Source organism: Carassius auratus, chromosome 21 (assembly GCF_003368295.1).
Source record: "Carassius auratus strain Wakin chromosome 21, ASM336829v1, whole genome shotgun sequence".
Lineage (NCBI taxonomy): Eukaryota > Metazoa > Chordata > Actinopteri > Cypriniformes > Cyprinidae > Carassius > Carassius auratus.
Window position 1 is genome coordinate 3,098,679 of NC_039263.1, and position 144,179 is coordinate 3,242,857.

The window sequence follows — 144,179 nt, forward strand, 5'->3', positions numbered from 1 at the left end:
GTAAATATAGGGAGGCTAATGACAAATAAGTTAAGGCACCTGGTGTAATTAGCAGGCGTGCAATTACTGTGATGAAGGGACAAGGCTAGTGGGAATTGTAGTGCCTACAGTGAGGTGCCTAAGGGGAAGTGAGCCCACTAGTGGACACCCAGGGAAACAGAGACCAGACCGTGTGACATTACCCCCTCCTCCACGGAGCAGCTACCAGATGCTCCACCCGAACCCAAGAAGAGACCAAAGACACAAAGAGACCAGGAGGGAGGTGGAGCAGCAGAGGACCAGGGGGAGTGACGGAGGGCCAGGTAAAATGGGGAAACAGAGACAAGGCGACCAGGTAAAATGGGGAAACAGAGACAAGGCGACCAGGTAAAATGGGGAAACAGAGATTGGTACTCTAAATATAGGGAGGCTAATGACAAATAAGTTAAGGCACCTGGTGTAATTAGCAGGTGTGCAATTACTGTGATGAAGGGACAAGGCTAGTGGGAATTGTAGTGCCTACGGTGAGGTGCCTAAGGGGAAGTGAGCCCACTTGTGTACACCCAGGGAAACAGAGACCAGACAGTGTGACAGTCCTCGACCATATGAAAGATTTGGGTTTACGGAAAATTTCAAGAATAGTGTGCTTTCTCCACTACTCCAGTATTCGAAAACGATGCAGGAACAGTTGTCTCCTGCTCAAATTGAAGCGCTTCCCACAGCCATGAGAGGAGTGAGAGAAGGCCAGTCACTCACTGTCAAACAGTTCTAGATACTGTTGGGTCTGATGGCAGCTGCGTCCAAGATGAAAGCTTTTGGCCTGCTGTACGTGAGACCCTTGCAGTGGTGGCTCAGGACCAAGGTGTTTTACCTGAGGGGGAACCCGCTTTGCATGATCAAGGTTGCGCGGCTATGCTTAATTGACTTAGACTTGTTGAACAATGTAATGCTAATGACATGTGCCTCCCTCACGGGTTGGGGAGTGGTCATGAGTTCTCTGTCAGAAAGAACGAGATTAACGAGAACACTAGTGCTATTTATGAAGGCTATATATTTTGCAGACTCAGTTGATCTTCCCCTTGATTCCTTTAACTCTAAATTTAAGAATGTCATTGATGATACTGCTCCTGTGGAAGTCAGAAAGAAGACTTGCAGACAAAAAGCACCTTGGAGAAAATCAAAAGCAGTTCATAGTATGAAAAGGCAATGCAGAAAATCTGAGCAGTTGTGACGGAATTCACTGTAACTTCTAAAGACAGCTCTCATGCTTTCAATGTGAAACTAGCCACAGCTAAACAAAAATTATTTTCAAACCTTATAAACAGTAACTAAACACTCGCACTATTTTTGCTACTGTTGAGACACTTACAAAGTCAGATTCCCACTGAAATGCTCTCCGACAGCAAATGCAATGAATTTGCTTCCTTCTTTTCTGATATCAATAATAACAGAAAGACCGATAGAGACCTGCACTCTATATATAATTTATAGTATATAGATAAAATATGGTACTGCATGTGTAAAAATATATGCATGTGTAAAAATATATTCCCCAACGTGCCACTAAGGGGCACGTTGGGGAATGAAGCCTGGATGACCTGTGTCTGAAGCATGTGTGAAACAGCGGTAATCATTTGGTCCACCTGGCCCATTACTTCATAGACGGGGTACCTGGATGTATAAAAGGGCACCTGCTAAATACGCCATCCACTTGCAGGCCAAAGACATGGCGATGGGACATAGCATCTCATTCCCTCTTGGGAACCATGGGGCATGCCTGTCTACCTGCCGGGAGAGCACCAAGGAAGCGGCAAATGTACATCAAGCCTTTCCTCAGAAAGGGGCCATGCCACTGCACAACAGGCCATTCACACAACTTGGCAGAAATAGGAAACCCAATTAGATCAAGATGAACATCCCACCCAAGTTAAGAGCCAAGTTATCTACTTACAGCAGGGGAGATAGCACTGTCTAGGCGAGGACTCAAGGAGACTGCTGCTTAAAACCCTAAGCAGAGGAGCAATCGCAGAGCTAGCACATAGCTACCCTCAGATAGCTAGGTACCTAGGAAGGGGCTACCATAAGAGGGACCGACTGAGACTAACCAGACCACATTGAGTGGGCTATCTACTTACAAACCCAGAATGGGAGATAGCACTGTCTAAGCAAGGGCTCAAGAGACTGCTACTTAAAGCTCTAGGCAGGGGAGCAATCACTGAGCAATCATATAGCTCTAGGAAAGGAGATCACTCCAGGAAAGGGCTCAATGCAACTGCCAGTAAGACACAGCTAGTCTTAGATAGCTGTATTCAAATAAGCCCATCCTGCCATAAACATCATCAGTCCGAGATCAAAACCTGATGTAAGCCATTGCCAAGAACACCAGAGGGCTGGACACAACTATCCTCCGAATAGCAGTTCCCTTTAGCACTTACTCAAGAGAGCTTGTGCCAAGGGGAACCAAAGCCAGGCAAGAACATAGCTGCCCTCAGACTGCCATATTCCAGAACAAAGTACACTTGATCTGGAGCCTAACCATCCACAGACAGCTATGCTCTGAACAGGGACTGCTCAATTAAAACCCTGAAGGGGGGGGGGGGGGCAGTGTACTTGGCTCAAACCCCCTAAGCGGTATTCAGAGGGGCCGCCCAATTCAAACTACCCAAAAGCCTGGGGAGGCAGCCCACTCCTAAACCCTTCTGGTTTAAAACAGGGAGGAACATTCCCCAGAACCACTCTAGGTGCTGAAACATCTGGGGGAAAAAAAGCTCACAAGCATTTCTCCACAGAGCATTACAATATATTCATGCAAAGCAAGGCTCTCCACACACAATAACATGCATATTAGCTAGGCAAAACCAAGCTGAATATATCTCCAACCACGATCATACAGGATCAGGTTGAAACCATTCTAGTGCTCACACTTCATCAACATAAAAACCCAACAGAATCTGCAGCATCTAAAACCCGCAAAACATAAACACGTTGTCCCACATCCCTTAGGAATAGGTACAAACGAAAGTGGAGCCTAGACATTGTGACTCATCACAGTGAGTGCATTACTCTGAATGTGTGTGCTCTTCGCTGAGACAAATGCGAAAGCAGAATATTCCATCGTCTGTTAGAATCCAAACACGGAGGCACACATTCCCTGAAGTGCAGCTTGAATCAAGCACTGTTCATGGAATCGACAACCCAAAAGAGCATCTTAAACACGCAAATCCCAAGATGCGAGTCTTCACTGTGTCTCTGCAACATCGGAACCCAAACCGCGAGATCCTAACATTTGTCAATCATCACTCAAGAGAAGGTATAAACAAGAATGGAGCTTCTCACAATAAGCACGCTCAGAGCCCTCGAGCAATGAGGACGCAAGCTCCCAACCAAGACACAACACATAGATTGTGTGTGTCCTCAAGTGTCAGAAACCTTGGGCACAGAGGCATACACTATCCACAGTGCTCACCTGCCCTGGTCTATCACATGCACTTCAAACAGACAGCTCCTGAAGACAGCAAAAAGGATGATGTATTCAGCAGGTGCCATTTTATTCTTCTGGGCACCCCGCCTATGACATCATTAGCCAGGTGGACCAGTAGATTGGCGTTGTTTTACACCTTCTTCAGGCAAAGGTCATGCAGGTTGTATTCCCCAATGTGCCCCCTAGGGGTGCAGCATAGCGTTCCCTAGAAGGGGATCCAATAATTTTGTTTAGTCAAAGTCACCTTTATTTGTATAGTGCTTTAAACAAAATACATTGCATCAAAGCAACTGAACAACATTCATTAGGAAAACAGTGTGTCAATAATGCAAAATGATAGTTAAAGGCAGTTATCATTGAATTCAGTGATGTCATCTCTGTTCAACTGGGTTTACTGGGTATGTATCGTTGTTTATTGCCGAAAATATACCTTCTGACATTTTTTGTCCTCCAGGGTCACATATGATACTCACATTTTAATATGATTTAGTTGCTTCAGTCCAGAAAGTGTTCATCTTGAAATATTCTAGCAATATTAAAGCTATTCTTATGTTCTCCTGTTAAATTCTGATATAAAATATTTTAAAGCAAAAATAAATTTTTTTATATATATACTCAAATGCCTTTTTTAAACCAGAGAGCAAAAAGCATGAAGAAGATTGTGTTCAATGTTTTGATACAGTTGGTTTTATAGGATTAAATATTTAAAAGTTTAAGAGAAAAACAAGTGTAAACGTTGAAAACCATTAATGAGTTTTGTTCTGAAGCCAACCCTTTTAATATCACTTGGCTTTTCTGGTAGTTTGTATGTATTTACTCATCTCCCTTCCTATTAAACAGTGATACAATCCTAAATTAAATTGTAGATAATAATAAAAATGCATAGCAAAATAAATGAAACTATTTTGTTAAAAAGGGGAGAGAAAACATGCCCCACTATTATCCTTTTATTTTGCAATTGGGAACGTTTGTTGTTCATGAACAAACCTAATTTCCATGACTGCAGTAAATCATTTCTTAATCAAATTAATTCTTTCTTTCTTTCTTTCTTTCTTTCTTTCTTTCTTTCTTTCTTTCTTTCTTTCTTTTTTGACTATGGCACATACGTTTCACCAGCTCTTATGCCTATACAAATCAGTACATATAGCCTTTTATTCCTTCGTTCAAATATTCTCTTTAATGCAGGGGTTTGCCTCGGATTCCCCTTGTAGTGTTTGATGCTGTAATCTAGAAGTTTAGATTCCAATATCGATCCCTTGAAGCATCCTTTCATCATTTAAACACCTCCCCATGTTATGGACAAAAAAAAAAAAAAAAAAGAGTCAACTATTAAGTCCGTTTTAAATGCTTTTACGGTTTAGACGAGCCTACCCCTCCACTTTGTATAAGACAATTTACTTTTGTCAAATTTCGAGACGAAGATGATAGAAATACACGGAAACCACACATGAAGTGGCTATTAAAAGCCCGCTTGACAAGAAAGGGCTGTTTTTTCCATGATGCACAGAGGCTGCCGTTGTTTCACATCTCCTTTAACATCTCCTTGTCTCTGGTCGGGAAGTGCTCCTCCAGCACCGTCAGCACCACAGCGCTCCTGGATGCTGCGCTGGAGTATGTACGCATGCGCACCACAGTGGAATTACTGCACATCGCTCTCTTAAGTTGGATCTTCTCTGTCTTCACGGAAACCAGAAAACATATAAAAGTATGGCCATCTTTAGAATAAGACAAAAGTGCTTCGTGCGCTTCTGGACGTTTTCCGTGATCGTAGCCGTGGTGTGCGCGCAAAGGTAAGTCTGAACCCAAGCTCTCCTCACTTCATATGGCTGTGTGTACTCCACACACACAACTAACATGATCTCTAAGCATGCATCTGAATCTAACGGTGCATTTTCCCTCTTTGCAGTGTCAATGATCCAAACAATATGGCTCTTGTAAAAGAAACTGTTGATAGACTATTGAAAGGATATGACATTCGCTTGAGGCCAGATTTCGGAGGTAACGCACGTTTTTAATGAGCTCCATCATGTCAGCCTTTTAACATCACCTCTTAACTTTCATATAGTAAAACCATAAGTGCGCTATTGTGGAGAGTTTCGCGCTAATATATCCCAATTATCTCCGCTTTGGAGGCAATCGGGACACTTGCTTTCACTTGTCTTAAAATAATCGCTTAATCAGCCGTATAGGCGATGTTTGATTAGAAATGCTTCGCAAAGTTGACGAATGAATTAACACAATTTGGACATCTGCACGTTTTTCCAATGATACCTCCATTTGATGCTTTTTTCTGATTTGCACTAAATAGTATACAGTGATGCTCATCATGACGGATTCATAAACTATGAATTTTATCATTCTGTATGGTCATAGTTTGCTTATATATTTTTGGTTTACTTTGGTTTACCTGGATGTTATCAGGCTGATGTTGAGTTAATAATGGTTCATGCATGACATCTCCATCTCATTTCAGTGTACAAAACAAAACGAGCTGTAACATCACTGGTTTGATTTGGTTTGGTTTCTAGGTCCTCCGGTGGGAGTGGGGATGAATATAGACATAGCCAGCATAGACATGGTCTCAGAAGTGAATATGGTAAGTCTGTCATCATGCTCTCCTATTGGAGACAAAGTAGACAAGCTCCTTTAACTCCTTTCTTCTCTCTCAGCTCTCTGCCAGCACATTTATGTTTGATTTGATGAGTTATAGTTTATCCACTTTTTTCAGATTAGTTGAATGAACAGTTGTCACACATCTGTGGGTGTGCACTTCATATCAGTGGTACATGTGTGATTTTAAATGTTGCAGTAATCATACTGTAGTGTTCATGAGGGATGGTGTATAACAGAACTTTTCAGAGCATGTACTACCTTTCATACTCAGTATTCACATATGAACACAAGTAATGGTCAGGCGGCGTGGCTTCTATCACAACATGTTTTCTTCTGAATGCAGACTGATTTATTTATTTCTGGGATTTATAACATCACAAAACAAGTGAACACCAACAGGAAATTCTCCATTTTGGATGTTCATACTCTTTCCACCCTTTTGGTTATCTGGTAGGATTTTTTTTTCTTTTTCCCTTAGATACAAGAGCATCCCCTAGTGATGGTTTTGAAGCACAACATGAAGTTTTGTGTTTTGAGGTCTGGTCAAGTGAGGCGATATTCATAACAAAAACTGAGAACTGGTGTATTTGGATACAGTAGCACCTGTTTTTATTATTATTATTATTATTTGCATTCTTCATTAAGTACTGTAGCAATATTTTCTATGTGTTGCACATATTGATTTTTATTTTTTCTTCACTGTAGGCAGAGAATACAAGTTTTGAGATGTGAATATTCAATTGGATCACGTACTCGCTTATAGTGTTTGAGATCCCATTTCACAATAGTTATTAATGTCTTAAGCAACAGTGCACGCATACATTACTACTGTCAAGATGTCTTTAGGACAAAACAATTATGCCGTTTCTGAGTGAGCGCGTTTGTGTTTGTCCGCAAGGTTAGATGATGTCACTATTAGGCCAAGGAAGTGCAAATACACAGATCACTGCTCTGAACCCTTTAACAGTTTTCCTGGCTGGGATCATGCATGCATTCATCTGGATTATTCTTTTGGACTGGATAAACAGCTGGAGCGAGTGTCCAAATCACCATGAACCTTCATGTGATGCAGCTCTCCGTGGCAGTGGGGAATATTTGGTTTTGGCACTTGGAGCAATGCATCAGCCCGTCGTCATAATGGGAGAAGAGAAGTTGGCCAGTCTTTTCTTTCTGAAAAAAAACAAAAGAAAAAAAAAAAAAAAACAGCACAAGCTTCAATCCCATACATATGCAGAGAGTGAGAGATATCAATTGTTTGCATTTTTTTTTTACAGAATTATGGAATTTTGTAATGAAAAGTATTTTCTCCTGGTGCAAGTATTACATCAAAGGTTTTTTTTTTTTTTGTCTTCTAGAATAGATCATAAAACAAGACATGAATGTCGATTAAATCAGGCTCATCTCCAAATAGAATAACCAGTGCCACTGTTATAAAGTTATTTCCTGTTCTCCGTGTATCTCCGTTACAGGAGGATATTAGCAATGCGATTCCTTAGAAGAGGCTTTAATATAATACACATATCATTCTTGCAACTCATTATATCCTTTAAGATGTTACAGTTCACAGAAGTGCTGAACATTACTGTACTACGTACACATTCAAGCTAATGCATGTCTCAAATGCACTCACTAGTTCACTATTCACTGAATGGTGCATGAGAGTGTAAATGAGACAATTCAGACACAGCTTTAGAATACAACGTCAGGTACAAGAAGTCAGACTACTCAATGTCAATTGACAGTTCAGACTGAAATGCAATACAAAGAATTGCATACACTTTCCCAATTGGATTTTAAACCACATATTTATGGTTAAAAATCAGATGTCATATCACAGCTACATGGACCTGAGGAAAAAAAAAAAAAAGGACATTCATGCATCAGCATGTTTACTAGCATCCTAATCTTTCTTTTCCCCTTGGGTTTATTCCCTTGTGAATCACTGAGTACGAATGCTTCAAACTCTCTGAAGTTTGAAGCAGAGTTTTGAAACGTACCCCTGCCATCTTGTAGATTTTGTTAGACTATGTATATTAAGGCTTGCTTGGAATGACTCTGTTGGGGGTGTGCCGAAGCAAAAGGGCTCTATGCTTTCAACTTATAGCCCTATTTTGCTTCTGACTCATTCAATTCTGTCCACGTACGTGCATGGTCACATGTTTCCATCATCAAAAGTCAAAAGATGCATAAAAGCCTCTGCATCGCCCACAGTAGGTGTTAGATAGTATAGTAGGTCTGCCCAGAGAGAGGAGCAAAGGTCAGACGTGACCGCAGGGCGATATGACTCGCCGACATAGACTTGCAAAAGCTTCATGACATTAACAACCTGCCATTTTCTGGGAGGCAGTCCGGGGTGCAGTTGTAGGGAAGGTCGAGCTCCTCGCAGCGCCTCGGGTGTGCGTGATTCACCAAAGACAGATGAATGCAAACACAGGGGTGAAAGTGAAACAGAGTGCTAATGAATGGTCTTGCAGCTTCTGGGCTCAAGTGAAGCCTGATGCCTTTTGATCTAATGTTTGCAAGTGCAATAAGGTGTTTTTTTTCTTCTTCTTCTTCTTCTGTCTTCACTGCAGTCTTTGTTCTTCATGACCTTGGCTCATATGGACGAAAAAAATCACAAATGAGATCTTTTTATATAAATTATTTCAGCCTGTGTGGCCCGTGCTTCATAATACATCTCAACAATCTCAAACAGTGGCCTTTTTTTTTTTTTAAAGCGAGTATGAGCTCAAGCATTTCTCATTAGATTGTTCTTATGCCATCCTCATTCAGTTTATAGTTCTTGCTGTACTATATGTCAGAGTTTGTCTCATGTGTCAATACAATGCTGAACAATACAAGATCATCCACAAACAACTGAGTTTTCCTCTGGAGAGTGTTCAGTTTTTTCACCAATGCTCCTTGTCTACAACTACATGATTCCAAAAACAGTGTACTACTGACAGAAGTTAACAGAGAGTGAACGGACACAATCAGTTTGTAAAGTTTCCCAGAACAAATTCACTTTAAACACATCAAAATATTCAGGAAACCAAGAGGCTGAGAGCTTAGCGTGAACGTTAGAGGATTTTGGAATCCATCCCAATCTTATTAGTCCAATAAAATAAAATAAAATATGGAAACACATTAATCCTTCAAAATGTTTTTATATATTTTTTTATTATTCTGATAGTAATATGCTAGTTTGATGATATTATGTGCCACAAATCCTGTCATGACGTGCCATTTTGGTGACCTCTGGCTGCTCTGATTGAAAACATGCAATGTGAGTGTGAAAAGGGTGATGTTTTGGGACGAGTGGCGTATCTCTGTAGCTGAAGCATGTGCTGGTTTGTGTGTGTTCTGTTGACCCAGCTGGACCATGCTGTTTCAATACACTTGAGATAAGGAGCATGTTTGCCTCTCTAACATACAAACAGTGGTCAGTGATTTCTAATATACACGTGACATTTGTTTTCTGAAACAGAATCAAGTAGCAAAGGGCTTGAATTTGCAAAGAAGCATGGCATTTATTCTTAAAATATTCTTGATAGGGTTTGTTCAAACTATATTCACACTTTAAGTGACTATGACTACCAACAGACCCTTAGGTGTATCATTTTCAAAGTTCACATTAGATGTCATTTACGTATAGTTTTTGCCTTTAAGCAGTTTTATTGTATCTCAATCTGTTTAAAAGGATATTAGATATTATATTTAGCATTATAATATTTAGTTGCTACTGTATATATACTGAAAGGACAATCCTCTATTGAATTATGTGTATAAAAGAGATTGTAAGATAACAGTTTCCATGCTTGGTATTTGTAATTGTGTTAAGCTTTCATGCACATTTTGTGGGTTTCAAATTTAGGAGCGTTTCTGTCTGTGGACGTTTCTATAAATGTGTCAGTTGGCTCAACTATGGCTAAAACAAAGAGGCACATAAGATTACATAAACGTAGTGGAGAATACATAAAACAAGACAAGTAACATACCAAACAAAGTTACTAGTCACTACTGATGGCAGAGTGCATACATTATGATAGCACTTATGGCGTTTGATGCTCTTGATGGTATATTGAATGCATGTACTCAAGAAAATCTATGATCCATTTCAGGTGTCATATAACATCTACTTAGAAACGTAATACCTGATGAAACTGTGTGTTATATTATTGAAGCGAACACTTTGCTGGCATTGCTTGAGGATTTCAGGTACCAGTCTTGGCCTCTGCAATCATACAACCTTTAGACATTTAATGATGAATGCTAAGCTCTGTACTCTCAGGTTGGTGTAAGTTCAGCATCAGTTTTAAAGATAAACAACTCTGTTCCAATCAGCTAAATGGCAGTTTCTGAAATAATAGGCTTTAAAAAGCAAAAGAGAGCCAAATAGACTTTGTGGACATGTGAACTAGACATATTGGGTTTTTTGCATCCCTGGATTATACAATAACTTTCATTTGGTCAAATAATGGCTCCCTTCTCTATCCTAATGTATTTTTAATATGAAAAATAAGAGCGATGGTGGTTTGAGTTGGTGAGTAGGCGTTACAGAGAGAGAAAAAGGCTGGGGTGGATTACTGAAGAACAAAATATCAAGAACATTGGTGAATGAGGAAATTTAATTCCCAGAGAAAAAGGGAAACCTGATAAACTTGAGTACTTTTATACCAGCTATTCAGTTTGCTATCTAGTGACTCCCTGCTAAAAAGACTTCTGTATACTTGTGTAGTAGATTACGGTGGCATTGGATGCTATATGTTGATCTGGGGAAGCATTTATGCCATTATGCTTGTGATGGTCTTTTAGTTGGTTGTAAAAAAAAAAAAAGAAGAAGAAGAAAAAAAATATATATATATATAATACTCATTGGGAATAAGTGCCTCTAAAGCTTACCCAAACATGTTAATTTCTACAGTTTCCAGTTGAATTGAACACTAGAGGCAGTAAAACTCTGAAAACTTTAATTCCTTTTCACACAAATAATTATTTACACTACCAGAGTTTAGATTATTAACTCTGAATTAGAATTCCTTGCACAATATTATGCTATGAATGGTTTTAACATCTTGCGAGATTTGAGAACGACACTTTTGAGATGTAGTGCTTCATTATGTGTGGGTTTTCTAATGCAGTAGACTTGTTCAGTAGCTCACATGCTTTCTGTGGTGAAGAACTCAGAATCCTGTGAAACTATGGTTCAACAAAACATCTCAAACTTGTGTATAAGGAGTTAAAATAACACAGTGGCAGCAGTTAATGTTTTTATATCACTTTTACATTCGTTAACCCTATCGGTTCAGTTTAGGGGTGGGTTTGGAGGAGGGTGTTTGATATTTTTTAGCAACAATCACCAGACATTTGAATTCTGAACCACAGCAATGTGTGCCTGAACAACGTAATAAAAATGTTGCCACATTCACGTATTTGACCTGTGTTTTAGCTCCACTCATTGGACATTTCACTGAAACTGCTGCAAAATTTGCAATAAGGTACATAATATCGGTGCTGCAGAAACACATAGCTTTTGTGTGAGTAACAGACCAACGTTTAAGTCATTATTCACCTAACATCTTCCCAGGTTGTCTATTAAATAATTCTGATTTGACATGACAATATCCATGATACTAATGAGTACAAGGTCTATAACTGCCATGCTTTTTTATTTATTTTTTTAACAGCTGGATTTGTGCTTTGATATCCGTTTTGATTTCAGCAGCTTTGATCATAGTTATAGCTGCAATAAAGCTTTACAACATTTACAGCACTGAACCCTTTTCATTATTGCAGCTAATGAAACAACTGCTGGTTTTGTTTCATTTAAGAGGCAATGACAGTCTCAGACATGGGAAAGGCAATACATCTCCAGTGAATTGTTAGCTTCATGGATTAATACACCGTGGGGCCCAGACCAGCCACATTGAGAAAACTATATGTTGGTTATTCTCTTAAAACTCTTTATAGAGGTCTTTGAAGTAGTAAAATACTTCTGATACCAATACAGAACGAGTCAATCTTTCATTCGTTATCTGGCTCGGCTCGGTGTTCATCTTCACATCAGTTCAGTCAGTGTACTGTTTGAGTACATGAATTACTCCGGGATATTGGTTTGTTTGAACTCAAGAGGGAGTGTCAGACACATTAAACAAGTTAACAGCTGAAGTAATTTGTGGATTAATGGGTATTAGAGGATGCGAACCGTTTAAAATGATTCAGTTCGATTTGGTGAACAAAAGATCCAGTTACATCGAATGATTCATTCGCGAACCGGATATGACAAACTGCTTTGTTTTGACACGGAAGAGAAAACAATGCTGAATAAAGTCGTAGTTTTTGCTATTTTTGGACCAAAATGTATTTTCGATGCTTCAAAAAATTCCAACTGAGCCTCTGATGTCACATGGACTACTTTGATGATGTTTTTCTTACCTTTCTGGACATGGACAGTAGACCGTACACACAGCTTCAATGGAGGGACTGAGAGCTCTCTGACTAAATCTAAAATAAACGGAGGTCTTACGGGTTTGGAACGACATGAGGGTGAGATATTAATCACATAATTTTTATTTTTGGGTGAACTAACCCTTTAACCCCTGCAAGCGCTTTTTTCACTTCATAAAAGGTAAATTCTGAATCCAACGTACTACCCGAAAGTCCTTTCTTCCTCCAATAAATGAGGATATTTACTTATTATCCGGTCCCTAGCTTTCCTCATATCCTCTGATAAATTTGAATTACTATGAACTTTAACAAATGTTTCTGCAAACACCTCTGCTTTACCGCTTTCAGATATAATTTGTCTATTATTATATTCTAATACAGGTGTGTTGTAATCTCTTTGTATCCCGCTAACTCTTTCGTATCATATTCCATAACTCACTTATTTCAATGTCTTCCCCTATTCTATTACAAAATTACCTCCAATAATTTCTCTTAGATGTCCAAATAACTCTTCTCACAATAGCTTGTGCACTTTTATAACTAACTAAATCGTTAAAGTTAAGTGACCTTCTTACCCTCTTGAGTGCTTTATTTCTCCTTTTTATTGCCTCATTACATTCCTCATTCCATCATGGCATAGATTTCCTCCTGCTGCCTGCCTTCCTCTTACCTACTACTTCTTCAGCTGTACTATTCATATTTCATTATTAAACACATCAACATCTTCTATGCATTTACTTATTTCCTTAATTTTGCTTTCACATAACCCCTTATACTTATCCCAGTCCGCTGACTTGAACCTCCACCTAAGCATTCGTTCCCCCACACTTTGTTCTATATCTAATCCAACTTTACTGCAAATAGGAAAATGATCACTTCCTATTGTACTTTGTATTAGTACTTTCCATTCACATTTACTCGCTAAGCTTTCAGAGACTATTGTCAAGTCTAATGCTGAATGTCTTACCTTAAACAAATCAATTCTAGTATGACTTCCATCATTAATGCACACTAATCTTCCCCAATCTAACATATCTTTGATGATTTTACCATTATAATCTGCTTTTGTGCTTCCCCATATTGAAATGTAAGCGTTAAAATCACCACACAACACTGTTTTTTGACTTCCATTCCCTGCTATACTTTCTAGAATATCCTAGTTTAATCTATCATATGGATTGTAAAAATTAATTATTTTAATACACTGTGATCCTTCCCATAATTCCACCACCACAACTTCTATTTCTCTATCTACCTCAACTGTTTAATACCCAATCCCTTGTTTTATAAAAGTAGCTACTCCACTTCCATTCCCCTGATGTCTATCCCTTTGAATAGTTATATAGCCCTGTATTAGAAAGTTATATTGTGATTTAAACCAAGTTTCCTCTATACATATAATATCTGGGCCTTTCTCTTGGTTTTCTATAAATTTCTTAAACTACTGTCCATTTGCTATCAAACTTCTTGCATTCCATTGCAAGATATATAACACCATTAAGAATGAATTTCTTCATTCCTAGTTTAATTTGTTTTAGGAATCTGGTTTACTTTTTTCAATGCATCCGTGTATGTTATCCCTTCTCTCATTCTAACATTTTGAACCTTGCCAGCTTTTTTCCGTACCTGACAACCACCGTATCCTGCATTATGTTCCCCACCACAGTTGCAGCATTTAGGATTTACACTTTGCCCACACTTCCCGTACTCATGTTCGCCTCCACACCGCGCACATCTCTTTTTACTTCTGCATACTGCCGCTGCGTGACTGACTTTTTAACACTTATAACATCTTAGCGGTGGAGGAACGTATGGTCTTACCGCATATCTTACAAATCCTAAATAAAATTTCCCTGGTATTTTATTTTCATCAAAGTTTGTCAATACTGAGAGGCTGTCTGTCTTTTCGTAATTTCTAACACACTTGAGCCATCTGACAAACTTTACCACTGCTCCTGTGATATTCCTTTTAATCTTCTCCTCCGTGACATCTGTCCGAATCCCTGATACAACACCTCTAACTCAATTATTTTCTTCTGGTATTGAGCATATCACCTTATTTCCAATCATCGATTTTATACTCAGAGCTGATTTTTGCTGCCGACTGTCTTCACAAAACAACATAAGATTGCCATCCCTCAAAGTCTTAATGCTATCAAACGTTCCTATCGTTTCTTTCAATGTTTTCGTCAACTTCAATGGACTGATCGCATTTACCGAATCAACAAACTTCAACAGCACCTTATACTCCTCTTTCCTTCTTTTAGCCTGGAGATTTCCTTTCTCACTGCCCGAGTCCCAATTTTTCTTTCATTTCCAATTTTCTACTACACTCCACTTACTATTTTCATTCCCGCCGCCTCCACTATCCACATCCTCCATTTCCGGATCACTTCCGGAATCTACGCTACTTCCTTCCATCAGCACTCCAGTCACAATCCAGCTGTCCAAAGTCCTGTTGGGAAACCGTCTGTAGTAAAATGTTCACGTTAATGCTTAAGTTTTATTAACTGGTAAAATATTATCTTTGTATAGGGGATTTGATGCAGATAAATAACTGGAGGCATTTTGTGTTTTGTAGAAGGACTTTTTGGTTGCACTTTATTTTACAGTACGTGTACTGCCATGTACTTATAGTGCACTTACAGTGTATTTACAGTGTAAGAAAGTTCTGGTAATACAAGGTAACTTCATGGGGTAGGGTTAGGTTTAGGGGTAGGTTCAGGGTTAGTACCTAGTTATTACATAGTTATTGTAATTACTATAATAAGTAAATAGTATGTACATGAGGAACAGGACTGTAAAATAAAGTGCTACCGACTTTTTTTGTATCCGCTAAATGGATTTGTACCAACTCTGTGGTCCTGGTTGGGATTATGCCACAATGAATACTTCTACGAGGTTCATGATTTGACTTGTTGCTATGGACTGTCTTTGATGGGAAGTATATATGTTTGATGACTGTAATCTACAATTATTGGGTTTCATTTACCATCAAACCTCCACATCCTTTGATTCCTTGAAGACGATCAAGACTTGCATCTTACCTCAACCCATATACAGAACTCTATATATCTTTCTGTGCAGTGTGTTTTTCAATACAGTTTGAATGTTGTTTATTTATTATGAGTCTATTTTGGTGTTTATATAAAGTACACGAAAGGAGCTTATCTTTTTATTTATTTATTGGTTTAAATGCTTATGTTGATGCCAATGACCCTCCCTACAAATAGATTATTAATTAGCATTTACTCAGAGGAGCATGTGATTGTTATACTGTGTTCCTTCTGGCAGCGTAGTATGACACTAGAATTCATGTGTGCCAGTACAATATTACAGCAGCATCATATAGTGTTTCCCTCAGGATTTGATCAATTATTTTTTTATTTTATTTTTATTATTATTATTATTATTATTATTATTCAAAGCCATATGAAAGTATTGATCATGCACAAGGGCTCTTAAGTGTGTGCGTGTGTGTGTGTGTGTTTGTGTGTGTTTTAATTCTTATGCGTGCACCATTTAACGATGCCATTGTTTAATGGATTCGAATATATTAATTTCATCTTCATGGCAAAAATTCACTCTAGGGAATGTTTCAAGACTATAATTATCAAGTTGCCTCACAATGGTTATATATGTAGAAACATTTGCGATCTATTTTGGCATCTATTTCTAGGAGTTCCCTATAAATGCTGCACATAATGACAAGTGTATGGTAATTTGATTTGTTGGAAGATTTGAGCAGTTACATAAGGTGTGCAAGTTTTATTTGATTACTCATAACATATGAGCTGTCATTGCATTACTTCACAGTTATGGGAGTGTAATGTCAGCTGGTGCATGAGTTTATGACTGGGACTGGATCAGACTTCTTGCGCTTATGAGGTTTATGGTTGCTTGGAAACAAGGTTGATAGAAACAAGTGTCAGAGAGATTAAAAATTCTGTCACATCTTCAGTTGCTATCCCCAGAATGATTTGTTAGAGAAGCATCGCTGTAGCATGCTAGGAAATTCTCCCTTAATTAGAATTATGCTTTTGTCTTGTTTAAGACGGATACATTAGTGGACCTCCATTCTTTGTCTAACTATTTTAAAACTGTAACATGTCAAGCAACAAGCTACATGATTTGAACTACAATCAAGCTACTATATTGAAAAGGCATAATGATGTTGTTAAGCAATACACAACTGTTATCAATGACGTTAGGTGTTGAACAACAGTATTTACATGCTTGTTCATTTATATTTTCACCTTTATATTCCAGTTTCTCTGTGATGCTGCTGTAAATGATGAACACCATCTAAAGTCTACTTTATTATTTTTGCTCTCCATCATCTGCTATATTTCTAGATGTTTGATTCCATTAATGGTTCCCTGTGCATCAAACTCTGCGGTGCGCTAGGGGTAGAAAGCACGCTTACTGTACATGCACACTCATCAAAAACAGTGCTTTCATTCTCTTGACACTAAAAGATGTAGAAATTATGTATACTCTATGGAATGAAAGATATAGATTGTACTGCATGTCAGCTTGCTCAAAAGCATTATCTTTTCAAGTCCACTTGTCATTCTAACAAGAAATGATGCTTCTAATCACACTGCAGTTTCAGCCACACAACTTTGCCATGCATTTTGCAAATGATGGTTTGAACTCTGGTTTTGGGAAACACTGATTTGATGAACCAAACTTGTGGTGTGTACAGAGGTCCATCTGCAGATGCATTTAATAAATTCCTAGAAAGACACCTAATGATTGCATGAATCTTTACAATTGTTACATTTTGATAGTAACTGAACTTGAGAAGCTGGCTAATGATGTCTCAGTCTAACTTCCCACTTTCCCAATATTGTGTAGACTCCCCTTGTACTGTTGGAACAGCTGTGATGCACCGAGGCTTGGACTCCACATGACCTCTGAGTGTGTTCTGTGGTTTCTGGCACCAAGATATTAGCAGCAGATCCTTTAATTCCTGCAAGCTTCGAGGTCGTGCCTCCATGGGTCAGATTTGTAGGTCTGGGAAATTTGGTGGACAAAGCCATACCTTGCACTCGTCATGTTCCTCAAACCATTCCTGAACAATTTCTTTGCCGTGTGGCAGGCGCATTATTCTGCAGAAACAGGCATTAAACTGACAGCATCCATCACCCTGGAAGAACCCAGACAAAGTGCAAAACATCTTGTAGAAATAAATGTCAAACACGCTTGGTGTAACAACATGAGGGAGTAGATAATGACAGAATTTTCAGGTGAACTAATAATTCAAACATTTAGCTGAACATACTAACATGACATATTCAGATATATCAAATAGGTAGCAAACTTTAGTATATAAAATATTCCATTAACAAAGTATATGTATTCTTTTTTTTTTTAGTCTTTTAGTCAAATGTTTGACTTTAGACAGCCATTCTCAGAGAACAGAAGTCAGGGAAATGAAGACCCTGTGTTTGCAGAGACAGCAGACTGGAGACGTATGGGACGTTGTCCGGAATTAAATATGCTCCTCTGCTGGAAGACAGACGGAATGATCTAATGCAGACAGATCTGCTGAAATGTTGCCTTTTTGCTTTTCAATACTGTCTTATAAAAATGTGTTCTGTCACAAGGGGAAGGCTACATGTTGAATAGTCTCAGATGGGCATCAAGTTTTCTGCTGGAGCTCCATTCACACAATACAAACTGACAAAAAGTACACTCTATTTGGTCAGTTTGGTTAGTCTTGACAAGTCATATTGGTCTTGCTCCTAAAATTAAAACACATTAACAGAATCATATTAAGGTCTGCAAAGTGAACTGATAACCATATTTTGCTGCTGTGTGAAAGTTGTCTTGGAGATTTCTGTCCTCTGGCCCATCACTGATTTCTTCACCAGTATTTCTTGTCTTGAACTCTCTTCTTCACTCTGTATCTATTGCTTTCCTGTCTTCCTCTGCCTGATTACCACACCCTGCTGTTTCTCTCATCACTTCCTCTCTCTCTTCATCATTCCTCCAGTCCCGGTCTCGAGAGCTCTTTGATCAGCTGCATCTGAAGGCACTCACGGATCTTCAGCTGTGAAATTAAGCCCCCTTCCAAACCATGTCCAAGGTTTTTAATTAAAGATTTAAAATGACTGGTTTTATTTTTTTAAACTTGCACTTTCAAAAACTTCATTTCTTCATTTAAGAGAATCCTTTTCATTATACTGTGTATTAAAGAACCAAGATGCAACGCAAGCATCATATTGTATTGGTTGTAAAGTGTCAATAATCATTAATACACTAATTCAGGTTTGACAGCTATCAAGCAAGCACATTATTTAGCTACAATTATTTAAATATTGTGGTTTCGTTTTTTTTTTTCTTTTTTTTTTTCTTATCAGATTAAATAATTTCATTGTAAGAGTTGTCTTACCCAGTTTAAGATGGTAAATGTGTTTTCTAACATGGTACAGTAGAAGATTTATAGCTGGTTGGCCAAAAAACAGCTTGACCACCTTGTGGCTAGTTTCTTGATGTCCAAAATGCCAAAATACCAGCAAATATTAAAATATCAGCTAATAACCGTTTTTAAACCAGTTGGTAATCTTGGACCAACTGGAAATTAGCCATCATGTCTTAAATTGCCACAGCTACCAGTTTAGGCCTAATCTTTCAGCAAGAAAAGGGAATGTGGATCCAAACAGATTGGCTAATGTGATTTACCCTTCAAAACCACCTGGCTGTGGGCTTCTCTTTACACTCCCCAGTGGATGACTCTATTGTAAACATTAACTGCACAAGCTATTTTTTTATTTAATGGGGAAAATACAGAATTGCACATTGCTGATCAGCAAATGTCCTCTCTGTCTCTGTATATGTTTATATATAATAGCTCATTTGTCCCTGATTACTTTTACTAAGAATCTAAGACATACAACATTTTTAAACAATCTGATATTTGTTGAAATTGTACTCTTGTTTGGAAATGATGTCTGGCCAAAGGCAGTTCTGTGACTTGGTAGACTACAATTCTGATTTCTTGCACTTCTATAGTAATTGCTCAAGATGTCAATACAAGCTTGTATTTATCAGAAAACAAAACAACATAATATGCCATGACCATTGCAAGTGACATACTGTAATTTGTTTTGTTTGTGTTCATCTTCATGCTTTTAAAAGGTACAGTGCCAGTTCTCTAGTACATACATTCTGGGCATACAGTACTTGCCATTTTCATGACTCCTCTCTCTTGGCCTCACGGGACAGCAAAGTTCCCATTGGAAACATACTTCAGACTCTCAGCACAAACAGACCATCCAAGTATTTTGCTTCTACAGTTTGCTTGCTGTATAGTGTGGAAGAACGCATATTCCAGCTCTGGGTTAGAGTTGAGCAAAAAGATAAAGTGTAAAAATTAACATTTAATTGGCTGATTATTATTCTATTTTTTCCCTCCATGTCTCCACACACAAATTCATGGAAATCAACAAGTATGTGATGATTTCAAGTGCAAATGCAATAATGATATTATGCAACAATTCAGTATGTAAGTGTTTATAATTTTATTATGTTTTTTATTATGCATCTCCAAGCAACACACAATTTCTGAATTAATTTTGAACTAAGCATCTTTGAAAGAATCAGGTGAATTAATGATTCAATTGCGCTATCATAAAGAGTGCCATTTACTTAATTCACAAATGCATCAGTAGTTTGAACAAATTGATTGAATGAGTGACTCAATGACTTTCTCATTAAGACATGTACTGCCACCCACTAGCAGTTTTAGTTACTTTTTTGAAGTAACATTTCATTAAAAATGCTGTGATGCTTTTCTCATTTAACACAATGATGACGTTAAATCTATTTGGGTGTAATTTCTTGGATAAACTGGATGTGTGATAAATTAGCGATTAATTATCTGGCATATATCATGCAATTAAAGTATTTATACTCGTTTGACGGCCTTGGTAAAAACATCATGTTGCATAAATTATATAACGTTTGTTGACTGTATTTGTGACACATTTTGTAAATGTGATTCTGGTTAAACGTTTATTAAAATCTCTTATATCAAAGTTACAATATTGCTTGGCAACCACAACAACACTCTCTGCAGCAGAGTGAACAATATACTTTTCTTCTTGGTGTTGAATTTTTTATATAGCCTGCGAGAAGGTGTAGCAGAATAATTTTCTTTCACATCATTCCTACTGTCATACTGCCTAGCTCTAGAATGCAGCTTGTATTCAGGGCATGCTATACGGCTCCATTAGAGAGCACATTAGTATTCAGCCACACGTGGAGAGAGTAGGTTTGATTTTGCTTTTGGAATGCAAGGTAGTGCTATGAAGACCCAAAGTCGAGGGTCTTGCTGGGAAAGTGAGTTTCAACCCTTTGGGACAATGGTAATAAACACATGCTGAATCATAGTGTCTTAACTGTTGCACATGTGCTACCAACTGGAGGCAGATGCCTCAGTCTCTTAATGACAAAACACTAACACCCTAACAAGAGTTTATGAGGCATTATTACCGAATGATTCAGCCTCTGCTTGTCAGTCAATTAGCTCCAAGCGCTTCCACCATCCAGGCGGAGGGGTGCTGAAATAAGCTCCAGAAATGGCGTGTCATTTGGCAGTGCACTGCCTGCGTTTTGCTGACAGTGAAAGATGAGTACAATGTGCAGCCATCAGCAGCTCATAGGCTTGTTTGTTTGTCACAAGGGCAACTGACGGGATTGACAGCATATTGTGGCATGCTGCTCGTTATGCTATGCTAATCTCCCTCCTGTCTGCTGGATTGCATGTGCTAATGGCACAAATTGTTGTAGCATCAGAAAATACAAATTGCAATCCATTACTGATTACAGATTGCATGATGAAAACTGTAGTTATAATCTTGGTTACTCATTTTAGGTAATGTAATGTAAAAAGATTACTTTATTTTAAACTATACCATTGCAGTCTGCTTACACATCTTATCTTGACTTGTCTCACAATTTCTGAAAGCTGACACTCAAAAAGCAGAAGCACACACCAAATCTGCAAAACCATACACTAATTCTCAGCATTTGACTCAGATTTCATAGAACACTTTTTGCAAAACACAACATACAATTCTCCATGTAACACACAAAAGTCTAATAGGAATTAATATTATGGCGTCTAAAACTTAAATAATTTGTCTATGAACAACTTACAAAATGTTAGGGCTGCACGATAAAGGCGGGCGTACAAGGTGCGAATTCGGATGGTCGGAAGATCGTATGTCCACGCACACAGCACGAGTGAGTTTATCTGAAAATCGTACGGACGAGATGATATACGACGCAATTTTACAACCTGCGAATTCGAGAAAAAAACGCACGAAGTTGATAGACACGTTCGACTTGAAGCACCACTGCACGCACATAAGGATCACTGTATGACATTACCACGAGAGCGATAAGAGAGCACACATATCCAATGCATTCGAATCGCTCTCGCAGTACTTTGATGTCATACAGGTGATCATTCTGTGCAAAGCTGCTTCAAGTCGAATGCGCCTAATATAACTGCGCTCCCTTTCTCATAACTGCATATAAAATATTGATACGAGCCGTGACTGTGTCCTACACGTATAGGTTATTTTTCGGCAATAGGAAACAGGGACGCTTGGTCACCCTGTGTGTGTGTTTTATTGTATATGGTTTATAAATATCTGAAATAGGTATTACAATGTAAACATGGTTTGTGAGGACAATCCTGTGCCCTCGTAAACCAATTGGCCTTAAAAAATACTATACGGTGTTTAATAGAAATTTTAAACATGCATTTTCCGTGATGGATAGAGGTAGTGTATGGGGATATATAGAGTATAGAATACTGTTACGTCTATGGAGAGTCCCTGTATACTACATATGCGTGTGTGTGTGTGTGTGTGTGAGAGAGAGAGAGAGAGAGAGAGAGAGAGAGAGAGAGAGAGAGGGAGAGAGAGAACTAAAAAGGCATTGCAACACGTCCACGTGTGGTACGACAGCAAAAATCGCACAGTGTACGCCCGCCTTCAATCGCTTGTTTAATGTGCCTCTTGTCAGTTAAGCTGGTTCTGTAATCAGAAGTAAATCTTCATCACCTGCGCGCTTTCACATGGAACAAAGGCTCTGTGTAGTTAATGCTGCTCCATGTGAAAGCGCGCAGGTGATGAAGATTTACTTCTGATTACAGAACCAGCTTAACTGACAAGATGCACATTAAATATCGCAAGCGATTTATCATACAGCCCTACAAAGTATGAATGTTTATGAATCCTTGTTTATGTTTATCTATGAATATTTAATTAGTGGAGTTGAGTGAATGCATTTAACACAGTTGGCTCATTTACTTAATTAGAAATTGTATAATTTAATTCTGTTTTGTGTGTTTTCTGTTAACAACTTATTTATCACATGAAGATTTTCAGCAATTAACAACTTTAATTTTACTCTGTACCTTGCACAAATCTGTTATATATGGTCAGAGAGGAGTTTGAATGTGACACAGGATGTCCATTCCTTAGAGCAAGCTATAAGTTATCCTTATGTGTACAATATGTTTTGGTGTAATGCTGACATTAAAACATATTGTTCTTTGTCTTCAAATATAACATTTAAAAGCCTGATAAATGAAAACAATTGTAAGGGAAACGGGGCAATTTAGCTCAAAGGAAATCTATAACATTTTAAAGGGAATTTGGACAGAATCCCTGTTCGGCTGATCACAGAGTCAGCCAGCATTTCAATGAACGAGCCGTATAACATCAACTCTGCAATGGATATTAAAATCCCAAATATAGTGAAAACACTATTCATTTGCACAGTATAAAGACTGGCAGTTTAAGACATTAAGCACAAAACATAAGATACCTCTTTATTGAAATATAAATAAGGCTTTTTTTTTGGATAAATCTAAGACATAAATTAATCTAACACATGCACACATGCATTCACACATTCACACCAGTTGCATAAAGAGAGAAATTGAGGAAAGAATGAGTTAAAGAGAATGGAAATGTGAAGTGAAATTGCATAGACGTGAACAACCATCATTCAGTTAATTAACCCTCACATTGAATTCCTCAATGTGGTTAAAATGATATTAAATGCACCAGTTCAGTTAGAATCTTGAGGCATTTGTGTTGCCTATGTGTCTGGTTGCTGAAAGGGGTTTCCAGAGGTTGCTGATTGGCCGGAAGTTCAGTGTTCGTTTGTAGTGAAGTCTTGGGAAGCCAGTGGTTGGGCGTTAGCTGCAGATGCAGAGTTGAGGGCTGGTTGAACTTCTAGATGGAAACTCGAGGTCAGACTCAGAGACACGGCATTAGGCAAAACTTAACTCAAAACACGAAACTCTCAATGGTAAGAAAATAAACTAAAGTAAAGGACCAGGTGACATCTCTCCTCGTGGTTTTGGAGGAGCAGCTGGGGCATGATCAAAGAGCACTAAAAAGAAAAGCTAAAAAAATATAATAATAATAATAATTTAATAAATTTAGACACAGCAAGAATATGATACATTTGACAAAGTATTAATTGATAGAAATGTTTACAGCATGCATTTTTGCTTCAGATTGGCTAGAGACTGATTTACGAATGTCCTGTTGTCTTTGGGACTTTCTGTGGAATTAATCTCCCAGTGTTTTAACCATAGACTTGATCAAATCTTAAATGCTTGATTTGCTGATACCCAACACAATATATGTTTAGGATTAAGGTGTATAGTCTTCACTCAGTAAATTGGTCTACTCGCATAGGCAGATCATTTAGCCTTGTATAAATCAAGTGTAAGTCTGACTACACATTTTCCACTTTGAAGTAGAACATTGAGTGTAATACAAACATCTCCAGATGCTTTGGTGATCTCATAGATAACTCATATATCCTATGCAAACATAATTCATTAATTATGGTAATTATCATACTTTCAAGTCATAATCAGCTAGTTTCTTGCATATGTATTACCATGAATGTAAGCTACAACTGGAGACAAAATCCATGCTCTAGTTATATATATATATATATATATATATATATATATATATATATATATATATATATATATAAAACTGCCATCTTTTAAAGACAGTTTTTTTTTTCAGGATCTTAAATGATGGTCTGATGCAATGGAGAGGGATGTTTAGAGAATGATGCTCGGCTAGTTTGTAGCTTCATAGGCTCATTTCACTGCTGATATTTTTAGTAATGAAAGTAATACAATAGTAATGACATAAACAATTCATAACAGCCTTTTTCTTACTGCAAGCAGTGCATCTTAATGAGATATGGAGGCATGATTAAACATTAGTTTTGATCCAATTGCCAACTGACTGATAGATACTGCCCTAAATCCTTATATGCAGTCTGCTAATTTAACACCCAGATATGATGGCTTTTAAAAATCTGTGATTTCACGTGTTCATAAATCTGTACCACTCAATCTTCTCATGTGACATAAAGCTGCTTCACACAGTTGCTGTGATCAGAAAAGGAGACTTGCCGCCATGCAGGGTTTTTTTGTTTTTGGGTGCGCTGGAATAAGTTGGGAATTGTACCCCTGCCTCTGTTCATTTATAGTTGTAGCAAGCAAGTGTGAAATAAAGTTGATCCACTCACATGCTCCTGATGGCACACATTCACCTAAAAAAAGATTGCTTTTCAGATGTTAATTGTGTCTTTGGTGTAAGTTACAAAGGTGAGAATCACAACATCAAAGTGAGTGAGAACGCAGTGTTTTTATCATTCTGCTTGTCTTGACTCATTAAATCCTTATCGAATGGTGACAGTGGTGTTGCCACACTGCCTTGGCTGTAGTGTTTCTGAAAGAAGTGAGGAATATCACTAGCACATATTCACTTAATCACTCAGTCAATCACCCAATCACTTACTCACTCACTGACTCACTCGCTCGTTCAGTCAATAACTCACTTATTCACTCAATTGTTCAATAACTCACTCATTCGATCATTCACTCACTCAATAACTTACTCACTCAATAACTCACTCACTCACTCACTCACTCACTCACTCACTCACTCGCTCACTCATTGACTCAATCACTCACTCAGTCTATTACTGCATCAAATAACTCACTCACTCTTCTTTATTTACTTATTCCCATTTATTACCTTGAAATCTCAGAGGATGAAAGACGTTCGAAGTTTGGGAATCCCTTCTTTAGATGTAAATAAGAAATACTGGGAATTATCCAGAAATAATCATTTGTACATTTTGTGAAAGACATAGCCTTCCAAAGACAAACACTTGTGTGAATATGTAATCAGTAAAAAAGTATCTTTAATCTGTTTACTGGTATTTTAAAATGCAATATAATAGTATTACAAGTGCTCAATTTTTGGGATTTGATTGTGTAATCCAGATTACATGTAATCAGTTACAACCCAGCACAATGAACAGGGTCAGTCAAACTTAGACAAGTGGCATTAAAACTGTATAATGATAAGAAAAATATATATTTTTTGTTCTGGCAATGAGAGTAATGACATGGTCTTAGACCTGCTACTGAATAATTATAAGCACTGTTGTATTACATATATTATTACAACAGTGCCAATAATGAAAATGTAAAAAAAAAAAAAAAAAAAAGTTTTAACCTTATGGTAAGTTGTTATCTATTTATTTTTGTTTTATTTTTTCTCACTCAGCCATCCGAGTATGTCAATGCATCATCATCAGCATCTCATGCTGACCCCTCCGGTGCAGGTCACTCCTATAGAGATGGGATATAGTCTCCTCAGGGGTGTCCTTGTCCAAGGGTGTTTTGTGTGTGTGTGTGTGTGTGTGTGTGTGTGTGTGTGTGTGTGTGTGTGTGTGTGTGCAGGGCTTTTTCTAGCGGGGTGAAAGGTGGTGATGATTATAGTTGACGGCCCACTGCCGTGCATCATCACGGGAGCTTATCATTTGCATGTGTTTTTAAGCCTTGCCAATTTAAACATTCAAAAGAGTTTAAAAGCATTCAAACACAAGATGCAGAAAAAAATCAAATGAGCACTTGTAAGTTCTCCTGCACCTGAACGAGGAAATAGAAATCGCAGTTTAAACATGCAAACAGAAAAATACGTCAAAGAGTATAATTCAGTATACACGCATGTGTTCTGTGTACACAGGGCACATGCAGAAGCGCTTGAATGTGGAATTTGCCTCTTCTTGCTCTTGTACTGACAAATACATACATGGATAGTATTCTTGAAAAAAACTGTCGGTTATGTTTTAAAATGAAAGTAAACAGTGAAGAAAAAAATTGGATGTTTATCATTATAATGGATGCCTTGTCTCTTAAAGTGACCGCACTAATTTAGCTACTAGCTGATGTCGGTGTCTTTAACGTTAATCCAAGAAAATTAAAGAAAGCAAATCTCTCTTTGCACTTTACTGAATTACTTTGTAGTTTTAACAAGAATCCACAGTCAAACCAAAAATTATTCAAACCACCAGATATATATATATTTTTTTTTATTTGGGTGAAGGTTCATTTAAGTAAGTGAGTACAGCTAAATAAAGTCAATAAAACACATATTATACCCCAGAATTCTTCATACAGTGGACTACAAGTAAAAAAAAAAAATAATAAAAATTGGTGTCAAAATTATTCAGATACTGTGACCTGATCATGTTTTGCTTAAGTATTTTTTCTTTAATTGCTAATGTGACCTTTTTACATCACAGACTGAACAAAAGTAAACATTGCTTAGTGATATGAATAAATGTTGTTTTGACTGTAGCTATTTGCAATGTTTACAGTGAAGACTTTGCAATACTATTTTACATTTGATTATTTGGTTTCTGTACCTGGAAACCTGCAAACTTGAAAAAACCTAAACATTGTGTTAATAGAACAATAAATACACAAAATGAACATACAAATGAAACTATTATATGTTTGTTCATCCCATAGGCGTAATGGTTTTTATACTGTAGAAACTGTATATTCTATGGCCCTTCACCAACCCTACACCTAACCCTAACCCTCACAGGAAACTTTGTGCATTTTTACTTTCTCAAAAAAAAAAAAACTCATTCTGTATGATTTATAAGTGTTTTGAGAAATGGGGACATGGGTTATGTCCTCATAAGAACCCTCTCCTTGTAATACCTGTGTCATACCCATGTCATTATACAGAGCTGTGTCCTGATATGACACAAAAACAAGAACACACACACACACACACACACACACACACACACACACACACACACACACACAAACCTCAGACATGTTCCAGTGTCACTGAGACAATGAGCCCTGAAAAAAAAAAAATTGATTTCTTCAAAAACAACACACAGATGTAAATCATATCCATTATTTTCTTCAATTCTATTATCCATTTTCTTTTTTCATCAAAATGGATCAATATCAATCCATGGACGTGAAGAGGGTTATGTTATATCTCATTTTCATCAATAGATGAGGCTTGGGGAGAGGTGGGCAGCATAATAATGGCACCCGTAGACGACAGCTCATCCCAGGAAACAGCAGGACCCAGATATTACAGATCGCCCGCTGAAAGCTCATGGTCATGAATATATCAGAGCACATATTCTCTCATACCTGACACCCACTACATATAATAATAGACTGCACAGAGCGTGCATGCAGAAAGACATTAGTGGATGCTTCACACGGGCACAGAATGTTAGAGAAAGAGATGAGACGTCGTTTACCTTCATTTAACTTTAGTCATTCATAGGATGAATGGTCATAAATCAGAGCACAATAGTTTGATTTTCAATACTTCTGCTCTTTCTTTCACAATTCAGGAAAAAAAAAATCATGTTTTGCATCTGATTGTTTGCTGTTGAACTCTAAAATAGTTCAGACTTTAGTATCTTGTCAAATTACAAGCTCGGTTCCAAAAATGTTAGGATACTGTACAAATTGTGAGGAAAACAGGAATGGAATCATTTAAAAAATCTCATAAACGTATATTTTATTCAGAATTGAACATAGATAACATATCAAATGTTGAAAGAGAGACATTTTTAAATGTCATTCCAAACATTGGCTCATTTTGGATTTCATGAGAGCTACACATTCAAAAAAAAGTTGGGACAGGTAGCAATAAGAGGCCGGAAAAGATAAATTTACATATAAGGAACAGCTGGAGGACCAATTTGCAACTTATTAGGTCAATTGGCAACATGCTTGGGTATAAAAAGAGCCTTTTATAGTGGCAGTGTCTATCAGAAGTCAAGATGGGTAGAGGATCACCAATTCCCCCAATGCTGCAACGAAAAAGAGTGGCACAATATCAGAAAGGAGTTTCTCTGAGAAAAAGTAATCATCATCTACAGTGCATAATATCATCCAAAGATTCAGACAGTGCATCACATACAGGAATGCTACTGTAATGGAAATCACAACATGGGCTCAGGAATACTTCCAGAAAACACTGACGGTGAACACAATCCACTGTGCAATTCGCCATTGACAACTAAAACTCTATAGGTCAAAAAAACAAGCCATATCTAAACATGATCCAGAAGCACAGGCGTTTTCTCTGGGCCAGGCTCATTTAAAATGGACTGTGGCAAAGTGGAAAACTGTTCTGTGGTCAGACGAATCACATTTTTTTTTTTCACGGGAAGCTTACACATCTGGAAATACACCATTGATGCTGAAAGGTATATCCATATCCTAGAACAACATATGCTCCCATCCAGACGTCGTCTCTTTCAGGGAAGACCTTGCATCCTCCAACATGACAATGCCAGACCACATACTGCATCAATTACAACATCATGGCTGTGTAGAAGAAGGATCCGGGTACTGAAATGGCCAGCCTGCAGTCGATTATGTACAATACCTGCATGTTATTGGTCAAACTGCTCTGGATGTTTTAGGCATTATTAAAATCCTGGCTGAGACGTGTCCCATATGAATGGCGCATATGGTCACCCTACAGTTGAGCAACTAGAAGCCTGTATTAGACAAGAATGGGACAACATTCCTATTCCTAAACTTGAGCAACTCGTCTTCTCAGTCCCCAGACATTTGCAGACTGTTATAAAAAGAAGAGGGGATGCCACACAGTGGTAAAAATGGCCTTGTCCCAACTTTTTTGATATGTGTTGATGCCATGAAATTTAAAATCAACTTATTTTTCCCTTAAATTTATAAATTTTTCTCAGTTTAAACATTTGACCTTTCATCGTGAAATTTGAAACTTCCATATCACTGCATTCTGTTTGAAACAATGTTGAAAGTGTCGATGTCGTGAGCATTCTGATTATCTCTTCCCCAATGTTATGACGTCGGAACAAAACTTACTGATTTTATTCACACAGGGAATAGCAATGCTATATTATTAACAGATACTGGATTCAATTCTTTATAAACTTATTTTATTTCAGTTAGCACAGATTTTGTATTTCTTTCTGGAACTGATTGATTAAATACAAAACCTGTGTTAATTAAAAAGAAAACAAGGTCACCATAAGACTCAATACAAGTCTTGGCGATAATATAGCATAACTAAGCCTTTACAAGCAACCAAGTTAAAGTTTTTCAGCAGACCACAAGGGAACAAATAAGTAAAACAACAGCACCATTCATTTATAAACAGGGTTCAAAATAACACTTTTTCTTTAGAAACACCATAAACGTCATACAATAGATTAATCTAATCGAAAGCAGGCCATACCAGCACCACAAATATCTTCATACGTGTAAGTGTATGGAAAACTGTTTTGTTAATTTTCAATTCAGTTCAAGTTTATTTTTTTATTTATTTATTTTTTTTATGATACAAATGATTGCAAAGCAACTTTACAGAAAATTAAGTTTCTACAATATTTAGTAGTAGTTTATCAGTGGTGCCTGTCAGTTTATGTGCATATGGCAGAAATGTATGGAATATTAATACAAGACGTAGTCAACCAGATGATGAACAATATTAACAGCAATTATTATATGATGCAGTCACACTTGCAGCAATATTTGTTTGTTCTGTTTGTTGATTCAAGGTTAGCATCATCTGAGGTCCTCTGAGGGTCAGCATCATCTCTTCTCAGGTGTTCTGGATCCAGACTTGACAGTAGCCAGAGCAAGAGACACAATAGATTTCTTTTGCATGTCTGACAGACTAACATTTAGCAGAAGTATTTCAAAAGAGTTAAACCTGTATCCTGTTTTCTGGGTAACATTGAGAATATCACTATATATTGTTGCAACACCCCCGCCACGACCAGTCTGACGGGGCTCATGTTTATAACAGTAGTTTGGTGGAGTAGACTCATTTAGACCAAAATAATCATTTGGTTTTAGCCAGGTTTCAGTCAAGCAGAGTAAATCAAAACTATTATCTGTGATCATTTAATTTACAATACCTGCTTTGGGTGTGAGTGAACTAATATTTATGAGCCCAAACTTTAAGAAATGTTTTTATTAATTTATTTTACATTTTTATGGTTTGATCACGATAAGATTTTTTCTAGAGCCTACATTACATTTATATTTTGACCTCACTATTTGGGGAGCAGACACATAGATCTTAATAGACTGGACAGCGCAAGTACTTCTATCATTTAAGCGGGTGGAACAAAAGCCATCATAGCAGTTATTTGAGATGTGTCTTACTAGTCACATGGAGCGAAGTGGAGATGTTCTTCAACAGGAGTTCTGCTCCGATCTGCTGGGGTCCAGGCCATCAGGACTAAAAAATCCTAGAACGCTCCCAGAAAAGATTCCAATTATAAACAAATAGCAGTCTCTGTCCTTTACACCATGACAACAACCATTCATTTAAAGCAAAATTTCTACTGAACCTTTCGTGTCCTCGTCGATACGTGGGCAGTGGTCCTGACACGATGATCGTCACCGCGGGCGTCGTGCTGCGAACCGTCTCTATCAGGCTCCTGAAGTCCCTCTTCAGCGTCTCCGTCTGCCACAGCATGGTGTCGTTAAACCCGGCGTGAAGCACGACCGCTCTGGGGCTCTCGTCGGCCTTCAGGATTGCGGGTATCTGCACAAAAACAAAGAGAACACGAGCACCAGGGAAACAATGAGTGTGCACTTTACCTTACCTTTGGATAGCGTAGCACAGATGTGTTGGACGATGGAGCCCCCGACAATCACAGCATTGCGTCCCGTCTCGTGGAGGGGAGCGAAGCAGTTCTGGGTGGAGATCCCGAAGACCGGAGGGGGAGAAGTCGTCGCCCAGAGCCTGGCTCGTGTCCTCCACTGTGGATGCACCCAGGGTCCGTGGTGTCCTGGTGACGGAGTGAAGGATATCTGGGAAGATTGCGTCCTGGGTGCACCAGGCCTGTGGAGAGAAACACATGGAGTAGAGGTGATGGGACTATTAGCAGCATGCTGTATACTTACCCCGGACTTGTGAGCGTCAGCCTGGGAGGTTTCCAGCACGGCTCTCCACTCTCTCAGCTGGACCTGCTTCACTTCCAGATCGTGAATCTGCTTCTCCACTGCCTCCAGTTTGAGCTGCACTGAATGCAGCTCGAATGTGTCCTCACCTGCACTCAAAGGTAGACATACATCTGCCATTAAACCAAGTAACAGAGAGTAAAGCAATGGTAATGTGTGTGAATAGAGTATTAGCAATGCAAGCATGATTGACGGCAACGACGCTGGCGATGCTAACTGGTTATAAGCTAAATATAATAGCGAACTCGGGATCAAAATAAAACTAGTGATAAGGCACTCTGATTGTTTCTTGTTGTAGAATATGAAAGAAGATATATTTACAAGTTATAGAAACGAAAATTATGGAGTATAAAATAGTTTTTAATTTTTAAGATAAAAAAAGTGTCAATAAAAAATAATGTGACAGAGCTCAATCTCAAGACACACAGCAGAAACAAACAGTTCCTGTGCATTACGAAAAAAAAAAAAGGACTTGATTGGTTTTAACTGTCAAAATTGACATTCATGTCAGCATTCTGTAGCATTAAAAAAAAAAAAAAAAACCTGCTGATCAACACTGCAATTGCCTTGTGTGTCTTTTTCCCCATTTTAGAGCAGTTGTGAGATGCATGGGGGGAAACACATGGCATTTCATTACAGAGCCAAAGCATAGTGAGTACAATCTGCTCAAAGACTGTCTAAATCCTGTGGCGGCCTGCTACATCTTAATCTATGAGAACAGAGGGATATGCACAGAGGTCTGGCTTATATGACTTCCCACTCCTAGCGATTATACTGCTCCGATTGTGTGCATTTGAGTGTGAGGCTTCATTCAACTGTCCTGCTGTGACTTCAGACACATCTAGCGTAAATCTCAGCTGGTGTGTGAACAGCTGCTCTTTTTTTCCATGAGTTGAAACTATAATAATAATGATAATTAAAACTAATAATTACAATAACAACAACAATAATATTAATAATAATTAATTATTATGAAGATGATGATGATTATTATTAATTACTTAATTATAGGTGGATTAAGCAAAATTAATCACGTTTAAATATGTGTGTCAAACAAAAGCATCAAAAAGTAAATATTTTTTGCTTTATTTCCTTTAAACATTTCCTTTAAACAAACCTAACCCTATATATATATATATATATATATATATATATATATATATATATATATATATATATATATATATATATATATATATATATATATGTATGATAGAATGAATGGTAAATAGTAAGGTCTCATATCCACGGCTATAATGTAAATGTAACGTAAATGAAGCCTACCAATCGACGCGGTGATGTCTTTTGCCCTGTTTGAGTCAGTTGGAAATGTCTGTCTAAATGCTGCGGGGTTTGTTTGTTGCGTGTATGTTTCTCCTTTTTTTCGTCTTTTCCCAGATACTGACACACTAAGGTGATGTTGGCGTAAATGAGTTGACATGTTTCAAGTATTCCCACTGATGTTTTTTTTTTTTTTTTTTGTATTCCCGCTGGTATACCCAGAAGATGCGGCATACCATTGTTTTTTTATCCACCACTCTCTTGCCATCACCATTATAGCTTACAGGGAATCCAAAGTGCACCCAAACACCAGACCTGTTGGTTATTGGAGGATCTTCTATTTCTGGTCTGTTAAACGCATTGGCCATTTTGCAACAAGCCTTCAGCGCGTACTGAGTGAGCGAGCGCTTGACTAAGTAGCCTAACATAAATATATAAGTTGGTGTTTTTTTCTTCTTCAGGGGTGTCAGGGGCATTGCCTGTTACATCGTTTGGGTTATTGGGCTACCTTGTTGAACACATCATTATATTTCACTTTCTTTATATATATATATATATATATATATATATATATATATATATATATATATATATAATTAATTAGTCCAACGAACCGTTCGGTACATAATGCGTACCGCGTACCGAACCGAAAGCCTCGTACCAAACGGTTCAATACGGTTCAATATATAAAGATTAGACAAAATCATTAACATAAACCTATCACCGGCACACAATCCATCTATTGTGCAATAGTTTCTGTCAGTACAGGCCTTTGTTCATGTACTTTGTCGATATTATTTACTGTGGTTAATTTTCATTGCACTGTTTTTCATGCTGTGAGTTTTATTTTAACATTGTGACAAATTAAAGGGAAAGTTCACCTAAAAATGAAAATGCTGTCATTGATTTCTCATCCTCATGTTTTTCAAAACTTGCAAGACCTCCGTTTATCTTCGTTTATTGTTTATTTGGATCCCCATTACATATTCTTCCTGGGGTCTGAAAAAAACTAAAAAAAAAAAAAAAAAACTAAAATTACATTACATTACATTAATCCATAAAAATTAAAACCAATACAATAAAACATTGTATTATCGTAACACAAATTAAAGGGGTGGTTGATTGCAATATCACTTTTTTTTAAGTTTAGTTTGTGTGTAATGTTGCTGTTTGAGCATTTTAGAATGGTGTTATTTTATTTATTAATTTATTCATTTTGTGGCAAAACATTTACATAAGAGAGATGTAAGAGCTACTGTAAATTAAATGGTAGTTGGCACCTACTGGTTTCAGGAAATGTCAGGGCATGTTACTAAAATATCACCCTTGGTAATGCATATGCTGCATCTCCTGAATTTAAACTCAACAACCGAACATCAGACAGCTCTAATTGTGCCTAGTAATTGTTGCACTCAGACGTGGCAACCCTCTCAGTTTAATTACCTCTTAAGTGGTGGTCACCCATTACTGTAGAGCCAGATGAAATCTGAAGAGGATGCCAGCTCTCTGGTGAGCTTCAATAACAGATGATGTCCCGTTGGATGATCCTTAAGACACTTCTTACAAATATTTTTCCAGGGAATGTTTGCTTAAACATCTCTGTAATGTTTAAAACAGTAGCCAAATTAAATACATAGTTCACCCAAAATATTTAATTCTGATCTGCTATATATTAGAGGTATAATTACAGAAAAGCATTTAATAACAATGCACTTATTGAGTATGTGTTGTTACATTGTACTTGCATATGCAATTAAACTGTTGACCTGAAACCTAGCATTAAAACTACACATAATCCTACCAATAGCCCTACTATAACTGTAAGCTTCTATTGCAATTAATATTCAAAAACAACAACATGTAAACACAAAATGAGTTGTTTTTCTGTATACCACAAAAACCATGCACCATAGAAGAAAAAACAGCTGGCTAGATTACTTCCAAATTTTAGTCCATTACTGATTACATATTACATGAAGATAACTGTAGTTAGTAACATAATCTCGGCCAGCGGTCTCTTAGTTAGTTAGAAGTTAGTTAGAAGAGACTAACTAATGAAATTTCTATGAAATCAGCTTCTCTCCAGCTGTTTTTTTTTTTTTTTAATTAGTTACAGTTCTTTTAACAAACAAAAGATGTTCAAATTCAATTGCATTGTGGTGTCAGAAACATAACCATCCCCACCCACCTCATCATACTGAACACCATGATGCTCATTATCTCCAAATGTTTGACAGCCTCCTCCACTGAAAAAAATGAAGGATAGCAATGGTGAAGGCTATTTTACGTTGTTTGCTGCCTCACTGTAGTGTTTCTGATGGTGCACCGGATGTATAGAGCTTTCCCATGCAGGCTACGAGTCACACTCAAACTAAAACTCCTATCCAGAGCAAATGGATGACAGGTTTCCTGATAGGAGATGGCTTTCTCCAGTATCCCAATACCTGCTCTGATAAAATAATTATGAGGAGGAACTTTGAACCTTAAGAAGCCTTACTGATCATACAAAAAGTTCTAAATCTCAGAGACTCGATATCTTTCTAAACTTTCCAGAACTTATTTTAAGGATGGCAAGAGAAAGCTTTGAAAGCCTGCCTGGTGTTGCATGGCATTTCATAATGGTGTTTACAGGAAGAGAGCGACAGACTGGGTTTCTCAGCATGTAAACAGAAAAATTTCATCATCACCTCTGAGGAGCACTGGACTGACATTTAACACCATGGCCCCAGACAGATTTCTTTTAATGATAAATGGTTAAGCAAATATCTAAGACTTTATTTGAGCCTACATTATTTATAATTTTGGTGAATGGGTAAAACATTATCTAAAATGGGTAAATTGCGCTACAGCAGCAACAAATGTACATGTACAGATCTCCACTATAATTATGACAAGGAAGAGTTTACAACAGTGAATTCCTCTCATTTATTGTAATGGGAGGCTCTAAACTGAGTTTATACTAACTTGGCTTTTAAATTGTGCTAAATTAACCCCAAACTGAAATATAATATACTAAGCTGTGCACGTCTATGTCAATGGAACACAAACACACTTTATGTTCACAGAAGCAAAGCATGAATGATTTCGGTGCGATGCTTCATTTTTAAAGGTAAAATAGTCTTGTCTGGGGTGACAAGAGGAGTAACATATACTACTTAAAAGTTAGATCGTGTCGATTAATGTACAAACCAATGAGCAAAAAAGTGAGAGAGAGTTGACTATCTGTAATCCCACCACTCACACTCATGGAAACTCATCAATATTTTATTCACAATGTAAAGTCTTTGTACAGCAGTAAAGGGGAAGGGAAAGTTTAAAAAAATGTTTAACAATATTGATTATTCATAAAGAAAAGATAAGATGCATATAGCTTCAGGAAGGGGTTAAGGCCACAATAACAAACAAAAAGGGAATGTTACCTGGGAGTAAAGGGAGTCTAACTTACCTAGCAAACAAAGACATTAAAATAAACAACATTTATTTTCCCTGACTTTCTCACTGTTCCACAAAACCAGGAAAAAAGCATATGTTGATAAAATAAAAGGGGCACCCACTTACTGCATCTGCAGGCAGAAAAAAATAACCCATAATCACTACAGCCAGTACCAAAGGCTTTCTTGAAGAAACATTAAGGGCCCTGACCACACAATAGTGATCAAATACAACTGGTTTTCTTAAAGCAGCCCCACCACTACCACCCCTACCCCTACCCCTACCTCTACCTCTATCCCTACATTTACCTCTATCCCTACCTCTACCACTACCTCTACCTCTACCCCTACCCCTACCCCTACCCCTACCCCTACCTCTACCCCTCCCCCTAACTCTACCTCTACCACTACCTCTACCCCTACCCCTACCCCTAACTCTACCTCTACCCCTACCTCTACCACTACCTCTACCTCTACCCCTACATCTACCTCTACCACTACCTCTACCCCTACCTCTACCTCTACCTCTACCTCTACCCCTACCCCTACCCCTACCCCTACCCCTACTCCTACTCCTCCATCTGAGAAAACAGACTGGCCAAACTCTCTCTGGTGAACAGTCCATTCCTTCTGTTTAAATACAAGCTCCTCTTCACAGCTCTGATGAGGAACAGGTGACATCAATTAAGCTTCTGTGAGAGGACAGGGAGGAACAGAAGAAAACAGGCAAAAACTACACTTCCCAACAGGATGTTAGACATCAGGGAAGCAAAATATTACACACAGAGTTTCACAGTATTAACAAGAATGACATACGTGTGGTATGCACCTTTTTCTGACATTTGTTCTATGACAGAACTGCAAATTTCTCATAGTATAAAAGAAACAAAATGTGAGTGTTACTTCTGTGATTTGTTTAATTCATAACGGAAAATAGCAAGATGAGAAATATTAACAAACCTAAGAATCTTTACATATGCTTCTTACAACATGCTAACGATTGTTCTTATCTTTACAATGTCTTTTGTATTTTATCTGGGGCTAATTTTATCTGATGTAAAGAGCTAACATGGCAAAAAGCTATTTCCTGTATGCTGGTTCAAGCATTTTTTTCAAAATCTTTGTTTTCGGTTTAAGAGATAAAGCCAGTTAGGGCTTCTAATCCTAAGGTTGTGGGTTCAAGTCTCGGGCAGGCAATACCACGACTGATGTGCCCTTGAGCAAGGGACTGAACCCTGGGACTGCTCGCTTGTTGAGGCTTATCTAGTGTCCAGTATCATATCTTGCTAGACCTGCCATTGCATAAGCTGGATTTATGCTTTCACCTAGCACCACTTGCGAGCCTCCGATGACTGCCGGTCAAGGCTTTATACTGTCGCGTTTGCAGTCGTACAGGGTCCTTTGGGTGCTTGAAATCCTTGAAAATTATTTTCATTTAATGCAGTGTTTTCAAGGTTTAAAAAAAATGTTTGGATTTAGATAAAGTACTTGAAAATGCAGTGCATCGGTTCCATAATAATTAGCTTTTTACTGAATGGTTAATCATTCTTTTTCATAAAATAAGCAGCTCCGCTCAAGTCTGCGCTTGTGCTCTTATTAGCGTGTGCCCTCAGATAAAGGCCCTCAGAAAAAAGCATTATAACTAATCACACATGGCGCTGAACACTACAGTTGTGTTCAGATCATGCACACATTGGATTGGACTCTCTCGAATATCATCAGGAATTCATCTGTGGTGTAGTACGCGAGATGCAGTGGAATCATCATCATGTTTTTTTTTTTTTTTTTTTTTTACCACACTGAATTGTTTTTATTTTATGTAAAAATGCATGAAATCAGTCCTGGAGCAATCTAGAAAAGTAATGGGTTGAAAGTCACATGTCTCATGAGTTTCTATTTCAAATATGAAGAAGATGTCATGAAAAATGAGATTCCTGCAACCTATGAGACTATGAGACTTTGAGACTATGTCTAGACCCCCAAATATATATATAATAACTATATATATATAACTTTATTGAAGGGTTCTAATAACTATTTTAGTCAGTAAACATACCACTGCATAGTTTTTTTTTATTTTTTTATTATAAAACACTAGACAGAAACTTAGACATCACATAAGTAATTTATTCGACCACTAGAAAATACAATAAGAATAATTTGAGTAAGAAAAATAAGAAAAATAAAAAAAAGATTTAACTTTGTATGCCAATTACAGAACATCCTGAGATTGCTAGAAATGCAGCATTTACAGTGAATTACAATGAATATATGTGCTGATGTGCTGATCGCCAGTTATAGAGATGGTAATAATACAAATTTCACTAGCTTTCATGAGAGAGCGCCAGAATTCAAATAAACAATCTTCTGCCTTTCTTTCTGTTTGTGACACTGTATGCTACAAAACCATGCCATTACTACCAAGTCGCAGTTTATCAGCGCGAGTTATTCCATAACGGACACAAAAAATTCTGTCCCTGAAGAACTGAAATGTAAACAAAGGAATTATGATCCATATTACAACGTTATTACGTTCGTTTGTTGGACTAAACGTGCTCCATGAGATTTCGTTCATTGGACCCTAACCTTCCTAACTAAACCTGGATTTACAGCTGTGGATGTGTTTATGACTCGTTATTACGACGGATCTGGTATGTACTGCATGTCTATTCTTAATGTTTTGATGTGTACTGCATACACAAATGTAGCAAATACATTCTTTATAAGCTTTCCATTGAAAAACAGCGATCTGTCGTCGATGCTTGAGGCCAATCACTACCATTCTCTTATTAGACATGGGACATATATACGTGGCACTGCTGCTCAGTAAGTATGCTCAAATGGCTTGCTACCCTCCCTCCCTCCCCATTATAAGCATAAGCATATTACTATGCACCTTCTTGTTGTTGTCTCTTTGTTTCAGATCACTAAGGCTTTCAAGTCCTGGTTGGCATGGACCTCACTGCTTAGAGACACTCATTCTCATAACCAAGCTACAGTATAGACGTCCCACTGCCACTTCTACACGAATACCACTGTTTGCTTTTAAAGACATTTATTAAGTGTTGGTGTCTGATGGTTCCGGGGTTTTAATGTTTAAGTTTTCGTATGTTCAATTAATTTGGGAGCAAGATCCTCCATAAGGAACCATACTGCCAAAGGTAAATTGTGTCCAATAAACTCAAGTAACTTGCCAAAGTGTTCCTGTCTGAACTTTACATTGAGCGGTTAGTCAACTATTAAGTGGCAGTCCTAGTAGCCACGCCCCAAACTCTCGCTATTGGTTAAGCAGGAAAGAGATTGAAAGATGAGTGGACTGCTCTAAATGTTTTCATGGGGCCTGTAAGCCTTGGTGTTTACACTTTTGTGAAATAACAAGGATAAAATTTAGTTTGCTGTATTTATTTATCACTTTTAATAAGGAACATTATAGTAGTTGCTGAGTTTTTTTTTTTTTTTTTGTCCTGGAACTAATACATGCCATCAAGACATTCATAACTTCTCTCCCTAATAAATATTCCCTTTCTTTTCTTTATCAAAGACATTGCCTAGTTTGAACACCCCAGGAAGTGCTGAATATATAATTCAAGTCCTAACATTTCTATAAAGCTGAGAGAGGTCTGTCTGTCACTCCTGGTGAGTGATGGGGGAATGGTTTGGAAAGTGGAATAATTCTGAAGGAATAGGAAATGGAAATGGAATACAGCTTATTACATAGTTATCAACAGCAATGTTTTTACAGAGATGCTGGAGCATTTGCTGATGGAACAGGATGCTCTATATTTTTTATGTGAAACTGCATTAAAAACTGTAAATAAATGTAACATTAACCGGTGAACATTAACCCACATAAACCAGGGGTACTTCTGAGTTATAACTTCTTCATTTTCTATTATTCATCACTAATATGTTATTTGTCTGCTGTTTAATGATACTATTTTTACAGTTTTAAAAAGAAAAATCATAAATTTTAAGTGGGAATGGACTAAGTTGGATGGGGTTGGTTCTAAAAAAAATAACAAGGAAATTTGTTTTACAAAATAAATGCAAATATAATATTGAACTGATGAACAGGCTTTCTAATAATAACTTATTCTTTGTTGACATTATATTTCACATTTTAGTTGTATATTTCAGCACAACTTTAATTTGCAGCTGAAAAATAACTTCTTTGGGATGGCACCACAAGGCGTCGTTCACTTGCGCTCTGCAAGAGAACGACGCCTTGTGGGGCCATCCCAAAGAAGTTCAAAATCAGTCTCATGGACCTTCTCCTGGACTGTGCCCAGCTGGTGGAATGACCCCCCAATCTCAATTCGTACAGTCTTTACTCATTTTCAAGAAACATCTAAAGACTCATCTTTTTTGCCTGCACTTAACAAACTAACACCAGCACTTTTCCTTTTCTTGTCTTTTCATAAAAAAAAAAAAAAACCTTGCTATGCGTTCTATGGTAGACTAACTGAGACTTGTCATGGCACTTGTATACTGTTGTTGTTCTCTTGTTGACCTGACTGCTTCTATTGTTCTCATTTATAAGTCGCTTTGGATAAAAGCGTATGCTTAATGATTAAATGTAAATGTAATAAGTGCACATTATATCAAAGTTTGAAATGAATAGGCGCAAAACACTGAGTTACAAACATTAAAAGAAAAAAATGTGTTCGAATTCTCCCTGGTCTCGCATATACCGTCACCTTCCTGGATCCTTATCTCATGTGCATTTGTGGATTCGTGATTTGTGTTTTTAAATGCTTATGCAAAAAGTGTCATTGCTGTTTTGGAGTTATTTTTTGTTATATTTTTAGTTTTTGACAGTCCAAAATTAGCAGTATGCAGGGTTTTAATGACATTTTATAAGTAACATGGGCATCTTTTTCTTAAAAGACTGTTTTTAATGGTGCATTTAAATACTTTTTGCTCTCATCTCTCATTATACCTATGCTCATCTCCTGGGTTTCCCTTATAGATCTCAACTTCTTAACACTAATTTTTGACCTGATGTGAACAGCTGTGCTTTTAAAGTTATACATCACCAAATTTTTAAGCTAGTTAAACCCCAAAATACTTTAAAATATACCCCAACATGCCTCTTTCATTCATTCTATCTTTCCTCTTTCTTTGACATTGTTATATTTATATCTCATTAATCTTTTTTTGTATGGTTTATTTTTCAGGACTACACACTGACTATGTATTTCCAACAAGCCTGGCGAGACAAACGTCTGTCTTATTCTGAGATTCCTCTTAACCTGACGCTGGATAACCGGGTAGCTGATCAGCTGTGGGTGCCGGACACATACTTCCTAAATGACAAGAAGTCTTTTGTACATGGTGTAACAGTAAAGAACAGAATGATCCGTCTCCATCCAGATGGCACTGTGCTTTATGGTCTCAGGTAAAAATTCAAAAGCATTTATCTATCACCTAATTATAGATAGATAGATAGATAGATAGATAGATAGATAGATAGATAGATAGATAGATAGATAGATAGATAGATAGATAGATTCCTTCCAATCTACTTTGCAATTAATATGCTTTGATACAGCACTCTGTGAACAGCCACCCCCTTCAGTAATGACCTTCTGGTACTTACCCTCTTTGTGGATGGTGCCAATGATTGTCTCAGCCAAGTCAGCAGTCTTGTGCATGATTGTGCTTTCAAAGAACAAGTGATACCCGGAATTGGGATTATAGGGATGGCCATTTAATGAAACTCAAATGTAAATATTCCTATATTTTTAGATGTTTTTTTTTTTTCATTTACTATAGTATTTTGCCAAAGCATCATGATACCCATGACAGAATACAAATAGCAAATGTTCTTTTTCTTTTTTTCTTTTAAGGTACATCATTGCATCTAAAAGATTTAATTTTATTTTACTTGACTTGACTTGACTTTTCGAAAATTCTTAACAGCCATGATCCTAGAACACAACACCAAACTAACTGAAATCGACAAGACTGTACTGCTGAACATTCGGCAGAACACACCACAATATCTTTTAACGGATTTCAATTATTCAGTCGTTTTACTGAACGTTGTTATCGGAGGAGCAGCGGCGCTGATCAAATGCTACAGAAAGCGAGCGGAAGCACTCGTCAGACTCTGGAAGCATGGATTTCGAACGCCGTTGCCTAGCATCCATCTGGCAAATCTCCACTCTCTACCCAACAAAATGTACAAACTCCTTCTGCTCTCACGGACAAATAAGGATTTCTCACACTCTGCTGCTCTATGTTTCATGAAAACCTGGCTGAATGACGCTATACCGGACAGCGCGCTCCATCTGCGGGACTTGCAGCTGTGTAGAGCAGATTGCGACGCAGAATCAACGGGGAAATCGTGTGGCGGCGGGACATGCTTTTACATCAATGAATGGTGGTGTACAGATGTAACTGTTAAAGAAGATGTGCTTTCCTGATCTAGAAATGCTGAATGAATCACTCGTTCATTCTGCTGAGTGTCTACATTCCTCCCCAAGCACGAGCTCAGCTTTACAGAAACTCACTGATTAGAACACAGAGAAAGAACAACAACACCCGGACTCTGTTTTAATCATTCTTGGGGACTTTAATAAAGCCAATCTCTCCCGTGAACAGCCAAAATACAGACAGCACATCACATGTCCCACAAGAGACAGTAATATATTGGGTCACTGTTACACCACAATAAAGAATGCATATCACTCTATTCCACAAAAATTAGGACTCAGTTCACTTCCAACGAGTCAGCATCAGTGTGGAAAAGTCTGAAAGAGATCACCAACTACAAGACCCCATCCCCCAGCACTGTGGAAAATCAGACGAAAATCAGACTGGCAGACGATCTGAAAGAGTTTTACTGCAGGTTTGAAAGAAGATTACCCATCACCTGCCCTGAATGCCCCTTCACACAACCGCTCTCAACATTCACAACTCCTGCAACCCATCCTGAACTCCTTTCCAAACAACCGCTCTCACCATCCACACCTCCTGCATCCCCTCTCTCCCCCACACCTGCAATACAGATAAGCAAGGATGCGGTGCGCCAGGTCTTCCGGAAGCAGAAAAGGAAAAAAGCACCAGGCCCAGATTGTGTTACACCAGCTGTCTGAAATCCTGTGCTGACCAGCTGGCCCCCATCTTCACACAGATCTTCAACAGATAACTGGAGCTGTGTGAAGTCCCTTCATGCTTCAAATGCTACACCATCATCCCCATCCCAAAGAAAAAAAAAATTACAGGACTAAATGACTACAGGCCTGTGGCTCTAACGTCTGTAGTCATGAAGTCATTTGAGAAACTGGTGCTGGGCCACCTGAAGGACATCACTAGGCCCTTGCTGGATCCTCTTCAGTTTGCCTACAGAGCAAACAGGTATGTGGACGATGCAGTAAACATTGGACGGCATTATGTTCTGCAACACCTAGACAGACCGGGGACTTATGTGAGGATCCTATTTGTGGACTTCTGCTCAGCCTTCAACACGATCATCCCAAACCTCCTCCTGCCCAAACTAAATCATCTCTTTGTACCCACCTCCATCTGTCAGTGGATCAACAGCTTCCTGACGGACAGGCAGCAGCTAGTGAGGTTGGGAAAATACACATCCAGTACCCGTACAATCAGCACCGGAGCTCCCCAGGGCTGCGTTCTCTCCCCACTGCTCTTCTCCCTGTTCACTAACGATTGCATGTCTAAGGACCCCTCTGTCAAGCTCCTGAAGTTTGCAGATGACACCACACTCATCGACCTCATTCAGGCTGATGATGAGTATGCTTTTAGACAGGAGGTTAAAGAGCTGGTTGTCTGCTGTACTCTCAACAACCTGGAGCTTAACACGCTCAAAACAGTGGAGATGATCGTGGACTTCAGGAGAAACCCCCCTGCACTCCCCCCACTCACCATCATGAACAGCACTGTGACTGCAGTGGAGTCATTCAGGTTCCTGGGCACCACTGTCTCTCAGGACCTGAAGTGGGACATTCACATTGACTCCATTGTGAAAAATGCCCAGCAGAGGTTGTACTTCCTTCGCCAGCTGGGGAAGTTTAACCTGCCACAGGAGCTGCTGAAACAGTTCTACTCCACCATCATTGAATCCATCCTCTGCACTTCAGTAACTGTCTGGTTCAGCTCAGCTTCTAAATCTGACGTCAGAAGACTACAGAGGGTAGTCCGGACTGCTGAGCGAATCATCGGTACAACCGTCCCTTCTATTCAAGAACTGTACTTATCCAGAGTGAGCAAAAGGGCTGTTAAAATCACTCTGGACCCCTCACATCCAGCACACTCCCTCTTTGAACTGTTGCCATCTGGTCGACGCTACAGAGCACTGAGCACTAGAACAACCAGACACAGGACCAGTTTCTTCCCTCAGGCAATCCATCTTATGAACAGCTGATAATAAATGTGGAACACACTACACTATTTATATTTATATACACATACACTTATTTATCTAACACACATACTTAGCGTATACTTACATTTTGCACATAATATACCTGTACATACATCAACTGCTTTTTCTAATATACCTGCCATACAATTGTCAATTTGTATATTGTCATTCCTTACCTACTTATTTGTATTTTTTGTATTTTATTCTTTTATTGTGTTTTTTTTTTCTCTCTCTCTCTCATTGTCATTCTGTTGTACTGCGGAGCTTCCATAACGAAAACAAATTCCTTGTATGTGTAAACATACTTGGCAATAAAGCTCATTCTTATATATGGGATACAATGACAATGTATATAATTAAAAGAACAAAAATGAATTAAGATGATAATTGTATTTGACACAGCTACTCCAGGACAGTCCATGATAAGAAGCGTGTTAATGATTTAATTATCTAAGTCACATAGGAAGCCAGAAGTATTTAAAAGTTGGCATAGATGCACATTTAAACCAAGCAACCTGAAGTGAAAAATTAATTGAATTCATTATAGTTTGTTGTTGTTTACTTTCTTTTTAGGTAATACATGTTGCTTCAGTTTTTCTTTAGGGATATGCAGATTATTTAGTTAAAATAACTAACTAACTAACTAACTAATACAATTTCATTAACCCTCAGTATTTCTAAGTCCCTGTTAGATAGATCATTTCATAGCTCCTCTTTCTGTCTCATCTCTCAGCTGGACATCAAGATCTTTTAGCACATGGTTTGTTGGCTATGCTCTGGTGGTTACCATTACATAACCTCTCTTACCCTTTCTCTGGAGCAAGGAGCAATTAGCCATTTGTTTAAGAGCTTATTATTGCCAGGGCCATTTAGCTCCTAATTTATAAGAGAGCTACTGTCCTGACCAGTCTTCAAATCAAAGGAGTTCAGCTCATTATTCTCTTTGTTGTTTTCAGATGTACATATTTGAAGAATATCTTGTCAGGTTTTGTGTAACCTGTCATTTGCTCTAAGACCCGTCACATTTTCTCTCTTACTGTTAAACTTGTGATGTAATTCACTCATTAACACAGATTATAGCAGTGTAATGTGTTTAAAATCAACAGGTATTGTACAAAACACAATCAGATGTGATGGGCACTGATGTGATGCGTCAATGGTACTGTTATGAGTGACAGAAGGATATATCTTCCTGAGGAATTTCCTGTAGGGAATTTTATGGAGGAATAGTAAGATGTCTCTATTCACACACCTGAACAAACAATGGGAAATTAAGCCAGTATACACAAGACATAAGAGCTTATGTGTAACATGTATATTGGCTCAATCAAGGGATTTTTCCTTGAACATTCTCTCTTGACTATTACCATTGAATTGCCAGTTTCTCCTACAGTGTGTAATGCTGTACCTCCGGAGTATATGTTAAACAGTGTTTGTAAATTGTCCCTCAGTATCATTTCACTGCATCTCAAGGTGATGGAAACTCAAGCTAGCCAGTCTCATTCGTCTTACTCAGAGGCTTTCTGCATAACAAAGGAAGAAGGAATATCAAAGTGGACATTTAAATGAGAGACTAAATAAATCAGCAATAATACACCTATGTATAAAGAAGTACTTATAATCAAATTTTTTATATACTGTACATATAAAGACATATATATTTAATTTATTAATTTATTTATATGTTGAAGTGGAGAAAAATCATGCTGAATTGGGTTTTAACAAGAGGCTGATGAATGTATTTTCATCATCATTATAAAATAGCAGCATGAATAATATATTGGACACACAGTGTTGTGTTTATACTCAATCATGAATATTGAAGGTGAAGTAACTCATCAATGTAGAGACTGTCTTGAGTCCGGAGTTGATGATATTACATTCAGAAGAACCCAAATGAGAACGTATGGGGCAGCGTAATTGGATCTGACCAGTGCACATAACCTAACCTGGAGTCTTTTATTAATAGCTTCCTACATTTCACCCACATACACTGACAAATTTTGTAGGTGGAGTTGACAGAATGTGCAATAATATGGTCTGTGGCATGGAAGGATTGACACATGAAAGTTTGCGTCCTTCGGGTCGATCGCTGTCAACCAATCTCAGGGACGGATGCACCTGAAGATGTGTTCCTGTATCCAAGTCTTGAACAGTAACCGGTGAAGGGCCAGTTCAAGACACGCAGGTCCTAGATTGGTCATAACCCACTGCCTTTCTTGGGTACAATGAAGTAGGGGTTGTAAAACCCTTGCTACATATTGGCTGGAGGGACCGGCTCTATCGCATCCTTCACCAGTAGGACTCCACACACAAGACAGGAGCATCAGCCACCTTTGTTTATGTGAAGCAGATGCCGCAGAACTTGGGGGGACACCGGGCGAACTGAATCCTTTGGTCTACAGGAACCAGCGATATGGTATGGGTAGCCAGGTACACAGAAACCACACAAGCTGGACTAGCAAGACCACAGACGTACCTGCCGCGGGCAGAGGGGTGGAATATAGGGACCTGGTGAAGGGAGAAGAGCATCCTTCTCTCTCTTGGTCACCCGTCTCGAGGCCTCTTGCTCTTCTGCTTACCTCCAGGTTGACAGTGGCTTGGTGGTGCGGGACGACCTGCCTATGCCCAGCTCCATGGCCCTGCTTGCCTGAAGCTGCTGCGGATGCTGCACAGGAGCTGCGGTGTATGCAGGGGGCCACCCTCGGTGATGAACAGGCTGGGGCGCTGCAGCCGGTGGATGGGTGGAGGCACAGCTGCCCACCAGGCAGAAAGTCAGACCGCTTCATTCTGCTTCTGTGCAACCGAGAACTGCTGGGCCATGTTCTCTACTGCGTTGCTGAAAAGGCTGGTCTGAGACACAGGGACCTTGAGGAACTGAACTTTGTCTGCATCCCTCATGTCAAACAGACAAAACCAGAGGTGACACTCCTGGACCACAAGTGTGGACGACGCACGAACCAGAGATCATGTGGTGTCTTTCGTTGCTCAGAGCGTGTGATCAGCTATGTTTTGAAGCTTCCAGATTGTGTCCACCTTCATGTAGGTCCCTCAGTGCTTTAGCCTGAAGAACCTGCAGTAATGCTGTAGCTTGTCAGGTGGAGGCACCTTCTCCACAGGCAGCATAAACTTTGCCTGACTGCCGCCATGACAAGAACTGACAAGAGGATGAGACAATGGAGCTCCGCTCCTTTGAAGAAACTGAGCTTGGCCTGCAACTCTGAGATGATCATCTTCCCACAATGAGAACATGACTCATCCACAAATGCCACCTCAGTATGCTAAATGCCCAGACACATAAGGCAGAGATAGTGACCATCACCCAGCGCCAGGTAATGACCTCATCCAGAAAACGACTAGGTGATACATTGTCTATAGCAAGACCCACATCGTTTTTACAAAGACGGAACATCAAGTTGGCCACGCAATGTCATCTTTAAAAAGACGCACCTGTAAATGTTTTTTTTTTAGAGAAAATTTATTTTAGAAACCTGATGTGTGCAATCCATTCGACATAGGAAACCACCACTGCTGAAGTGCAATACCGCCAACACGATGAGCTCTCAAAGAGTGCGCTGAGCTCATTCAGTCTTCTTTTCTCAGTAGAGTAGTCAGAAGCAGAATGATGTGATCGCTGTTCTCTGAAACGAGAAGCTGAATACGAGTTGCACTTGCTGCCTAATTATACTCTCGCTGTGATCAGCAGCAGCTGGATCCCACAGTGGGATGCCAATGTGCATTGGCTCATTTAGTTTACACTCAAAGTGGATTGGTCTCCCTAAGGAGATCCCAATTCGCCTGTCATTTGATATGACATTGAGAGTGACCGAATGAAAGGGAACTGAGGGCATCTAATATAGAATGGGACCAAAAAAAAAAAAAAAAAAAAAAAACAATTGCAGGCCCTAACACATACCCTGACATACAGCAGTGTATCAGAAAACTATTCCTCGAGACTCACCAACACTTTATCAAATTAAAGCATTTCTAAGAGTTTAACCTAAAAATCTGAAATAAGAAGAAGAAGAACAGGAAGAAGAAGAAGAAGAAGAAGAAGAAGAAGAGGAAGAAGAAGAAGAGGAAGAAGAAGAAATGTTAGCATCACACTGTTAATAAACTGTTTTTCTGCTAACCGTAAGATTGCATTCTCACAAGCCCAAGGTGATAGAGCTTCTGACCCCCAATGTCACGCAGCAAATTGCCAGTTTTTTTTTTTTTTTTTTTCTGCTGATGTCTCTGACTTCTCTTTCAAGATGAAGGCGGTGTTGAGGAACAGGGGCTAACCCCCCAAGCACTGTTAGATGTTTGACTCTTGTGAGAAGTGCAGCAGTGATTGTGAAGCTCAGGAGTGCATTGGGATTTGCTTCTGTGCTTGTAGCTTAAGGGCTTAAATCAGAGCATATTTCAGACATCTGCCTCTATGCCATGCCATGTTAGGTAGTCAATAATACATGCTAATTTACTGTATGGATAAATCTAATTAAACAAGTTAAAACAACAATAAACTGTAAAAAAAAAAAAAAAAAAAAAAACACAAACATCTAGTTAATTCCTTTGGTTTTATGCTTAAAAAGAATGAATAATCAAATAAATTAATAAATTAGTAATGCATATGCCAAAACTACATAAACCCATTTTAAGTATAATTCTTAGTTACTATATCCTATATCCTTGTGTGATTCCTAAAATTATTGTTTTACACACAATGTCTGTAAACATACTGCACCTAAAATAACTATATTAACATTAAAACTTACAGAGCATGTTGCACAATGCACAGTGAGAGCGTCTTGTCACATGCATCTTGATACATGCACACATAATATATTTGCGGCTGACTCATTTAGTTAGTTAGTTAGCTAGCTAGTCAGTTAAAAGGTAACACAAAATTAGTACAACAATGGGCACTGTTTTTGTTACCATAGTTAACCTTTTAAAAATGTCTAATATGTACCGCTTGGTTAATAATAAGTACATTTAAGGCACTAATGTGCAAAGGTGTATCTTTTAAATAACAATAAAATTAAGCAAAATGTTGCTTGGTAGATATGCAAAATGTTACATATCTTAAATTGTTTTAGATATGTTCCGCAACAATTATTGGTGAAAAGCAGTGTTTATTTATTTGAGAAATAATTGAAGGCTGTTTTGTCATCGTTTTCATTTGTTAGAAATCATGTTAGTATTTAACTTTCAATACGAAAAAAAAAAATGTTCAATGGCATATAATGTTTGGAGAACTAAAATTGGTTTCAAGAATCATTAATTTTTACTGGCATTGGTACTATTGTAATTTTGATTTGGGAAGGAGATGTGAGTTTAAGAACAAATGTTTAATCACTGGTTAGATGTAAAGTGGTTAGTTGACTTACCGTAAACTGACATGAGTGCTGTCCCTTAATAAAGCATGTGAGAGCCTTTGACTTCACTGACACTCTTTACATGTAAGATCTCCAGCTATTATATGCACTCATTCTTGATTATATGAATATGCATGAGAGCATCTCCTAATTAGATTGAGATATGCTCTTTATGTATAACTAATTATAGTATAACTAGCCCTACATTAGTTGAACTATCTTGCTGAAGTAAAGAAATGCATCATTAAAATTATATGATCAGTTGCCAAGTGCCTCACAAATCTGCATTAACAGTACTGGAAGTTTCTGCTCAAGTTAACTGAGTTTGCTGCTTTTATATTATTTGAGGTCAAATGCATCATTTGTGACAAAATGTATAATAATAATAATAATAATAATAATAATAATAAATGTTTACGATAATAAGCTTCTGAAGTAAGCTTGGGCACACCAGTAAGAAGTCTTAATAATACATATATATATATATATATATATATATATATATATATATATATATATATATATACACTGTAAAAAATGGCTGTGATTTTAACGGTAAAAAACTGTGAAAATGCTACAGTACAAAACTGTTTACTGGTTAACAGTAATTTCCTGTAGACTTTACAGGGAAAACCGTAAACTTACGTTCCCAGAATTCTCTGCGTTGCATTTAAATTTTTGTTTGAATTTTATGTTTTTTCTTTGAAATAACTATGTTTCTTCTTAATTTTTTCTCATCTGTTATGTTTATTAGGTTTGTATGTTACATAAAATGTTGTTAAATTAATGTTTATTGCATATTTCAGTTTAATGAGTCTCACCATGATGGTGTTTAGTGCTTGTGTGAATGACACCGTGCACCTTCTATGTATCTTATTATTTAAAAGCTGCTTGTGATGGGCTTTGTTTCACCACGTGACTCTCTCATCACTACCTGATTTTGGTGGTTACCAGTGTAATACAAAGGTACAAAATAGATTTCAGTGCTACAATAAGTTCGTATATTAGTATTATATCAGTTAAATTAGGGTATTGAACTGTAAATATAGAGTAAAACCGTTAAACCTACAACAGTGTAACTGTATTTTTTACGGTATTAAACGTTAAACCAAAAACGGTTTTACCGTATAATTCTGGCAACCACAGCTGCCGTTTTTTTACTGTATATTTTACGGAATATTTTTTACAGTGTATATATATTTTGACTTTGGCATGTTGTGGCCCTGCAATTAAAACAGGTGGCTTTATTGACTAAGGGGTTTTCATTAAAAAAATTAAAATAAAATAAATAAATAAACAAAAAATGTTCTCAATTTTTATCAGAATGATGCAGTGACAATTAAAGTCTCATTAAAGCCTGCATTAATTCAGTCCACTTTCAAGCCATTTTTTTCTGTATAAAGTTTTTTCGAAACACTTTCTGAATCTAATGCTCATTTTATTCCACCGTTGAAACCTGCCATTAAACAGCCTATTCTATTATAGTAAAAAAAAAGTTTTGGCCAAAAGAAAAGCCAGTGTTGTTACAGCTATTAAAAACATATGATGATTATAAGATGGTTTTGAACTAGATGTTTAAAATGAACATGTAGAACTAACTTTGTGACAACTTGCCCTGCTCTTAGTCCATTTATGCAATCAAGAGTTTCAAGTTTGCCATCATTATCAAACGTCATTGTAGATCAGCTGAAATGACATTTCCTCTGAAATATAGAATAGATTTGATGGTTTGAAAGCCATCTGTTACTGCAAGCTTTTTCATTCACAATGTTTATGTCACATTACCGGTCATTTATATTCTGCAGTCTCCTGCAATGCACTCATTTAGTAATTCTGTAGGTAACACATTTTTTTATAGTCTACTTTTTTATAGTCTAATTACATGTCAACTAGCAGTCATTAGAGTTAAATATTTACTCTATATATATTTACCGGTTTAAGCAGATATATATGCTCATTTATTCATTATAAAAATAATTATTCTGCTCATCTGGTGTACCTGGTGTTTCTTTTCCTTGAGAACTTCTGTATACTTGAGCTAAGGTAATTGTCATTTTGTTATCTCGCTGTACTTTAAATGTGGCAAATATCTGATCTTTTGTGTTCATACCTCTACTCAATCTTGTACTCTTCTGAACTTTCCCATCTGTATATGAACAATATCTCATGAGCAGGAGTGTGATATGGCTCTGTATCAGCACAGCTCACAGTCATGTCGGTACAGAGCTATATCCATCTACTGTTCATGTCATATTGCATTTGTACAGTCCAGAGTTTTTAAATAACCAAAAAGCTCTCTTGTGTAACCACTTTCTTCCACTATATCTGCTGTTGATTTCATTTTTAAACAGCTGTTCTGAATTTTCTATCCACTATGGTGTTAAAGAGTCTTTTTCAGATTTCCAGGACACAGTCAGTGGCGTTTCATGCATATCTGGGCTATTCAGCAGAAATATGCTGTTTCAATAAATGATCAATTGAACAGTTTCATCAACTGAACTGTTTGGCATATGTTTACATGTATATATCACTCAAACTCCTGGCAATGACCAGTCTGACTAGTTTGACCCAGTTTAAAGGCTTGTATAATTATATTATTGCTGCCTCAGAAATCAAACACTAGGTTCGTTTTGTAGAAGTAAGACTTAAAAATATGCTCTGTATGAATGAATGTGTGTAGTATGAAGGTAATCTGGATGTTCAACATGCGTCACTATATTTGCATGCACATTTATAATACGATTATAATGCCATTTTGGAAATATTGTGATTCAACTTTTTTTAGTAAACAGTACTTTATTCAAACTATTATGACAATCAAAGCATACTTTGCAATGTAATAACTTATAATTGGAGTGATTATAGGAAATTGAGTTAAACAATTGTAAAATGCTTCTTAATCTTGGCTAAAATTCGGGTAAACAGCACTGAGTCAGCTCTGTATATTTTGATGCACTTTATTTAAGGCGAAGCACTTATCCTGCTGATGGAGGAAAGTCTTCACTTGTATGTCAACTTGTCTAAGTAGTCTCTTACCCTGAAACTCTCACGAACACCATTTGCTACTTTAACAACAGCTGCCAGCCCTGCTAGCAAATTTAGCAATCTGAACAAGTTCTCCCTGAGGAATTAATATCATTCTTTTTCCTCTTTGTTCTCGCAGAGGTTTGCCAGTCGACTAACACACCCAGGGCCCTTATTCTGCTTGAGCGATTTTGGCAGGTTATAACTTTGAAAGGTAAAAAGTGCTGCCCTAGACCAGGCCAGCTGTCTCTCATTGCTGTTCCCTTCCAAAATGAATGCAATGTTTAATTATCTCCCCAACCAAAGCCAATACAGGCTTTATTAAAAACAAATAGCTTTTCAATATTAATAAGCAGACCCCAGGAGCCTTTGCAACTCAGAAGAAAGGTGTCTTGCAAAATCTCTTTCTTCTATTTGTCACTTTGAATGGCATAAAGAGGTGTGCCAAAATAATCACAACACTAGTATTTTCACCAGCTAAAAATGGTTTTAAGTCAGTTATTTCTATCTTTTGCTTTAGCTGGTGGAAATACTAGTGTTCTAATCATTTTTTCCCCCACTATAAATGATGTTGGGGTAATTATTTGTGTTTCTTCGCGGTTAAGTCTTGAGCGTGAGATTATTATTTTGTTAGAAAGCCTGTACCATTATCTGGCCCATTCTGCACTCTTTTTCTCATATTCAGCAGAATTTTTTTAATGATACCTTGTTATTAAAGGAAGCGATATCCAAACACTCTTGTAGAATCTGAATCTACGTCTCTGTTAGGAGCACCTGCACTATTACCAGTGCGATATACTGTAACATATACATCAAAGAAGATATTAATAACCCTTTTGCTTGCCCTCTTTTCTTTGGTATTCCCACTTGCTATGGGATCCACAGCTACGACACGGAGGCAAGGTGATTCTGGCATGACTTGAAACTAGGACACAGATTTTCGCTCATCTATCAATCCCTGCAAGAGGATTTCTCCTGCACCGACCACTGCAGTGAATGTTTGCAGCACCGTGAACACCTTCTCTGAGTTCAAACACTCTCTATTGCTCATTTCACATGCTTTCGGTTTTGAAGAGGAAAACAGGGACTATTCAGTTCACTAAAAGCTTTTTAGACTTGACATTGCAGTCATAGATCTAAAAGTAGGTGTAGTGAGATGGTTATATTAACTTACATTCTTTACACAGCTATAAATAAAGCACATTGTAGTACTCTAAAAACAATCTCTGTTTTGCAGCAAGTGCCAGTGACTGAATGGCAATATTTCCCTCATAGAATATCATCTTTATTCAGGAATATATACAGTATGGTTGATTGTATCCACCAGAAATGAACTGGATCTGTAAAGCTGTTAGTGAAGAGTCAACATTTACATGTGATTGTTGATTTCAAGAACATATTTTTTAAGCTTTATTTATTCTATTTATCTTTAGGCATGTAAAACCCTTAGTTGTGGTAATGCATCTAATTTGAATTGCATTTTTGACATTTTGCAGTTATAATAAAGTTATCTTGTGCAGGAACATGCACATGTTTATCCTCTGTTGTTGTTTGAGTGGTGGTTATTTTATGATATTTTTGGGGGGGTTCTAGGTTCTGTGGTACTAAGTTATATTTACAGAGTAAGGTAATTGTTAAGTTTAGGTACTAGGAATATGTAGAATATGTGCTTTTTAATTACTAATAAAGAGCTATTACAATTTTAGCAATAGGAATACCAAGAAGCAGCTAGTTCATAGTGAGAATTGGTCCCTATACTAAAGTGTTTCCATATATTGCATTTATGTATTATTCATATACGTTGGTGTGTTTGTGGGGTGATGGGGAAAGTGTTCAGGAAACCGGTTTTAAAAATTATTTTATGCACTTTGCCTTGAAAAAAAACATTACATGAATAAAATATGATGAAAAAAGACAAAGGTATGTGAAAGAGTATTGTATGTTGAAAATAAATTACTCAGGCATGGACACAAATGTATAACGCTAGAGAAATAGTTGCTTATGTGTGCTCTATGTGTGCAGGATTACGACCACAGCCGCCTGCATGATGGACTTGCGCAGATACCCGCTTGATGAACAGAACTGCACGCTGGAAATCGAGAGCTGTGAGTGTCCCACAAGACTTTCTTCTTTCTTTCTCTGCATCAATTTTTCATATTCATCAGATATAAACACATTTTATATATAATGCTTTTTCTAGATGTTATTATATCCCATACACTAAAATGATTACAATTATTTTCCCACCATACTTTGCACTGCATAGCCCATAATAACAAACAAAAATCCCAGGTTTATATTGCAAATATATACACTGTAAAAAACAAACAAACAAACAAAAAAAAAAAAACACCAAGAACAACAGCAACAAAAAACTGTTATATTTATAGTAAACATTGGCAGCTGTGGTTGATAAAATTTTACTGTTAATAAAACATTTAGGGTTTACGGATTTAACAAATTTTCTGATGAAAAAAGTGTATTTCATTGACTTATATAATATCAATATACCATCCTGTTGACGTTCTGAAATATTTGTAATACACATATAACCATCACAATCAAGTGGTGATGAGTAAGTCACATGATAAACTAAAGCTCATCACAAGCTGGTTTTCCACAAGCTATATAAATAAGATGTCACAAACACTAAATACCATCACGGTGACACACATGAAACTGAATCTGATGTAACCTACAACACTAATAATCTCTGGGCAGGTCTTCCGGCCAGTTCTATCAAACCTTTACAATTAATACAGAATGTGGAAGATACATTTTTTTTTTATGAGCTGACAAGAATACACGTCACACTTCTGTTTATCAATTTGCACTGGCTTCCAAAGCTCAGTCATGGCATTGATATTTGCCTAAAAAACATCACTGGCTCTGCACTCATTTGCCTAAATTCATTACTTCAGACTTATGTTCCTCTAGAAGCTTGTGTTCTGCAAGTGAAGATAACTTGATTGTGCCATCCCAAAGAAGCACAAAGTCACTTTTATGGACTTTTAAATTAAATGTTCCCTCCTGCCATCTTCAAGAATCTCTTCCATCTTTATTTGACCCTCTAACTTTAACACTCTCTATTCTAATTCTATACTTAAAAAAATATAAATACATAAAAAAACTAGATTTCTAATCTTTTTGTATTCTATCTGTTTTCTTTTCATTTATTATGCAATTACAAAAGCAAAAAAAGACTACCTCTAACACTGGCTTGCTCTATTCTTATTCTATTCTATCTGTTTTCTTTTTAACTATTGTATTATTTAAAAAGCCCTTGTTATATGGGCTGGGTTAAGCTAACCGAGACTTGTTATTACACATGTATATTACTGCTCTTTTGTTGATTTTGGTTAATTCTATTGTCCTCATTTGTAAGTGGCAAAGTATAAAGCCGTCTGGTAAACGACTGAATATAAATGTAAATATTATACACATGACTGATAAGTAGAAACATAGTTCTTTCAAAGAAAAAAATAAATAAATAATAATTCAAGATGTAATGCAGGGAATTCTGGGAACGTCAATTTAATGCATACACAGCATTGTCTGGACAGGATGACTTTAATTGACATTCGTTTGGCATCACTGCTACTGACGATGGCTTGTCCATGTGTTTTAAAGGACATTCAAAGTTTTTTTTAATCTGGTTCTCATGAAAGCACCTGGAGATTTGGTTTGGTGCTCAAACTGCACATAGTGTGACCCATAAAATATAGCTATCAAAAATAAAACAATTAATAATAATAGTAATGATAGTATTATTGCACTTAATTTATGATAAACAACAACAACAACAACAAAAGGTTATTTATAGTATTTAAAAAAAATGTTTGGTTGGTATGAAAATGAATGGTCTGAACTTATTTACCAAACTATATATATAAAAGAAAAAGAGTGAGCAGATAACCCCTCATTTATTACATTGGCTACCAGTTAAATTCAGAACTGATTACATGGTTGTGATTTCTTGCACGGTCTAGCACCAGTTTATATCTCAGATCTTATTTGTCCATAATTCCCCTGAAGATATCTTAGATCATCTTTAAACTACACAAATCCTTTTCTGTATTAGCCCCTAAGATATGGAATCCAACACTTTAACCTATTAGGTTATCCTCCTCTTCATCATTTAAATAATCTTTTAAAATGTTTATTTTGTCAAGCTTATTCATGTTTTTAGATATGTTAGTCTTAGTTAGTTAAATTCTTAGTCTTTATTTTTATTGAGTTTTATGGCTCAAGTTGTTGGTTAATTATTATTATTTTTTTGTAAGACGTCTTCTTTTCCATGTGTTATTGTGATGTACTTTGGTCAGCATTTATGTTGTTTTGCTATATAAATAAAAATGACCTTGACCTTAACCTTGAGAGTTTCAAGTATATGTCAAACAAGTTAACTGCAGTCATCATTCTAATTTGGAATCCTGACCAATTCAGATTGAATTCTAAGGGTTTTGTGAACACTAGAAACAATCTGAGAGCACAGTGTGTGTGTGCAGAGAGAAAGCCAGCCGTACTCCACCATTACCTTAATTAGAATGACCTTCATGTTCATAAAGTCAGGAGATAAAGAGAGCCAGTCAGCATTCGTGCCATGCAGCGCCATGAGCAGAAAAGGCCTAATCAAATCTAATTGTGACTATACATGTGGTGTGCACTGGGAGAGAGCAGAGATCCAGCAGGAATCCTCCAGCGTCCGCCATTACGTACGGCCCACTGCCTGCTGCTTTTAAAGCAGAGAGACGGAAAGCTCAGAGCTGGAGGAGATTAGAAAAGGGACATGTGTACACTTGCTAATTGTGCTCTTGTGAACTCCAACACACTCGCTGCACTGTAGAGAACAGCTAATGCTTAATGCTAAGACAAAGTGAAAATGCACAAATCCTTCCTTGTTTCATATTGGGCTCATAATGTAATATTCAAGTTAGTGGATTCTCAGCTAAGAAAGATTTTTCTTCCTTTCTTTCTCTTTCTCTTTCTCTTTCTCTCTCTCTTTTCTTTCTTTTAATTGTGAAATGGTACTCCGTATCGACAGATGTATTGACAGCCTGTCAGCGAGCATAATGTGTCCATAACCTCAAATCCTCTGAGAATCCCGTGAACTTTTATCTAATAGGTTTTGCCGTTTTTATTTCCTGAGCTCTGTCCAAGTTTCTCAAAAGTTTCACTTTCTTTCAAGTTGCCTCCGCAGAGGATTGTGAGAACACAGAGTGTGCTGAGAGCACCAGCTGTACTCCAGCATTACCTATAGCCAAGCCGAGGTCACAGGGTCCTTTCCCAGCGAGCACATATTGATGAATGTATACTAAATGCATGACAAGGCTATTTGCAAAAATCTTTAGTGGGATCAGATGGTCAGGTCATCCTCTGAAGGGACTCCAGCAGTCTATTCATGCATAACACACACAAGACAGACTGAGCTATATATATATAAAATTGTATTCCCAACCATTGTCAAGATTTAAAAGGTGGTTATTATGCAACTTGTTTGGGAAAAAACAGCTTCTAAATATATCAATCAATTCTGAGACAAATCAAATTAGGAGACTCATTTAAAATTACTTTAAATAATTAGATATGCATATTTAAATCATATTAATAATACCACACCTAATAATAATAAATGACAGACAAACCCTCAAAATAAAAATGTAAGAAACATGCACAGAAGTGCAATTAAAAATAAATAAATAAACATGTCCACCCTATGTTCATTGAACAATCTAATGCTAAATGTTTGATCTTTGCGACGAATAATGTCAGTAATTATGATTGCAAAGTTTGCTGTAGAACTGTGATCTTGTTCCAAATAATTGCTGATTAACAGCATATACAACTTTGACAAACTGTGACTGACAGCTTTATATTTTAGTGAAATGGTCTGTACTTGTGTAAGCAGGCAGTTGTTGGTCAGATTAAGTTACAGTGTGGACCAGATTTCATGCTGATATTGAGATGAATTGGCCAGTGGATTGATGGCAGTCCAGGTACATCGTTACAGACACCAGGTGCATTCATGGAGAAACAAAAACAGAAATAAAGTCCAATGCTGAATTTCTGACAGCTGTGAGGAGGATAAGATCAGGGATGGCTGTCAGTGGTGTGGTGTTGTGTCACGAGGCTGTCATTGGGCTCAGACGTGGATGACACTGATTTGATGGGAGGCAGATCCCCCGCTCCTGTTAAACTGTGTGGGCAAGGTATTGTGCTAGGGTTATAGCAACAGCTAATATAACTATCTTATTTTAAAAAGGGGATGGTAATCTCGGCTATGTAATTTCAGAGTCACTATATAATACCATAGCGATTCTTGATGCATTTCAAAAATTATTATTATTATTTATTTTTTGGGCACTGTGCAAATATTGTCAAGTTGAGGTGATTTTCTGGCAAATTCTGCTGCTAAGTTTCACAATTACAAAGAAATGTCAAGTAACAAATTGAATTAAATGTGAAATTTTGAAGTAGAAAACTAAAATATTTTCTTGTAAAACATACAGCTTTATCTGCAGCTTTTAAAATAAATAATATTACAAAGAATTATACTTCAAGTGGTAACACTTTAGTTTAGGCACCAATTCTTACCATTAACTAGCTACTTGTTAATCACTAGCATATTAGCTGTTCGTTAGTACTTGTAAAGCACATATTATTCTGTATGATCATATTTTAGATCCCTTAATCCGACTCCATATACAGTACAACTACCTTACTATTTTTAAGCAGCTTAATAGGTTTATTGAGGCAAAAGTTATAGTTATAAGTTAAACTAAAGCCTGACCCTTCAGGTTTATTTTATTAATTAAACATAGTATATGTTTAAATGTAGATTATGTCATATAAATGCATACTACTCGTGTAGTATGTAGTGATATCTAATGTACTAGTATTATACTTGTACTGTATGTGTACTATTTCAAAACTTGGGACTAAATTAGGTCACTTTTAGTCTATAAAAGTTTACATTTAAGTGTACTTTTAGAGTAACAGTAGTAATATCTGAATTCAGAATGTAAATATTTTACATTTCAGTGTTTCTTTAGTATTGCAACTATAATATAAATTAAGTTTACGTATACTGTTAGTTGCTACCTGGTCTCACAGCATAAACGTACCTGGGTTCACTTTTTAGCGAGGCACAAATACATTCCAATTAGTACATATGCTGCAGTTTACAAAATAAACACTAGAGGCAGTAAAACACCCACAGCGTTCTACAGAGTTTCAATTAATAAAGCATCATTTTCCACACATTTACTAGAAATATATCATGTTATGAGTTGAAAGCTGATGTTTTTATTTTTATTTTTTTTTATTTTAGCATCACACATATCCAGCTTGATATCCATGGGTTTTCATAGGTGGTAGTGTTTTTTTCGGTAGTAAATGGAGTAAGGAGATGTACTTGAGAGGCGACGAGCTTCGGAGGACTGCATCAACAGATATGCTTTTATATAATAGCAGTTTTGCATTTGTTAACACTGTCTGGTAGGGTTAGGGTTGGTTTTGGCATACTTCCTTCCAATATGACAGAGCATTAACTTTTAGTTACAGTCCACGGATATTTGAATTCTGAACCAGAGCAATACGTCCCCGAAGCATCATAATAAAAACACAGCGATACGTACCCATTTCAACATAATATAAATGTGCCAGGTGTATGACTTTTTACTCCTTCTTCCAATCGTCTAAAGGGTTAACCCCTAACAAAATCAATTGTGATGCAAGTTCATGTGAAACAGCTTCTCAAACAAGATTCTCAAACACTTGATTGTGTCTATAGGGAATTGATTTGATGATTGGAGCGATGTCGTTTGCTAATCGCTGTGATCCTGTGAGTGACAGGTTGCCGGAGGCCTAGCTCTGGTGCACACATCACTGGAGAAGAGATGGAAGTCAATGTTTACTATTAAAGATTATAAAACAACATACATACATATATATATATATATATATATATATATATATATATATATATATATATATATATATATATATATAGTCAATTCTGATTCATTTCTTATTCATGAGATTAATGACACTGAATAAAGACAAGTACAGTAAGCAATAAACATGAAACCAATTTTAATAACTGTTTTTACATCTCTGATGGAACTACATATAGTTACAAATAAAATGAAACAGGAGTATAGCATGTCAGTGTATTGGCAATCACACTCACATTCACATTCACTCATGAATATTTAATAAGGGTTGGCAGGTTTGGGTTGGGACAATTTATGATTATTTATCTGTAGCTAAGCAATTCATTATAACATATACAACTATAGAACATCAGACTCTTCAGCATGTGGGAACTTTTCCCTGGCTTAAAAATTGAGAATGCTTTGCTCATTTGAGTTTACATGGAAATCGGAAACAGGGAAATCCCCTCAGGCATGAACTGCATTATAATTAGTGTAAACAGAAACCCCAAAATTGCACCATACACTTTTTTTTTTTCCTTAACCCCTTTGTAGTCACCTCCTTTTTTGGCATGGAGACAGAAATGACATACCCAAAATAAAAAGGTTTCTGCTCATGATTCTTTCTGACTAGATACATATTCAACATATGTTCACAAAGCTGACACTTTAAAGTTTACTGTTCAGGAATCAGAATCACTCAGACTGTTATGATAATAGAGATATATAAGCTCAAACATAAAAACAAAAATAAAAATATTAAAAACATATTTTTTAAATGTATTTAAAAAATGTGTTGATGTAAGATATGAGTTTAGAAATAGAGTGTAGCTAAAGCCACAAGTCTTTCAAAACTTCATTAGAAATTTCATAATCTAATCTGTAAAACTGTGAATTTTATGAAATATTTTCTAAGGCCATGTCATGTGTGTTTTTTAGAGAAGGCTAATCAGATTGATTTATGGCCCTTGTCATCTCTGTGAGATCTCACATGTAAACTCTCCAGTGTATTTTGTGTGTGTTTGGCTGTGAAAACTGCCCGATTAATCCCTATCTGTTATTCCATTGTTCTCACCAAACGAGTCTTTCACACCTCCGCCAGGTATGACACATTATCCGCATTATTCTTTTATCATTATTCTTTTGTTTTTATTCCACCTTTATTAGCATTGATTGTGGTTTTTCAGGCTTTACAAAGCAACAAAGCAGCGATCTCACTTCAGTCTCTCTTTGCATTTAGCCCTTATTTATCAAAAGTCTTACTATAAAAATACAACAAAACATTTTTCTACGACCTTACGTGAATTATTGAGACAAAAATGCATTATGAAGAAGAAAAGCACCTGCTATTAGTAGCATCGGAGCTAAGGTTAGCATCAAGCTACATCAGACAATTTATGAAATTATTAGTACACTTTTATACAAAACTCACTTTAAACCCCGATCGAGTCTTTATAATAACTTCCTTTAGCGATCAGGGGTGGAATTTGGTCGTTTACAATTGTAAAAATATGCTATTTGTAGCCTTTTTCATCGCTGCACAAGTTAGCATTTCCCATGTACATTTTTTTGTATATTTTATAAAATGCCCCAGATCTCAAGAAAATCTCATACCAAGCTTTTCTATCGTAATCGCGGGTTTATTATTCGGATATTTCGTGTATACAGAGGTGTTTCAGTGTTGTTGTGAGCAGATATGAACCAGGAACTGTTCACGAACCATGTGACACGATCTGACGCTGTCTGGTTTTGGGACTGTCAGATTGACAAGCCCAACGTCCAATCAGAGTCTGTCTGGGTCACAGCTCGAGTACACGGAAGCAAACACACAGAGACGGCTCTGGAAGAGGCTATTTATCATCAGATCGCGTAAATCAGTGGAAAATGAATAGAAATGACGATTCTGTCTGAAGAAATATGAAGTAAACATCAGTAAATATATCCATATATCTCCGCAGATATGCATCTTTGGTCTATAAATCCTTATTGACGCTGTTCAGTGAGTCTATGTGAACACAAATAAACCGCTCTTGACGTGACTGAATATGAGTGAGTTGTGAATTTCTATTCAAAATGGGGCATAATACGGATTTATTATTTTGCACTCCTGACATAAATCACTAAATATCTGTCACTGTAACAGTGTTGTATCAAAATATTGGTCAAATATCGAAGCTAGAGTCTTTAAACTTTCAGTTGATGCACAGTTTGTCCAGATCAAGTAAGAGAGTGAAGTTTAATGTGCTGTGAAAGTGAAACAATAATAAACTGGGGCCGTCGGCGATGTTTGCCCGTAAAGGGGTTAAGCCCTAATTGGACGTATGAGGTGCTGGTAGAAACAGTTTACTTGTTTGCAAAACATATTTTAGGTCACAATAAATAGATGGCCGAGATTATGCTTTCTGTGTTTCCAGGAATTTCAGTGCAGCATTTACCTCATCACAGCCCACCAAATCACCCCCAACTTTTCACTGGGCAGCCAGATCGCTGTTGGCTGCTCGGTCTATGTCTTGAGGAAATGTCATGCATTGAGAAATGAACTGCGACTTGGCCTGAAGGAGAGCTGCAAAACGAATATCTGCCATGATGTACAACTAGACTGAATGTGACTCTAACCAAGGTGCAATAACAAAAATGCAGCTGCACAAATCCATTTATCTCTTCATTAAGTCATAAATCATCAAAATCTTCATTAAAAAAAAAATAATTATATTAATTTCTAAAACTTGTATGTTAAGGCATTTACCAATAGCCTATGCATTGCAGGTTAAACTAAAATTATTTAAATTCAAAATATGATTGTTTATTGGAATTTTTGTTTAACTTGTAACACAGATTTTCTCATGTAAACAACATACCTGCAATAAACCATCAATATCCTCCAAATTAACTGTTGGCTTGAAAGCCATATTTATTACAGAAATAAAAACACAGGCATGTTAGTACCATTTGAATTTCAAAACAATCAATGCCAATAAAAAACAAAAATGATTTCCATGTTGAATTCTAAGTGGACTGCAAAAAAATTCCAAAGTATAGTCATTGCCAGTGCTTTAAGTGGGCTGGTACGCACCAGTACTCAGTACCGCCACTTCCAAATATAGCTCTTGAGCGTACCGCCACCTCTCCGTGCGCCCAGAACGTGCTTGTAGCGTACCGGTACGCTCATTTGGACATCTGTTTTAATAGAGGTTTTAATCTTTTACCTGCACTGCCGATTTTCAGAGCGCCCTTCACAATGCAAGCTTCCTAATTCATCCCACCCAGAGCAGAAACTACATTACCCATTCACCCTTAAATTATACAAGTGATTAGTGCATGTGTCGCTTTTCCCACTGTTAAGTGTCAACAACTCAACGTGGCCGGAGAAGGTGTGTGAAACTCGTTATGAGTGTACACCACACTCGGTTCGGTTAAAAATCAAATACAGTTAACAACAACACTTAATATGTTTTCTTGGCTTCAGACTCTGAATACTGCAGGAACAAGACTAGAATCAGATGATTCGCTGACTGACACCTCACCAAATTTGAATCCTATCACTGCAGGTCAGACTCAAGCTAATGAAGTAATGCAGCTCTTTCAGGAAGGGTGACCAGACGTCCCGAAAAATTCGGGACAGTCCCGAAATCTAAACTGTTGTCCCGACTCCCGAATCTGGCCCTAATTGTCCCGACTAAAGCAAAATTTTAAGTATTTATTGTCTGATAAACATTAAAAACTGTCTGCGGAGGTTGAGTCGTCCTGCAGCCCCCGCTGGCTGCTCATTGGATGCAGCATCTTTTTTCTAAGTTCTAAAAAAATACCGTAGACGGCAAGGCACAAATTTAGATATTTATTTATCTAATTATTCTATAGCCTATGCACAAAGACAATATGATCTTTTTGTCCCCTTTTTGTTTTAAAGCTTGATGAAGAGAGAGAGCGCAAGTTGCTGCAGCTGGAGGAGGACAGTGATGCACGCGTACAGGAGTGATTGACAGTTCGCGGCACTGTGTACAAAAAATACTCCGCTACACAATTATTTCGTTATTTTCGTTTAAGCTTATTAACGTTAGCGTTACAGAAAGGTCTGATTTACGCACTGTTACAGTCATTGTTTTTTTTTTGTTTTTTTGTTTTTTAAACAATGACATTTGAGTTCATGATTTTAATGTTGCTGTTTCTTGTGGCAGACTGAATGAAGAGTAATGTTTCTTGTGGCAGACTGAAGAGTAATCCGGCAGAGTTTTATACTGAAACTTTCCGTCTAAAAGTCCTTCCTTGGTCTTATCCATATTTCTTTGCACGTTGAACACACATAGGCCTCAACCGGAAATAAAAAAAAACTGCAACCGCGTTAATTGCGTTATTTTTTTTTAACGCGTTAAATATTTCAAGTTAATCGAATGCGTTAACGCGCTAATTTTGACAGCACTAAGTTTTATATAAGATGCATGCTCTTCGTGGCCTTTACACTGAAGATGTTAAAGAGTTTGGGATGAGGGATCAATATGAAGTGTGTGAAGTGTCATTCTGCCAGGCACTGATCGTTACTCAGACTGATGGAAGACCAACAGCACCAAGGCCAGACAAGAGACAGACAGGTTTAGCTCTTCATTGAGAACTGCTGCCTCTCTGTTCATTTGTGTTTGTCTGCAGATATCAGCTTAATTGGAGACAATGTTGGTGAAGGACGTCCCGGCAAACTTATCTCATTACAAGCCTTCATGTTGTCAAGTTTGATATAAATAAATCAAGCATCCACACAGAGCACCAGAGTTAGAGATGGTTGTGTACTGACCTGTGTAGCATTTGGTCCAATCACACACACACACACACACACACACACATAAAGATATATATTTAACGTCCCCTCATCTAACCAAAGGATCTATGGACCCTTCCCCTGAAATGCAACTATGACCTCAAAAAGGGCAGAACAGGCCTCTGGTTACCATGGTAACATCAATATATCAATGTTTTACACCTCAAAGAAATGTAGAGTTTTCACTCTAAATTCACTTTGAAACAGACAAATGTACCATTGTACTAGACAGTCCATCCTTACTATATCTATCTCTAGATATAACCACTTGAGAAATGTAGGAACATATACTCAATTTCCCCATTTCTTTAATTTTCCTCTCAATGTGTTTCACTTATGTATTGATACTTACTCTTTCAAATTAATATTTTAGAATAGCATACTATTGCTATACTATCATAGGAATGCCATGTTTGGTACATTTCGGCTGCATTTTTAATGGTCTAAATGTTTGTTTATATTATATGTTGGTACCCATGGAAGGTATTTGTTTTACCAGAATCTTTATTCGTTTCTTCATCAGTATCCAATCAAAGACCAGATGTGAAACATATGCTTGAGGACAAAAGGTTGTAAAACTTCCCTCCAAAAGGTACAATTCCTCATTGGCTCACTCAAATCCTGAGGGTGTGACATCGTCACCCTATATAGATCACTGATCACCAGATCAGGCGCTTCTTCTAGATTCAGGTATTACAAGGAGAGGGTGACTTATGAGGACATAACCCATGTCCCCATTTTTTCAAAACACTTATAAATCATACAGAATGAGTTTTGTATTTATTTTTTTATTTTTTTTGAGAAAGTTAAAATTCACAAAGTTTCCTGTGAGGGTTAGGGTTTTGTACAGTATAAAAACCATTACACCTATGGGATGAACCCACTTTTCGCAAAAACAAACGTTTGTGTGTGTGTGTGTGTGTGTGTGTGTGTGTGTGTGTGTGTGTGTGTGTGTTAGATTAGTTTAAGTGTTTATGTAGTTAATAAAGTCTTATTTGTATCACACTTGAGGTTGTTCATTGTTTGCTCGTAACTGGAGTCCCTAATCACGCAGATTTTAGCTTCATGCTCGGAGTAGTATTGTACAGTAAGAAAGTTATTTCCTTGAACAGGAAAGTAACGTTCTTACAATTGACAGACAGTTGACACTGAGAGGTCAAGTATATACTTACAGAGGATCTAAACATTTATAATTAATCATAAATAGTTATAATTGATTATTCATATTTGCCCTTTGAGCTGATTCGCTACACCTGTTAAAAGAATAGTTTGGAGAAATTAACATTGGAGGTAGCGTTATTATGTATTATGAACTGGTATTTTATTAGGAAAAAATGGTTTGAAGATAGATTTGTTTCTTACAAACATGTTGCTTTTGAGCTCACAAGACATTAAAGGGTTAGTTCACCCAAAAATGAAAATTATGTCATTAATAACTCACCCTCATGTTGTTCCAAACCCGTAAGACCTCCGATCATCTTCAGAACACAGTTTAAGATATTTTAGATTTAGTCCGAGAGCTTTCGTTGTGAGCTCATTCACTGCAGTTTGTGATATCCGGTTCGTGAACGAAATCATTCGATGTAACCGGATCTTCTTGAACCAGTTCACCAAATCGAACTGAATCGTTTTAAACGGTTCGCATCTCTAATACGCATTAATCCACAAATGACTTAAGCTGTTAACTTGTTTAATGTGGCTGACACTCCCACTGAGTTCAAACAAACCAATATCCCGGAGTAATTCATGTACTCAAACAGTACACTGACTGAACTGCTGTGAAGAGAGAACTGAAGATGAACAACGAGCCGAGCCAGATAACGAACAACAGACTGACTCGTTCTTGAGTCAAGAACCGGTTGCATTGGTTTTATATATGTTTGTATTTATAAAGCACATTTTAATGTCTTATTCCGCATGACCATATTTTAGATCCTGTGACCTGCCCCACACCTACTATTAATAAGCAGTGAATTAGTAGTTTATTGATGGGAAAACTCAGAGTTAATAGTGAATGTGTTCCCTTTTCAAAAAAAGCTTGGAAGCTATCAATGTTTGTAATCAGGCCTCAAATTAAATCGTTTTATATATGTCATTTTTCTACGTTGTTTGATGACTGGTTGAGTGCAGTTTAAATTATGATTATTTAATAATAATAATGATTATTATTATGCTTATACATAAAATTAATTGCACATGAAATTGTTTGAGTTGTATGAATAAATCAGCAATTGAAGTTGATCTTAATATTTTTGTCACATAAAATAACAAAATAGGGTATAAGGAAAGCATGTGTTTTTCATGGAGGTGACTTAACATAGTGTTTTACTTTTATTTTACTTTTGATGGCCTAATCTCGTTTTACCAGGCCTCTGCATATTTCTCAAATTTTCTGCACTGCTGAAGCACAGCACACAGAGCCGGCAGCCGTCAGAAGCAATTCTTGAAAGGCATATCTCCTCTACCATATAAAGAAGTTTGCTTGTATAGGTGTCTTGTTTCAGATTCTCATGCGCCATGTTTGTGCAAAGTTAAGTTGATGATATACCATATGCGAATTAAGGGACACTTTTAATTGCACAGTAGAAATAGGATTAAAGAAGCTTTGAACCATCTGGATCAAGCATTTCTGTAGAGGCATACATGTACTCCTGGAGATATTCCCCATTTAGACGTGCTTTCCCTTTTTTGTTGAATGTGCTAGCAGGCGATTCCATAACATGCATATAAAGAAGCATCAGAAGATATTTAACTAGAGGGCCTTTGGCCTCTCCAGTCCCACCTCGACACTCGGGGTGAGTTTTCATCTTTTTTCATTCTTTATTAGGCAGACCAGCCCTTATTAAGAGCAGTTCAGACACCATTGAAGTGCATCCTAACTGCAGGTTATTTATGTTTTAATCCTTAGTCATTTCCATAATGCTTTCATGGGAGGCAATATTCAGAACATTTGTCCTCATCCAAGCAAATTTAAGCAAATTTCACAGCATGAATGTTTTCAGAGACATAAAATAAGTAAGAGTCAGAGACAATGTTTTAAAACTTTTTTTGAGCTGCATACACTCTGTTCCAAAGCTCTGCTAAGATGCTGTCAGTATAATTACTCTACTATTTATTTTCATGTAAATATTTAGGTCAGGTATATTTGAAAACTTCATTAATTATGAAACATTGGTTTAATGAAGATAAGATTTTGTATATTTACTGTTACATCAACTAAAACTATGCCCAGCATAGAACATGCATGTAAACATGTTGTACAAACTGTACCGCAGTGATATGCGAGACATCATTTGTGTATTTTATTTATTTATTGTTCTGAAAATCTCAGTTACAGAACTATATTGCAATCATTCATGATGTGCGAAATACTGCAAGAAAATCCTCAATATTGAATTAAGAGTGGGTGGTTTATGTGAATTTATTGATATGGGGAACTGTCTTCAGAAAAGTTTAGATGGTATTTTCTTTTTTTATCTTGTCTCTGTATAATACATATTAAAGTAGGGTTTATAAGCACTGCGCTGCTTTGTTAATTCTTTGCTGTCAGAGAGTGAATTTGTGTCTCATGAAGCCTGTCTGGTGTTTTAGTTTAGTGCAGTAATGTTTTATGTGGCATATTTTCACAGATATATAGAAGGCCCATTCTGTTTTTCTTCAAATGTTGAAATAATCCAATCTAATCGAAATTGAATACTGCTCATTCAACATGTGTGTAGCATCTTTGTTTGGATCATTAAGGTTAAGGAATAGTTTATTTTCCCTGAGTGGAATGTATCCTAGGTTCAGAAATATAACTACCACATCACATAAAACATATAGTAGAAAGATCAAAACTAGAAATAATCCCCAAAAATGTTATTTGATAGCTTAATTGCAGAAGGAATAAACTAATTATTGCCTCTTATTTTAGATCACACAACTTCTTTGTCCGAGCTCTTGTTCTCTCCAGACTGGACTATTGTAACGCTCTCCTGGCAGGCCTTCTTGCATGTTCTATCCAGCTTCTACAGCTCATCCAGAATGCAGCAGCGAGGGTTGTCTTCAATGAGCCAAAAAAGCTCATGTTACTCCTCTTCTCGTCAGGTTACACTGGCTACCAATAGCCGCTCACATCAAATTCAAGATACTAATGCTTGCCTACAAGATGACTACTGGTGGTGCACCATTATACCTAAACTCACTAGTTCAAACTTATGTGCCCTCCAGAAGCTTGCATTTTGCAAGTGAACGAAGCCTTGAGGCTCAAAATATAGGCTTCCTGGACTTATAAGGCTTCCTGGACTGTGCCCAGCTGATGGAATAACCTCCCAATCTCAATTCGAACAGCCGAGTCTTTACTCATTTATATATATAAAAAAAAAAAAAAAAAAAAAGTATATAAAGACCAACTAATACTAGCACTTACGTTTTCTATTATATTCTTTATATAATAAAAAGAAAATATAGCTATGTGTCAGGAATCATACGCAAGAATCCAGCAGGGAGTAGTAATAAGGTTTAATGAAACAGTCAGTAGACCAAACAGAATTGCTGGCAGACAACGGGCACCAAGCAGGTCCTAGGAAACACGACAACTGCAGTGTAGACTCCAAGCAGGGCAGACGAGAAATGTGATGTGCTGCGACGATCCTCAAACATAGGCAGACCAGAGTTCAAGCAGACATACAAGCTGGATCTCCATGCAAACCAAGAGTGGGACCAGAACTGCACAGAACAGAGACAGCAAACCAAACGATCTGACACTGAACCTGACTGACACTACATATAGGGCTAATAAACGAGACACACCTGCTGATTGCTCGTCAGCGCAGCTGGCGTAGATAGGCAATCAGATCAGTGCAGTACACACAAAATGAACAAGCAAACCTGTAAACCGTGACATTACCCCACCCCCTAGGAGTGTCACCTGACGCTCTCAGAGGGTCCTACCTGGGGCGATTGAATGCGTCGATAAGGGAATGATCCAATATGTCCCAGGCAGGGACCCAACTCCACTCCTCCAGACCATAACCCTCCCAGTCCACTAAGTACTGGAATCCACGTCCCCTCCGCCTTGAGTCCAGGATAAGATTAACCGAAGAGGCTGGTTCCCCATCTACAAGTCGCGGCGGTGGGGGAACCGGGACAGGCGGATTAATAGTCGAACAAAAAACTGGCTTGATTTTAGATACATGGAAGGCGGGGTGAATCCTCCAGTATGCCGGAGGGAGTTTGAGGCGGACCGTCACCGGACTAAGGATCTTGGTTATGGTAAATGGGCCAATGAATTTAGGAGCTAATTTTCTACAAACGGAGCGGAGAGGAATATCAGCAGATGAAAGCCACACTATTTGACCATCGATGTAGACGAGAGGTTTCAACCGATGGTGATTGGCCTGGACCTTAGTGCGCAAACCCACCTGGTGAAGGGTCCCCCTGGCCATTATTCAGATGTCTCTGCACCCCTGGATGAATTTGTGAGCAGAGGGGACTGCAACTTCAGATGCCAGACTAGGAGAAATTGGTGGCTGGTACCCTAAACTACACTCAAACGAAGAAAGGCCCGTGGACGACATTTGTAATGAGCTATGCGCATACTCAAGCCATGAGATATGCTGACTCCAAGAGGATGGATTCTGTGACTCAAATGTTGGTTGGCCCGCTCCGTCTGACCGTTACTCCTGGGATGAAACCCAGAAGAAAGACTGACATTCGCCCCCAGCAACCAACAAAACTCTATCCAAAATTTGGATATAAACTGAGGAACCCGGTCAAAGACCATGTCTGTCAGCAGGCAATGGATACGAAACACGTGGTCTATGACAGCAACTGCTGTCTCTCTGGCTGATGGCAATTTGGGCAGATGGATAAAATGCACAGCCTTCGAGAACCTGTCCACCACAGTTAAAACCACTGTGTTACCCTGTGAGGCAGGGAGACCTGTAACAAAATCTATTGCAATATGTGACCGAAGGAACTGACAATGGTTGAAGGAGCCCAGCAGGAAGGCGAGTGGAACACTTACAACTGGTACAGAACGAGCAGTCCAATACAAAATGATAAGTGTCACGAGCCATAGTTTGCCACCAGAACCGTTGCTTAATGAGAAAAATGGTACGATTGACTCCTGGATGACACGCCACCTTGGAACAATGACCCCACCGAATGACGTTGGACAGCAATTTCTCTGGCACAAATAAACAACCCAGTCAACATCCGGGCGGAGGCACTACCCTATCTAAGGCCATGCGGACCTTCGACTCGATCTCCCAGGTCAACATTGAAACCACACAATTATGTGGAACGATGGACTCGGGAGAAACGGGCGTTCAGATTGGTCAAAATGCGGGACAGTGCATCAGGTTTGATGTAATTGTAACCTGGACAATAGGAAATGAAAAAATGACAAATAGTAATGACAAAAGCCGCTTTAGATTCCTCAGTGGGAAATGATGAGTGCTGTAGAGATAAAAAAAACAGAGCATTTTGTCAAAAATGATCGACATAGATGTGGCTCACCAGCATAGGCAGCAGGAGGAGGCAGACGGGGCTCCGGATTGTCGGCAGGACGATCCGTAGGTGGTGGATTAGGCGCAGTGGGCACCTGGGCAGGCTCAACTCTCAGATGTTGCAACTGTTTGGTTAATTCAGGTACCTGTGGTACCAAGGCTGACTGACTGTCTGACACAGCCCTACATATAGGGCTTATAAACGAGACACACCTGCAACTGATGTGATTGCTTGTCAGCGCTGCTGGCGCTGATAGGCAATCAGATCAGTGCAGTACACACAAAATGAGCAAGCAAACCTGTGAACCGTGACAGCTATGCGTTCTGTGCTAGACTAGCTGACACTTGTCCTGGCACTTGTATACGGTTGTTGTTCTCATGTTGATCTCATTGCTTCTGTTGTTCTCATTTTTTTAAAGTTGCTTTAGATAAAAGTGTCTGATAAATGATTACATGTAAATGTAAATATGGTTTCTAACAGAGCTAGTAAACATCTTGTTCATGTAGGCTTCATATATTTTCAATCTTTCTTGTCTCTTGCTTAAAAAATAAATAAATAAAAGGCAATTGAAATCGGCTATAAAACCTATGATTGGTGCATCAATACTACCATTTATTTATTTAACAGTACAAAGTTCACTAGGAATGTATGCAAGTGAAATCTTATTTTGCTTTTAAGTAAAGTGAAGCATTGCAATAAAAACTATATATTTTTTCCTACTTACTGTTCCTGTCACCTACGCATAAGTGTAAATGTTCTGATGTGCCAAGCCGTCAGAACTAAATCGGACCAAAAACCAAGGTGTGTGATAAAATTGAAAGAATCTAAAAACTGAGAGCCAGAAAGGACGTTACAACCTTCCAAATCAGCAGTTTTTATGCTGTGTTTCAATTAAGAAGCTGTCTAATATGGAAAACAAAGTTTACTTGGGTTTGTTAGAGATGACTATAGTATTAGTTGAACACCACTGCTTTTCCATCTCCTCATGCTGGAGCTCATGTGCACGTGGTTTACAGCTAGCGGAGCGGTTCAAATGTAGTGATGTAAGAGCACTGACAGGAATGTTAGCCAAAGCTAATTTGCTAAGTCAGGCTCAATGACATAGAAACAATGGAGTTAAGTGGCTTTGAATGGCCCAACCAACCACTCAAATGCCATTATTTCCTGCAAAACAATATGATGTCATGTTTGTAAGGTGTAATGATTGTTGAACACAAAAGAGTAATGCGATAAAAGATAAATCTGGATATTCAGGTAATTCCTGTAATAAATAACTGGACACAATTAATTCATGGATCAACAATACAAACATTTCACAAACCAATATCTATCTATTAATTTATATTTATTTCTTTATTTGACTTTTTTTTTTTTTTTTACTTATGTATTTATTTTTTACTTATTTATTTTACAGTTTTACTAATATATATATATATATATATATATATATATATATATATATATATATATATATATATATATATATATATGTATATATGTGTAGCCACACAATTTATTCATGCACTCACAAGTCTTGCTGGAGAACAAGAACACCACTCCTCTGTCGTATGTTTTTATGTTACGCATATGTAGAGTTAGTTGTTAACTCACTTGTCAAGGTTAAATTCTTGTGTGCTGGGTAAAATACAATTGCTTTCTCAAAATGTGGTTCTTTTGATGATACAACTTGCTCTTTCGTAATCTTTGGTAGCTTGGGTGTTTACGTGGGAACGCTAACACTTCTCCTGCTGTGGATCTTTCTCTCTGATCTACTTTTCTTTTGTGTTTGGGCCGTCAGTCTAATAACGGGAGGATTGTCCACGAGAGGATTATGCGAGGCCAAAAGAAGTTTTCTGGTCTGACGCCATACAATACAATGTTTCTCAATCATTGATGGGCTGCCGTTCGTGTTTCTGTCAGTTTCGGCATAGAGAGCACTGAAGCAAACACAATATCTCATGTTTCGCTTGAATATGTATGAAGGCTTTTTTTTCCGCAGCTGAGGTCAGAAACGGACTGCTGTATGATTTGACTTGACAATGAGTTTGACCCAAGGCTTGCATGCACTTATCCTCCGCTCTAACATAACACAGGTTCAGCTTGACCTCAAGTCCACAAAAAATAAATGAAAACATGCAGCACAAACACGTTCCTCTGTTTTTATTATATCATATCAGTGCAGGTCTATTTCAGAGCTCTTCTCAAATGTTCTCAGATGAACTTAAATTTACTTCTCTTCATTAGGAATTCTTCACATCTTAGCATGCTTTTAAAAATTGAACATTTTAAATTATGAATAAGTGAGGTTTTTAACGAATAAAGAAAGACACTGTAGCTTTTTAGTAGTTTGCTTTACCTGACTGTTTACATCCTGACAAAGTTTTTATTTTTCCAACCATTTAAGAACAAGTAAGATTGTTAATTTCTTATAATTCAAGAATTAGTTTGCATTTTCCCTAAAATGTATTGTTGTGTTATGTGGCAACATCACAGATGCATATAGCTTCGAAAACATCTTGTTTTTTGGATCTGGTGTGTGTTCATTTATGTGAGGCTGTGAAGTGCAAGATTATACAAATTGTTTAAAGCTGAGCCAGTAAACTGTTTTTTTTTTTGTTGTTGTTTTTTTTAATTATGCATGCATACATGCTTTAAAATGTTATTCATATACATATAAACAGACTCGCAATAGCAATAATAGGCATTATGGTTGCTTTTAATTTGACTTAAGGGACATTATTATTATTTTTGACATTTATTACTATTTTTGCAATTTCAGTTTCAGTTAAATGGTCACACCAAGACTTCAGACAAATGGGACCTCAATCACACGACATCCACCCAAATATGTTTTAATATCAGTCTGTTTGTCCCTCAGACGGCTACACCACAGATGACATCGAGTTTTACTGGCGAGGAGGAGATCATGCAGTAACAGGGGTTGAAAGGATAGAGCTCCCTCAGTTCTCCATAGTGGACTACAAGCTCATCTCTAAAAACGTGGTGTTTTCGACAGGTAATAAAACCAAACTACACAACGCTTTAGGAATAAGTTGAGAACTGAAATATATATGTGACAAAAGCAGTCATCAGTAGCTCAGGTATATTTGTAGAAATAGCCAGCAGTACATCGTATGGGTCAAAATGACTGATTTTTCTTTTATGGCAAAAATCATTATTATATTCAGTAAGGTCACGTTCCATGAAGATATTTTGTAAGTTTTCGACCATAAAAATATCAAAACATCATTTTTGATCAGTAATATGCATTGCTAAGAACTTTATTTGGACAACTTTTTTGTCAATATTTAGATTATTATTATTTTATTTTTTATTTTTGTTTTGCACCCTCATATTCAAATACACTCTTAAAATAAAGGTGCTTAAAAGGTTCTTCACAGCGATGCCTTAGAAGAACCATTTTTGGTTCCACATAGAATAATTCAGTCCAAGGTTCGGTAACACTTTATAATAACTGCAAACTATTAATCATTAATTAAGCATTAGTAAACAGATAATTCATAATTTATAAAGCATTAATAGACAGTAATAAGCAGTTTATAAATACATATATAAATCATTTATTCTTGATATAAGAGCATATCTATAATGTTTTTAATAATTGTATTTTCATACTTTATTCATGATCAGTTTATCATTTCTCAATGAAGTATAGCATTATTTACAAACCAGTTATTTAGGAGTTGCCAGTGATTCATAAGATCACAAGAAATGTAGTAAATTCAGCTAGTTATAAAGCATTTAGTAGTGGTCAGTTAACTATTTATGTGAGCTCATCTAAAGTGAGGAGTAGTTATGTCTTGTGAAGCATTTATAAAGGATATTTAAAGGCTCAGTTATCTTCTAAACAAAAAACAGAAACAAACACAACACAGTGATACAGAACATAGAAATATTAACAGCCTTTAAATCTCATTTGTAAAAGCTTTACAGGGCATAAATAGTCCTCACTTTAGAACAGACAGCATTATATTCTTCTATCCCAAGATCAGCAAACAGTTCTCCATAAAATGTGCTGCACACATCTGAATAATTATGTTGAATTGTTCTAGAACAGTGTTGCAAATACAACTTAACCACTGATTTCTAGTTGTGTCCTCTTTTGGAAGAACAAACAAAGTAGTTTCACAACGTAACGACATGGCGCCAATGGCAACAGCCAGAAAAAATGTTACACCTTCTTTCTTTGCGTGAACATTTGGGTGGTGTTATGCAAATCTGAATTAACCCTGAATTACAGTAGAAATAGATGTTAATAAACCATTTATTAACACTATAAGTAACTATTACTATATGTCTGAATAAAAAGATGTAAGAATGCACATTTAAATAGTTTATTAATCATTTACTTACAATTTCTAAGTGATCTTATGAACCACTGACAACTCCTTAATAACTGGTGTGTAAATAATGCTATACTTAATTTAGAAATGATAAATTGATCATTAATAAAGTATGAAAAAACAATTATTAAATACATTATAGATATGCTTTTAAATCAGGTATAAAGCATTTATATCTGTATTTATAAACTGCTTATAAATGTCTATTAATGCTTTATAAAAAATGAATTAACTGTTTCCTAATGCTTAATTAATGATTAATAGCATGCAGTTATTATAAAGTGTTACCAAAGGTTCTTTAAAGAACCTTCTCTTTTTACCTTTTAATAATCTACATAACCTTCTTTCGCTACAAAGAACCATTTGAGAAACAGAAAGGTTATTCAGATGTTAAAGGTTCTTTATCTAACCATTTAGAAAAAAAAAAAAAAAAATCATCTTTGGCATCGTGGAGCACCACTGTTTTTAAGAGTGTATTTGTATCTCAGCCAAAAATTGTTTTAACCATACACTGATGGAACGCTTATTTATTAAGCTTTTATATGATATATCAATCTCGATAAAAAAAAAAAAAATGCTCCTTATGACTGTTTTTGCTGTTGTTGTGTGTTTGTTTAGGGTCACATGTATGATTAGGGGATAACAAGGTAAAGTTTATCTTTACCTTGCTGAAAAGACCAACTTGCAGTTTATAACAGGTGTTCAGTAAGTTATAAGTCTACAACTTCTCCATGTAGGCACACATACTGTTAAAACCCTAACTACCAGAACATCTGGCTCTAGAGGGCATGGTAACCAAATGTCCAGGTTTATGAACCCTCTTGTTTCGGCCTGGCTGGTGTTATCTGAGGCCTCCAGCAGCTGTACTACACAACCCTGACCTGAGAACGAAACACACATACACTAAAAACAAGAAAAAGCATGTTCTTATAAGTTATTTAACAAAGTCTTGTGTGACCACTTCATTTATTCATTGACTGCATTTTCATATGCAGGAATTTGTCATGCAAGTCAGTTAGCTGTAGATGCAGTCTCTGTAAGTAATGTCTGGTTCAGAATGTCTAAGAGGATGAACACAGTGTGCTAATGTTAAACTTTAACTGCACTACCAAGCTGGCAAGTTTTTAACAAGAAGACTATGCCATTCAGTCTAGGAGCTGGCTGAGACAGAAAACCATTGCTGCATTATGATGACCTAGAATTCTAAGAAAAAAAAAAGGCAATAATTTTTGTTACAATGCATCATTATATCTCTTATAACTAAACATAACCCTAACCATTTCTTAAATATTATAGTACAATGACTAACCTAGTAAATAGACAATATAATTCTAATTTTGTAATGCATTAATGCAAAAAATAAAATCATGACATTGCATTTTCAGTTTGATGTTAATGCATATAGCAATTTATGTATTTATATTTCTTTCTTTTTTTTCAACATCCAGTAACACAATTCTAGCTTTAAGGTCTTTTCCTGATCTTCTCCCCTACTCTTCTCCTTTATTATTCCCATATTTCCTTCACTGGATTGTCCTATTAAGGGTGATAGAGATAAATAATCTCTAGATATAGAGATAAATAAATATAAATTATCTAAATAAACTGTATATGTAATATTCTGCATATGTTCAAGAATCACTTTCGTTCTATGAGATTGAAAGCAACGATGCACAAAATGTGAATATTATATTTAGTAGAGAATTATGTAGACGCTCAGGTGTGATTAATGGAGGAAGTCAGGAGTGGGACTTATTCTAGTTCTAAAGTAAAATATAAAAAGCTATAAAATAAAAATAAAAAAAAAACAGTTTATAAATCTGGCTAATCGCTGATTTCATTCAGGTTCATATCCTCGCCTCTCCCTGAGCTTCAAGCTTAAGAGAAACATCGGCTACTTCATTCTGCAGACCTACATGCCTTCCATCCTAATCACCATCCTGTCCTGGGTATCCTTCTGGATCAACTATGATGCCTCGGCTGCCAGGGTTGCTTTAGGTAGGCGCTAATCTAACAAACCTTTCTCACAGCTGATGACTTTCATTATGTATAGATACATTTACTTCTAATATATGAGTTAAGACTGCAGGAAGCATGATTTGTGAAGCTATTTCAGACCTTATTATGCTTTAAACAGTTGATGAAAATGTAATATGGAAACATAACATATTTTTCTTCAATATATACATTCATGTGTGTGAATTGAAAATATGCATAATTTATGTAAACAAAAATAAAATATTATATATATAGTTAATTATTTAGAGTTTTTTTTTTTTCTTATCAAAGCATAAATAAACACCAAATACCCTGCAAGATCCATTTTTTTTTTTTTTTGGAAGTCATTAATCAAGCATAGTCACAGACATTTTTACTGATTTGATTGTCTTTTACACCACACATTCTCTCTCTCTCTCTCTCTGTTTTGTAAGCCTCCACTTTTTTCCCGTCATCACTGATTATGTAAGGCTGATGTAGGCAGCAAGCGTGAATAAAAGAGCACTCTTTGTGATTGCTGTCTGGCCTGGCCTCATTCATCCACACAAGTGCCAAACCGCTGTTGCGTTGAACAGAAGGCAGAGCAAGCATGGATGTATAGAATGAGCAGATATTACTGTTTAAAGCTCACCCTGATTAGAATCATTAGGCATTTGATTGCAAATGTACATTTGTATAGATAGAGCTAGAAAATTGCCAGTTTTCCTCAGCTGCATAACTCTGATTTAGCCAATAACATACGGCAGGAGGAGGACGGAATCTTTTTTAAGTTTTTAAGTTTAATCATGTCTAAACTGGTTCCATATGCAAATTACACTCGCAGTGCTTAGCAGCCAAGAGAGGTAATGAAGGGGAACAGAGAAGGTGAAATATTTTAGTGCCATCACCTTTAGCTATACTGCTAGTAATAATGATAAAAACACAATGTTTTATGGAGAATAATAACTCTGCACCTCATAAGCTCTGTAATACCTGTCACGGGATCCACAGTTAATGTCATGAAACTGTCAGAATGACACCGAATGGGTATTTCAGTGCATGAAAAGACAACTATTTGTTAATCACCGGTTAGCTGGAGGCAGGCGTTGTGTTTCACTGATTAAGGTGCATAACTCCCACTCCGCCAGCTGAAAGCATGAAAAATCACACAAATTTAAGATAGTGAATCATCAGCTGAAAGAAAAGCATGGCGATAAAGCCCCCTCACACACGCAGAGATGTTTACCTAACTTTGTAAATGAGGACACGCTCAGGGTGCTCTAGTTTGATGTTCACAGAATGCAGTGAGAGTACGCCACAAACTTAGTGTGCTCTTATGTTTATTTGTTAGAATAAAAATACATCAATGCATGGGCAACATTTGTATAACTTGAGAGATGGTTATATATAAACACTGTAACACATTTCGACTCAGGCTATTTACCATGCAATCACTTTTAAAGCTAAAATGTTTACAGCAGAGTTTACAGAAAAGAAACACACTTTATTTTGATAGTCCACTTCAGACATACAAATATCATTGCAGTGTTATAACTTAAAACACATCTTTGATAAACAAAATGATGAAATTGAATGTTTTCACCAATACACCCTCACCTGATTTACTATGCGTGGATCTATATGAATATGGAAATTAGTTCCCACCTCTTCTCTATCACCGAAGTATAGACTGGCTTCACTTTCACTCAGTTAATTGAAGTAGTGAACGCTTCACAATGGCAAGTAGTATAAATATAGTGTATAAATGGTTATGGGGAGTGAATGTCTTCAAATTCAGAATGGATTATAGTCTAGAAAGCACACAAAGAGCGCTCTCCTTATAATCTTTAAATCAAATGAAGTTCGATTATAATCAATGAAACTCTACACTCCACAATCAATATATTATTTACATTGCACCGATACTTTGTTTTACTATAATGAGGGATTTGCGAGCGTGTACTGAACAAAATTCCTGTGTTTTGAGTGGATCTTAACTTAAATGTCTCTGATTGGTCAGTTTGCTCATGAAGTCACCAGATATTTCTGTGATTGGCTACACTGCTCAACGCTGCGAGAATATGCTGTAAATAGAAACCTATGATGCGTTGAGATAATGATTTGAAAAGCCGTGCCCCACAGGTTAATGGGATTGGATAAATGTTTTTGACAGAAGGAAACAAACAGATTCAAGCTGTATTTTTGAAACTGATTTTGGTACACTGCAGTTTTGAGAAGAAAATGTTGAATTTGCTTGGTTTTTAAGCGTATTAAAATTACCAGATATATGTTAACACTAGTGTGGGGATCAGTTCTCACTATTAACTAGTTGCTTATTGGCATGAATATAACTAGCATATTCTCTGTTTACAGTACTTATAAAGCATGTCTTATTCTGCATGATCATATTTTAGATCACTTAATTCAACCCATGGCTAAACTATCAACTACCTTACTAACTATTAATAAGCAGCAAATACATTTTTTGTTGAGGTAGAAGGTGTAAGTAATAGTTAGTTAATAGTGAGAACTGAACCCCAAACTAAAGTGTCACCAGATACACATATAAACAATGTTAAAAAATTGATTTTCACCACATCGGGACTTTAAGTAACTTTGCAACTACATGTCAACTAACACGCAGCTACAGATCTCATTTATTGTCATTCTCAAAGTAAGTCTAATTAAAGCATTAGTAGACTCTTATTAGATTAGGGTTAGCTGAGTATGTTGGCATGCATTTGTGAAGTTAGTTTAAGGTAGTAGAATAAATTGTGAGCAGATACCAAACAGACAGTCTACTTATACTCTAATGACTACAAGGTTACTTATAGTTAGTTGAATGTCTAAATAAAGTGTTATACAGAAAGGGATTGATCAGTCAGTATTTATAAGGCCTTACTTTCAAGAATGTTTGCTAAACTGACCCCACTTATTGCACGCATAACACTGAGTCCCTTTTGAGTGCAGGAATCACCACTGTGCTGACCATGACCACCATCAACACACATTTGCGGGAGACGCTTCCAAAGATCCCATATGTCAAAGCCATTGACATGTATCTAATGGGCTGTTTCGTCTTCGTCTTCCTGGCTCTGCTGGAGTACGCACTGGTCAACTACATCTTCTTCGGAAGAGGACCGCAGCGGCAGAAGAAAGCTGCAGAGAAAGCCTCCACAGCCAACAACGAAAAGATGAGAATGGATCCCAACAAAGTATGTTTGATCTTCACACTCTACCCGTGTTTACAATAACCGCACAGTGACTTTAACTCTAATTGAACAGTAGTAAATAGGCAAATTGTAAAAATAGTGGACTCACTTTACAAGAATTTGGTTTTGAATCAATGGTATCATGAGAAAAAGCTCAAACAAACAAAAAAGTTTTCTTATAAAGAAATGTTAGTTTATTTTAAGGTGTCCTTGTTAGAGAGTAATTATAAATTTAAGTACTGAGTAATACAGATTAACTATATGTACCTAGGATTAGGATTAGGGTTTGTTTTAGGGTGACTTGCATGCAATTATCATTTATTGTTATTATAATAGTAAGTACATCTAACATGTAACAAGGACACCTTAAAAATAAAGTGTTACCAAACAAGTTACATATAGGTTTAACAATACAAAACTGGCTGAAAATCTCTTTAAATACATTACTTAATATAAAGTAACGATGAAAATTTTAGGAAAAAATAATTTAATTTAATTTAATTTAATTTAATTTAATTTAATTTAATTTAATTTAATTTAATTTAATTTAATTTAATTTAATTTAAACTGCCAATGAATAGTCATATTATTATTGAATAATGTTAACAATAATTAATGAAAAACTTCAACAAATTGATTGTACATTCATGTTAATGTTAATGTATTAACTTCCATTGATTAACAAACCTTATTTTGCAATATTTAATATTTAACTATTGCACTTTTTATGTTAAAGGGTGTTCACAAATACACTGATTTAACTACATTGCATCACTACTGAAATGTATAAAACTGAATCAGTGATCGCTGATGCTCATGCCATTAGTAATCTCCATGTCTGATTTTAAATAAATGACTTCAGGTGGTTTTGTCTCAACAAATCAATGTCACTGTCAACACCTTTTACTTGTGAATGGTTGTTTTGATTGTTCTGTCTAGTCCTTATTCATACCTTCACCACAATTTTAATGTCTCGATTGTAACTAACATGAGGCTGCCCTATAAAATCTGTACATCTAGAGTAGTTTTCTTGTTTGACAGTGAAAGCCGTGGTTCTTCTTCAACATAGTCATTATTTTATGACTTCAGTTGGCAGTCATAATTGGTAGTTGGTTGGCTGTTGCAGACGTCTGATGTGGGGTTATGTTAGGGTAGAGGTAGTTTGTGAATTTAATATTTACTGTGAGTCAAGCCTTTTGCTTTTACTATTATTATAACAACTGAAAGCACAGAAATCCTCCACAACTACATCAATAGATGACAATAACCAGTCATCCCAGTCAGAATAACCCTGTAATGTGTGTTCACTCTCCACTCAATATATTTGGTTGTTGTACAGTTACATCATCAGGTGACATTCGGGTCAAAATTATGTTAAAAACAAGTTTAGTTTACAAATAAGTTAGTTTAGTGTGAACACTAAATACTTTAATTGGATTTCTCCATTAATTACTCATAAAAGGTGCTCTGATTTTCTTCTAAATTATAGAAAAACTGTGTAATAATCAGGGTAATATAGGCAAAGTCAGATCGAGTTGCAGCTTTTTATTCAACAAAGAGCATAGTCATACAGACAAAGGTCATACGCCAGCAAACAGTGCGTAGTGGACAAGGCAAGATAGTAATCCAACACAGGCAATAGATAAAGTCTACAGCAAATGATCAGAGGCGAGATAAACAGGCTAGGGTCACAGGCAAGCACTTGGTATGGCAGCTAGGCTAATCAATACAGAGCACCTGTATGTGAGTGAATGCAACCTATAAAGTGTCTGTGTGAGTGTGAAATCAGAGGGGATCTTGGGAAACGGAGTCCAGGGTGAATGTCTGAGGTGAGCAGGCAATGGATCGTGACAGTCTGCTCCTGTGGCCTCAAAAATGACCATTTATTTTTAAATATTATAATATACTCATAATTTTATTATGTATTATAATGTACTATATTTTAGTTTTGGCATTGAGTTAGTGACACAATGCCAAAAGCTTTGAAAGGTCCTTAAAAATAGATAACAGAGATACATAAAACTGCTGAAAAGGGCTATAAAAGCACTGTTAAAGACCTGGATCCCTGCGAATCCACAGCAAGACCTCGTCCCTCTGTGAAAAACCTCATCCCAGCTGTGAGGAACAGTGGAAGGATCATCATGGTCTGGTGATGCTTTGCTGAATCAGGACACTTTACAATCATTAAAGGAAGAATCGATTCAAGAGTGCATCAGGACTTTGACCTGAGTACTAACCTTAAAGGGGACATGAGATTCAATTTTCACTTTTATTATGGTTTCTACATAAATAGCTACTAATTTTAATAAGACCACCTCTGAGCCATATACAGATATATTCATGCATCATGTGTTGAGCTCATTATCATTTAAAGAGCCATGCAACAAAATGTGAACAGAGCTGTTTTTGACAAGCTGTTGTTTTATATTACCATTGAGGAATTTTGACCTAACATTTCATAAAGACCCTAGTGAAAATTGTTGTCCAATGTCCCTTTAAGCCCTTAAATGCTGTGGCATAACCTAAAGAGGAAGACAACCCAGAAATTTGTTTGTAAGTTTGTAATCACGACTTCATAAATGGTAAATACTGTAGGAAGTTTTCGATAGCACGTAATGACAGCAGAGAAGTGCTTGCTCAACATAGCGGAGTGCATTGTTTTATTTATATTTTCTATAAAAATGTTAATGTCCTGATAGTGGCATATAGCTTGTTTTATATTTAATTTAATTACATTAATGTTATAAGTTAAGATTTACAAGACATATTTTAACTGCTACTATGTAAAAGGAATAGTGCTGTAAAAAGCAACTTTTTTGCTAAAAGTGTTTGCAAACTAAATGTTATTGTTCATATGAAAAGTGCACAATACACTACTTTTGAATGTATTGTTAGTTTTGTGCATAACTATGAGATTAATTGTGATTAATCACAGATAACCAGGCAATTAATTAATATATATATATTATTTATATTGTATTTATTTATTTTTTTCGGTTCTGACTGGTCTTTATATTTATTTTTTTATTGGCATTCATCGTTGTTTTGCTCTAGATCTTTTAAACCCTGTTAGACAAGATCTTATTTATTTATTTATTTATTTATTAGTTTCTTTGTTTGGCATTTGAAAACCACCATATATAATAGATGAAGCAATAACAGCACTCTTGGAACTGGTCGAGACCTTTGGTCTTTTAGTTGGCTGAAGTTGTGACGATGCTTTGCTGGTGCTCAGATGTTGTATTTTGTACTATTTTGGATTTAGGATTTTAGGATTTTAGGATAATCCACAGAATGCCAGCATTGCCTCACACTCTTAAATGAGCCATACATGTAAGTTCATCAACCTCTTGAAGTGACTGCTTTGAAAGTGCTGATTTTGTATGCTTTCAGTGGTTGGTGGGAAATGTAGTTCAGAGAGACGATGCTCTGTATGCCAGAATGAAACAGAGGGATATTGACGCGCATGACTCCATGTGGGAACCCATCTTTGTGGATGATGCAGCATTAGGACTAGGCAATTCAAAAAATAAGGTACTGAAAAAGTTCATCAAGAGAACAATAGCATACTACGTGACAAATTTATTTGAGCCTTATCCATTTTTTATTAGTATTTAGCATAAATCCCATTATGTTTACCACCATGGCTTGCCTTTGCTTTACATCTTCATGTGTACTAACCCATTTCCACTGTGTGTTACTGGCACTTTGTTGTTTTGTCTCAGTATGCGTTAAATACTGTGTTGAAAGTGTTAAGAATCATTCTTGAAAAGCAGTAAGTCAGTCAGGATTTGATTTCATGTTTTGACAAAAATGTCACAATTTTGACTTTTATAATATAAACTCAAAATTGCATGTTAGCCCATGTCAGAATTATGATAAATAATCTTGCAGCTCTTAGAGATAAAGTCAGAAATGTGTAATATATAGGAACCAAGACTTTCTAACTCAAAATTACAAAATTGATATCACAGAAACAAAGAAAATAAGTCTTAATTGCATTAAAAAGGGACATAAACTTAATAAAAAGTCAGAAATGCGAGTTCTTGCAATTTGACTTAATTTTTCACAATTGCAGCTTGTTGTCTCACAATTCTGACTTCATAACACAATTGTGAGTTTATTCATGCAATTCTGAGAAAAAAATGTAATATAACTTAATAGAATTGGACTATAAATTGCAATTTTGAGTAATATAACAAGAAAAGGGCAGAACTATGAGTTTATGTCTTGCAATCCTGACTTTATTTCTTGCAACTGCAAGTTTGTGTCAAACAATACATAGAAAAAAGTCAGAATTGTAAGATGTAAACTCGCAGTTGTGAGAAATAAAGTATATTGTGCTATATAAAGCAAAATACCCCACCCCCCAATAATAGACTTTTTTTTTTACATCTGAGAGTTTATATCTCTAAATTATGATAAATATATAATTCAGAATTGAGAGTAACAAAAGTCAGAATTTCAAGATCGCAATTGCGAAGAATTATAAGATAAATAGTTGCAATAACATTTTTGTTTTAATTTTTTATTTAGTTTAATTGTCATCACTTAATCGCTTTTGATAGTCCACTTTAGACATTCTACCAACAGTAAGTAACTTTGTAACTACATTTCAACTATCAAGGCGTCATATACTGACACTTTTGACATTTCGTCAACATCCTACGCACATCGCAACCTCTAGCATCAATATTAGACGCAGATAAATATGGGCCTGAAGGCCCCTCCTAGTTGTCTAACCCTAACCCTAACCGTAACCCATAATCTGCATCTAATATTGATGCTAGAGGGTGCCATGTGCGTAGGATGTTGACGACATGTCAAAAGTGTCAGTATATGACGCCTTGGAATGTGAATGTGTTATAATATCTGCTAACACTTTTTGAATAGGTCCATACGACATACTGATTATGAGAAACTTTGCAAGTATATGTCAACTTATTCACCTAACCCTAAACCTAACCTAACAGTCTACTCTGATAGTTAGTAGACATGTAGTTGCAAATTACCCAGAATTATTTTATATGTAGTTTCAAAGTTAGTTATTGTTAGTTGAATGTCTAAAGTTGATTATCAAAACTGTAATTTCCGTAAATGAAATAAAAACCTTCTGTGATGTCTTGACTATTTAAATAATTAACTGTATAACCAATGAAAAGCTACAAGAAACAAAAAAAAAAAAAAGTCAACTGTAATCAGGATTAACCTACTGATGGGTCTTTATGTCTTAGATGGACCCCCATGAAAACATCCTTCTCAGTCCTCTGGAGATCAAGAATGAAATGGGCACATCGGAGTTGAGCCTGGGTTTGGGTGACCCCCGTGCCACCATGCTGGCCTTCGACAGCTCCTCGCTGCAGTATCGCAAAGCCGGCCTGGCCAGACACAACTTTGGACGCAATGCGCTTGAACGCCACGTGGCTCAGAAGAAGAGCCGACTACGACGGCGCACTTCACAGCTTAAAATCAACATCCCTGACTTAACTGATGTCAATTCAATCGACAAGTGGTCGAGAATGATCTTCCCCACCGTATTTTCCTTCTTCAACGTCGTCTATTGGCTTTATTATATCAACTAACTGGATTCTCGTCCGTCTGAGAAGCGCCACTTATTTTTATGTCAGATTTTGCAATACAAGCAGGACTTATGTTGACAAATTCAGATCAGGACTAATTCTCTTTACCTTGGGCTCAGTTTAATTGCTTGCTGACACTGATACTCTAAAGAGGTTAAGTACACTGGTGCCTGCTCCAAAAATTTTCAGTGCGCTTACGTTTTTTTTTTTTTTTTTTTAATTGGTTTATTTTAGGACAAGATCTGTTTTGTTGCCAAATGATCAAAACAGTTACTGCTGCAAATTAGTTATCTTTATATTATTAAAAAAATTATAATAAATAATAATAATAATCAAAGGCAAAACATGGACATGCACAGTTCTTTCTCCTTTAGCCGTTTCTAAGAGAGCAGCACTGGATAATTTAATATTTATAAACATTTATCTTATTGCGTAAAGAGAGTCGTATGAATAGTTTTAACATAAGGCTGTATTTTATACTACTCTACTCACAGATGGTTTATTTATTCAATAGAATTTATTATACACTTTTTCGTAACCTCGTTTATTTTGAAAAAACTTTTCACTCAAATTATGTTCTCTGAATTTTATCCTCACACCTTAGCCGGCTTTATATTTCCACGATGCTTGAATTATGTTCGATTTCTTGCTTTGGAAAATGAAGGCATCACTTATAATAACACAATCCCAAATTTAATAGCACTCATAGACTTATTGACATTGACATTCATTGACATTCAGCTGTAAAGCGCAATGCTTATTTGCTGATAGCAGGAACAGAGGCAGAGGAACATTCACATGCAAATTTAAGATGCACAAGTTTATGATGCTTTTTGGAATGCACCCCAGCTAAACTTTGACATCTTGGGCTTAACAGCTTACGCCAGCACAAACCGTCTTTTGGCGTTAAAATAGCTCTAAAAAGGCATGGACAGTTATTACAAGTTATTATAATAAGTATATGGTACGTACATGCAGAGCAGGACTGTAAAATAAAGTGCTACCCAGATTATTTATATTACACCATTGAGACATTTTGAGCACCTAACTTAACCCTTACTCCGAAAAATAACCATTTCTCAATATAAAACAGTATAAACACTGTATTTGACTATAGTATAATCACGATAATTTATTTTGAAAAAAAAATATATACATATTTTAAGTCTTAGGCCAAATTATAGCTTTGTGTGAGGAACAGACCCAAAGCTGATCACCGCAGGTAAATCTGGTAATGACAGACATCATGTGAACAGAACTTATAACAATTCACAACTAATAACACATTATTTCAGACACGTAACTCGAAGATCAGAGCAGACAATACAGGAAATCTGGGAAACCTCCTTTACTTGTATAATCTCATATCTTCTAATATGTGTTGTCTGAGCCTAATTCAGCTTCGTTCTTTCTTTCTTTCTTTCTTTCTTTCTTTCTTTCTTTCTTCATTGGCTTTTATTGGCTTCCTCGATGAAAAAGAGTCCACACAGATGAAGTCATTCCTTCGTGTTCTGCGCTGTAAATATCTCTTGTATAGGATGGTTAAAATGCTCTTTGTATTCATAAGAAGAGAGTAGCTCTGTGTTTACATATGAAATTAATTGCAATTATTGAGATGGTGGAGGGGCTCGTGGTGCAGAACCAATATTGTAATTTTATCATGAAACTTGATGAAATCATCTAAAACAGCCAATCAGAGCTCAGCGTCCTCCACCGATGAGAAGGGCATATGAATATAGTTCGGCTTTACAATGCTTGAAAAATATAAAAGCACAATACTGAACTGATTTAACTTAGAAGGTATATACACATCTATATTTATACTTTTGCTTGTCATTATGGTTTTTTATTATTATTTGTATTCATTTTTTTATGGTATAGTGCATCTGTCATAATCATTTATAAATATATGTAATACTGATGGACTTGCATGTAAGACGTTTTCCACCAAGGTCTGCAGTTTTAATTTGATCAACAGTCACAGAGATAAAAACTATATGTGTCATGCTCACCAAGAATAAGTTAAAAGCTTAAGAAAGTCAAAATTTGCATTGATTTAATATGATTTAATCAATCATCTTATATCTCAACCCCTTTGATTATCAGTAATAGCTAAATGTTGAATGATCTTGCGAAGAATTATTCATAACCAGGGAACTATGGACTTGAAAGCATGCCAGGAATCATTTTATCACTCATGTTTAATCATGCATCCCTGTACTGCATGCAATACCGGCACCATAGCATCAAAATTAGCAAAATTGCTGAAAAGAAAAGTTCAGAAGGAACTTGACATAAATGTGTGGTATTTAACTATATGAGAGAAGAGATGAAACATAATATGATCATAAGTGTAGCATCTCGACTGAAGGATCAGGAATGTGTGAATGCATTTATATACCAGCCTGTGGATAATTCAATAGGTTATTAATAGTGATTGTATATTCATAATGACGGTGATTATGTAACAATTAAGTGTAACAACTTCTGCAGTTCATTTATTGTCACAATTATTTGCACAAGATCGATGCTAAAGACATCAAAACAATTCATATATTCACTTATATTCATACATGCAGAAATCATTTTCTAAGTTAATCTAAGCTGTAGAAGATGGTGTACATTGTTAAAGCAAATGAGGAAAGCTGAATGTGGGCATTAGGGCTTATTTTAATATATTTCAAGAACAGTTTCTAGCTGTAAATATCGATTAAGGTACTAAACATCCAATTAGAGATGGATGTTCTTGTAAATACAAAATACTTTCTAACAATGTGTAATGTAATATTTCTGAACTTTCTGGTTTGTACTTTACTGGTTAATGCAAAGCAATTCTATGAATAATACTTGGTGACAGATCAATAATATAAATAATGTGAACTTTGTCACTTGCTCTCCTTAGTAAACAAATATTATTTATTTATTTAGTGTGTTTGTTTTTTTGTTTATTTATTTTTTTGTATATTCCTTTCTCTTTCTGATGTTCTTCATCTAAAACACACTGCCATTCTAAAAATCTGCAATGGTATCTTTATATTTTTTCCTCTGTTTTATTTTATAAATATATTTTCCATCTCGGGTCCTAATATGACTGGATGCCACAATTAGGCCTTTTTAGCTTTAGTGTGTGTGGGAGACAGAGAAGCAGAAACGATGGAAAGGTCTATGAATGTGTGTGAGCACTAGTTTCTGAGAGCTAGAGAGAATGCAAACACTTGATAATTGCTTTGCTTTTTGTTGGTGCTTCTCGTTTTATTTATTATTATTATTTTTTATTAATGTTTTATATATTTGTAATACTCCAACAATAGCAGAAAGTCAATGAGAAACGATGGCGTAACGACGGCAGACTGACGGTGTTTGCACATGTTTACAGATAAAGCCTTCGCTTCCGTTCATAGTGATATCTCACAGCATCCCAAAACAGCGAGCACTCTCTGACACCAGACAGAGGGCCAGCAGATGCACATGGACTGACAGGAACAATTCTTGTTATAATCTTCAAAAATCTACGAACCCTCAATAAATACTGTATAAAACTCCAAAAGCTGTCAGATTCTCTGTTTATCATATGTTTATTTTCTTGTGCAATGTTCACTGAAATGCATGTCCCCAAGACATCCTCACACATGCACAGCCAATACTGGTGCTCTGAATCTGAAGTGTTTACCATCTGAGGCTCTTATTATCTGTGCTACACTGTAATTCTCCCTCTGCACCATTGAAAATTAATGCACAGATAAAGAAACAAAGATATAAAAGAAATACAATTTAATACTGAATCTGAGATCTTGTCTCGAAATTATATTAGCCAATGTCAATGATTATTTGAAGAGAAAGGTTGTGCAAACTTAGATTTCTTTCTTTCTTTCTTTCTTTCTTTCTTTCTTTCTTTCTTTCTTTCTTTCTTTCTTTCTTTTTAGGAGAAGTGCTTCACTTTTAAATAATGAGTGTGAAAAAATGGATGTTGTAGTGACAATAAAATAAACAAATAAATAAACACAAAAAAAAACACAAATGATGAATAAAAATACGTAATTTATTTTCTGTTGTACTATTCCATTTTCAGCTGTAGAGAGTTCAATTGGAATGACAAGATGATTTATAATAATAATAATAATAATAATAATAATAACATAGTTCAGTTTAATTTTGTAGAAAATTAACACAATCATCAAAATATATTTTATTATATAAAAATCCATTGTACAATAAATAACTTATATTTTAATTAAATATCTTATTAAAATATTTATTTAAAATAAACTGTAAATTAAAATTCAAATGGTGTAAATTGCATTTACATCCTTGATTAAAATATTTATTTGAATTATTATTATTATTATTATTATTATTATTATTATAATTATCATCATTAAAAATGCATTCAATGAAAACGTGTCACATTTCATGGAAAGGTATTTTCTCAGCATCAACCACATAGTCGCTGATGTTAATGCCCAGAGGTTCCTCATTAAGTGAAAAGTATAAGATCACTGTCCATGATGAAGTTTCCCTCCTGGATACTGTGAATGTTCAATATCTGTCGAATCATGCAAAGATATTTCTCCTCAGGCATGCACAGAACGTGATGTAGATGACAACGTGTGCACGACTGAAAAAAGCCACACGGACTTACATTTCTGTGCTCCAATATCAGAGCCAAGTATGGATATGTTGGCAGGTCATATGTGGGATTTAATAATAATAAAGTGAAACAAATATTGAACGCAAACACAAACTAAATTTCTGATTTATTCTTGTAATATGAACAATTTGTTTTGTGGTGAAATTGATTGTACTGAATGAAGAGACACCAGAAGCTTTATTTCTAAAGCGTGCGAATGCTCAGATTTGATCTTAGAGTGTGCATGTGTTTAAATCCATGCGTTTGACATGTTAATGCAGTCTTATACATATTAATGACATTAATTAAGAGCCGTTTACAAGAAAGAGAGCTGAAACCAAAGTTCAAGATCATCTGAAAGAGAGGCACTGTGAATAACACTTGCATATTTTAGAGATCATAGTACTTTAGTACGGTTTCTGCTCAACAAGGCCCCTGGACAGGATCTCTATGTTGTACAAAATTACATTATTAAAATTGCTTTAGTTTGGGGACCAATTCTCACTAAGTATTATCTACGACTTTTGCCAAAATAAACTCCTAATTTGCTGCTTATTAATATTTAGTAAGGTGTTTGTTAGGTTTAGGTATTGGATGGATTAATCTAGAATATGGTCACGCAGATTATGTGCTTTATAAATACAATGATCAGCACATATTCTAGTAATATGCATGCTGATAAACAGCTAGTTAATAGTGAAAACTGGTCCCTAAACTAATACCTATTACTGTATCCTCTTTCCTCTCTGAAAAATTAATTTGAAAAGCATCCCTAATTTATCTGTGAAAGGTGCATTGTAAGTATAGGTAACAAACAAACTGGTTTGTATGAAAATGTTAAAGAACAACCAACAAGACAGACCGAAGTTATATGAAAATGTACTGTGTATGCTATATACTTTGCACTGGACTTTCTATAATATCTATAATATCTGTGTGTGTGTGTGTGTGTGTGTGTGTGTGTGGCCTTATGTAGCGAGGTGATAATCCCTCTGGGTGTCTTCATGTGGGATGACAAGAGGTGCAATCTGTACAGCTCCAAAGAAATGCAAAACTGATGTAGCTACTGAGTTCATTTATATTTAAAAAGATGCTTGAAGGTACAGAATCCAGAAGGGAGTTCCCTCTAGTATTTTGTTCATATATCTGATGATATACACTGACAACATGCAACGAAACTCACTCATAAACCCGAGACAGAGTCGTGTTACTTTAAATTGCTATTGAACTGTCAAAATGATTACATGAAAGAGAGCTCTAAGACTGTTAAGGATGCTAACTTTAAGTTCAGTATGCTAGTGTTCCAGTTTAAGTTGTAGACAATAGATATGGTAAGACTTTACATGCTTTTAAAATCAAAATGTTTCAAATCAATTTGCCTTTGAATTTGAAAATGAATGGAATGTAGCAACGGGTTAAAATCACAAACGTGCTGTATAGATATAATTAATGCAGAATGAACTGGGCTTTGGCTCAAAGACATCACTTTTGGAGCATGACAGCACAAATAAGCAGAACCTGCACTTGCATAAACCTTTATCTGCCCTGCTTTGATGTTCCAATATTCTGGTTAACCTGGTGCAAAAAGACAAATTTGCAGGGAGGTGAAAGTAAAAAGTAATGTATTATTCAACACCTAGCGAAAGAGCCACTGAATGCCATGCACGAACCAATTTTAGATGCTCAAATATGCATGCACACAGAAACAGATATGCATGCACTGGCAGTCAATTTTGGTTTGGTTTGCTTTCCAATTAGTTCTTAAAGCTTTTAACTTTTCATTCTCACAAAGAAAAAAAAACTTTTCTTGGTTCAGTAAATAAATTGGTACAATTTCAGTATTCTACAGTAGTACAAACACAAAGTGAGCTGCCTTAACAACCTTGATATGTGCCATGTAGTGTCAGCCACGGAGCGTTGTCTAAATGGAAAAGTGAAAACATTTCAGGAGTGTGGAAGTCGTCATCGCATTGGTTGAATTCTACAGGATTTCCAGGAGACGTGTGTGTTGTGTTATTTAACGGTCTGTCTGGAAACAAAGATGCCGTGGCGCCAAACCCTCTCACAAAATAAAAAAGGCATTGTGTTAACAACTGGGACGATGAACGCTTATCAGGATCAACTAAACGCTGGAGTTTCAAAAGTATGTGAAATGTTTAAAGTTCAAGGCATTGAATCTTTAAAAATATGTCAGAGCGTTTTAACCATGATGCTGAACGAAACAAACTGTGATTGGTTGTTTGACATGTAACATGTAAATTTTAACACTTTAAATCACCAGCAACATTGCATCAAAGAAATGTTCCTCACACAAAACTCAACTGAGCTGGCCATCTGAGAAAGCTGAGAAATAGTGTGACATGGGCCTTACACCTGGGAGAGCTGCAGAACAGAGGTCATTTCATTCAATTGGATCCTTCTGTGGTTTAATAATCGCACAAGGTGAAGGCTCTGAAAGGGTAAGGCTCTCATGCTTTTTATTAGTTTTGTCCTTATCTCACTCAAATTAATTTTGTTGTTTGTAGTCAGAACAGCCAAAACAATAATAATAATAATTGCCTGTATGGATAAAGCGGAGACTCTGACTCCGACCCTGAACATGGCCTAGTCAAGTCAAGTAAGTAGACCATAAGAGACTTCTTTAAACAGATGTCAGAATCTCTACAGATCTACGTGTTTTTTGACATTGCGCCACATTAAAGAGTCTGTGTGTAAATAATGACTTTCTGAACGTTGTATCAATTGCAGTATTTGTACTATGTACTTTTAATTGTTGTATGGCTGCTGAAAGTGACTTCAGCACTAGGTCAGTGTGTTTCGATTGGTTTCGATTCATCACACAGCTCTGTCTGTAGGAGTGTTAATTTAATTCTAGGCGAAAGGCGAAAGCTCCCTGCTGTGAGGACTCCAGAGGTGAGGCTATAGGAGTTTACGGATCATCTCAGACACAAGTTCCCATCTCTCAAACACGTGGCTATACACGTGCCAAGACAAACCCAGGAAGAACAATGCAAGTACAGCTCAGTCGGTCTGTCTCTCTTTGTCCTTTGTCAAGTCACTGTTGTCGTTCACAACTCTGAAACATCTAGAACAGAAAACCTTTTGATTTCAGCTCCAGTGTGAGAAAAACGTGGTCTGCCTGCACATTGCATTCTGTATTTGCCAATGTGACTCCCCCCGTGCCATGTGACTTAGGTAGGAGCGCCGTATTAGACAACAGAGCCTTCCCACCGTCTCCAGTGTTCAGTCAATCGCTTACATAACCCTGCACAGATTCACAGCGTGTCAAAATGCCACCCGTTCCCCGTACCAAATACCGCAGCCTGTTGAATCAAAGATTTCTGTGAAGAAGCTGCAAATTATTTATCAGTGTTATCTGTTTCTGGAGCTGCTGTCTAATTTACACTCAATTAACCTTTAACAAAAGAAAGAAAACATGTTTTTTTTTTTTTGGAACATGGTGACGGCAAGATTTTTCATCTCACCCTTCACAGTAAATGTCGTCCTTGCCTAAATGCCAGTGCCTTAGTCCTTTATGAGGAGAAATAACCAATCGGCTTAATTATTCAAAATATTCTGCTGTGGAATAAAATACTTCATTATTCTCTGCAACATCGAATTAACAGTGGTTTGTTTTAATTAGTGTTTTAATCAGTTTTATTATTATTTTTACGTTTGTAGAAATAGAACAAACAATTTAAGAAGATTATCCCATAAATAAACAACTTGATAATCACCTGCTGTAATTAAACATATTCTTATAAACCTCTTGTGTTGTGTTCCAATCTTGTGAAAATTATATATTATCTGAGAAATCACAATTTAAATGAGAAATGATAAAATCCCAGACAGTTGTATTCAGTGTTATTGGCTTTCTATAAAGCAATGTTAGATAAGAGAACAGGGGTGGTTAATATTAACACAAAGTGACCCCCAATCACAAAAACTGCTTTATTCTCCTTCAGTCTTATCATAAATGTGAACGATTGAAAATTCTATGGGACTCCCAAGAAAAGCAAATACAGTACTAATGCATAGAAACCACAGCCACAGCAATGACAGATCTACACATACATGCACTGCACAAAATGAAGCACATTTTCAAATCTATGGGTGACATTCAGATCTAAGTTAAATGATAATATGTTGGTGTGTTCAGCACTGTGATTAGATTAATCTTGAAGGGGTTTGGAAAGTGAATAATGCAACTGAAAGACTTTAAGGACACTTTTATCACTGTGAAATTTAAGATACCATGCTGTGGCCACCTCTTAGCCAATGGCATCGCAATCGGTCAATCAGCAAGTTCAGTGATTCGCTAACACTCTGGTGCTGTTCGGTCATGTTGTGTGATTTTTATGTTATTTTTTATGCTGAAAATGCTGAAAGCTCTTTTTTTATATATCAACTTCAAATTTGGAGCACAACCTTTTTACAGTGATGGACTTAATGCAGTTTTAGAACAAAACCTGTATTGGAAAATATGCATTTAATGTAAAATTAAGTTTTCCTTCATAATGATAAACCTCAACAAATGTATTTAGTTTAACTTTTTTTTTTTTTTTTTCAGCAACAATCAGCTTAGCAACCTCTTAAGAATTGACCAAAGTTAAGTTTGTACTCCAAACTCAAGATTTACAACAGTTTAAGTTGGAAATGTAATTTCCTGGTATATGCTCTAAACTTGTTATGTAATACATGTATCATAACTATTCCAGAAATATAATTGTGTACCATATAATTCCCTAAAAAAAAAAGAAAAGAAAAAAAAAACTTATTAAAACACATTAGCAACAACATACACTACAGCCACACCACCCCAGAGTTATGACATCAAGTTTGCATGTACAAACATCACTCATATTTGTTTTCTATAAATGTGAAAAAGTCTGATTTTATTGTCATTCAAGGAATGTTTTTATTTTATTTTATTTTATTTTATTTTATTTTATTTTATTTATAATTTGCATGCTGTTGTTACTGTCTCTCCAGGACATAAGTATAATACTTTCAGCTTGTTTTTGCATTCAAACAAATTCAGGTCATGTGAATTTTTGTATTAAGTAATTTAATCGAATTGAATTGCATTAATGTTGACTGTTGCAACATTTGATGCTGTTGTGGTCAAATGAACAGGTCTCACCCAACTACTGTGAAGTATTGAAGACTAATCTATGTTGGGCTTTGCTGAAATGATAAGCAGTGCAATTTTTCTTCATTTTCGGATGACTCATTCCACAAACGTGTGTGTCAATGTTATCTGGGCCCACCAAGCTTTCTTCACATGTAATCTAAAATGATTCCTTCATTCAAAATAACAGGCTGAATGGGCACAACTAGGCCACATCCTCACTATTCTTTGTGGCCTTGCCAAGAGAACCCACGTCAAGCCTGCGTGACTCACCCAGTATCGCCCGCACAGACAGACAGCATCACATTTACTTTATTTTGAAGAGGCTGACGCTAAACATTTGTAAATAAAGGCTTCTTAGAACATGACAAGATATACTTTACATGACACTCACCAAAAATTGAAAATCTGTCATAATTTAATCACCCTCACTCCGTTACAAAACTTCAATCGCCTTTCTGTTCAGCTTTATACAGTAGATATGGTGTCAGATCATCTTCACTGTGTTAAACAGGAAAATAGTGTGTTAATAATACAATTATTTTGAGCTGTGAAGGTGTTCTTAAAAGAGGACAACAGTCAGTGTTTTACTTATAGTTAGTTTATCGTTGATTCAGTGATGCTGTTGTTCAGCTCAGTTCTGTTTAACTCAAATACTGTCTGAAAAATGAAGTTAAGCATAACATATAAGTAATCCATCCGTATGACTCCAGGAGTCTCCAAGAACAGGAGATCTAGGGGTTAAGACATAAAAATAGACAATTAAAAGAATATTCCATTCATTCATTAATTGGTAGTAATTATGTCACATCCTGTGATGTTGACATGAAGATGACCTGGAAGATGAAAAGAGCTAGATAAATGAATGAGTGAATTAATACAGTGAATAAATAAATGCTAGTATTCCTGTACACTTAAAATGGACAACACTAAACATGTTCTATAATTTGCAATAATAAAGTTAAATATAAACAAATCAAACCAAATAAAACAGAAAATGTAGTGTTTCTTTATTGTATTTTATATAAATAGATTAAGCAATGTAGGATTTAAAGATAACTTCTGAAACTCTCTCTCTCTCTCTCTCTATTTTTAGTTTATAGCGCTTTTGTCTATATCCTCTCTAATTTTTTTTTTATTTATTATTTTTTTTTTTTTATAATAGGCTACTATTTAAAAACCATTAATTCGAAATACTACCAAATAAAGTAAAAAAAAAAAAAAAAAAAGTCCAGCTCTTCAATCTTCCCCCGCCCATCGGGTGCTTGAAGTGCGTCAGAAACAGAGCGCGCGCACGATCAGTTGTTGGTAATTTGTTGTGTAGCGCCGGACGCCGCATCCAATGTAGACAGCACTGCTTCTGTTAACACACAGCTCGTAGAAACGGGCCTAGCAGCTCGCGCCAGTTCTAGACACGGTGAAAGTTTCCTGATTGTGACGCAAGGCCGAATTTACATGACACATTATAAATGAGCATAGTCTGCGATAGATACAGTGCCAAAAAGAAGAGAAGAGGATAAAGACAGAGGTAAAGAGATGTAGTGAAAGAAAAATTTATTGCATAGGAGTAAGATACTATAATTTCATGGCAGTTATTTTTACCTTAAACTTAATGTTAGCAGTTGTTCTGAGTTCTGAGTCCCCAGACGGTGATTTTGTACAATCATGTCAGTTGTAAGACGCATTTTTAGGGGCCAAGCACCGAAGGTGCGAGGCACCTATTGTTTTTGTTGGCGTTCTTATTAGGGGCCAAGCACCGAAGGTGCGAGGCACCTATTGTTTTTGTTGGCGTTCTTATTAGGGGCCAAGCACCGAAGGTGCGAGGCACCTATTGTTTTTGTTGGCGTTCTTCTTATTATTATTATTCTTCCGACTGGGAGTCTATGGCAGCCCATAGAACCGAATGCGGGAAAGTTGTTTTGGTTTGACATTCTGATAGAGGACAGTGCCAACATTAAGTACACCAATTTTGGTGTGTCTAAGACATTCCCTCTAGCGCCACCAACTGTCCGAAATTTCACTTTAATTTTGTTAATAACTTTTTAACCGTAAGGCCAATCAACAAAATTCTTTTTTCCTCTGATTTCTGAGCTCAAGCCAATTCGATTGCACCCTATACCGTCACTTTCCATCATAGAAATATGGCCGCCATTTAGAATTTTTTTAAAAACCTACTTTTTCGAACTCGTCCTAGACGGTTTGTCCGATTCACACGAAAATTGAACCAGATCATCTTCAGGCAGTGCTGACCAAAAGTTATGCAAATCAAATTGATTCGTCAAACTGTTTTCGATAAACGCTCGAACAAATTTTACGTAACGCTTACAAAAAGAGTCGTAAGGCTGTATCTCTGCAACGATTTATCGTATTCAGACCAAACCTGGTACATGTCATAACAAGCATGACTTGAGGCTACTTGCTGCGTTTCGGCACAGCGCCACCTACTGGTCTGGAGATATGGAAAATCGCTATTTTTGCTTATAACTTCTAAACAGTTTGTCCAAAAATCATAACATTGGTCTTGTTAGATTCAGGGCAACATGCCGAGTCGACTGATATCCAATTTTACCATCTCGGCCATTTTGACTGTCGGCCATTTTGAATTTTGTGCTAAAATGCTGTATTTTCAGAACGCATCAACGGATTGTTACGAAACATGGTATGGGTCATCAGTACAATGTCCTGAAGGAGCGTGAGAAGTTTCGAAACAGCGCCACCTAGTGGTGATCATCCTTATTTAAATGCTTATAACCTTGGGTGTGGTCGACTTATTTTCTCGAGACTCACCAAATTGGACTCCTGAAACCTTACCGAGTCCAACGATACCAAACATTCTAGGTTTTGCCTTACGGTTTGTGTAGCGTTGTGATTTAGCGCTTAAAAAACATCTGGCTATATCTTTGAAACCGCTTGTCTGATCGAGACGAAACCACCGTCAGAAGTTCGGAAACATAGGTCGATAGCTATACGCCAATGCCCAAATGCCAAAATATTGATAGTAAGGGGTAGTAATAATCAATCAAAGTCAAGAGTCAGTCAATTTTTACATGCTTTTTCATTTAAATGCCCATAACTCTGAAGTGAATTGAGATATTTTCACCAAAATTGACACACATATGTATGGGCTCACTCTGAGCAAACATTAAAAAAATGGTGGGACTGAGCCTCTTGGTGGCGCTATAATAGAACGAAACATGAAATTCTCATTGACTTCAATACAGTTTTGTGAAATAAAATGCTATACTAAACGAACGCAATGGTGTAATATTATGAAACTCAGAATGTGCCAACAACACCATCCCCTGAAGGTACTCAAAATATTTTGAAACAGCGCCACCAAGTGGTTAAAAGTTATAACTCAATTTACATAAAGGCTAATAACTTTTGAATACATCTGGCTGTTGACATGACACTGGTCTTTTTAGATTCCTTGGGTCAAGTCGAGAACATAGATATCAAGTTTTCCTTATTTGGCTGAACTTCCTGTCCGCCATTTTGATTAATGTTGAAAACCTACTTTTTCAAACTCCTCCTAGACCGTTAGTCAGATTTTCACCAAATTTGATGTGGATCATCTTCAGACCATGCTGGCAAAATGTTATGGATTTTGTGTCGATATAAGAAACGGTTCTCATTAAGCGCATCAACAAATTTGCTGGAAGTTTGCCAAAATGCATTTGAGGCTGTATCTCTGCAAAGCTTTGACATATTTGCACCAAACTTTGTATGTCTCATCGACACCTCACACTGACCATTCCACACTAATTTGGTAACAGCGCCTACTATTGGTTACACGTGATAAGCCAATAAATCCTATTACTAGTTGTTGTGTATGTTGTTTTCAAGCCATTTTGCCTAAAATAATCTTAAAACTGTCTTAATTACTCATTCCTGCCGTTCGTCTGAAGCTTGCTTCCGTAGTGCTTGGCCCCGTTATTGCTGCTTGCAGCTATTTATTATTATTATTCTTCCGACTGGGAGTCTATGGCAGCCCATAGAACCGAATGCGGGAAAGTTGTTTTGGTTTGACATTCTGATAGAGGACAGAGCCAACATTAAGTACACCAATTTTGGTGTGTCTAAGACATTCCCTCTAGCGCCACCAACTGTCCAAAATTTCACTTTTATTTTGTTAATAACTTTTTGACCATAAGGCCAATAAACAAAATTCTTTTTTCCTCTGATTTCTGAGCTCATGCCAATTTGAATGCACCCTATCCAGTCATTTTCCGTCTAGAAATATGGCCGCCATTTTGAATTTTTAAAAAAACCTACTTTTTCGAACTCGTCCTAGACGGTTTGTCCGATTCACACGAAAATTGAACCAGATCATCTTCAGGCAGTGCTGACCAAAAGTTATGCAAATCAAATTGATTCGTCAAACCGTTTTCGATAAATGCTCTAACAAATTTTACGTAGTGCTTACAAAAACAGTCGTAAGGCTGTATCTCGGCAACAACTTATCCTATTCAGACCAAACTTGGTACATGTCATAACAAGCATGACCTGAAGCTACATGCTGCGTTTCGGCGCAGCGCCACCTACTGGTCCGGAGATATGGAAAAACTGCTATTTTTGCTTATAACTTCTGAACAGTTTGTCCAAAAATCATAAAATTGGTCTTGTTAGATTCAGGGCATCATGCCGAGTCGACTGATATCCAATTTTACCATCTCAGCCATTTTGACTGTCGGCCATTTTGAATTTTGTGCTAAAATGCTGTATTTTAAGAACGCAGCAATGGATTGTAACGAAACTTGGTATGGGTCATCAGTACAATGTCCTGAAGGAGCGTGAGAAGTTTCGAAACAGCGCCACCTAGTGGTGATCATCTTTGTTTAAATGCTTATAACTCTGGGTGTGGTTGACTTATTTTCACGAGACTCATCAAATTGGACCCCTGAAACCTTACCGAGTCCTACGATACCAAACATGCTAGGTTTCGCCTTACGGTTTGTGTAGCGTTGTGATTTAGCGCTTAAAAAACATCTGGCTATATCTTCGAAACCGCTTGTCTGATCGAGACGAAACCACCGTCAGAAGTTCGGAAACATAGGTCGATAGCTATACGCCAATGCCCAAATGCCAAAATATTGATAGTAAGGGGTAGTAATATTCAATCAAAGTCAAGAGTCAGTCAATTTTTACGTGCTTTTTCATATAAATGTCTATAACTCTGAAGTGAATTGAGATATTTTCACCAAAATTGACACACACATATATGGGCTCACTCTGAGCACACATGAAAAAAATGGTAGGACTGAGCCTCTTGGTGGCGCTATAATAGAACAAAACATGAAATTCCCATTGACTTCAATACACTTAAGTGAAATAAAAGGCTATACTAAACAAATGCATTCGTGTAATATTACGAAACTCAGAATGTGCCAACAACACCATCCCCTGAAGGTACTCAAAATATTTCTAAACAGCGCCACCTAGTGGTCAAAAGTTATAGCTCAATTTACATAAAGGCTAATAACTTTTGAAATGATCTGGCTATTGACATGACGCTGATTTTAATAGATTCCGTGGGTAAAGCCGAGAACATATATACCAAGTTTTCCTTATTTGGCTGAACTTCCTGTCCGCCATTTTGATTAATATTGAAAACCTACTTTTTCTAACTCCTCCTAGACTGTTAGTCAGATTTTCACCAAATTTGACGTGGATCATCTTCAGACCATGCTGGCAAAATGTTATGCATTTCATGTCGATATACGAAACGGTTCTCATTTAGCGCATCAACGAATTTGCTAGAATGATGCCAACATTCGTTTGAGGCTGTATCTCTGCAAAGCTTTGACATATTTGCACCAAACTTTGTATTTGTCATCGTCACCTCACACTGACCATTCCAAACTAATTTGGTAACAGCGCCACCTATTGGTTGCACGTGAAAAGCAAATAAATCCTATTACTAGTTGTTTTGTTTATTGTTTTGAAGCCATTTTGCCTAAAATAATCTTAAAACTGTCTTAATTACTCATTCCTGCCGTTCGTCTGAAGCCGGCTTCTGTAGTGCTTGGCCCCGTTATTGCTGCTTGCAGCTATATTTTATTAATGTTTTACTCTACAGTTGTGCAGTTTTGGGGGGATACAGTACAGGCCAAAAGTTTGGAAACATTACTATGTTTAATGTTTTTGAAAGAAGTTTCTTCTGCTCATCAAGCCTGCATTTATTTGATCAACAATACAGAAAAAAAAATATATTGTGATATATTATTACAATTTAAAATAATTTGTTTTCAATTTATTATACTTTAAATTATCATTTATTTCTGTGATGCAAAGCTGAATTTTCAGCATCATTACTCCATTCTTCAGTGTCACATGTGACATCAGTCGATCACATGATCACTTAGAAATCATTCTAATATTCTGATTTATTATGAGTGTTGGAGACAGTTCTGCTGTAATGTGTGTGTGTGTGTGTGTGTGTGTGTGTATATATATATATATATATATATATATATATATATATATGCTAAATCATGAACACAATGACAGGGTGAAATGGGCTGTGATGCATGGGGCGCCAGGTAAAGTCTTGCCTAGGGCAGCAAATTGGTCAGGGCCGGCCCTGATTGTTGAAACACTATTTTCCTATTTAATGCTGTGCATTTGCTTGGACACATCTGTATTTTTACTGCACTTGACTATAACTGAATTGTATTTTCAATGGTGTTTCAACAAAAGCAGTTTAGAAATAAAACAATGTAGCACTTATTGAGCTTCACCAGTCTTTTAAACTATTTGTATGTTGATTTATATTATTAAAACATTATTACCAATTAACATTGTTTAATAAAATGAATTTATTAATAAAAATCACTTGTTAAGCTGATTAAAAGCAATTAATGCTGGTACATCAACACTGACTTGGTTGCTTACTATCAAGGCTGTGTTGAGTTTAAAAGTGATTGAATTTTAAAACAATTAATTATTTGTGATTTGATTTCCAAGAAATATGAGTTTAATATTATTTTAATATATATATATATATATATATATATATATATATATATATATATATATATATATATATATATATATATATATATATATATTGTTTTTTGTTGTTGTTAAAATGTGATTTAAAACTAGGATATGTGAAACAATCAATATATGTCATGTATATATTTATTGTCACCATTATATCCTCAAAGGGTTAAAAGACATTTAACACCTGGGAGAGTAATATTAATATGCAATTAGCTTGTACTGATATACAATTAACTGTTTTTGTCATATTGAAGAGACTGCCAAAATAATTGAACTTGTATTGAATACAAAACATTGAACTGAATGTATTTTGACTCAATAACTATTATGTGCCTTGCAGAGTTTCATTAAGACCTTTATTTATTTATTGGTTGATTTAGATAGGGATGTTGCAAGAATCATGATTCCAGTCTGGCATAAGCTAATTTGCATCCCTTTATGTTCATATTAAACACGTGAAAACATGTGCATGGATGTATAAGTAAACAGTGCATCTTTTCTCTGGCGCTATATTCAAGTGAGATTTCTATAATTTGAAATTCAGGTAATGCAGTTAATAATTCTAGATGCTCTTCAACATTTTGAAACAAATGGCTCGGCAAAACTCACAATTACATGGCTGATTTAATTTTGCTAAGAGGATGAATTAATACTAATGGAAGCATTAAAATATGTGCATGCAGCATAATAATAAATCATGCAAATCTCATGCATTGCTGCCCTCTTGTCACATCATCATTTTAAATGCATGTGCAGTAAAATGTGCATCATAGATGAAGGCATGCATGAGTGTAACAGCACGTGACCCGTTCACATCACTAGGCATCTGTCCAGCACATGTCCTGTTTTTAACACCGATGCACAGATCAAAGTTTCCTCAAAATATCCATAGCTGAGCTGAGTTCAGAGCATGAGGCGGTAGATTTGGACATCCCTCCTCTTCATGTGTTTATCTCCCACTGGCTTTAAGATCACTACTTGGCACTAGTACAGTGCTTGCCATCTGCTAGAATGCTTGCTGGGTCTCCACAGGACAACTTCACGCTTTTGCAAGCCAGTTTTAGTCATCTTTGGCCCGAGTCCATGCCAGGTGCTCTGTAAACCAGAGTTTGAGAGGAGACGGCAACCTCGGAGATAATTACACTGATCTTACACATCACAATGCCAGTGGAGCTAAAAAAAAGTGCTCCAAGGGGACATTACAAGGAGAAACTTCTGACTGAGTAAAAATAGAAAGCCAACCACTGTAAAAGAAATCCAAAGAGGAAAGATTAGAAACATATCATCAAGGGAATATATAGATTGGTTTTACTTGATTGTGTAAGAATGACTATTATTTGGAGACCAGTTCTCACTATCAACTATGACTCAATAAACTCATAATTTGCTGCTTATTAATAGTTGGTGTGGTAGGAACGGTATTAAGTTTAAGGTATCTAAAATATGTCCATGCAGAATATGTACTTTATAATTACTTGTATTACACAGCTCTGTAGAATTCTTGATTCTGATTGGTCTGTCGAGACATTCGGAGGTATGTTATCCCTAGATAACAAACGGTAAAAAAGGTCTTGGTGGAAGCTTTGCATTTGTTTAGCTAATAAAATCTTAAAACTCGATTCAAAATAGTGTACAATTATTTAATCATGTCACCCATTATGGACTGGATCTCGTTGCGAAGCAGATATACTTCTTCCCTTACATAAACAGCCAAAATGCTAGTAATTTGCAACTGGTTAATTGTGAAAATTAGTCCTCAAAACAAAATGTTACCAATAAATATATATGCAGTTGGCGATGTCACTTTGTAAAGAAACACTGTGTCTACTGAACACAAAGTGCAAATCTGCATGTCATCAACAGTTTCTCAAATTCAAGTTTTTGAAGTAAATGCTCTAAAAACGTGCACTTTGAAAAAAATGCATTCTGTGTTTTCCATTTCTCCTTTAGAACATTGTCACATAAGATAGTGTCTGTCACTCATTCTGTGTTTTTGGTATAGTTGAATAATTATGAACTGGATTATTATCTATTTCAGCAGATACGCTCTTCTGATCGGCTGTGATTTCTGATTTATTACGTCGCATCTCATAACCGTGTCGCATCTGGTGTGTACAGACAAATTGCTTTTTGCTGGAATCTTATTAGATTGTTCCTGCATAGGACACAGTGTTATAATCAACCCATTGCATTGAAAATGTTTGCTTGTATTGATGTTTCTCCAAGAGCCATGTAACATTCCTTACTGCATGATTCACAGCAGATTTAAATCAAATGAATTTTCAAATCTCTCAGCATGTTAAAATGATTTTAAAGTCATAATGTAATATTATGCAAGGCAAAATGATTCTAAATGGAGACTCTGGCCGTGTAAATCACAATTTGTGACCCTGGACAACAAAACCAGTCATAAGAGTCAGTTTTTTAAAAGTGAGATATATACTGTACATCATATGAATAAATCCATTGATGTATGGTGTGTTATGGAAGGACAATATTTGGCAGAGATACAACTATATGAAAATCTGGAATCTGAGGGTGCAAAAAAATAAATGAAACATAAAATAAAAATATTGAGAAAATCACCTTGAAATTTGTCCAAATGAAGTTCTTAGCAATGCATTATACTAATGAAAAACTAAGTTTTGATATATTTATATTTATTGTCTTTATTTAATATACTAATGATTTTTGGCATACAAGAAAAATATATAAATTTTGGCCATAAAATGTTTTTATTTTAATTTTATTTTGGCTATTGCTCCAAATATACCCAAGCGACTCACTGTAAGACTGCGTTTGTGCTCCAGACTTGCATTTGTGTGAAAAGATATCAAATTTTTGGGAGTTTTACTGCTTCTAGTGTTGATTCCAATTGAAAACTTTTTTAAAAAAAATATTATGCAGAAACATCAGTCGAGGCATGTATTTTCAATGATCCTGGATAGATAATAATGGTATTTCCCACTGTCAAACAGATCTATAACAAATTATAATTTAACCATTATACAGTAATTCATCCCAAATTATTATTGTGCTTTAAATGCATAGTTGCTCTCACCTAAGCTGATTTTTGATATTTCATTACGCACACAGCATTTAATTTGATAGGAAGTGCCTCCTGACTGATGGAATACATGTGGTGAGAACGACTGTTCCTATCGTAACATGTCACGACACATCTCAATACAAGAGTGTAAGAGCTGTGCACGAGCAGGGTGAAGTCATTGTTGGGTCTGTTCATGGGCTTCATGTTGAGAGCATGTGCTAGAAATAAAGAAGCTCCACATCTCCTCAGCGGATGACACACTGTCCGGCGAAAGCTACAGTGCACTCTTGCTGCGTGCAAATGTTGTGTAATTATGTGTTAATCTGCCATAATCTGGTATCGTGCCAGTTCCACACATTTCACCTTAAATGACCTATTGGTAAAAAAAAAAAAAGAGTTAAGTAACACATTAGCAAAAATGCATGGTTTCATGTAGGTTTTTTTTTTTTTGTTGTTGTTGTTGTTTGCCTATGATCGGAGAATCCCTATCCATCCCACACACACCAACATTACCATCTTATTCGCATATGTACTCACATTTGCCATTAAAGGATCAGTGACTCCTTGTGTAACTAATGCACATAACACCCACTGATGTTTGTATAAATAGTGGTTTCTTTTCTGGCAGAAAAAAATAAAATAAATGGGAAATTTAAGTAGAGACCATAGGTTTCCTCATGTGGGCAGGCATCTATTTTCAGATTTATCTCTTTACGCCACATTAAGTGATGTCGTGTTTAATATTACATAGGGCTAAATGTGGTCTCTTCAGAGAGCAAAGACAACATCATAATCTACATGCAACTCTATGTTTCAATCGTCTGACTCTACAGAGGCTGTAAAAGTTACACATTTTTCTATTTTAACCTTGAAAAGGCTAGTATGCCAACAAAACTAAACTAAATGTAGACATTTATTGTGTATAACCTTTAGAGCATTTCTTTCTCAGTAATCTTTTCAGTGCTTTTCTGCAGGAACTGTAGAATTAAATGTTTGCTTAAATATTTGAGTCAACTTGATCATGCTTTTTAATCTATTTCAAACTTTTAGGTTTGAGAAGCACTGTAGAAACTATCCTGTTTTTGGTTTATGAAACATCACATAAAGACACACAGCAGGAATAACCCAGCTGCCTGGAAATACTACGAATTATTTTAACACCCAACACTGACTAACAGAGATGTATTGTCATCAATGCTGGATCAATACACTCTCAAAAATGGCGAGCAATGGTTTTGTGGAGCCCAAGATAAGATCATGAATGATTCATAGCACTGATGATAACACGATGAGTGCTTTTGCTCAGTATGAGATCATCCGAGCTGCATGTATTAAAATTATACAAGAGATAATGTTGAAGATTAAATATAGTATTTCACAACCAGTGTATTCCCAAGAATACTCTGTCCAACCAAACTGAACAAAATGGACTGGCTGTGTGCAAAGAAGAGAAAATGCAACCCCTAAATACCTTCATGTGCAGTGCAATGTCATTTTTCATTTTAAGCTTTTGTTTTTCAATGTATACTGTATATTATTTTAAAGACCATTTGTATTCACTTTTGTAGGATGAAAAATACAAGTCCTAAAGCAGACAATTCTGTTGAGAACCACTTTCTTATTGAAAGTGAACATCATATATCACTTTCTAGTATGATAGATCATTGCCATAACTACTAAGTGATCCACTTCTGCTTTTAGGACACACACCATTTTCAAGACATTGTGGAGCTAAGCAGACAACATAAATCCCTGTCTACAGCGGTCACCCATTCTTTGCTTACTCCGAGCCTCTGGGAACAGAAATGTGTTTGTTCTTGGGTAAAGTGAAGATGGTGGTCTGCTGCGACGGTGGTCTCTGTATCCTAAAACGCATTAAGACATTTACTTTCATTGATTTGATTGTCTGTGTAGATTTGTCACAGTGCCATCTTCTTCTCTCTCATTTGAGACCAGCACATTTAGACTCATTAAAGCAAAACCTTTAAAAGCTTAAAATGCAGAATTTAAGCTTGATTATAATACGACTGCACAAAATAAAAATATATAAAATCAGACGCCATCAGTAAAAACAGCCCTTTTTTGTTTATTTAATTTGTTGTTGTTGTTTGCATTTTGTTTGCATTTTTTTTTTCCAGTTTGACTTATGTGAAGCACAGAAACCCTATTGTAGTTGTAACAATTTTTATTTCCTCACAAAAAATGACTAAATCCGTCAGGTTTAGAGGTTATAGTTACACCATTAGGTGACCCTTGTGTTTAAACTTGTGTTATTTCATTCACAGATTGACTGCCGAGTTCATTTCATCTGCTATGTAAAGCCAAACTGAGTGGGTGAAAAAATCTCCTCAACATCCTGAAGACTTTGATTGATTGAGGAGAGAAGTGGTTAGCGAGCTTGAATTCAGATGAACTTGCTTGAAGTGGCGCCTTCGCTGATTCTTTCTGACTTCCACAAATGGAATGAAAATCAGTTCTGAGCAGATCAGGCCTATCCTAATTTCCTATTGTCACACGGCTTTATGAGACAAAGGTGACCTTCAACTGTAGAAGAAGGACTCTTATTGTCCGTTTCATTGCTCTGGCAGCAGATAACCGATCCAATGCCCCAAAACACACTATAGCAATACTGATATTCTACTCATTATACAGGGTGTCAATTGGCAGGGAACAAGTTTTCAAAGCAAAATATTTCAGTCCAAATTTGACAGTGCATAATGTTTATTATTATGCGTACATGATGAGAAATGATGCTAACGATCATCCAAACTAAAATCCGATGGCTTTTTGTAGACAGCATAGATGTCAGATAATCCTGTTTGTTCTGTTGTAGTTTCGCTGGATAAAATGACATTTTGTAGTTGGCTTTGTACATGCATATAAACTCAATATTAAGCGTCCAGTTGTGTACTTAGGTGGCAAGTAGTTTTGTAACAGATAGGACAATGTAGGGCTGTCCGATTGTTACTGCAAAATAAACTACTACAAGCTGGTCACAATAAAAAGGAGGCACTGCCTTCTCTCATATGCCTTTTATTGTTTTTGAAGAGGTGCTAAAGAGGCTCGATTTCCACCCCTGGGAAAACCCTGTTGAGAATGACTGTGAATACAGTGTGAGTGTCAGTACCCTTCACAGGATTGTGCTATAATTGTGTTTAATGATCTCCTCTGAGACCAAACTACTATGCAAGCAGGAGCTAAGTTCATAAGATGCAAAATAGCATATGAAACGACAATTAGAGACCGGAAAACCATGTTAAGAGTCGCAGTACAAAACCATGTTAAAAGTAACGCATCTGGAATCTCCTTAATGAATCCAAAGGTGGCGAGCAACTCATAAATCATTAAAAACAGCTACCTTTGATTAATTATTAACAACAATGTTAACAGTAATTGGATCATTCAAGGCCTGCAGGAATGGAGGTATCCTGGGAATTCTTCATGTCCACACAAAGCTGTGTCGTCTGAGGATGATGGGAGATCGTAGATCATCTTGACCAGTTATATGCAAACACCCAGAGTGGAATAATCACCTTTACATCAGAAAAGTGGGTTCCACTTTATATTGTGTCGCTAATACATGTGTACTTACATAGTAACTACATGTGTACTTGTGTAAGTACACATCGGTACATAGTATCTAAAGATATATTGTTTGTGTGACTTCACACATGTAACAACCCAGCCAATGGTATGTGTAAGTACAAAAGTGTAAGGACATCGGTAAGAACACTTTTTGGTAATGAAACTACAAATATGTCACATAACTAAGAAAGTGTTAAACTTTATGTTAGATTTATCATGTAATTACTCTGATGTTCCAATTACTTTTATGCATATGGTTGTTACAAAACATAGTTATATAATTACCATTACAGAATTACTTAGAAGTACTGTTATACATTTGTACTTACACAAACCATTCTGAGGGTTGTTACATGTGTGCAGTTACAGAAATATCACAGCTGTAGATACTATGTATCAATGTGTACTTACACTGTGGTTACATACTAAGTACACATGTAGTTACTTTGTAAGTACACAGGTATCATGGACAATATAAAGTGGAATCGAAAAGGGGGCCACTGGTCACATGTATACATATTTTTTATTTATAAACAGGGAACCAAAGAGCATGTTTTGATGTGTTGACGAGGAATTTGAACAGGGAAACACATGGGATGATAAGCATTATGAATTATGCATACCAAAACTCCTGGGATGAGATGTGAGATGGAAAGGATAGGATAGAATAATGGATGGGATATGTTAGGATGTGACAGCATGGGGTGGTGTACAGTATATAGGATATGATGTGTTAAGGTGGAATGTGATGGGACATATACGTAGGCACGAGAAGCAAAAATCATACTATAATTTGGCTACACAATAGGACGCTATGAGGGTCTGTACAATCCATGATTCATTCTGGCACTCTCACACACCTACATTATCCTTCGCAAACAGTAGATATTTCTATTCTCACACACATGCATTCTCCTTTTGCATACATATTTCTACTCTCACAGACTTACATGCTCCTTTTTTTATTCAAGCTTTTCAAACCAAAATTTAGATTAATTAACTGATATAGAGACTGAGCGCTCAATAGTCTATTCTAAGAGATTCTGCTTACATGCACAAATTTCCTCAGGTCGTCATTGGCCAGTGTGTGTGTGTGTGTGTGTGTGCACATTCATATGTGTTTTTGTGGCCTTTTGCCACCTGCACAGATGCAATCATATGCTTTGAAGGAAATCATATGCTGTTAAGTTTCCATTTGTATCTCTGTCATTACACTATAGACAGTCATCCATGTCTAAGACGCATCCTGAAGCTGCTGACATCAACACTGTCACACATTAAGCAGGGCCTGAGCACAAGGACAAGGTGAATTAGCCCCTATATTGAATTTCCTGCGTGTTGCACAAGTCTGGAATACCAAACCCTCAGATGTGATACAGTTTAAGACCCGAGGAGCTTATTCTATTTGGTCAAATGCACTTAATTAAAACTTATGACAAATCATCCAGACCTTGAACCTGGAAGCCACAAATATTTTTATTATACCATGATGAAATGGTATAAAAATGGGATAAAATGCTCTGCTCCCGCCACGGGATAAAACAACTTCTGATATTTCTTCTTCTCTGAATTGTGAGATACAAATTCACAATTGCTAGGTATAACTTAGAATTGCAAGATAATACAAATATGTTTTTGTTTGTTTGTCAGTTCTAACTTTCCAATTCTGATGAAAAAACAAACAAACAAAAAATAATTTTCTTACAATTTTGAGTTTATATCTCACAATTATGGCTTCATAACTTGCAATTATGAGAAAAGAGATCATCATAAAGATATTTTATGTAAGGTCTGCAGAATTTTAGTAAATATTTCATATGCAACACTTCCATTCAATCCATATTCCCTTATTCTCCGTCCAGCTTGTCCCGATTTGAGCAATCCCTGAAACACTGTATAAGAGCACTACCTGTGTTTATTTGCCTCGTTATGGTGAATTGCTTGATGCATTCCTCAGCTGTAAGTCGCTTTGGATAGAACTGTCTGCTAAAATAATAAATGTAAAAAGTGCACAACACTTTTCACACTAGCCACGTTATTCAGATTCATGTTTGTTAGGTGCTTTCTGTCCTTGTGTCCTCAAAGAAAGTTCTCAGAACAAATACTGGACATGCAACCCAGAGAACATCACCAAAGGGAAGTTTACATGCATGAGGCAAAGCAATGTTATCAAGACACTTCATAATGTTAGCTTGATTATTCAGAAGTATGTTCCTCTGTAATGTCCATTGGTCAGATCATTTTAACAGCCCTCTCTTCTCCTTTTCTGATTACTCCTCTGACTCTCCATTGCTAGTTTGTCGTCTCATCCTATGTCGCTCTGGGAGTTGGAGGCGAGCTCTCAATCATGATGTAATTCTGCAAAGTCTATTTCCTGCAAAGACCTGCAGAGAGAGAAAGATAGAGAGAGAGAGAGTCGACTGCATGCCACATGGAAAATCTGCAGTAAAATGGCTAGAATAATTCAGCTCTCCGTTCTGATTCATGGATCAGTTTTCAGTCATTCTGCACTCAATCTTGTTTGCAAATATTTTTCTGATTTTATATGCAACTTCTCACCTCTTTGTCGACCTAGAATTACATTACTGTGTTCTGCAGCACAACCGCTTCAATCAAGAGTGGAATTCAAATGGAGCAGAAAAAAAAGTATTATTTGATTCTGGCATACGATGCAAAATGAAGAATTGTATGGTTCCTCTCTCCTCCCCAGTGCAGTATGTGCAGGGGTGCTTTAATAGGCGTATTATTTAACCCTAGTGGGTGAAGGTGAGGGTAAAGCGTGGGCAGGAGGTGAACAGGGACACAGCTGTACACAGATGCACATTATCTGCAGCAGTTCTCAGTTTTGTTAAACAGAGCAATCAGCTGACCTGAGATCAGCCACAGCACTATAATACGCAGATTACTGTATTGAACAGGGCTAATGGGAGCTAAACAGTGTTTCATTGATCTTTAACTGATCTTTATGAAGGTCTGGGATAACATCTTTTTAGCTGATTTCAGAAGTACAAATGCAACGTTATGATTGAATATTCTAGTAAACCGTACACTCATCAAAGTGGTTTCACCAGATTAAATCTAGCGGTTTTATCCCGTACAACCAAAAACATCACTCTTTTACTATATTCAAATATATTCACTTTGATACCATATTCATTTAAGGTTAAACTTTTGGGGTTAAAATAAGAGTTCTGTGCTAATTTTCTTCCTTCCTTCTTCCTCAATACATTTAAGGCTGCAACATTACAACAAGCAAAAAAACAAAAAAAAACTAAAGGCACCTTAAGACTTTCTGAAAGCGAAGCAAACAAGAAAAAAAAAATAATAATAAAAAGTAGCATTGCTTGTTTCCTTTTCACACTGGGTATTCCAGTTAAAATTAGTGACTCGTGAAGCAGAACATCAGGGAAAGTGTTTTTAAAAAGAGCCCAACAGCTGACACTGGAACCTCTACAGCTTTATGGATTTTTAGATTGGTGTGATGAAACATGGGAAGACACGGAAGCTTTCGTGCAGGGAACAAGCCTCTCACTGAATAAACTCAATTTCCACTAGTAATACATCAGGGACCACTGCTAGCATCACAGCCAATGAGAAAGCTAAGAAGCTATTTGTTCTTTCTCCCAAGAGGGGAATATTCTCATACATTTTTTTTTTTCTTTCTTATTCTTGTTCGATACCATTTAACATATAACCCCACAATAATAATAAAAAAAAATATATACAAAATCCCAGAAGTTATTATTCAGATGGTTACTATATATATAGGAAATTGACTTATGAAAGATTAATAATTAGATTAGACAGTGAAGTCCCACTGACATTTTCATGTAATAAGCTAACAATTAAGAAACACATTTGCACGTTCACTGTTCACTAAAAATAATAGTCACATGACATGACATGATTTAGTAAGTGCTTTACTTATATGATTCAATTATTATCTTATATGATTTAATTTGTCATTTTTTTATGATTTAACTCATTTAACTCTTTTATAATTAGTTTTTCATTCAACTCACGGACCCCCTGCAGTTCCTTCATGAACCCCAGTTTGACGTAATATAATGTGGTTAATAACAATTAAATCATAAAAAAATCATAAAAAGTGGGCAGCTGTGGCCTAATGGTTAAAGCCGGACTTGTAACCCGAAGGTTGCAGGTTCGAGTCACAGTGCATCTATTTCTATTTCTTTATCATTTTTTTATTTATCAGGACCACATCTGCAAAACTGAAGTGAACTCCTGTCTCGCTCTTGACTGATGTGTTTTCATGCTCGTGTATGACAGTGAAAACCATTAGCATGCTGCTATTCTGATGCGTTTAGAGAGTAAGGAACCACATTGATTTTTCCTCTCCCACGTATTGGCTCTGATGTTCTGCTAATGTATCAGTCATTATAGAGACTGAAGCATATCACAGGAGACAGACAACACCAGTCAACACTGCAGCCAGATATCATGAGGTCTTGGGCAGTCAGATAGATGTAGTTTTATTTAAACTCATTGTTTCTCGTATTTATAAACTTTGTGTTTATGTTGTGCTGGATTTTGACTGCAGGTATTTACTGAGGCTGAATGAAATGTGCAATGGTTTGGAGAATGGACGGATGTCGTTCTAAGCAGTGCAGTGCTATACTGTAAGAAAGCAATGCGACAAAACTAAATCTCGGTCAACAAACTATGAATCTAAATAATGGCATTGTGCAATGCAGCTGTGTCTAGTTTTGGGAAATGAGAAAGTGAATACCTAAACATGACAAAACTTCTCCTTTATGTGGGTTCCATGTAAACTTTTAGAAACGAGAGATCTTGAATGACATTGGCAGATTGTACTTCCCAAATGACAGAAAGTGTTTGGCCTGCAGTGTGCATCATGACTGACTAGATCAGACGGAAATGAAGCTGGCACCCTTTGGGAAAGCAAAGGACGGTGTCTGAATTAAACATGAACAGGCAACATTTAAAAAAAAAAAAATGCTTTTTGAATTTATTCCATAACATATTCAATGTATTCATGTATTTTTAGGCGAATCAGATTTATTTACTGATTTTAGACAAGTTGCTTGTCACGTTTTCATCAGAATCATCAGCCCTGTTTTAAGAACTCATTTATGCATGTAACTATTTATTAATTTATTAAGTGCCACTGTCTGGCTCTTCATTACACCATCTGTGAGTAATGCTATAAAACTGAATATTAACATCCAACAGTTGATTTTGACAAATAAATGAAATACGCTTGTACTCTAACTGTCTCATAGTTTTATTAGAAGTGATGGGTTTTAATGTGACTTAGGTTAAGATATCCCTAACTCTAACAGATCAGACTTTGAGATTATATGTTAATATAAGCATAAAAATATGTTTTTTGTAGAAATGCATTTTACATAAATACATACATATCTTATGTAAATATATAAATAGATTACTTACAATACTTATGCAATTTATACTTGTCTACAAAATTTATATTGGAGCATTAAAAAAAAATCTTGTACATTGAAAGTTAAAATAAAATAAATAAATAAATAGCATTGAACTAAATTTTTTTGCATATTTTGATGGTGGGCATCAAGAAACGTCTGATGTTCAATATGTGCGTAACATTTAAAGAACAAAAGAAAGAAAGAAAGAAAGAATGAAAGAAAAAATACATTTCTGACCAGCTATTGTTTTTTGTCATTAAATGTTTTTTGGTTACGTCTAGAGCTTTCTTTTAGATCAATAGTCACAATGATAATGTGTAAATGGTCCCACTTTATATTAGGTGGCCTTAACTACTATGTACTTACATAAAAAAAATAAGTAAAATGTACTTATTGTGTTTATATTGTATTGTAAAACACTTTTGCTGCTATTGAGGTGGGATAGGGGTAAGGTTAGGGAGAGGGTTGGAGGTATGTGTAAGTTTAAGGGTGGGTTAAAGTGTAAAGTATGGGTCAACAGTGTAATTATAAATGTAATTACAGAACTTAAATACAGTTGTAATTACATGTAGTTTTTTTTCAATATAAGTACAATGTAAAAACATGTATGTACACAATAAGTACATTGTACTAAATTATTAATTAAAATGTAAGTACATAGTAGTTAAGGCCACTTAATATAAAGTGGGTCCGTCATGTTTGGCCACAGTCTAATCTGACACACCAAATTCAGGTCACGCTGCTTTCACTAAAGAGTTGAGCTCAAACACTTCTGTCATATTCAGTGTGGATTCCTGGGAGCAGAGTTGAGGAACAGAGAAAATATGTGCTGCATAACAGCATTTACATCCATCACTTTCTGATTAAAGTAAAGCAAAATAAATATGCTCACCATCTATTGGAATATTCCTGGAGTGCACATGGAATCAGCATATTCTGAATAACCTGAGAAATCCATATTATGCTTTATTTTCTTGCTCCAATTCTCACTATTAACAAACCATGAACCACCGTACAACCTCATTAAACTCCTAACGTGCTGCCTATTAATAGTTACTTAATAGTAAAGTAGTTGTTAAATTTAGATATAGGGTGGGATTAGAGATGTAGAATATGGTCATGCAGAATATGTGCTTTATAAGTGCTAATAAACAGCAATATGTTAGTAATAGACATGCTAATAAGCAACTAGTGAGAACTGCTCCCTATACTAAAGTGTTACAAAAATATTTATTCTTGCCATTAATTACACTGTTTTTTGTAAATTTACAACACATAAAAAAAAGGATGATGATGATGATGATGATAATAATAATTATAATAATACTTGAATGTTAATATACTGTGATGTGGCATAATGCATATTGCATGCACAATGAAATGCTGAAACAAACTTATTCTGAATTAAAAAATACATGTACAATAATAATAGAGAAATGTATATGCAATGTGAGATCAAGGTATAACAGCATTTAAGGTGCTTCATAACCGGTATGTTTATAGATTAATCTTAACTGGTGTAATATTGTGCATGCAAATGCATTAATTGTTAATCAGCAGTATTACTGAGCTGTAAAATACATAATTTAGCACTTTGATCCATGCAATTTCATAGTAACAAAATGCAAAGACTGAAGATTGCACTGCAGGACCAAGTTAAGCTTAGTTCAGCTAGTGAGGTGTATTATTAAACTTACTGTAGGTTGGACAAATGTAAGTACATATTTTATTGCAAGATGCTGTTAAATTGGTGCTATGTCTGGAGGCAATTTTTAATGACTCCTACTGTATGTTTCCAAACCCAACCTAAACTCAGGAACCCGTCACAGTGCAGCGCTAGCTAGGACAATGGCATGGACTGAAATCATCTTTGTCAAGCTGAAGGGTGAATTTCAATATGTGAAAAACCCCTGGGGTCAACATTTGGATTTCTAGTTTTGGCAGTTATCTTATGTTGGGAGATATAAACTCTTAAAAATAAAGGTGCATCACAGTGATGGCACAGAAGAACCTATTTTGTCTAAATGGTTCCATAAAGAACCTTAAACATCTGAAGAACCTTTCTGTTTTATAAAAGATTCTTTGTGGCGAACAAAGGCTCTTCAGATTATAAAAAAGTAAGAAAGAGATTATTTAATGAAATTTTGACTATGGCATCGCTGTGAAGAACCTTTAACCTTTGTGGGGAAGTCGTGGCCTAGTGGTTAGAGAGTTTGACTCCTAACCATAAGGTGGTGGGTTCAAGTCTCAGGCCCTTGAGCAAGGCAGAGCATGAATTCTGAGTATGGGTCACCATACTTTGCTGTATGTCACGTCATTTATTGAAGCCCCTTTATTTGGGTAGAGTAGTATGGAACAAACAACCTGGTATTCTCTCGTTCTTGAAGTGCCATCAGCCAATAATCAGTTTACATCATTAAATCATTTTGCACTCCCATTCTAAAATTGCAGGCACATTTACCATTTCTCTACAAAATTTTGTCTGCAAAATCCATTAATTTCAAAAGAAATATTTGAGACAGAAGTTGCCCACATAAATTTGGCACACACAGAAAAAAGAGAAAACTTCTTGTTTGAAAGTGACTTTGTGCTTTATGTAAGTAGTAAGGTTTGGGAGGCAGTGCCGTATTGAGAGTGAGTCATGGCTGAAGGGTGTTAGGAGCTTATTCCCAATACAGCATGCCTCGAGAACCTTATCGCTTTCTAAAATGATTGGAACACAATGCAAATATTAAACCAAAAATGTTTAAATTGATATGTAATTTTTTGAACTAAATTAATTAAATGCTATCGCTCTGCTGAAAAATAGTTCCTGACAGCAACAGTAAATATCAAGAGAATTTTCTGTTGTAATATGTCTTGATCCCTGCTCTAACTGATACATTTTAAAAAGTTGTGTTGTGACAGAGAACCAAACCAATGAGAAAATGCAACATTGTAACAATGACTGTTTCAGAACTAAGCAAACTATCTCCATGTCTGACCAGTTCTAGGCCTCTAGAATTTGTGCTGTACAAAACTTGATTATCAATTCTGTGTCTTCAACCGATTGCTGTGTTGTTGATCACGATTTTGAGTCTTGATCTCATTTGTAAACATCACGGGAATGTGCATTTATCTCAAGTCAATCCAGCTATTCTCATCAAATTTGCATGTGTGTTCAATTAGCAAAATAAGACGATCTTGCATAATTAACGTACAGAGACTAGGAGAAAGGTTTGAATTGTTAGGTTTGCTATGTTGATGTGTATCTACAGTGCTGCCCTATTTTGAAGAAAGTGCTCAAGAAATGTGAAATGCATTTGTACTCTGAACCATTTCAGCCGTTGATGGAAGCTAGTTTTGGATTGGGTTGCTATCAGTGTTGTTGTTGGTTTTTCAAGTAATGCATTACTTTTTAATTCACAAGAAAATATCAATATTGCATAGAATAGAATAGAATAGAATAGAATAGAATAGAATAATATACATGTATTACTCCCCAACACTGGCTGCAATTTTGTGTTGTTTTGCATTTTGTTTTGTTATGAAGCTGGTCTATTCAGTATATATATATATATATATATATATATATATATATATATATATATATATATATATATATATATATATATATATATATATAAAAATAAACAAACTTTTTTTCTTTTTTTTTTTAATGGGACAGGAAAGATAATTTTCTGCTCACCGCTCTGACTATGAACAGCTGTCTTTCATTCTTTTAATTGATTTTTTTTTTTTTTTTAAGCCCTTGGTGAGCAGCACCTTTGAAATGACCTTTTGCAAATTGGATGTGACTGGGAAAGTGTTGCTTGTCAAAATCTGCAGACTTTTCCGGATGGAAGAGAATTTTGAAATGTCCTTTATTACAATATGTCCAAAATGAAGAAGAAAAAAAAAAAGAAGCAGCCATTTATGCAATTTTACAAAGAGAAACTGTGGAGGGTTATAATGAATCCCATCCAATCTAGGAGACAGTTGGGTCAGACTGGGAAAAGGGTCTTTCGATTCGGGACTGCACACCCGTCCTCGATAATACATCAGCATCTTTCTCTCCACAGCTGCCAGGCTACCATTTAACCAGCGGCCAGGCAACTAAACAGATGCAAGAAGTTCCCCCGAGATGCAACGCTTCCTTTGCATTAGAAAAGTCTGTCAGGAAGCTTCGGCAAATGTCTCAGAGCAGTGATTCTGGAGTCAAGTAATAACACAGTGAAGGGGAGGCATCACTATTATAGGCTGTATCTAGAGATGCTGTGTCCCATGAGTAAAAGGCTCAAGTATCTACTGAATGGAGTATGTGCTCCACAGTGTTTGACAAATGAATTGACTGCATGCTAAATTCAAAAGTTATGGAAAAAGAAAACACAAACAATTTCAGTTGTAAGGTTCAGCGAAAAAAAAGTATTGGTAAGGTCTGTATTATGTATACATATGTACACATATAGTACTCCCTCTTCCTTGCCAGTGTACTGGAGCATTATGCTTTGTTTTTTACTAATGTTAGAGACTCTTCCTCAGGGAGAGGCTATAAAAGATGGCATGCAAAGTGAATTTATGGATAATAACCCACCAAACTGTCTAATGATTATTTATGCACGCATTCATTTATATATTTGATAAGGTACTGTTGCTTTTGCCTCCTCATTATATTGTACTTTTGTCTAAACATGGTGAAAAATAAGTCTAATGTGGTAAATTCTACCAATTCTACCTATATACATTCATATGAGGTCAACCGATATATCGGGCGGCCGATATATGGTTTGAAGGAGGCAGCTCTCACAAACAATGCAGCATGATTGAGGGCTACGTTACTCCGCACTGCTCACAGACAGCAGCGTGCTCGGAGACACAGAGCTGTCCTGGAGCAGCCCAGAACGGTGAATTAAATTTGTTTGGAAGCATGGTTTGATGCAGACAATAGCCAGATCTCCATCTAACTTATTTGCATTTAGGTATGTCAATTTTCAATAATTTTCATGATTGATCGACATTTAAATTAACAATCAATTAAACGATAAACTTCATGCTGCAAAAAGTGTCTGCAGCGGTATTATTATTATTTACAAAAGCTTTCTCACCCGAATTAAAGGGGTTTTATTCTGAATAAAATACTAGAAGCAGGACTGTAAAATTAATAGATGTGATTATGATCGTTTGATAAAATTAATATAGTGCGCCATACGTTTGAGATCATTTTATTTTACTTTGTTGACTGTTTAACATCATGAAGACCGCTGAATTCACCTCTTTCAATAGTAGGCCTATTTGTTTTTTGTTTTAAATCCAGCACACAGTGCATTAGATTGTGACAGTGCATGTATGTTTGAAATTAGAATGCACTTTAGATGTTAATTGTCATTTATTCCAAACACAAATGTTGCTACTGTGTTTGTATCACTACTATAATTTATTTTTTTTATATATTTATTTTTTTTATATATTTCAGTTCAATTTATTTTTATTTGTAAAGTTGTATTTTTTTTTTTATTTGAATGTATATTTAAGTTTACATTTATGTTCCAACAAACTAAAAAAAAATAATTAAAAAAATGTTCTAAAACTTATGTAAATGATTGAAAGTTTTTATTATTTTTTTTTATTTTTATTTTTTTTTACCCGTTTTATATATTAAATACTTGGTAAGTTAATTGATTTGTTTGGTTAACTTTAAATAAATATTTTAGTTTGATACCATGCAGTGCACAAAATTAAGATTCAATAGTTAGTTCAAGTCATTGTTCAATAAATTATGATGTTAAGTTTAGAGATGTTGAGCATCCACTTATTATTAGTGTGACATTTTAGCATGCAAATGAAGGGGAAAACTTTAAGATATCAGCCCTATGAATCGGCAGCACATATCGGCCATCGGCTGACCCTGACCTCCAAAAATCGGTATCGGTTAGAGAAAAACCCATATCGGCCAATCTCTAATATATATATATACATATATATATATATATATATATATATATATATATATATATATATATATATATATGTGTGTGTGTGTGTGTGTGTGTATGGACACAGGCACACGTTTTATTATTTTAACTGTTGACCAAAACATATTTCAGTTACAGTTATATATATATAATATTTGCTTACAGTGCACACATTGATCTTTAATTTGAGAATATTAACATCAAAATTGGAGGAAAGGTTAAGGAATTGCAGATCTACCTCTCCCTTCTTCAAGAGACCATATGTAATTGGACAGTTGACTCATAAGCTGTTCCATGGACAAATGTGGGCTATTCCTTTATTATGTCTACATCAGTTAATCTTGAATGTGTTAATATGTTTATGTGCATAATATGTTTTGCATTAACTAACTAACTAAATAATACAAATATCAACCAATGTGGTTTGACCCCGACAGACAGAAAGCAAAGGGTCAGAAATGATCAAACTGTCTGCTACAGCTTGTGAGAGTGTAAATCCTGTTTATATGCTAAAGGAGAATCAGTCCAAGCTTTCAAAGAGCTGCAACCAGGGACAGCAAAACAACTCTCAGAACGTGTTCTTCACTGGCTCTTTTTAAACTGTTATTGATTAGAGATGCATTAAGTCTGAGGAGAAACATTTGTGCTTTTCGATTATAAATGATTAGGAAGTATTCTCAAATTGTCCTATTATAAAATACAATTAAATAATGCACTTTTTTTTCAGTGCTTATTGAAGTCAAAATAAATAATCTGTCCAGCAGCATCAGATATAACCAAAGGTAGATTTAACTTCAAGCACTGAAATCTGAACCATTAAAGCAGGATTTCTCAAAGAGTATAACTTATTGATCGGAGAGCGTTTGAGACTCTTATCGGACCACAGAAAATCTTCTTGAAGAAATAGTTTCAGATGAGTTTTAGAAGCATAAGGAACACAAAACTATAGGTTTCTGAAGGCCATAGATTGAAAACATTCGACTGAATGTGATGTGTCAGTTTTAATGCAGTGAACTGGAAGCTATGTTCTTCTGGTCTTCCCACAGATCTGACCCACAGACCCAGTCTGGAAGCGCTTCTGTGTGTGTGGGATATAAACTTCCCTGGCCTGCTAATGTTGTGATAAGCCGTCAGAAGTGATGCCAGTTGGCAGATAATCTGCGGAGACCATCTGCTTATGGACTCATTCAGGAGAAGCGAATAATACAGCCTGATATGACAAAGACTGTAATATGTGAGTGAGAGCAAAATAAATCTCAGCACATGACAGTGAGTGGGTGTGATGCTTAGAAACTCTTTTGACAATACGTGTTAGCGTCCGCCTACCAGCTCTGCAGGGTGGATATTCATAATTCTTTGACATATTCTCTCTTGTTTGAGAGGAAAAAATGACAAAAAGAACAAGATACTGTAGGGATTGAATGCGTTAAAGACTAATCTTGGACGAGAGTAGCTCTAGGACGCTGAAGTATTTATGCAGCAATTGTGAGGCAACCGAACATACAGTATTGCATCAAATGCATTAACTAGGACTGCAATCCATTATATCATTCCATCTAGACTGAAGTAATATTATTTACGTATTTATTAACATACATCTATCTATCTATCCATCTAATCAAGTAAACGGGAAGTGAAAATTACTGAAAGATAATAATTTCTGGAAATACAAATTGGATTTTTAAGGAAACCATTGTTTAATGTATTAATATGTGTGTAATACAATATTTGTAAATATTTGTTTGCGTAATAAACATGCAAAAAGTACAGGGACACTTACAACACCAAAACAAAGAAATAAAGATTTAGCTGTTAGTCTAAACTGACTAGTAAACAGAGTTTAGAAAACGTCTCAGGTTACATATGTAACCATGGTTCCCTGAGTAGGGAACGAGACACTGCGTCCTCTAGGGGGCGCTTTGGGGAACACCTCGTCGTGACCCGTGTCTGAAGCATACAATGAAAAAACACCAACTTGTTGGCCGTCGACAGCCTCCGACGTCACTACCGGCGCGACTATAAATCAGCACCGGGAGAGCGCGTCATTATCTTCTTCGTCTGAAGCTTGCGTCCGAAGCATGGCAGAGAGCTAGAGGACGCAGTGTCTCGTTCCCTACTCAGGGAACCATGGTTACATATGTAACCTGAGACGTTCCCTTTCGAGGGAACTTCGAACTGCGTCCTCTAGGGGGCGCTTTGGGGAACAGTATACCCACGCCGCCATGCTGAGGGGAATGCAGGCCAGAATCATGGCGAGCACTAAGTACCAACTCTACCATTACTATGGGAGTTGCCCCTGGGACGTTTAGACGGCTGTCTGTGACAGTACCCCTTACGGCCAAAAGGCCTAAGCTACATACCCAACTTAATTGTTAGGGCCTCGGCCCTGGGTAGAGCTGAAGGCTTGGAATCAGGAAAGATTCCTTTAAAGGGATACGGCTAAGAACCTAGCATTTGTACCAAGTCCTGCCTGTCACACAGGGGCTACCGCTAGCTTACGCATAAGCTTGCTGAAAGAGCTGTCTCAACAGTTCTCTAGTAGCAACACCCTGTTTAGATAGGTATCCGAGGATACATAGGTGGAGTGGCGCCCAAGATGAACGGGGCTTTTACCAACTCAAGAAAGGGCACGAAGCAACCGCGCGAAGCCCTCACCATATAGGATTTTAGAAAGAACGCAGAATACTAGCGTGCAAACTTACCACAGTGTGGATTTCAGAAAATGTGCAAAGACTACACGTGCACACTTACCATAGCATGGATTTTCAAATACTGTTCTAAGGAGGGGCTCTCGTGGCACTCTGATAGAGCAGCTCATAGATGGAATGTTGCATCTTAAAACAGTATGATTGAGAGTCATAAACTCGATCTATGGAAACAATACTGGAGCGCTCTGGGAAAAAAACAGAGAACTCCGTCTCGTACGAGAGGAGAACTCCGAGCTCAGAGTAGCGCACTCATAGGTGACCCTTTTTTTGGAAAAAGGGGAGCGCTGCTAAATTACCACGAGAATCACCCAAATAGCCCCTCCATGAAATTCCCTGCAGTGCTGTGCCAGGCCTGATGATCAAGGAGGCTCCCTCAGAAACCTGTGATCTCTGCCGCCTAATACCGGAACATGAAGCCGGATGGCTGCTGCTGGCGAATGTTTAGTAAACACTATAACTGAGCACTGCAAAGGAAACTCAGAGTTTATTAGTAGACACGTAACCACCAGCAATTAAATACACATAAGTATATACAGAGAGGGTTACATTTACTCACTCACCCTCCTACGCCGGAGCCCCGCTCAAGGGGTACCTCCTTTTAACCTGGACCATCAGTTTCAGGTTGGTTGCTATGGACATAGAACCATAAAAAATATTATAGGTCCAGCATAGGAGACTGTTATGCGAGAGGTTTCCACCTAACCTCGATCAGGTGGAGAGCTGGTGGTTACAGGGGAATTAGGAAGGGGAGGATAAAAGCAGAAGTTAACCTTTTGAAGTCGATTAACGCATATACGCGTTATGTCTTTTCTTTTAGTAGATACCTCGGTATCATTCTGATTCGGACGAGAACGCTGCCTCGTCTAGATCATACCTCTTAGGTTCTGCTTACCTCCTCGTGACCCACGATTCCTCTAACCCCTGCCCGCAGGTGGGGGAGGAGCGCGAGTTGCGACACTAGCCTTCTGTTCCCGTCTTTGATCCTCAGATCGAGACAGGCCAGGACCCCTATGTTGTTTGGGCTCAGACCTGGACCTTCGTGGGACGAAGGATCTGAAAGCAGCAGAGCGCGCCTTCGTCTCCCTGAACTTTTCAAATCGCCGCCTCAAAGGAAATACCGAAAAGTTCAGAAGGCGAAACCTGAGCATCGAGCAGAAAGCATTTTCTTTCCTCCCGATGTCGGTTCATCCACATATGTCTCTCCGCTGCCACCATGGCCGCCATAGTCCTGCCCCATGGCGGAGGCGGCCTGCTTGGTAGCATGGAGAGAGATCCGTGGTGTGGCGCAGCTCAGCTACCAGATCGGAAAAAGGCCCCAGCCTCTATCCAGGTCTCTTAGCAGATCAGTCTGACATGCTTGAAGCACCAGCATTGTGTGTAATAAAGCCACAGCCTGACCTGCTACTGCGTATGCCTTGCCATTTAAGCGAGATGATTTTCTGAAGGGGCTTAGATGGCAAGGAGGGAGAATAAGAGAGGAGGTTTCCCCTGCAGAAAGAAAACATTTTTCATATATAAAAATTTATAAATTATTTATAAATTTTTAGCTCTTTCTACAGGGGCATTCCCTCCTAGCCGCTTTCACGTATCACCTCGATGTCGGCAGATTACTTTAATGCCGAAACCGATGGATGCAAAAAGAAAACGGCATCTTTCATTTCTTTTTAATCTCTGTATGGAGATCATGCACAAATGAAAGGCTCACCTGAGCTGGAGGGTTATGGTCAAAAAGGTAATTTTCGCTCAATAACCTCCAACAGCTCTACATACGCAGGGCAGGAGAATTGAGAAGGCTCAGCCTCAGCTTCTTCACCATCCTTAAATATCTCCTGCTTTTCCTGGGTAAAAACCCAGCAGAGCACTAACCTCAGTATGAGAAAGTGTTAAAGATATAACATCATCCTCCCAAGGCTCTCTCTCGTCCGCCGCCCCTTTTTTTTTTTTTTTTTTTTTACGATCTCGAAAGGGAAAGTCCCTCCTAAACCATTCAGACAGATCCATCTGTATTCTCACGAGCTCATTTTCTTTCCTGCCTCAGCGTGGACAGATCCTGAACCGCGGGAAGCAGAAGGCTTGCCTTTTTTTTTTTTTTTTTTTTAGAAGAGAGACGAACGAGAGCGGAGCTTTTTCCATTGAAAAAACGCTCACAGTGCACGCAGATTGCCTCCTCAAAGACATCGCGTGCGTGCTCTTCACCCAAACAAATGACGCAAAGATCGCGTGTGTCATCGGGTGTCAAATAACGCCGACACGGATGCACACATCGTCTAAACGCTTGCTAGTTGTCGCCATGATAAACAGAGAAAGATCGCCCTTACCGGTTCTTTCAGATGCACGCTTCAAACAAAACAGTCAGTTGAAGATGAAGAAGATAATGACGCGCTCTCCCGGTGCTGATTTATAGTCGCGCCGGTAGTGACGTCGGAGGCTGTCGACGGCCAACAAGTTGGTGTTTTTTCATTGTATGCTTCAGACACGGGTCACGACGAGGTGTTCCCCAAAGCGCCCCCTAGAGGACGCAGTTCGAAGTTCCCTCGAAAGGGAACTAAATTACTCTGACTAGCCAGAATACAAAGTCTAGCCTCTAAGCCACTGTGTATGAAATATGGACCCTGATTCCTTCGTGTGCTTTAATTTTGATGAATTGTCCAATTCTAGGTTTCAAAAATTTCCGAACAGAAAACTATTTAAACCAATACTGCTTTTTGCTGACCCACTGCTGCTTTCGAAACACTTCTGGGTTTGTTTGTCTGTAGTTTTATGGCATCAGTGGTGTAAAAGGCTAAAGTTTCCTGTTTCGTGTCCACATTATTTCATCTGATTAAGAATCTGTGAGTCCCAGCGCACTTTGAAAACATTAAACTTAGATCATTTTGACGCCCTTAGCTCAGGTTTAGCTGGAGTGATCTATGGGGCCTGCTGGCATCTATGACATCGTTTCCCGAGCTGCAGTTTTCTAGGTTCTCTGGGGACGCATTACACAGATATAATTACCAGCTTGAAGACACACAGTACTGTTTGTACCTATGCTAAGCATTCATCACGCTGCCGTTTGCCCGTGGGCTCTGTTGACGTCCTGCAGCTGCGGGAAGCATGCAGCGTTAGTAATGGGATTGAGATGCTTGACAGAGGTTGGGTTCATAATTCCTCGCCCCATTGCATCCGGTCTGATGTTTTGTGAACCTTGCCTCTTTTATTTTGCTCAAGGGTGGGTGGAACACTTTAGCATTTAATCTTTTTGCCGCTGATGATTTTATACGGGTGTTTTACAGACCAGCCAGTTCAATAACGGGTCATTCCCAATGATGTGTCATGATATAGGATATCTTTGGAATTATTTAACTTTCAGAAAGCGGATTACGCTTCTTTTGAAATGTAAGTATTTCTATAAACGCACAGACTGTGGTCAAGCACAGGCACCTACAGTAACTGGATTGATTTACTACAGTAAGAAGCAGCCAGAAGAATACATTTACTTGAGTACAGTACTTAAGTAAAATTTTGAGATACCTGTACTTTACTCGAGGAGCATTTTTGGGGAGTACTTGTGACTTTACTCAAGTAAAGGCAAATATTCTACTGTTTACTCTGCTACATTTCTATCTTCTATGCTGCGTGTATAACACGGTCAGGTTCAGAGGTGTGTCAGAACATTGCTATATTACCTTCTTTGCTGATTTAGGTTTATTGATTTGATTGATAAAAAAAAAAAAAAAACAGAGAAACTCACATGTACAATTGTTAGCTGAATTTTCTTTTCTGATATTACACATTCATGTAAGCTGAGCATTTGATTTGATGTTCTTGAGGATGCGATGTGTTTAAAACAGTCAGGTTCAGATGTGGGAGGTTTGTCAGAGCGTTGCTATTGTGCTATTTCCTTGTGGGCAAGTGAGAAATGTTAAATAAAGCAACGTGGTAAAAAGATGAAAATGACTTGATTTTACCTTCAATTCCTTTTACATTTTCCAAGCAATTAACATTAACATTTTTCATAACTCCATGTAGGACATTTCTATACATAAATGTAAGCACTGTGACAGTAGTAATGCAATATTTAGAAAATGTACTCTTGTACTCTTGATACTCAAGTACTTTTAAAACAAGTACTTCAAATTTTCTTTTCCAATATATATATATATATATATATATATATATATATATATATATATATATATATATATATATATATATATATATATATATATATATTTTTTATTTTATTTTTTATTTTTTTTGTACTGGCACAACATTTCTGAAAGTTATCAGAGGAAACACTGTTTTAAAATTGTCTGTACTGAAGTCACAAATACATATTTATAGAGCTGCTGATTTAAAGGTAGATTTTCTGTAATGCTTGTAGAACATGTTTATTAGATCCTGTACCCACTAAATAACTGAAAGAGTTGTTACCTGTAGCAGAAGAACCACTTCTCAATATTATCTTTTCGTTATCTTTAGGTCACATCCCAAAACTATTCAAGCTGGCAGTTATTAAGCCTCTTATTAATAAACCAAAACTAGATACTAGTGAACTGGCAAATTATAGGCCTATTTCAAATCTTCCATTTATGTAAAAAAAAAAAAATAGAAAAAGTTGTGTCCGCTCAACTGAGCACCTTCCTGCAAAAATAAAGAATAAATAATTATCTGTATGAAGTATTTCACTGCACTTGTTAAAATTACAAATGACCTGCTCCTTGCGTCAGATCAAGGCTGCATCTAATTTCTAGTCTTACTTGATCTTAGTGCTGCGTTCGACACCATATATCATGACATACTCATAGATCGATTACAAAACTATACAGGTATTCAAGGGCAGGCTCTAAGATGGTTTAGATCCTACCTGTCCAATCGCTACAATTTTCTTTATTTAAATGGGGAGTCATCTCATTTATCACCAGTAAAATATGGAGTGCCACAAAGATCCGTCCTAGGTCCCCTTCTATTTTCAATATACATGTTGCCCATTGGTAATATTATTAGAAAATACGGGATTAGTTTCCACTGTTATGCGGATTATACTCAACTATATATCTCAACGAGACCAGATAAAACTTCTCAATTATCTAAGCTAACAGAGTGTGTTAAACATGTTAAAGATTGGATGACAAATGGTTTTCTCCAATTCAATTTGGATAAGACAGAGATATTAATTATTAAACCAAAAAACACTACACACAATCTTGTAGATTACAATCTGCAACTAGACGGATGTACTGTTACTTCTTCTACAGTCAGAGATCTGGGTGTTATATTAGACAGCAACTTTTCTTTTGAAAACCATATTTCCAATGTTACAAAAACTGCATTCTTCCATCTTAGAAACATTGCAAAGCTACGAAACATGTTATCTGTTTCTGATGCAGAAAAGCTAGTTCATGCATTCATGACCTCTAGACTGGACTATTGTAATGCACTTCTAGGTGGTTGTCCTGCTTCTTCAATAAACAAGCTACAGGTAGTCCAAAATACAGCGGCTAGAGTCCTTACCAGGTCAAGAAAATATGATCATATTACCCCAATATTACAGTCTCTGCACTGGCTACCGATTAAGTTCCATATCAGTTACAAATTATCATTACTTACCTATAAGGCCCTAAATGGTTTAGCTCCTGCGTACCTAACTAGCCTTCTACCACGCTACAACCCATCACGCACCCTAAGGTCACAAAACGCTGGACTTTTGGTAGTTCCTAGGATAGCAAAGTCCACTAAAGGAGGTAGAGCTTTCTCACATTTGGCTCCAAACTCTGGAATAGCCTTCCTGATAATGTTTGGGGTTAAGATACATTCTCTCTGTTTAAATCTAGATCAAAAACACATCTCTTTCGCCAAGCATTTGAATAATGTATCTCTTAAATTGTGAATGCAGTTGCATCTGATCAAATGCGCATTCTTATTCTTTAGCTTGGGTTGACTATGTCTTCTGTTATTTTTTTCTGAAAAATAATGTCATATGCACACAAACTTGCAGTCACCACTTATAAGTTACTACTAAATATTGTAGAAACGTAATTTTCTGTAAAGTTGCTTTGTAATGATTTGTATTGTAAAAAGCTCTATACAAATAAACTTGAACTGAATTGAACTCAATTAAATTTAATGTTTTTTTGTTTTTTGTTTTTTGTTTTTTTTTTTACAGAAGTGAAGGAAATACTTATTAACAATGACTGTACTTTTGTTTTCTCACCAAAAATGATGCCACTTACTGGATGATGAGTATGGTCATTAGTGATGGGGCAAGGGATGTTGCAGAATAACTACATGTACATGCATCAAAATAATCCACTGACTATCAAACTATGACTCACCTGACCAAACACCTGAGTGGATCCCATTGAGCAAAATTAGAATTTAATTTCATTTGGATTAGAAGGGGTAGTTTAGACCTCAAATAATCAAATTTTTAAAAAAATAGCATGCAAATGCTTCAGTCTTTATTTATTTTATTTAATTCATTTATTTTATTATTATTATTATTATTATTATTATTATTATTATTCAGTAATATTCAAAACCCTTTCATGTACAGTATGTGCAGTAACTCGTAGGAGTCAGCATTACCTGGGAAGTACTTCAATGTTCCAGTAGCTAAAGAGGTTGTGACACCAGCAAATGGTTTCCTCTTTGTTCTTTTCCCGGAGGCACAGCCATCAGGTGTCCACCTCTATTAATACTGATGCGTAAACCATCGCTTCTTAGAAGAAATCTCTACTCCAATCCTTTTTACTTCAAGTTGGGACAACAGCCCCATTTATTTTCTCTCTCTTTCTCTTTATTTTTGTTTCCCTATACCTCACTTTCTTGTCCACATATTTGGTAGCTGGTAAAAAAACAATAAACTGAGGAATAGCCACAAAAAGTACTTTGTGTGTGTGTGTGTGTGTGTGTGTGTGTGTGCGTGTGTGTGCGTGTGTGTGTGTGTGAAAATCATTATAAGTGGTTTGACCAAAGTCATGATATTGACATGATAGCTCAGTGATGATGACTTCTTGCTAGATTTAAACCTATAAATTATTATTATTATTATTATTATTATTATTATTATTATCATTATGTGGTATAGCATGCACCTTAGTTCAGAAAGTGCACTTCATTGTTGAAAGGCTTGACCTTTTCCTCTTACATTATCTATCAAATTTGCCAGCCAGTTGGTTTTAAGTCTTCCAGGAGCCTTCATTTTTACATTAACCAATTACAGAATTAGTCATGGCTCATATTCCAGCTCTGCTCGGAATGGGCAGAAGAAGCTGCTGAAGTGCCAAAGCCAGTCCGGCGTAATATTACTGGGCCTATGATTGGTCAGAGGAGACAGATGAAGATGAATGCCTTTCTTAGTCAAGACTGAAAGTAAGGAGGTTATATTTCATATCAATATACTGGTGCTAGTCTGACCTGCCTTTTGCTCAGTAAGCAGCAGAACCTGATTTTACCAAGTGAGACATGTTTTTGCAACATTGTGATTAACCAATCAGATTTGAAGAACCAGATTTTAGATTTTTTGAAGTTTACGCTTAAAATCACTGTTTGGTGCTTGTACATCAGTGTCATTCATCCATCATTTCCTCTGATTTTAGGGATTACTCATGGTAAGGGTTAGGTTTAGGTGTAGGGATATGGTCAAGAATACATTTTTGGAGTAAAATGTTTGTGGCGAGTGGGGCGGGGCCGAGAGGCGTGGGAACGAGGAGTGAGGCCAGGTGTAGTGATTGGAGATGAGCTACACATGAGCCCCACCGTCGGTTTCGAGTCCCACGTAGGAGATGGAAGGATAAAACTGGAGCGACTATAGTGAAGGACGAGAGAGGACCAGGCCTGGGACATTATTTTATGTGTTTGGCTTTTATTTGTGCGCGTCAGTCGCCGTGAGGGGCTGACGCTCTGTTTTGTTTATTTTTGAATATTAAAATTATGTTTTGATTGTGCGCCGGTTCCCGCCTCCTTCTTCCCGATGAATATGGAGATGTGTATATTGTTACAATGTTGTTACTGGGTCAACAAAATATGTTGACCTAGGAACACATCTAACTCAGCTAAATCAGGACGTGCTCAGTAAGCAGGCTCATTTCCTTTGACAAGCACAGGTCTAAGAAGTAGAAAAATGCCACTAAGACTGTTCTGTTACAAAATATGTTAATCTACCTGTACATTGATTAAAAGTTTCTACTTAAGCAGGACTAGATATAAAACTTTCCATGAAGATTAAGTGGGCAGACGATTCAAAATACAAGACAAATAAGAGCATTCAGATGGCTAAGGAGTATAAAGTCTACTAGGATGCCATAAAGAGATAAAGTTATTATCTAATAAGGTTTAAGAGCACCCAGTAACTCTGAAAACGGAGAGGCACAATGCCTCATTAAATCTCGGAAGCGCACAAAGCAGTCCATTCTCGGAAGTACATCCGCTTCCTATATACATGATCATGTATTGATGTAAAAAGCAACCTACGCTGCTCAAAGATGGCTGGCATGCTGGTTATTGATGTACTGTACTTGCATAGCTCAATTGATTTTCCAAATCACTGAAAGAAACAAAAAGCATTTGCCTGTTCTCACATTAGGCTTCAGCTACACAAGCTGAAAATGGAAGCTTGTTCCAGCACGCCTATAACAGTGTTCTCGACTTGTTTAGCTCATATTTGTGTCTCTTGGCAGTGTCTAAAAGTGTATTTCTCACTGAAAGAGGACGCCAGCTTTCTTTTCACCCTTAATCAGACTGAAATGATGTGCCCACTGCGCACCTGACACGCCAGAACACGTTTCAGGTGTGTGAGTAACGGTCTCATCCGCCATTAGACCACCCGTGGAGACCTAGAGGTCACAGAAGAGAGGACAAACTAATGTCGCAACAATGGTCCCTTTGGAGCCTGTCCACTTTTCAGACTTTGCTGAAGGACAGTGCTTTACACAGAATAAGATTTTAAAGACAGTCATCGTGACCGGATAGGTATGCATCAGACGTGTCAGGCATTCACTAAGCAACAGCTTTGAGCTTTCACATTGATAGTGTTTCTGATGCATTAACCACCATCTAAACAGTTTCCCAGTTACTTCATTAAGGCTGAGCCATACTTGATCATCGTTAAATCTCATTTACACGTTAATTAAGACATTCACATCCAAATATTTGGTTAACACACCAGCCAAAACTTAAACTGTAACCTAAACTGCTTAATTGCACTGGATTCAGGTTTTACTGAACAGAAGCAGCAGCTTCATTTAGTCTGAAGGGCATTTATAGTAGCATGCTAAATTTGGTAACTAAACTACTTTAAATAGATAGTATGGATACTGTTAATATGGACACTGAAATGAAGACTTGTTTTTGTGTGCGGCATAAAACAGGCTTTATGCATTTACATTTCTACAGTATATAATATGAGGCTCAAAGTGTTCTGGCTCACTAGACAACTAGTAAAGTCAGCTTGTAAAAATTAGCAATCACACAAGCTCTATACAGTAGTGTGCTATGGATACAGTGAGAGAGAGTAAGGGACCAGCATATGTGCTTTCTGGGGCTTTTTTTTTTTTTTTTTTTTTTTTGCTGAAAAATTATTTCCAATACAACAACAAAAGGCATTATGGCAGTGGATTTAATTATACATTAAAAAAAAAAAAAATCACTCCTAAAACCAAATTATCTATATTAGATTAAAAAAAATAAAAAACTAGAAAAAATCTAGTCAAATATATATATATATATATATATATATATATATATATATATATATATATATATATATATATATATATATATATATATAACATTTACTAATGTCACTTGGTTTGATGTATGCCTACAATAGTAATAATTAGTTCCATCTCAAAACCTTGATAATGAAAAATTATTAGCTATAGCTATTGATCTCTCAGCTTGAACTGTAACAAGCACTGCTTTCCCAGGTTTAGAAGATGATAGGGAAAAAAGAAGAAGTAGTAGAGATGTTTAAGAAGTCACTGACAGCAGGTTTGTCCTCATCCTGGCACCCTCAACAGCGTCTTTGTTTTTCTGTGACACCGACGCAGTCAACCTTCTCTCTCTTTGGCTTTGGGTCCTTCAGTAATTAAACCTTAAACTATACTTGTCAACCTGTATGCTGCTTATTGTGACTGACAGAAGACTACTAGAACAAATTGCTCCAGCAGGGTGACTTTGTTTCAGATAACGGAGGCTTGGCTAACCCTCCCCATCCAGAGATCCCTGCTTTCACTCGGCCTGCTGCACGGAGAGAGCTAATCCATACGGTGAGAACGCTGTGAAATTTCTCTTGTCATTCCTCTCAATGCAGCAGTAACACAGCATGCCTGGTAACTCACACTGCAGTGGGAAGAATCATGCCAGCTAGGAGGACATCACAAGCATCATTGCACCACTCTAATTAAGGTTTCCCTTTCTAAATTAGGTTTAAATGAAGACCAGACCTTTTGTTGTTCTTCTTCACTTGTAGAAAATGCAGATTGTAACTTACTCGTGCAAAACGATTCTAAGGTGTTGTGGGGGGTTGAGTAAGTGATTTTAGTATGTAGGGTGGTCCTGAGTTGCCAACATCACTGGCTATTTGCATTATTATTATTACTACTATTATTTAAAAGAGACACAATGCCATAGCCCCCTCATAATCTGTGGCAATGGAAGCAGTTATTTTTTACAATTACATTACAAATTAAATTTATAAAACTTTGTACTTGAATGTGACAACACCAGGGTATCACATGTGACAGTTTTATTCATAGTTGTTCACATTTATCAAATTAAAAAATGCAGATTAAATAGTAAAATATAGAGTCTAGCTAAAAACATTAAAATAATATAAATAATAAATGTCCTTTTATTAGAATTGTGCAGCTGTGTTTTGGACGAAATGTTGATATAAACATTTTCTGGCAACCCTTTGTGGTACTGTGTGACTGTACTGTGTAATACAGTATATTGGACTGTATTGTCCTTGCGCCTCTGATTATGGGTTTGCTTAGTAATAGTGATCATTGCCTTAAATTAGCTAAACCACTTCTTCCAATTAGCTAAATGCACACCCACACTTTTTTTATAAGGCATAATAAACAGAGTGTGAATTTTATTCTTTCTTCTGCAACCCTCTCTCTCACGCTCTTGACTAATGGAACATTTTAATATCAACTCACTTGACAATCTGTTTTGTGTGATGAGCCAAATGTAGATGAAGTGGAAAAATAAGGAGATGGATTACTGTGGGGCAGTGGGAAGCTGAGAGGCTTGTGGAGACTGGCGACTCTAATCGACTTTGCTGAGGAGAGATGAGACCGACAGAGGATGACTTGAACTTCAGTAAAGATGTCCCACATTATGAATGATAATATATAATTTATATTTATGATAATATGGAACATCCTGGGATTAAAGTTGAGCACCGTATTGGAACACTGTCCCAATATTTAGCCTTGAAAACCAAAGAATGCAGACTTATTTATTATATTTTAGATCAGCTTTGTATACAAGTGCTAAAAAAATAAATAAAAATAAATAAAGATTAGGAAAACTAAAAATGTGCATGCATGAGCGTGTTTGCAGTTGTCATTGGGTGATGCTATCTAGATGGAGGGTTGCCAGGTGAGTGAAGCTAAACCAACCTAATTGCTATTCTAAACGCGTCCAAGCAGGGGCTTGGGTGAGAGATTGGTTTAACCCACAGACTAAAAACAACCCATGGTAACAGTGTAAAATAGCCCAATTCCACTGTGAACCACAGACTTGGCAACCCTGCCTAGATGCTACACTTAGATATCTAAAATGAAAGTATTTTTATCAGTATTAGTTTAGTCACAGTTCCCTGGTCTTCTAATGTTCATTTGCCAAAGCAGAAACTATAGTGGCGTGTGTGTAATAGTATGTGACACTTTAGTATGACAATACAATTATTTATTTTTACACTTAACATGTCTGTCAGTCGGCTAAATGCAAAGTGACTGTGTCTCAGATGAATTTTTAGCATTTAATTTGGGCAATTAGGGACTTTTCATACATGCATCACTTCATTAACCACGCTAACACATCAACACATCATATTTTCCTATAAATAACCAGGGCCCGGTTCCCCAAAACGTTCTTATCGCTAAGTAGTTCTTAACCTATTCCTTAACTTCTCTCTTAACCTTATGGCACAATTCCCGACACATTCGTACGCTAAGTATATCTTCTGTAAGTCATACTTTCGTAAGGTTGGTCTTGACCATTCGTAAGCTCTCTCTTAGCGTTGTTTGAGCTGAAGATGCTACTGTACAGCAGTCTTTAGAAATCAGCGCAGCAAAGTACAAGTCACACTATGGTATGTGGACAATGTTTTGGCTCAACAATGATTTTATGTTATTTTTTAAGACTCATAATAAATTATGTTCGCAATGGATACAGGCCTATTTGTGAAGTTGACTTTATGTGGTGGTAGTTAGGCTTTTTCGTAATGTAATTAAAGCAAATTGACAATAAATTTTTGGATAATTAAAATCTGGCAAACAATTTGTCTCTAAATGGCTAAGATCTATAAATAGGAAAGCATGGTGGGTTCCAGTAAGCGACCAACTATATTGACTATGTCAGCGAACGTGTCTTTGTATTGAATCAAAGACGGAGCCGGACGCGGAGCTGTTTAGTCCATGTCAATTTTTTTTATTTGGCAAAACTTAAGCCCTTTTGACATTTTTCCTGACGAGGCTATATTAAAAATAAATTCGCCTTCCAAGACAGCTCATTATGGAGATGCTGGACCTTCTCAGACCTGCGCTTGACAAGCTAATGCAGTGAAATTTTGCTTTAAGGCCTGAAGCCCAGCGCTACTTTTTTTTTTTTTCGTTCTTTCTTTCTTTTATTATTTTTCTTTTTATTTATTTATTTTTTTGCTACAGAGAGATTCATCGAGGTCATGGGAGAGGGCTACAGCCTAATCAAGACCTCGGTGTGGAGGTGCATCCACACCGTCACCAACGCCCTTCTGCGCCATGCCGGGGATTACATCCTGGTGGATGGCACACTCATCCCGATCGCCAATCCATCAGTGATTGATCAGGCGTACATATCACGAAAGGGAGACGTGGCCATAAACGTGCAGGTTATAGTGGACCATATGGGTGTGATCTCCGATCTGGTGGCAAGATCCAGCAAAACTTCAACTTCCTCTGACGAAAGGCTTGGTGCCCTTTTTTACGTTGCTTCCCCATCATATTTTGTATCTAACTCTGTCTCTCTCTGTTCATTGTAGATAGGTTGCTTTTTATTGAAAACATTAACCAATTGCAATCAATACCGCATTAAACAGAAGTAACTGCAGCTGCTTGCCAATCAATTCTGATTGTAAAGTACCTTACCATTAATATAAAAGTGTATTACATATTTTTTTACTCGTTAAACCCATGTCAAGAAGCGAGGGATAGGAGGATGGATGATTAGCGAGGGATACCCAGTTCGTCTACCCGTCACAACATATCGTGTGAACATATTACTGACCATTTGATAATTTAATTTATAGTCTATATTCTGCTGATAAGTTAAAATATGTTAAAATAAATGTTACTATAATAATTTGAGGAATATTTCATTTGCATAGAACGTGTTGTCTTTCTTAACGCTGTATTGCACCTTCGCGTGAAGTGGAAAATCGATTAATGAGCAATCGATGCCAACTAATTCAGCACCCTCACTTTGGACAGCGCTCTTGTAACGTCAGACAAAAGAGGCAGCGTGCTAAGAGCTTCCTAAGGGACACTTCGGGGAACATAAACAACTTTGGTAAGATATATCTTTAGAGGTCTTCTTAGCACGCTAAGAGTGAGCGTTTTCTGGAAACCGGGCCCAGGGTGTTGTCTATTTATTTATTATATTTTTTGTTTAAAATTGTATTCTTAGGTGTTGTTGCTACAGTGTAATTACACAAATAATACTCAGTAATATTAATTAACTACCTGAAAAATTACCGGCATACAGTAAAAATCTGTTGCTTATTTCTCTAAAATAATTTATTGTAATGAAATGTTATTACCAACACTAGAACAGATAGAAAACATCTGAAAACAAGAGCACTTTGGACTCAGCCCTGGCTGTCCCTCCTATAATGTTAAATTAAAGGCTAAGCTCTCATCTCTCTGCACTCATTTAGGGCATTTCCATTTACTGTATGTGAAAGTGACAACAGTGAGCCTCACACAAATTCTCATCGAAAGACAATCTGTCTGGCTGTTCAGATGAACTGGTGCAGTTCACAATTGTTATGAAAGCAATCCATACCCATCCATGGAAGTAAACCGCTGTTGATTACGTATAACTTGCACTTCAGTCACATTATACTTACAGTATATATATATATATATATATATATATATATATATATATATTCTATTTAGTCTCAAATTAATTGATTTCAGAGAGCAGCTTGCATTGTGTGCAATCAAAGTTTTATGATATTGCAAATGTAAATTAAACTGGACAAGTTCTGCAGTAACACGACAGTGCTACTGTATTTCCCTGAGTCGCTAGAGTAGTAATAAGTAGGGATACAACGATACTACATTTCTAAGCCGATACCAATATATCAAATTATGTACACTGTTATTTACAATAAAACGCTGACTGAGTTAATATATGAAGCATCATTAATTTCAGTAAGTTGTAATGCATTTTTCAGCATGCCTTCTGATGTTCATGAATGTTTATTTCATGATGTAACTTGTATTAAGGAGGACTGTGCTACAGTTATCTGTCACGCCAAATTTAAGCACAAAATGACACATTGGCATCAAAATGACATTTATAGTTAGAATTTTGCAATAAATTGGACTTTATTTGAGAGCTGAGACTTGAGAAGCTTGGAGCTCTTCCCGGTTATCTGCACTAAAGAAAAAAAAAATGGAGGGAAAACTGTGGACCTCTCAATCCTAGCTTGAACTACTGTATGGGTGATTCATGCAAACAAACAGAACCTGTATTAACCAGTGGTGTCAAAAGTACTGGCACTCATTACTCAAGTAGAAGTATAGATACTAGGGTTTAAAAAGACTTTTGTAGAAGTTGAAGTATCAACTCAAGCTTTTTACTCAAGTAAAAGTGTAAAAGTACTGGTTTAAAAAACTACTTAAAGTATAAAAGTAAAAGTAATGTAAGGGAACAAATGCCATTAAGAACAAAAGCTTAGGCCGCACCACAGGGGCCTATTGTGCACTACCCCACCGCCTCAAAAAACATTTTTCTAAAGGCCATAGGCCATAATGACTATAATGTTATATTAAAATGTTCATGTTGAAAAATTTGGGATGCACTAGGCTTCCTGTTTCAGCCGCATATATGAAAATACAAAAATGGTGTGCACATCCCAAACATCCAATTAGGACGCAGGTGCAAGACAACTAAATGATATAGACAAATAAAGAAGTGAAGTCTGAACACTGAAAACTACTGCTCCAGAGGAATTTAATCAAGCAACGTTTCGACCTTCAGGTCTTCCTCAGCCGCATATATGCCCATTTAAAATGAACGCACTTTAGTACAATGCAAATACATTAAAGGACTAGAGATATGATGACTAGTTGCCAATAAGTATTGTTATGGTGCAAAAAGTCAAACTTCAGAGGCTTGTCATCAATAACTTGTGATTAATCAAAAACTAAAACTGAAAAAGAAATCATAATCCTGATACTTTCTTGATTGATAGCTTCTTGTATTTGGTACATACGTCTGCTATGTCCAGTGTTCGGGGGGGAACGAGTTACAAAGTTGGTATAGCCTACTTATCACAACATTGTCAATCGCATCGTCAATCGAAAACGCTAATTTATTAAAACGTCTCGCTACCGAACTACCTACAGTAGCTTAATTTGTGGAGGACGAAGAAAAAGCACTCATTTGGTAAATGAGCCAGTGAGAAATAATAACTTTTAAGTAGGGTCCAGTGCCTTTTCAATACTTTTAAAACGGTACCGGCTCCTAAACGGTGCCTGAACCGATACTTTAAAAAAAAGAACCACAAAAAAACTATGGATAACTTTAAAGAACATTACAAATATTTAAAATAAATCCATAGCTTGTTGTGCAAGTTGTGCTTCCCTTAATCTAAGGCTAATAAATGTATTTCACAGTCTGGGTCATTATTTAATACAAAACCACACATAATGTTTCTGCTGTATCTCTGTCACTCACTCTGATATTTAGTTAACATGAGTGCTGTCTGTCACTGTCTTAAATCAGTTCTGTGAATTACTGTATGGTCATTAATGAATTCTTTATAAAGTAGCAACAATGTCGTTTTTAAAATACAGTACTGTGCAAAAGTCTTATGGAAAAATTAGTATTTTCTCCCCAAAAAGGGTTTTAAGCCAGTTATTTATATCTTTTGCTGTAGTGTGTTAGTAGGAAATATCAGTTTGCCATTAATTTTAATAATAATCTAGTGCGATTTTGAATGCACAAGCAGTCTGACAACGGCAAAATGAATGTTTGGAAATGTAAACTGATATTTTATACTGACACACTACAGCAAAATATATAAATAACTGTCCGAACACCATTCTTTTAAGTGAAAATACTAACGTGTCTAAGACTTTTGCACAGTAGTGTATGTATAAAGTACGTATGGTTAAATTAAGTATATTTAAGTAAGTGTAATTAAAGTATGTGTTCGTTCATATGTGTTAAGGGCTAGATTTTCGCTGGAGGAAACGGCTGTGGTTTGATGAGCGAAAACTTTACAGATGAGAAACCGACTGCTACCTCGTGACCTTTTGTAAACTGTATTTATGACAAAGAACTGCACAGATATGGATATTCTAACAATCTAAACACATACCTTGTGTCCTCTGTTTGTTTAAGTGCGCATGCGCTGCTCCGTTCGCGGTCTGCGCCTCTGCGGATTGAAGAGCGCGCTGAAAGACGGGAGGAGACCGGTCTGACGCTGCTTTCATGTGAAATTTAAGCGGACTGACTCTGAGGCGATCGGATACCGGTTCCATACCCAACCCTACTTTTAAGAAATATATTTTTTGATAAACGAACCCAAAACTGTCTATGTCCTGGCTGGACTGTGATGTGATTTATGTCACGTGCAGGTGCGATGGATCGCGTACAGACCAATAGGGTGTCGGAAGCCAACCACAATCAAATTCACTCCATCCGGATGGCGCGATTTACCTGGATAGGTTTTCTTTTTTTTTTTGAATGATGACAAGCCGGAATGAAAACAAGCCGAAATGAAATAGCAGTAACGAAGGTATTTTTAAAATGTAAGGAGTAGAAAGTACAGATACTTGCCTGAAAATGTAAGGAGTAGAAGTAAAAAGTCGGCTGAAAAATAATCACTCAAGTAAAGTATAGATACCCCAAATTTCTACTTAAGTACAGTAACGAAGTATTTGTACTTCGTTACTTGACACCTCTGGTATTAACGAAGGCTGATAGTGTAGATAGCTGCTTTTATCTACCTTTACCGATTATTGCCCGATACATCAGACTTAAATTACAGTAATTCCATCAATTCATCTTTTTTTTCTTTTTTTTTTTTGGTCATCATGTTGATCACATCTGTGAGTGCCAGAAAAAAAGTAAAAACACCAACAAATCCTATTATTTGTCTGATACAATACAGAATATTTGTGCTAGTCTAAAAACTGGAGCTGGACAGGCTGAAAGAAAAGTGTACACCACTGAAAAATATGACACACTTTGGAGATCTACCTCCAGGGAACCATTCCTATACATAATTAGCATAATGTGAGATAGTGTGAACGAGCAGCATCACAGTGTTGGACTCCGTATCTCATAAACGCTCTTTCCCTCAAGGCTGAAATTCAGGGTTGCACCCATCATTTATCATCTATTATGATAAACTTTCAGTGAATGTCACGACTGTCATGTTCCTTCCAGAGATGCACATGTAAAAAGAACAAGCCCATTGAGAGATCCTATAGCTTTCAACACTCAGTCTCAAATGGGAAGTCACTCTGCCAGTCGTTTGCAATCTCACACACACTTCAGAAAAATGGGTTTTAATTCCGTTGTGTTTCACTCTGCGATGAGTTTTATTCTGTTCAGCTCTGCAGTAACTATGGTTACCTTGTCTGAGAGATTTTCTGATAAGCCATTTCCTCCCATCACATTAGCCGTTCCCTTTTCTCTCATTCTGTCTCCTTCTTAATAATGAACAGTTCTCCCATTAGATGAAATAATCACTCTGTGAAAAGTGACCAGTTTTACAAATAATGATGGTGCATAACTATGGGCCTGGTTTACGAATAAACACAGACTGAACGGCCCTATGGAAACTGAACAATGATTAAATGCACATTAATACGTGAAAGCCAGGATGAGAAAGGATCTTTCTCTTTTCAGATTATTAAAGCCTTGTCAAGCTGTAGAGAACTTCCTTCTTGTAGTTTCAGCTTGTGGGTGTTTCATCAACTTATTCACTCCAAGATATTTTTACGGAATAATTTTGCACCTCAGGCATCTGGTGATAATTGCTGCAAATATATCTTTGACTCTGAATATTTCTTGTGGAAAGTAAGTCTGTGGAAACCTTGAGTATTTGAATCATTTTTATTGTATTTACAGTAAAGCATCACTGCTGACACACTTATCTGTATAATAGTGACATACGACACCTGGAGATGATTTATATTCAATTCACAGAAGAGACTAGAGTAACTAACATTAACTGGTAATTATTGAAATGGAAGCGTGGGCTAGCTGAACTAAATAAATAAGTAAATATGTTCATACATACATAAGGATGTATTTATTTTCAATTGGCAGCATTTGGTTCAACTATTTTTTATTTATTTGTTTTATTTTACAGAATGCAGTTAGTAGGAAAAACAGCAGACATCTATTACTTTTAGCCCTTAAAATACAACATTCATTATATTTTTCACAACTATATAAACAAATTTAACTGAAAATCATGGAAATCCTCATTAAATTCCAGTAATAATGTTTTTGCTTTGGTATAACA

The 144,179-nt window shown here is 36.6% G+C and overlaps 1 protein-coding gene across 2 annotated transcripts; it reads left to right on the forward strand.

Moving 5' to 3' along the window:
* Positions 1-5,025: 5,025 nt before the first annotated feature.
* LOC113038228 (gamma-aminobutyric acid receptor subunit beta-2) lies at positions 5,026-87,899 on the forward strand. Of its 2 annotated transcripts, XM_026195498.1 has the most exons (10): positions 5,026-5,250; positions 5,367-5,458; positions 5,989-6,056; positions 41,767-41,987; positions 55,385-55,467; positions 75,474-75,611; positions 78,805-78,957; positions 81,907-82,151; positions 85,542-85,682; positions 87,383-87,899. In XM_026195498.1, exons 1-10 carry the CDS (start codon positions 5,168-5,170, stop codon positions 87,728-87,730), a joined length of 1,572 nt encoding a protein of 523 aa, XP_026051283.1. In that variant the 5' UTR covers positions 5,026-5,167; the 3' UTR covers positions 87,731-87,899. The 2 variants fall into 2 exon arrangements, with proteins under 2 accessions (XP_026051283.1, XP_026051284.1); XM_026195499.1 differs by lacking the exon at positions 85,542-85,682.
* Positions 87,900-144,179: the final 56,280 nt, after the last annotated feature.

What these genes read in the sequence shown, in the direction of transcription:
- LOC113038228 (XM_026195498.1), top strand. Translation starts at nt 5,168, where the DNA reads ATGGCCATCTTTAGAATAAGACAAAAGTGCTTCGTGCGCTTCTGGACG. An exon ending in CTTGAGGCCAGATTTCGGAG is followed by an intron (nt 5,459 to 5,988) that starts GTAACGCACGTT and finishes TTTGGTTTCTAG; the next exon opens with GTCCTCCGGTGGGAGTGGGG. An exon ending in AAACGTGGTGTTTTCGACAG is followed by an intron (nt 75,612 to 78,804) that starts GTAATAAAACCA and finishes GATTTCATTCAG; the next exon opens with GTTCATATCCTCGCCTCTCC.